The 136,753-nt window shown below is 45.0% G+C and overlaps 1 protein-coding gene across 1 annotated transcript; it reads right to left on the bottom strand.

Annotated features, from left to right (window-relative positions):
* Positions 1 to 30,187: 30,187 nt before the first annotated feature.
* On the bottom strand, positions 30,188 to 89,598 carry SLC14A2 (solute carrier family 14 member 2). The gene is made up of 19 exons (XM_034943605.2): positions 89,421 to 89,598; positions 88,373 to 88,553; positions 87,086 to 87,275; positions 81,679 to 81,807; positions 76,971 to 77,163; positions 74,260 to 74,407; positions 72,805 to 72,939; positions 70,979 to 71,028; positions 69,992 to 70,166; positions 50,247 to 50,366; positions 47,945 to 48,027; positions 47,069 to 47,228; positions 46,141 to 46,330; positions 45,686 to 45,814; positions 44,665 to 44,857; positions 41,124 to 41,271; positions 40,354 to 40,488; positions 35,137 to 35,186; positions 30,188 to 32,161 (listed from the first exon to the last, which is right to left on the bottom strand). The coding sequence occupies exons 1-19, from the start codon at positions 89,568 to 89,570 to the stop codon at positions 31,961 to 31,963; spliced, it is 2,760 nt and encodes a 919-aa protein (XP_034799496.1). The 5' UTR covers positions 89,571 to 89,598; the 3' UTR covers positions 30,188 to 31,960.
* Between the last annotated feature and the right edge of the window lie 47,155 nt (positions 89,599 to 136,753).

Here is a 136,753-nt window from a genome sequence, read left to right as displayed (position 1 = left end):
TGGCAGGTGAATCAGCCTTATGCACCAAGCTCCCAGGATGCCAGCCTTGGAGATCTACCCCAAGGGGAGAGGCTTTAGCTTGCTTCTAGGACTGCCCTGAACCTGGGGAGTGTCAAGCCTCAGCTCTAGGTGCATAGATTGGCCAGTTCTGGGAACACCCGAGCCATTCTGAAGATGGCAAGCAGTAAGGAAGCCTGTATCTTCAGGCCCTCTTTGGCAGAGATCATTGTGGATGACACAGAACAATACCAATCCCAGCTGCCAAACCCAGAGGCCTGAGGCCCCTAAGGATCAGGTGTGGAATGGGACCGGTCCTTCCTTTACATCGTGGTCACAAGCTGTAAACTCATGATCTCTTGGCCAGTTCACCGCCTTCCTACTTTCCAAACTCAGCAACTTCTCTCAGGCTGCAGGCCATGCCCTTCCAATTAACTGTCATTTTTCACCCCCAATTTCCCATCCTACTGAGTATCTGGGTAAGTCCTCAGGACTGAGGTGTGAGATAGTTCTTGCACCTGGGGAGGCAATAAGACACAGGGAGCATCAGTGAAAGTCAAGGCTGCATAAGATCAATGGTGACATTGGGGCAAAATAATGCTTCTTCCTTAGCACACAAGGGGTTTGTAATATCATTAGCTAAAAGGGAACCCATTATGTGGTCTTCCAGGGAGGGACGGGATGCCCATCAAGTTCAATCAAGAACTGCCAGATTTTAAGTCTCCCTTAAATGATACTATGTGATATGCAATTAAGTGCTACATTGTGGGCAGACACGATTTAGGATTAAGAGAGTTTGGGTAATATCAGTAGAGTCTAGAGTAAGCAGAAGGAACTTTACTAAAGATGTTGGCCTAATAAGGCCCTTAATATTTGAGTAGCATTTAGCGAAGGCAGGAAAAGAGAGAGTGGCCTTCAGGGGAGAGACTTAAGGATAAGCCAAGAGAAGCATGGCTTGTTTTAGGGGCTGCAAACAGCCTGTGATCAGACTAGAAGGTGTGTGCTGTGGGTCATGGCCTGTGAATCTAGCCCCCAGTTATGTCCACAAGGAAAGCACTGTTTCTTTATGTTTGCATAAGGCGTCAGAACTGATAGCATCTTCTGACATTCCCTTCCTCATGTTGTATGATACAATGACCAGACATGGAGCCCCTACTGCCCCTACCAAAGGACTCACCATCAAATAAAGTACAAGTAAGAAAAATACTACATTATCAAAGACAAGATGCAACTATGAATCCTATGCCATTTAAAATAGCAAAATTATGCTCTACGTTCCATAATATGGGCAATATGAACTAGAATGCATTGGGATTTCCTATATAAAGTAGGATTCAAGTAATAACTATAATAACAGTCTATATAACTATATAACATGTTATATATATAACTACATAACACTCTAATAACTATATAACATTCAAGTAATAACTATATAAACTGTAAGCAAATATTAAACACAGAGCAGTCTGATTTTTCTTCTTAACATGGGAGAAATAAGCATCATTTGCCTGCTCTCTATTTTCCATGCATTTCTATGATTCTCTGTAATGATGGAAGGTTTCAAACACTTTCTACTGGTCTAAAACCTCCTTTGGCCAGGCACGGTGGCTAACATCTGTAATGTCAGCACTTTGGGAGGCCGAGACGGGTGGATCACTTGAGGTCCGGAGTTCGAGACCAGCCTGGCCAACATGGTGAAAACCCCATCTCTACTAAAAATACAAAAATTAGCCAGGCGTGGTGGTGGGCACCTGTAATCCCAGCTACTTGGGGGGCTGAGGCAGGAGAATTGCTCGAAGCGGAGGTTGCAGTGAGCCGAGGTTGTGCCATTGCACTCCACCCTGGGTGACAGAGCGAGACTCCATCTCAAAATAAATAAATAAAAATAAAACCTCCCTAAATGCAGCAGATGCTTGATGCCTGTAGCTCCAAAGTTCTGCCTGTTTTCGTATTAAATAAAGAATAGTAACAAATAAGAAGTGGTGGTTGCCACTTTAAGAAAGTTATGAAAACCTGCCAAGTCATTAGGATTTTTTTAAAAAGTTCTTTACAACTTTGGGGCTTCTCTGAAAACAAGGGTGTTGGAACAAATTCTCTGAGGCTTTGCTGCCACTACCCTCTCCAGCTAGTAGGGAGGGAGGGTTCCTTACAGAACTGCTAACAAAGAAGACAGTTTTCCTGCCAAACAAGCTGATGCTGGAGACTTACTGGAAGAGAGATTATGACATTGGAAAATGATATGTAGGAATTATGAAGCCCAAAGGAAAGATGAGGTCTTCTGGATTATTGACCAGGTTTGCAGAGTGTCAAAAACCGGATGAACAGATATAACTCTAAAGTAATTGGAGATCAGGAGTAATTGAAGTTCTGTGGACAGAACAGTGTGAGGATGAAAGCAGCATTTAGGGAGCTTATCTGGGAGCAGTCCACGGGGTGGCCTGAGGGCCAGTGCCAGGGAGCCTCACTGTGAGCTCTCCTGAAGCAGGACAGTACTGAGAGGAAAGGGCTGAAAATATGAGATCATTCTGGAGGAAAAAAGAAATACCTTAGGCATGGAAGGGTGAATCAAAAATGGCATCAAGTGTTGGCAGGGAAGTGGAGTTGCCAAAACTTACCCACACTGCTGGTAGAAATGTACATTGATACGATCACTTTAGAAACTGCTGGCACCGGCTAGGTGCAGCAGCTCACTCCTATAATCCCAGCACTTTGGGAGGCTGAGGCAGGTGGATCACCTGAGGTCAGGTGTTTCAGACCAGCCTGGCCAACGTGGTAGAACTCTGTCTCTACTAAAAATAAAAGAAAAAGTAGCTGGGTATGGCGGTGGGCGCCTGTAATCCCAGCTACCTGGGAGACTTGAACCAGGGAGGTGGAGGTTGCAGTGAGCCAATATCGCGCCACTGCACTGCAGCCTGGGTGACAGAGTGAGACTCCATCTAAAAAAAAAAAAACAAAAAAACAAAAAAATAAAAAAAAACTGCTGGCAGCATCTCTGAGAGCAGAAATGCATAATCCATGGCCCAGCAATTCCTTCTTGGGACTATACACAAAAGAAATGTGTACATATAGTCACAAGAAAAGACATGCACCATCAAGTTCAGTATAGCAGGACTCATCATAGCCCCCAAAGGGAAACAATCTGATTGCCATCAGCAATATATTGGGTAAGTAATACTGTACTTGCACAGCAAGAGAATGGGTGGTCTACACTTCCATGCAATGGTGTGAATGAATCTCACAATGTTGACCAAAAGAAGCCAGACATGGAAGAGAACAGACTGTATAATTTCATTTATACAAAGTTCAAAAACAGGCTAAGCAGACAGAAGTCAGGCCATTGGTCATCCCTGGAAGAGGGCCCTGGGGGACTTCTGGGATGCTGATAATCTGCTGCTTGATCTGGTGCTTGTTACCTGGGTGTGTCCATTCATGAAGGTTCATCAAGCTGTCTACTTGTGATGTGCGCACTTCAATGTAAATCTATCATGCTTTAATAACAATGTTAAAATGAAAATAGGAAGTGGAGCAAAGGGAACTAGGAGTCCATTCTGTGACAGAGTCTGAGATGTCTGGGCAGGCAGGTGGACATGGCCAGGATGCAGTTGGAGATGTGGGATTTCGGACTGGGTAAGAATCCAGGGCTGGAGACACCGAATTTGGGGATTGTCTGCACAGAAGTGACAGGGAAAATGAGAGCATGGGCATAAGGGAGCAGTTAGCACCAGCTAGAAGCAGTTGGAGCCAGCTAGAAGCAACTAGAACCAGTTAGCATTTAAAGGCAGGAGGATGAGGAGCACGCAGAGCCATTCATCAGAGTCCTATTCAGCACCTTCCCCCAGTAGGTACCTGCGCTTGGCTCTGCCAGCAGTGATTTCTGTCCTTTAGGACTTATGTTTTAATGGGTTGGGGCAGATGCTTCCTCATCATTTCATGTGGCATTATCTTCCTTTTACAAGCTGAGGAAACAGAGGGTTGGCGAGGTGAGCTGTCCAGGGCTGGTGAGGGGTAGAGTGTTGGCACCTGTTCAGCCTCCTGCACACTTCAGGGTATGCGGTGCCTCTAACCCTGCAGCTCTCAACAACAGAGGGCAGCAAGGTCCCTGGGCAGGTCAGCTGGCCTCACAGAAGGGCCCTGAAAGTCAGTGGAGGGGGTGGTAAGCAACATGCTGCTCTGCACTCTTCCCTGGAATACAGGACCTCTCAGGATAAAGGAGGAATGTGTTGGAACCCACGTGCACACACAGCAGTGACACAGGCTTGTTTTCCCACTGCCTCATGTGAGCTGCTGGGATTGTGCTTTTCCTGCAAGCACATCAGGCCAGGAGGTCAGGGTGCCATTCCAAACCCCTGTGTACTCCTGGGGGCCGGGATGATGTGTCAATAACAGAGCCAGCACATTTTCTGTCATAGAAAATCCCAGGGCAGTAGGGACTACCAAACACACCCACATGAAACATCAAGACATCTGCAGAAGAAAAATTACACTCAAGATTTCACACACAAGCGCAGTCTTCTCAACCATCACACATGGAGGGGCAGGAAGGGTGAAGTAGCAGGTTGGGGCCAATGAGAGATGCCCTCCATCAGAGCTCCTCTACATGTTTTCAGGACCCTCCCTCTGTAATGGGGCATGACTCCACACCTCCATCCTTAACTCTCATTACTCCTCAATGGGATGTTGCGTGAAGGTGTCAGTTCCTTCACAGGGGAAGTGCCCTGGGACAAATTGTCCTTATTCCCACCCCAGGCCGTTGCCTGTGCTGTTTCTTCTAGGAAGATGCACTGGGAGCCAAATAGGTTGAGATCGTGGTTTGGGGGCTTCTGAGCATCATAATATGTAGATTTGGGACAAGTCCTGTTACCTTTCTCTTTTCTTTAAAAGGGGGACAGCCATCTCAGTGGTATCAGTGAGAAGGTATATGTGAAGTCCTTAGTAGAGACACCAGTATAGAGTTAGCGGGCAAGCAGTCACAGCTGTTCTCCACCTCACTTCCCTTTTCCCTTGCTTGGAATGTCCTCAGAGTTGAAGTCATCTTGTTCTCCAGAGAGCTCTGGTTGTTTTGAAACTGACCCAGTTGTCACATAGATGTTATTTTTTTATTTTTATTTTTTGGATAAACATACAAATGGACCCTTGTCTTAAACATTGAAACTTACATTTGTTTTATCTGAGTTCCTTTTTAAGGAAATGACCTTCAGGCCTCTCAAAAAAGTATAAAAAACCTGAAACTCTGGAACAAATTGCTGCATCCAGACAATGAGATGCCAAATCCCTTATTTATCATCGTTGCTTCCTTGCCCCTCCCTAGTTTCTGTTTTCTTACACCTTGTTACATTTCTTTTCTGCTATGTAAATCCCTACTTTTAGTCAGCGGGGGAGATGGATTTGAGACGGAGCTCCCATTGCCTTGGCTGCAGCACCCGATTAAAGCCTTCTTCCTTGGCAACATCACCTCAGTCATTGGCTTTCTGTGGGGTGAGCAGTAGGATCTAGACTGAACCCCTGGTGTTTCAGTAACAGCTTCACTCAGTTAGATAATGTACCTGTCTCTCCTGCACCTGGCTCAGCTCCAAGGCTCAGGTATACTCACGGTGGGGCCCAGGTGACTTGAGGGCTTGAGTTTTTCTTTGGAATGGAACACAGTGTCTCCAGACCCTTAGAGTGACTTCCTCAGTGGCATTTTGGCTTTTGTCACTTCTAAAATGTCTTCAAAAAGCTAGTAACTGCTTGCATATTGAAAATTGATAACTTTTAATAATAAGTTTAAATAGTTAAAATGCATTTTTATGTCCAATTGTTGAGAATCTTCTGGATGCTGGTAATATTCTGTTTCTTGACCTGCATACTGGTTACATTGGTGTGTTCATTTATGGGAAATTCATTGATTAAGTGGTACATTTATGATTTGCTCACTTTTCTGGATAGATGTTATATTTTATGAAAAATATGAAAAACCAAAAAACTTGTTATAGGCTTTCTGAGCCCAGAGCACATCCTGCCCTGATGCTCGACCTCATAGTTTGTGTGTGATCCTGTAATGGAGTGACTGCTGGCTTACCCTGAGGGCAGCAGCCCAGAGTTCTCATATCAGTCTAGAGGGGCCAGTGGAGAGGTCAATCAAAAGGCCACCTCTGGTGAGAAGGGAGACCCCACCAGCCTCTTAAAAGTCAGATCAGAAATATTAGAGATGAAGTGTACAAAAGTGTTGAGGAAGAAAACTTAACTTTGCCTTGAAGGTCAGAGAAGTCCTCACAAAAGATGCTAGTGACATTTGAACTGGGTATTAAGGACTGAATAGGTGTGTTTCTGGTGGAAAATGGAAGAAAGGGATGACAAGAATAGCATGAACAAAGACAATAAAATTAAGATGCATTGGGTGTGAGGCTCAGAAAGTAATTTAATGTGGAAGAGCTTAGTGAGTAAGTGTAAGTGAGAGTGAGTGTGTGTATATGGGGAGAAGTGAGTCTAAAGAGATAAGCAACAGCTGGGGCATGAAGTGCCTTGTCTGTCAAGCTCAGGAGTTTGGGCTTTATCCTTCAGACAGGTAGAACCTCTGAGGGATGCTAAGTAGGAAAATCTATCACCTCCACCACTACTACCACCACCACCACCACCACCACTACCAATGCCACCACCAGCTTCACCACCACCAATGCCACCACCAGCTCCACCATCACCATCAATTCCACCACCAGCTCCACCTCCACCATCACCACCAGAGTACCTATTACAATAATTGTCTTCACAGAATAAATTTTCATAGTGCTAATTATAGCACAATTAATTAGGGAACAAAATTATTTATTTATTTATTTATTGAGACAGAGTCTTACTCTCTTGCCCAGGCTGGAGTACAGTGGTGCGATCTCAGCTCACTGCAACCCCTTCCTTCCAGGTTCAAGCCATTCTTGTGCCTCAGCCCCCCGAGTAGCTGAGATTACAGGCACCCGCCACCACACCCAGCTCATTTTTTTTTTTTTGAGACAGAGTCTCACTCTGTCACCCAGGCTGGAGTGCAGTGGCGCAATCTTGGCTTGCTGCAAGCTCCGCCACCCTGGTTCACACCATTCTCCTGCCTCAGCCTCCTGAGTAGCTGGGACTACAGGCACCCACTACCATGCCCAGCTAATTTTTTGTATTTTTAGTAGAGACAGGGTTTCACCATGTTAGCCAGGATGGTCTCGATCTCATGACCTCGTGATCTGCCCACCTCAGCCTTCCATAGTGCTGGGATTACAGGCATGAGCCACCACGCCTGGCCCCCACCCACCTGCTTTTTTGCGTTTTTAGTAGAGACGGGGTTTACCCTGTTGGCCAGGCTGGTCTTGAACTCCTGACCTCAGGTGATCGCCTGCCTCGGACTCCCAAAGTGATGGGATTACAGGCATGAGCCTCTGTGCCTGCCCAGGGAACAAAATTTTAACTACATATTTTTAAAAATTGATGAGCATAATGTAGAGAAAGAAAGCTGAGTGAGTGGAGTGTAAAGCATGAGAATCGAGCTGATCTGTTGGAGGGAGACTCTCTTTTGTAACCTGTGCTCTTCTGCTCACCATTGGTGCTGCCAGCAAAATTACAAGGTTAAGGCCAAAAATTATGGAGGAAATGGAAGGATTCTGAGTATACGGATGAAAGACAGCCATGACTGAACTTAGATTTGTTAATAATTTGTTAATGATAAAATTTAAAATTTATTTTAAATTACAAAATTACAACATTATTTTTGTAATTCAAGGTTTCTGGTTTTCTAGAAATGCAAATCATTGCCTTATGGTAAAGTAACAGGAGCTGATCAAAGAGCTTCACCTCTGTTATCTCATTTAAAAAAAAATTCTAACTTATTTTAGGTTCAGGATACATGTACAGGTTTGTTGCATAGGTAAATTGTGTGCCACAGGGGTTTGGTGTACAGATTATTTTGTCACCCAGGTAATAAGCATAGTACTTGGTAGGTAGTTTTTTGATCTTCTCCCTTTTCCCACTCTCCACCTTCAGGAAGACCCCATTGTCTGTTCCCTTCTTTATGTCTATGTGTACTCAATGGTTAGCTCCCAATTATAAGTGGGAACATGCAGCATTTGGTTTTCTGTTCCTGTGTTAGTTTGCTTAACATAATGGCCTCTAGTGGCCGGGTGTGGTGGCTCACGCCTGTAATCCCAGCACTTTGGGAGGCTGAGGCAAGCGGATCAACTGAGGTCAGGAGTTCGAGACCAGCCTGACCAACATGGAGAAACCCTGTCTCTACTAAAAATACAAAAATTAGCGAGGCATGGTGGTGCATGCCTGTAATCCCAGCTACTCAGGAGGCTGAGGCAGTAGAATCTCTTGAACTCGGGAGGTGGAGGTTGCTGTGAGCTGAGATTGCACCATAGCACTCCAGCCTGGGCAACAAGAGCGAAACTCCATCTCAAAAAAAAAAAAAAAAAGATAATGGCCTCTAGCTTCATACATCTTGCTGCAAAGGAGATGATCTTATTTCTTTTTATGGCTGCATAGTATTCCATTGTATATATGTATCACATTATCTTTATCCAGTCAACTATTGATGGGCATTTAGATTGATTCCATGTCTTTGCTATTGTGTATAGTACTGTGATGAACATATCTGTGCATGTGTCTTTATGGTAGAATAATTTATATTCCTTTCAGTATATATCTAATAGTGGAATTTCTGGGTCCAGTGATAATTCCTTTTTTAAGTTTTTTGAGAAATTGTCACGCTGCTTTCCACAGTGGCTGAACTAATTTACATTCCCATTGGCAGTGTATAGGTGTTCCCTTTTTCCTGCAACCTTTCCAGCATCTGTTATTTTTTGACTTAATAATAGCTATTGTGGGGTGGGAGATAGCATTTTCTTGTGGTTTTGATGTGCATTTCTCCAATGATTAGTGATGTTGAGCATTTTTTCATAGGCTTGTTGGTCATGTGTAGGTCTTTTGAAAATTGTCTCTTCATGTCCTTTGCCCACTTTTTAATGGAGATTTTTGCCTATTAATTGTTTAAGTTTCTTATGTATTCTGGATATTAGACCTTTGTCTGATGTATAGTTTGCAAATGTTTTCTTCCATTCCATAGGTTGTCTGTTTATTATTTCGGTAATTTCTTTTGCTGTGAAGAAGATCTTTAGTTTAATTAGGTCCTGCTAGTCAATTTTTGTTTTTGTTGCAACTGCTTTTGACACCTTTTTCATAATATCTTTGCCAGGGCCTATGTCCAGAAGGATATTTCCTAGGTTATCTTCCAGGGTTTTTATAGTTTTAGGTTTTACATTTAAGCCTTTAATCCATCTTGAATCGATTTTTGTACATGATAAAGGAAGGGGTCAAGTTTCAATCTTCTGCACGTAGCTAGTTATCCTAGTACATTTATTGAATAGGGAGTCCTTTCTCCATTTCTTGTTTCTGTTGACTTTTGGCTTTTGTCAAAGACCAGATGGTGTATGTGTGAAGCATTATTTCTGGGCTCTCTATTCTGTTCCATCAATCTATGTGTCTGTTTTTGTACCAGTACCATGCTGTTTTGGTTACTGTAGCCTTGTAACCAAAGTCTAGTTTGCCAGAGTATTTGAAGTAGGGTAATGTGATGTCTCCAGCTTTGTTCTTTTTGCTTAGGCTTGTCTTGGCTATTCAGGCTCTTTCTTTGTTCCCTGTGAATTTTAAAATAGTTTTTTTTCTAATTCTATGAACAATGTCATTGGTAGTTTGATAGGAATAATATTCATATGGTTTGGATCTGTGTCCCCATCCAAACATTTTACATGTTAAAATGCAATCCCCAATGTTGGAGATGGGGCCTAGTGGGAGATGATTGCATCATGGGAGCAGTTTCTTATGGTTTAACACCATCCACTCCTGGTGCTGTCATCATGATAGTGACTTCTCATGAGATCTGGTTGTTTAAAAGTATGTTAAAAAGTATGTGGCACCTCCCCCTCTCTCTCTCACTCCTGCTACTGCCGTGTAAAACACCTACTCCTGCTTTGCCTTCTGCCATGAGTAAAAGCTCTCTGAGGCCTCCTCAGAAGCAGATGCCACCATGCTTCCTATACAGCCTGTAGAATCATGAGCCAATTAAACTTCTTTTCTTATAAATTAACCAGTCTCAGATATTTCTTTATTGCAATGTGAAAATAAACTAATCCAGAAAATTGGTACCAAGGACTGGGGCATTGCTATAAAGATATCTCAAAATGTGGAAACAACTTTGGAACTGGGTAATGGGCAGAGGTTGGAAGAGTGTGGAGGGCTCAGAAGAAGACAGAAAGGTGAGGAAAAATTTGAAATTTTCTAGAGACGTGTTAAATTGTTGTGACTGAAATGCTAAGAGTGATATGGACAATGAAGTCCAGGCTGAGGAGGTCTCAGATGAAAATGAGGAACTTATTGGGAACTGGAGTAAAGGTCACTTTTGTTGTGCTTTAGCAAAGAGCCTGGGTGTATTGTGATCCTTCTCTAGGGATCTATGGAACTTTGAACTTGAGAGTGATGATTCAGGTTATCTGGGGGAAGACATTTCCAAGTAGTAAAGCATTCAAGAAGTAGCCTGGCTGTTTCTAATAACCTATGCTCAATGTGTGAGCAAAGAAACGACCTGAAACTGGAACTTATATTTAAAAGGGAAGCAGAGTGTAAAAGTTCAGAAAATTTGCAGCCTAGCAATGTGGTAGGAAAGAAAAGCCCATTTTCATGGGGAGGAATTCAAGCAGGCTACAGAAATTTGCATAAGTAAAATGGAGCCAAATCATAACAGCCGAGACAATGGGGAAAAAGGCCTCAGGCATTTCAGAGACCTTTGCAGCAGCCCCTCCCATCACAGGCCCAGAGGCTTAGGAGGAAAGAATGGTTTCATGAGCCAGGCCTAGGAGGAAAGAATGGTTTCATGAGCCAGGCCCAGGGCACTGCAGCCCTGCACAGTCTTGAGACACTGGACCGTGTATCCCAGTTACTCCAGCTTCAGCTGTGGCTAAAAAGGACCCAGGTACACCTTGGGCCACTGCTTCAGAGGGTGCAAGCTAGAAGCCTTGGTGGCTTCCATGTGGTGTTAAGCCTGCAGGTGCACAGAGAGCAAGAGTTAAGGCTTGAGAGCCTCCACCTAGATTTCATAGGATGTATGGAAAAGCCTGCTGCAGAGGAAGAGCCCTCATGGAAAACCTCTGCTAAGGCAGTGTGGAATGGAAATGTGGGGTTGGAACCCCCCCCAACATAGACCCCCTGGGGCACTGCCTAGTCAAGCTGTGAGAAAAGGGTCACCATCCTCCACACCCCAGAATGGTAGACCCACCAAAGGCTTGCACTATGTACCTGGAAAAGCTGCAAACACTCAACACCAGCCCTTAAGAGCAGCCATGCAGGCTGAACACTGCAAAGCCACAGGGATAAACCCGCCCTGTGAGCCCACAGGGATGGATCTTCCCATGACTCCCCTGCTGGGTTTTAGAATTGCAGGAGGCCTATTCACCCTTTCTTTTGGCTGATCTCTCACTTTTGGAATGAGAGTATTTACCCAATGCCTATATATCCATTGTATCTTGGAAATAACTAATTTGTGTTTCATTTTACAGGCTAATAGGCAGAAGGGACTAGCCTTGTCTCAGATGAGACTTTGGACTTTGGACTTTTGAGTTAATGTTGGAATGAGTTAAGACTTTGCAGGAATGTTGGGAAGGCATGATGGGATTTTGCAATGTGAGAAGGATATGAGGTTTGAGAGGGGCCAGGGATGGAATGATATGATTTGGATCTGAGTCCCTGTCCAAATCTCATGATTCAACATGTAATCCCCAGTGTTGGAGGTAGGGCCTGGTGGAAGGTGATTGGATCATGAGGGTGGTTTCTCATGGTTTAACACCATCCTCCTTGGAGCTGTCATCACAATAGTGAGTTCTCATGAGATCTGGTTGTTTAAAAGTGCGTGGCACCTCCTCACTCTCTCTCGGTCCTTCTCCTGCCATGTAAGATGTCTGCTCCTTCTTTGCCTTCTGCCATGAGTAAAATCTCCCTGAGGCCTACACAAAAGCTGATGCTGCCATGCTGCCTGTACAGCCTGCAGAACTGTGAGCCAATTAAACCCATTTTTCTTTAGAAATTACCCAGTCTTAGGTATTTCTTTATAGCAATGTGAGAATAGACTAATACAAGCATTGAGTCTATACATTGCTTTGAGCAGTATGGTTATTCTAATATTGATTCTTCCTATCCATGAGCATGGAAAGTTTTTCCATTTGTTTGTGTCATCTCTGATTTCTTTGAGCAGTGTTTCGTGATTCTCATTGTAGGATCTTTCACCTCCCTTGTTAAGTGTATTCCTGGATATTTTATTCTTTTTGTTGTTATTGTGAATGGGATCGCATTCTTGATTTGACTCTCAGCTTAGACATTGTTGGTGTATAGAAATGCTACTTTTGTACATATTTTTTGTATGCTGAAACTTTGCTGAAGTTTTTAAAATCAGAAATAGGAGATTTTGGGCAGCAACCATGGGGTTTTCCAGGTATAAAATCATACCATCTTCAAACAGAGATAGTTTGAATTCTTCTCTTTTTCTATTAATGCCTTTTATTTCTTTTTCTTGCCTATTTGCTCTGGCTAGGACTTCCAGTACTATATTGAATAGGAGCAGTGAGAAGCATCCCTTTTTTGCTCTGTTTCTCAAAGGGAATCGTTCCAGCTTTTGCTTATTTAGTATGATGTTGGCTGTGGGTTTGTCATAGATGGCTCTTGTTATTTTGAGGTATGTTTCATTAATGCTTAGTTCGTCAAGGGGTTTAAACATGAAGATATAATGGATTTTATTGAAAGACTTCTGCATCTATTGAGATGATCATGTGGTTTTTGTTTTTAGTTCTGTTTATGTGAAGAATCACATTTATTGATTTGCATATGTTGAACCAACCTTGCATCTCAGGGATAAAGCCTACTTGATCATGGTGGATTAGCCTTTTGATGTGCTAGTGGATTCAGTTTGCTAGTATTGTGTTGAGTATTTTTGCATTTATGTTCATCAAAGATATTGGCTTGAAGTTTCCTCTTTTTGTTGTGTCTCTGCCAGGTTTTGCTATCAGGATAATGCTGGGCTCATTGAATGAGTTGTGGAGGAGTTCCTCCTCCTTATTTGTTGGAATAGTTTAAGTAGGAATGGTACCCCCTCTTTCTTTATATACATCTGGTAGAATTCACTAGTGAATCCATCTGGTTCTGGGCTTTTTCTGGTTGGCAGGCTTCTTATTACTGATTCAATTTCGGAACTTGCTATTGGTCTCTTCAGAGATTCAGTTTCTTCCTGGTTGAATCTTGGGAGATTGTATGTTTCCAGGGATTTATCCATTGTTTCATGTTTTGTAGGTTGTGTGCCTAGAAATGTTCATAGCAGTGTTGGAGGGTTTAATTTTTGCATTTCTGTGGGGTTGACGGTAATCTCCCTTTGTTATTTCTGATTGTGTTTATTTAGATCTTCTCTTTTTTAATTCATCTAGCTAACAGTCTATTAATCTTATTTATTCTTTCAAATAACTAACTCCTGGATTTGTTGACCTTTTGTATGGTTTTTCACATCTCAGTTTACTTCAGTTCAGCTCTAATTTTAGTTATTTCTTGTCTTCTGTAACTTTGGGGTTGGTTTGCTCTTGTTTCTCTAGTTCTTCTTGATATGAATTAAGTTGTTAATTTGAGATCTTTCTAACTTTTTGACATAAGATAATGCTATAAAATTTCCTCTTAACACTGTTTTAGGTGTGTCCCAGAAATTCTGGTATGTTGTATCTTTGCTCTCATTAGTTTGAAATAATTTCTTGATTTCTGCCTCAATTTCATTGTGTACTCCAAAGTCATTTAGGAGCAGGTTGTTTAATTTTCATGTAATTGTATGGTTTTGAGCAATTTTCTTAGTAGTTTTTTTATTATACTTTAAGTTTTAGGGTACATGTGCACAACATGCAGGTTAGTTACATATGTATACATGTGTCATGTTGGTGTGCTGCACCCAGTAACTCGTCATTTAACATTAGGTATATCTCCAAATGCTATCCCTCCCCCCTCCCCCCACCCCACAACAGGCCCCAGTGTATGATGTTCCCCTTCCTGTGTCCATGTGTTCTCATTGTTCAATTCCCACCTATGAGTGAGAACATGTGGTGTTTGGTTTTTTTTGTCCTTGCGATAGTTTGCTGAGAATGATGGTTTCCAGCTTCATCCATGTCCCTACAAAGGACGTGAACTCATCATGTTTTATGGCTGCATAGTATTCCGTGGTGTATATGTGTCACATTTTCTTAATCCAGTCTATCATTGTTGGACATTTGGTTGGTTCCAAGTCTTTGCTATTGTGAATAGTGCTGCAATAAACATATGTGTGCATGTGTCTTTATAGCAGCATGATTTATAATCCTTTGGGTATATACTCAGTAATGGAATGGCTGGGTCAAATGGTATTTCTAGTTCTAGATCCCTGAGGAATTGCCACACTGACTTCCACAATGGTTGAACTAGTTTACAGTCCCACCAACAGTGTAAAAGTGTTCCTATTTCTCCACATCCTCTCCAGCACCTGACTTTTTAATGATCACCATTCTAACTGGTGTGAGATGGTATCTCATTGTGGTTTTGATTTGCATTTCTCTGATGGACAATGATGTTGAGCATTTTTTTCATGTGTTTTTTGACTGCATAAATGTCTTCTTTTGAGAAGTGTCTGTTCATATCCTTTGCCCACTTTTTGAGGGGGTTGTTTGTTTTTTTCTTGTAAATGTGTTGGAGTTCATTGTAGATTCTGGATATTAGCCTTTTGTCAGATGAGTAGATTGCAAACATTTTCTCCCATTCTGTAGGTTACCCGTTCACTCTGATGGTAGTTTCTTTTGCTGTGCAGAAGTTCTTTAGTTTAATTAGATCCCATTTGTCAATTTTGGCTTTTGTTGCCATTGCTTTTGGTGTTTTAGACAGGAAGTCCTTGCCCATGCCTATGTCCTGAATGGTATTGCTTAGGTTTTCTTCTAGGGTTTTTATGGCTTTAGGTCTAACATGTAAGTCTTTAATCCACTTTGAATTAATTTTTGTATAAGGTGTAAGGAAGGGATCCAGTTTCAGCTTTCTACATATGGCTAGCCAGTTTTCCCAGCACCATATATTAAATAGGGAATCCTTTCCCCATTTCTTTTTTGTCAGTTTTGTCAAAGATCAGATGGTTGTAGATATGTGGCATTATTTCTGAGGGCTGTGCTCTGTTCCATTGGTCTATATCTCTGTTTTGGTACCAGTACCATGCTGTTTTGGTTACTGTAGCCTTGTAGTATAGTTTGAAGTCAGGTAGTGTGATGCCTCCAGCTTTGTTCTTTTGGCTTAAGATTGTCTTGGCAATGCGGGCTCTTTGTTGGTTCCATATTAACTTTAAGGTAGTTTTTCCAATTCTGTGAAGAAAGTCATTGGTAGCTCGACGGGGATGGCAGTGAATCTGTAAATTACCTTGGGCAGTATGGCCATTTTCACAATATTGATTCTTCCTATCCATGAGCATGGAATGTTCTTCCATTTGTTACTATCCTCTTTGATTTCATTGAGCAGTGGTTTGCTGTTCTCCTTGAAGAGGTCCTTCACATCCCTTGTAAGTTGCATTCCTAGGTGTTTTATTCTCTTTGAAGCAATTGTGAATGGGAGTTCACTCATGATTTGCTCTCTGTTTGTCTGTTATTGGTGTATAAGAATGCTTGTGATTTTTGCACATTGATTTTGTATCCTGAGACTTTGCTGAAGTTGCCTATCAGCTTGAGATTTTGGGCTGAGATGATGGGGTTTTCTAGATATACAATCATGTCATCTGCAAACAGGGACAATTTGACTTTCTCTTTTCCTAATTGAATAGCGTTTATTTCCTTCTCCTGCCTGATTGCCCTGGCCAGAACTTCCAACACTATGTTGAATAGGAGTGGTGAGAGAGGGCATGCCTGTCTTGTGCCAGTTTTCAAAGGCAATGCTTCCAGTTTTTGTCTATTCAGTATGATATTGGCTGTGGGTTTGTCATAGATAGCTCTTATTATTTTGAGATACATCCCATCAATACTTAATTGAGAGTTTTTAGCATGAAGAGTTGTTGAATTTTGTCAAAGGCCTTTTCTGCATCTATTGAGATAATCATATGGTTTTTGTTGTCGGTTCTGTTTATATGCTGGATTATGTTTATTGATTTGTGTATGTTGAACCAAACTTGCATCCCGGGGATGAAGTCCACTTGATCATGGTGGATAAGCTTTTTGATGTGCTGCTGGATTCGGTTTGCCAGTATTTTTTGAGGATTTTTGCATCGATGTTCATCGAGGATATTGGTCTAAAATTCTCTTTTTTTGTTGTGTCTCTGCCAGGCTTTGGTATCAGGATGATGCTGGCCTCACAAAGTGAGTTAGGGAGGATTCCCTCTTTTTCTATTGATTGGAATAGTTTCTGAAGGAATGGTACCACCTCCTCCTTGTACCTCTGGTAGAATTCGGCTGTGAGTCCATCTGGTCCTGGACTTTTTTTGGTTGCTAAGCTATTAATTATTGCCTCAATTTCAGAGCCTGTTATTGGTCTATTCAGAGATTCAACTTCTTCCTGGTTTAGTCTTGGGAGGGTGTATGTGTCGAGGAATTTATCCATTTCTTCTAGATTTTCTAGTTTATTTGCGTAGAGGTGTTTATAGTATTCTCTGATGGTAGTTTGTATTTCTGTGGGATCGGTGGTGATATCTCCTTTGTCATTTTTTATTGCGTCTATTTGATTCTTCTCTCTTTTCTTCTTTATTAGTCTTGCCAGTGGTCTATCAATTTTGTTGATCTTTTCAAAAAACCAGCTCCTGGATTCATTGATTTTTTGAAGCGTTTTTTGTGTCTCTATTTTCTTCAGTTCTGCTCTGATCTTAGTTATTTCTTGCCTTCTGCTAGCTTTTGAATGTGTTTGCTCTTGCTTCTCTAGCTCTTTTAATTGTGATGTTAGGGTGTCAATTTTAGATCTTTCCTGCTTTCTCTTGTGGGCATTTAGTGCTATAAATTTCCGTCTACACACTGCTTTGAATGTGTCCCAGAGATTCTGTTATGTTGTGTGTTTGTTCTCGCTGGTTTCAAAGAACATCTTTATTTCTGCCTTCATTTCGTTATGTATGCAGTAGTCATTCAGGAGCAGGTTGTTCGGTTTCCATGTAGTTGAGTGGTTTTGAGTGAGTTTCTTAATCCTGAGTTCTAGTTTGATTGCACTGTGGTCTGAGAGACAGTTTGTCATAATTTCTGTTCTTTTACATTAGCTGAGGAGTGCTTTACTTCCAACTATGTGGTCAATTTTGGAATAGGTGTGGTGTGGTGCTGAGAAGAATGTATATTCTGTTGTTTTGGGGTGGAGAGTTCTGTAGATGTCTATTAGGTCCACTTGGTGCAGAGCTGAGTTCAATTCCTGGATATCCTTGTTAACTTTCTGTCTCATTGATCCATCTAATGTTGACAGTGGGATGTTAAAGTCTCCCATTATTATTGTGTGGGAGTCTAAGTCTCTTCGTAGGTCACTCAGGACTTGCTTTATGAATCTGGGTGCTCCTGTATTGGGTGCATATATATTTAGGATAGTTAGCTCTTCTTGTTGAATTGATCCCTTTACCATTATGTAATGGCCTTCTTTGTCTCTTTTGATTTTAGTTGATTTAAAGTCTGTTTTATCAGAGACTAGGGTTGAAACCCCTGCCTTTTTTTGTTTTCCATTTGCTTGGTAGATCTTCATCCATCCCTTTATTTTGAGCCTATGTGTGTCTCTTCATGTGAGATGGGTTTCCTGAATACAGCACACTGATGGGTCTTGACTCTTTATCCAATTTGCCAGTCTGTGTCTTTTATTTGGAGCATTTAGCCCATTTACATTTAAGGTTAATATTGTTATGTGTGAATTCGATACTGTCATTATGATGTTAGCTGGTTATTTTGCTCGTTAGTTGATGCAGTTTCTTTCTAGCCTCGATGGTCTTTACAATTTCGCATGTTTTTGCAGTGGCTGGTACTGTTTGTTCCTTTCCATGTTTAGTGCTTCCTTCAGGAGCTCTTTTAGAGCAGGCCTGGTGGTGACAAAATCTCTCAGCATTTGCTTGTCTGTAAAGTATTTTATTTCTCCTTCACTTATGAAGCTTAGTTTGGCTGGATATGAAATTCTGGGTTGAAAATTCTTCTCTTTAAGAATGTTGAATATTGGCCCCCACTCTCTTCTGGCTTGTAGAGTTTCTGCTGAGAAATCAGTTGTTAGTCTGATGGGCTTCCCTTTGTGGGTAACCCGACCTTTCTCTCTGGCTGCCCTTAACATTTTTTCCTTCATTTCAACTTTGGTGAATCTGACAATTATGTGTCTTGGAATTGCTCTTCTCGAGGAGTATCTTTGTGGCATTCTCTGTATTTCCTGAATTTGAATGTTGGGCTGCCTTGCTAGATTGGGGAAGTTCTCCTGGATAATATCCTGCAGAGTGTTTTCCAACTTTGTTCCATTCTCCCCGTCACTTTCAGGTACACCAACCAGATGTAGATTTGGTCTTTTCACATAGTCCCATATTTCTTGGAGGCTTTGTTCATTTCTTTTTATTCTTTTTTCTCTAAACTTCTCTTCTAACTTCATTTCATTCATTTGATCTTCCATCACTGATACCCTTTCTTCCAGTTGATCACATCAGCTACTGAGGCTTGTGCATTCGTCACATAGTTCTCATGCCTTGGTTTTCAGCTCCATCAGGTCCTTTAAGGACTTCTCTGCATTGGTTGTTCTAGTTATCCATTCGTCTAATTTTTTTTCAAGGTTTTTAACTTCTTTGCCATGGGTTCGAACTTCCTCCTTTAGCTTGGAGTAGTTTGATCGTCTGAAGCCTTCTTCTCTCAACTTGTCAAAGTCATTCTCCATCCAGCTTTATTCCATTGCTGATGAGGAGTTGCATTCCTTTGGAGGAGGAGAGGCACTCTTTTTAGAGTTTCCAGTTTTTCTGTTCTGTTTTTTCCCCATCTTTGTGGTTTTATCTACCTTTGGCCTTTGATGATGGTGACATACAGATGGGGTTTTGCTGGGGATGTTCTTTCTGTTTGTTAGTTTTCCTTCTAACAGTCAGGACCCTCAGCTGCAGGTCTGTTGGAGTTTGCTAGAGGTCCACACCAGACCCTGTTTGCCTGAGTATCAGCAGTGGAGGCTGCAGAACAGTGGATATTGGTGAACAGCAAATGTTGCTGCCTGATCGTTCCTCTGGAAGTTTTGTCTCAGAGGAGTACCCAGCCGTGTGAAGTGTCAGTCTGCTCCTACTGGGGGGTGCTTCCCAGTTAGGCTACTCGGGGGTTAGGGACCCACTTGAGGAGGCAGTCTGTCCATTCTCAGATCTCCAGCTGCTTGCTTGGAGAACCACTACTCTCTTCAAAGCTGTTAGACAGGAACATTTAAGTCTGCAGAGGATTCTGCTGCCTTTTGTTTGGCAATGCCCTGCCCCCAGAGGTGGAGTCTACAGAGGCAGGCAGGCCTCCTTGAGCTGCAGTGGGTTCCACCCAGTTCCAGCTTCCCGGCTGCTTTGTTTACCTACTCAAGCCTCAGCAATGGCGGGCGCCCCTACCCCAGCCTTGTTGCCGCCTTGCAGTTTGATCTCAGACTGCTGTGCTAGCAATGAGTGAGGCTCCATGGGTGTAGGACCCTCGGAGCCATGCACGGGATATAATCTCCTGGTGTGCCGTTTGCTAAGACCGTTGGAAAAGCACAGTATTAGGGTGGGAGTGACCCGATTTTCCAGGTTCTGTCTGTCACCCCTTTCTTTGACTAGGAAAGGGAATTCCCTGACCCCTTGCACTTCCCAGGTGAGGCAATGCCTTGCCCCGCTTCGGCTCATGCTCGGTGCACTGCACTCACTGTCCTGCATCCACTTTCCGACATTCCCCAGTGAGATGAACCTGGTACCTCAGTTGGAAATGCAGAAATCACCCGTCTTCTGCGTCGCTCACACTGGGAGCTGTAGACTGAAGTTGTTCTTATTCGGCCATCTTGGCTCTTCATGTCAGTAGTTTTTTTTTTGTTTTTTTTTTTTTGAGACAGAGTCTTGCTCTGTCACCCAGGCTGGAGTGCAGTGGTGCAATCTCAGCTCACTGCAATCTCTGCCTCGTGGGTTCAGGTAATTCTTCTGCCTCAGCCTCCTGAGTAGCTGGGACTACAGGCATGTGCCACCACATGCAGCTAATTTTTGTATTTGTAGTAGAGACAGGGTTTCACCATGTTGGCCAGGATGGTATTGAACTCCTGACCTCAGGTGATCCACCTGCTTTAGCCTCCCAAAGTGCTGGGATTACAGGTGTGAGCTACTGCACCTGGCCCCTATTGATTTTTATTTTATTGCTCTGTGATCTGATAATGTGTTTGGTATGATTTCGGATTTTTTGAATTTGATGAGGGTTGTTTCATGGTTGGTTGTGTGATTGATTTTAGAATATGCGCCATGTGCAGCTGAGAAGAATGTATATTCTGTTGTTTTTGGGTGGAGAGTTCTGTAGATGTCTGTTAGGCCCATTTGGTCAGGTGTCGAGATTGAGTCCTGAATGTCTTTGTTCGTTTTCTGCCTTGATGATATGTCTAACACTTTCAGTGGGATGTTGAAGTCTCCCACTATTATTGTGCAGTTATCTAAATGTCTTCATAGGTCTCTAAAAACTTGCTTTATGAATCTAGGTGCCCTTGTGTTGGGGGCATGTCTATTTAGGATAGTTAGGTCTTCTTGGTTAATTGAACCCCTTTACTATCATGTAATGTTCTTTGTCTTTTTAAAATTATTTTTGGTTTTAAGACTATTTTATCTGAAATTAGAATAGCAACCTCTGCTTTTTTCTATTTTCTGTTTGCTTGGTAGATTTTTCTCCATCCCTTTACTTTGAGCCTATGAATGCCATTGCATGTGAGATGGTTCTCTTGAAGACAGCATATACTTTGGTCTTACTTCTTTATCCAGCTTGCTACTCTATGCCTTTTAATTGGGGCATTTAGCCTATTTACATTCAAGATTAATATTTATATGTGTGGATTTGATCCTGGCATTCTGTTGTTAGCTGGTTATTATGCAGACTTGATTGTGTGGTTGCTTTATGGTGTCAATGGTCTCAGTACCTAAATGTGTTTTTGCAGTTGCCAGTGATGGCCTTTCCACATTCAGCATTCCCTTAAGGATCTCTTGTAAGGCAGGTCTGGTGGTAATGAATTCCAAGAGCATTTGCCTGTCTAAAAAGGGTCTTATTTTTCCTTTGCTTATGAAGTTTAGTTAGACTGCCTGTAAAATTCTTGATTGGAATTTATTTTCTTTAAGAATGCTGAATACAGGCTCCCCAATTGCTTCTGGCTTGTAGAGCTTCTGCTGAAAGATCCACTATTAGCCTAGTGGGATTCCGTTTGTAGGTGACCTGCTCCTTCTTTCTAGCTGCCTTTGACATTTTGTTTTTCATTTTGGCCTTGAAGAATCTGATGACTATGTATCTTGGGGGTGGTCATCTTGTATAGTATCTTGCAAGGGTTCTCTGCATTTCCTGAATTTGAACATTGGCCTGTCTAGTGAGGTTGGGGAAATTTTCATGGATGATATCCTTAAATGTTTTCCAAGTTGCTTGTGATCTGTGCTTGCTCGCTCTCATGTGCGTGCTCTCTTTCTTTCTCTCTTTCAGGGATGCCAGGGAGTTGTAGATTTGGTCTCTTTACATAATCCCATATTTCTCGGAGGTTTTGTTTATTCTTCTTTATTGTTTTTTCTTTATTTTTGTCTATTTTGTAGAACTGGGCTTCAAACTCTCAGATTCTTTCCTCAGCTTGGTTGATTCTGCTGTTAATATTCATGATTGTATTATGAAATTCTTGAAGTGAGTTTTTCAGGTCTATCAGATCAGTTTGGTTCTTCCTCAAAATGCCATTTCATATGTTATCTCCTGTATTGTTTTATTATATTCCTTAGATTCCTTGGATTGGGTTTCAACTTTCTCCTGGATGTCAATGATAATGTTCTCTGTTCCTATCGGTAATCTGAATTCTTTTTCTATCATTTCAGCCCCAGGTAGGGACCATTGCTGGGGAACTTGTGTGGTCATTTGGAGGTAAGAAAACATTCTGGCATTTTGAGTTGCCAGAGTTCTTGTGCTGATTCCTTCTTATCTGTGTGGGATGATGTTCCCTCAACCTCTGAAGTTGCTGTCCTTTCGATGCATGTTTTTTTCTTTGCTTTTCTCTTCTTTGCTGCCCTTGGGGGTTTCATTGCGGTATAAGGTAGGTTCAGTTGACTGGGTTCATTTCTGGAAGTTTTTAGGGGCCACGGCTCAGCTCAGTACTCCTGGTGGACTCTAAGTCTGGGGAGTTGGTACCAGGACCCCAGCTTTGTTATCTGGCCCCGTGAGATTGGGAACCTGCTGCATCGGAGGGTCCAAGGTGTTCCTGGTCCATTAGCCACAACCCTCTGATGGGTGGTGCCAGACAAAGTGCTTCTTTGGGGCGGTGGCAGCAGGATCTGTGCTCACTCACGTGTTCTGGCACCTGTGGCAGCACCGCAGGGTGCTTATGCCTTGGCGGGGTTGGGGTACCAGCAGAAGTCGAGCTGCTGCATTCCTGTGTGCACTTGTACCTGTGGCAGGGTGCAGGTGGGAGCAGGGTTGCCAGTGTCCATGCTTACACTTGCATCAGTGGTGGCAGTGGCAGGGTGCTGGCAGTCACTGGGCTGCTGACCTTCATGGGCACATTCACCTGTTACCTTATTTAACCATTAAAAGAACTACAATAACAGGCTAATAAATTAGTTCCTTGTTAGGATGTGAAATTTGGGCTCAGGGGCATTAAATAAATTTCCAGGCCCCACAATAAGTGCGTTTCTTAGAAGCTGTGCACTCTCCTGAGATCCAATGTCCCTTTGAGAATCAGTGAGGCGGGGGACAGGCCTAAGCCTGGAAAACTAGATGCCTAGAATAGAATGCAAAAGCCTGGAATGCAAAAGGAGGGCAACGAGCAAATGGAGCATTCCGTGGCTTTTGGAGGGTCTCTGGCGCCCTCTGCTGACAGTGTGAAAGTTTCATAAGCCAAGGAGTGTGCAGCGTGCCCAAGTCCGTTGATCATGCAGAAGGATGTGTGAGCATGCAAAAGGGCATAGAAGGTGGGCAGTGCAGATGAAGAAGGGAAGGTACAAAGGTACAGAAAGAGCCATCTTCGTCCTAGGTACATGTCAGTTTCTGTCCCCTATCTCTTTGCAGACAACTGGGTTCACTGTCTCTTAATTTCAAGGAAAAGCATGCTTTTCAAACTTCGATATGCACAGGAATCACCAGGGATCCTGGGCGGGGCGGGGGGAGGGGTGCAGTCTGGGCTCCAGCCCCAGTGTTTCTGACTATTAGGTCTGAAGGGGCCTTAGGGATCTGCGCTTTTTAACTACATCCAAGTGAGTCTGATTCAGGTGGTTCTTGGACCACACTTTCAAAAAGCAAAACAAAGCAACAACACACTCCTTAATATTTAAGTTTAAAAAAATGGACAGTTCAGAAACAAACTAACATTGTGGCTTCTACATTCAGTTGCTAAAAACACCCCAGAGAAATTCATAGGTTATTGTGTTATTTCTGCTCTGACCTGGTTAAAGATAAAAGCTACAAGTCTACAAAACACACACACCCCAACCATCCTGTTAGCCAAACTCTCCAAGATGAAATTAAAACAATCCAATAGCATTCAAGCCAGTAAGTCTATTCTTGCAAAAGAATGATTCCAAAACTCGAGGTGTTTGGAAGTGTACTCCTAGAGATGTTAATATGTGGACACACACACACACACACACACACACACACCCTTCTCTGATAAAAGAAGGATAAGTGATTCATTAAAACCACACTGGCATTAAACTCTTTGAGAAGCCAATGCTAATGAAAGATGTTAAACTTTATTTGGCTTAATGTACCTGGATCTCATTGGATCATATGACTTTTTCTTATTTAAAATTTTTTCTTTTGGATATGTATTTAAGATCCATGACTGATGAGTTACGGAAATACTACCTTAAAGCAAGAGGAATGTGAACTAAAGAGTTTTCTGGATTCTGAAAAACAATCCCATATGCAAAAAAGAATAGTCTTTTCAATAAATAGTGCTGGGGCAACTGAATATCCACTTGCAGAAGATTGGGGACTCTACTACCATATACAAAAAATAACTCAAAGTGGATCAAAGACCTAAATATAAGAGCTAAAGCTATGAAACTTTCAGAAGAAGAGTTTTGTCTCCTCCCTAGCCTGAGCCCTTAACACTCAGACAGTTTCCATCTCTCCATGGAAGCCCATCCAGCACCCTTTTATTCTCCTCGGATAACAGTCTCAGAACCAGGAGTTCAAATAGTAAGTGAATCAAGTAGCAAGGATATCCTGTGCTCAGTAATATGTTTGGTCTCCAAAGTATGTTGTGTTCAAGTAATTATAAGATGAGGTCTTTGACTTTAGAGTTTTCCACCTTGCTGAGCAAATAAGACCCTCCACCCAGGTGGCAGGTGATACCAGATAACATAAAATTGAATGTTGAATTATATGGTCAATATTAAATTTATGTAAAAACTAGAGTTTTCTTAAAGAATGCAGAAGCTACTAAGACATTCATGAGGGAGGTAAATTGAAGTTTTTGGGGTGTGAAAGGCACAAACCATTTATACGTCCCTCAAGTTATGCCAAATCATATTTCCATTCTTTTCCCCCAGTGTCAACAGTAAGTGTGGTTCCCATGAGCTCCTCTCTGAGCCATTTGGGCGACTGCTGTGATGGTAAGGAGGGAGGGTGGGCATGGGCCACAGAAGCCATGGAGCCAGCTGCAGGTCTGCTGCTGCTCTTGACAGATGGTAGCCACCTGCCTCAATCCCCACCCCCCCAACCCCAGTCCCCGTCAGGGCCTTTCTAGGATAAGGCCTTACAATGACTGGATTTGCAAGCTGCACACTGACCCATGGCCACTCATGCAATCATGTCCTGGGCTTCTACGTGAATTCTACTCAAATTCCTGTGCTGAGGCCCCCTCTGTCTTCCCACCTCCTTCAGTTCTTTAGATAGCCAGGAGAATTGGCCTTCTTAAGTCATTTGCGATGCAGGTAAAAATGCAGATACCCCATCACTTACTGAATCCCAATATCTTAGGGTTCAGGGGAGGTGCTAGAATCTGCATTTTGGTTAAACATTATCTTGCTTAGTACCCACCTCCTGGAATTAATTCCAGGCTTACAGGGATGCTGAAGTAGGGGTCCATCTATCAGTAAATATGTATCAAGCATTTACCATGTGCCAGGCCTGGAATGGGGGCCATGAAGATACATAATCTGGCCCCTCAGAGGTTATAATGTGTTGGGGAAGATGAGTTACTCACAGGTTGCGGTGTGATGTGTTGGGCAGGAAGCCAAGTCACGGGGGTGCTCCCCACTCACACGCTCGTGATTGGGTGAAATCCGGCTAAACATTGATTCAAAGAGCACCCAGGGGAGTATGCAGGGATGGGGAAAAAGCCGGCTACTCTTTCTGTCTTTCTCCAGTAGGGCGTTTCATGAGCTGATTATGAGTAGGGATCTGTCTGGGTCTTTCCTTTGCTCCAGCTGGAAAATCCACAAATATTTTGGTTGCGGGGTTGCCTTCCTGGTTTGTTCCAGTCTCTGCACCATGGAGCCTGGGTGTGCTGGGTCTTCAGGATAGAAGATGCCACCTCTCTCTGCACTTCCTTTGCTCCCTGGGGTGCTTGTCAAGTGAGTACCCCACAAGTGAGGCTCTGTGTATATTGGGGTGTTGTGTTGCTGTCTCATGCTGTCATGGGTGAGGAAGGAGTTTGAAAGCAGAGAACTAGCCCAGGGGGATCTTTGATGCTGCAACCATGGGAGAGCAAGCTCCAGTTGCCACCAAGAGCTCAGCACAGGACCAGCTACGTAATTCATGGGGCCCAGTACAAAATGTAAATATGATTCACTTGTTCAAAAGCTATTAAGACTTGCAAGACACTGATGGGAGGACAGATGACAACAGAGAAGGCAATGCCTCTCTTTTGCTGGACATAACTTATAACTTTAGTATAACTGTGTCTGTCACTTACTCACTCATTCACTGCGGGAGAGAGGCCCCAGTTAGGGGAATGTACAAAACTCAACCCTGTTCACAAGGAATTCACAGTCTGTTCATGTTGAGAAGCTGGGGCTAAGGCCAAGGAGCCACAGCGGGGCCTGGGAGAACAGGAAGCCAGTCCCTGAAGGCGGCTTGTGGCCCAGGAATGGTGGTGGGTGCTCCAGCCACAGCCCAGACTCCCTGTCCTGCCCTCCAGGCTGTCACTTTAATCTTGTGTCCTGAGCTTTCCATCTTGCTGTATGCTAGGGTTAGAAACTAGCTAGGAATCAGTGTCTCTCTGGAAGCTTAAAAACAAGAACTACACACAGATGAGCAGAATAGGATTCACAGGTCTTTAGAGGGGCCAGGAACACAGCTTACATTTGTCCAAATCCAGAGGTTAAGAACTGCATGGTTACAGGCCTCCTCTGACCTCAGGGACAGAGACAATCTCCATTTGACAAAATCATGCTGCCTGGGGCTCCTCCCACTTGAGAGCTCTCTAGAGAATCTTCTCCCTGCAGCCCTGCACAGCGCAGCACAGCACAGCACCGAGCAGCCCCCACACCTTCTACTGATGAGGCCCCCTGGGGAGCTTTGGAAACCACCCAGGCCTGGGCCGCCCCTAAGATTCTGATAGAGCTAGTCTGGGCTGTTGCCTGGGCACCAGGGTTTGTAATGCTCTGCTGCCCGACTTGCCCACCTCCCCGCCCCATGACACCCCTTGAAACTACTGCTCAGGCCATGCCGTAAGTGACAGGTGGACCCTAGTGACCCAGACTGACCCACCAAGAAGCAAGCACTGGGGAAAGGAGTGAAAGCCACCCCATCCCTGTCCCAGCCCCAGCCCTGGCCCCACCAGACAGTTCAAAGAGGGGTGGAGCCTCACCCCATGGCAAAAACTGCTATTTTTTTTTTCCCTCTTCCTGTTACAGTACCAGCTGGCCGCCAGCACCTGCTCTCTACATGGCTCCATGTTCTGCTTTTCTCCACCTCCTTAACCCCTGACCGCAGCTGTCTGCCTGCACAGGGCTCCCTGCATGGCTGTCTCAGTGGAGCTGCTTTTCTACGCCTGCTGCCTGCCCACTGGCTTGCTCCCTTGCAATAACTGCTGTCATCACCATTTCCCAACTTCCACCTTCTGCCCCCATTCCAGGCCAGCCCTTAACCCCATCCTACCTGCTCACAGGGCACAGCTGCTGCTTCTCACTGGGGCCATGCCTCTGACCTCTAGCCAGCTCTGCCTGTGTCTGTGGTGCCTGACTGAGAGCAGCGTGGTCGGAGGGGCTCTGGACAACCCCCTGCTCCTCTTTTCTAGGGCCAAGGCGCTCACTCAGCAGGCTTCTAGGTCTAGGGCCAAAGCAAAACCTTGCTTTTGTGCTCAGCCTACTGAGCCGGATGTTACTGGTTAGTGGTTTTCTTTATCTAGTCTTCTTTGTGGTGCAGGGTGAGCCCCCAACAACAGTGAGAAAGAGATAAACTTCACTTTATAGGATTCTCTGTGCTGTCTGTGCTCCTCCTGCCTCAGCGCCCAGTGCTTCTCACTGCATCTCCTGGCAGGTCTACTACCCCTTATGCAAACCCACCTGGGAACTGAGGATGGGGACTGGGGGTTAACGGAGTGCTGAAGAGTGGCTCAAATTAGAAACAGTTGGGGTCCAAGAAATAGGCAGCACGGTTGTTTTCCTGCCCCAGCTGCATGTTAGAATCACCCCAGGAGCTTTAAAAAATTACCTGTGCCCAGGCCCATTGCTGGCTTAATTGGCCTGAGGTAGGGCCTGGCATCAGAATCAGAGGATCCTGATCTAATCAAGAGTAAGAACCTGTGCAACGATCTCTGGACCTGGATCCAGCCGCATCTGTATCATCTGAGAGTTTGTTAGAAGCTCAGATTTTTGGTTCCACCCGGCTCTAGTGAATCCAAATCTTTGAGGTTGAGGCCCAGGGATTTGTGTTTTAATAAGCCTTGCGGATGATTCTTAGATGCACAACCAGTGCATTACAGTATACAATGAAAGGGAAATAAATCAGTGGAGGCAGCATCCTATTTCTGAGTCTATCTCACGGGTCTCAAAGTATGGGACCCCTATACCCACAGCATCAACATCTGTGGGGAACTTGTTAGAAAAGGAAATTCTCAGGCCCTGCCTCAGGTCTACTGATTGACAGTCTTGGAATAGGGCCCACTAACCTGCGTTAAATAAGGTCTCTAGGTGATTCTGATACATGCTTGAGTTTGAGAACTACCAATCTCCCATCTATCTACCTGCCCCTCACCTGAGACCATTACATAGTTTAAATGTCTGAATAACAAAGGCTCTGTAAGGAAAGGATGGTTGCAGAAGACCATTTGCAAAAGAGGCTTGAAGCTATTGCTCATAAAGTGATGGAATGCTGAGGGCTAGATGCCGTGCACTACTCTGAAAATTTCTTTCCCTGAACCCTACACATGTGTTTTGGAAGGAGGCTACAGGCAATAAGTTCTGGAGGCAAGTCAGTTGGCCTAGTTGAGAGCGTGTGTAGCTGTTATAAGGACGTTGTGTGCGTGAAACAGTTTTCAAATTCCAGCCAACAGAGTCTATTCTCTCTACGGAACTTATTCTGTAGAGAGAATAGAAAAGCAGCTCCATTGAGACAGAGGGGTAGGAGGGTGTTTCAGTCAATTACTCAGTTACTATTTCTCAGGGCTATTATATGCCATCAATGGGCTAGTTTGATGAAGGAAAAAAAAAACGAAAACAACTGTGCATGTGTGTGTGCATGTTTGTGTACATATATGTAGCACACATTCTGCTCCACCCATTTAAAAAATTTTCCCAACAATTGAGTTAATCATGTGCCTTGGTGCCCAGCATATCTTCATGGGCCCATGGGAGGCCCCTGTCTGGAATATATAGGTGTGTATGTCCTTTTATTTATTTTTTTTTTTGAGACAGAGTTTCACTCTTGTTGCCCAGGCTGGAGTGCAATGGTGCCATCTCGGCTCACCACAACTCTCCCTCCTGAGTTCAAGCGATTCTCCTGCCTCAGCCTCCCGAGTAGCTGGGATTACAGGCATGCACCACCATGCCCAGCTAATCTTGTATTTTTACTAGAGATGGGGTTTCTCTATGTTGGTCAGGCTGGTCTCGAACTCCTGACCTCTGGTGATTCGCCCACCTCGGCCTCCTAAAGTGCTGGGATTACAGGTGTGAGTCACCGTGCCCGGTCCTGTCCTTTTATTTTTATATCTCACTCCCTTTTCCCTCTCACATTCCTGTATACTTTTTTTGTTTGTTTGTTTGTATGTGTGCTTGTAAAACATGTGTTGGTGTATTGTGTGCATGCCCAGATTTGTAGTTTGCTGATGTCTGTGATGTAAATACTCCCACCATGGCCGGTTTCAAGCTATCAATGTGATGTCACTGAATGGCATGGGGAGAAATGTTCTCAGTTGTGCAGTGGACTCTCAGGAACTGATGGAGCCGGCTGCAGCTCTCCACTGTTGGTGCTTAATTGAAGTGCTGGACTAGACTAGCTACTTTGGTATTCTGTAGACCTTGTATGTTTTCATAGGTCAAATTCTTCTACCCCATCTATTTCTACTTTGCTTAGTATCATGGGCCAACTCAACTTGCTTTATAGGTGAGGATATTGAAATACTTAGAACAGCTGAAGGGTTTTATTCGTGGTCAATAACAAGAACAGCATGCATGTCAAGGGTTTTCTGCTCTTAATAAAACCAGATTATAACACTTTGGTGGAAAATGCATGAAAACTGGTGCTTTAATAGTTGTATGTCATCATTTGGAGGTTCTGGGGCAACTGAGTGAGCTGTGAGCATAAACAGCCTTCTGGTGAAATTCCTGGATGCTTAATCCTCAGAGAGCACTAATTCCACGGTCATTAAAATACAGCCTGAGACCTTCTTGGCCTCAAGGTGTGATTGCAAACTCAGAGGTAGCCTCTGGAGTGTGACTCGTTTGCTTTTTCTAGGTGGAGGATTTGTTTCCACCCTTAAGTGCTACATTTTCCTGGAGAAGTCATATGGGCTAGATATGATGTGGAAGAGAAATATGCCACCCAGTGCTCTTGGGCTGCTAAAAGATGGCCAGAATCTTGGGGGCAGACCAAGAAAAGGCAAACATAGAAATTAACTTTTTCCAAATGATGGATTTGGTTAAATGTAATTCTTAAAGCTGTGGTTATAGAGGGTCTGTCCCCGCCTCTCCTTCCCCACATTCCCTCTTATGTCCTCATCCCCATGACACTAAACTGGGAGTGCATGTGTGCTTGGAGGGTGGTGGGAGGCACCACTATGGTGCTATGAGAGGTTCATTCCCCTCTGGAGAAGGGGTGGGAAGGTCAGGCCACATGGAGTTCCACAAAGAAGGTTTGTGGCTTAGGAGCTTGAAACTATAACCAGAGTGACTGAACAAGGGTTACTGGCCACTCAAGACTGGCTTGATTTGTAATTTGGGGGCACAAAGCTAAAAGACTCTACCCTAAATAGTGAGATGGGTTATTAACAATCTGTGCTTCAACTCAAACAGAAAACCAAGTCCAAGGTCATTTCTGTGTAATTTGCTCCATAAGCAAATCAACCCCTGTTCTGATGATTTTGAGCCCATCCTTGTCTCTTTTCAGGCACATGCTTGACCATGGAAAACCCCTCAAGTGAGCAATGTATGAACCTCTAGGTGAGCCCCGTTTTAAGAAAACCCTGATGCCGACTTGCAAACTTAAACAGTTGAATGACAGTATGATTATGAATATTACAAAGGGAAACACATTTGTTTATAATATGATTTGAGTGTTGATAAAGATCAGTTTTCATCTGACACTTCCAGAAATATTTCTGTAATGTAAAGGAAAGCACATTGGCATTTTCAGTGAATTTAGGTTCCTAACCCCAAGTCTGGAGAGCATTTTCCTATGACTCAAGAATAAAACTTTATAGAATGTTAACATTTTCCTGCCTCTTCTTGGGTAACCCTTCTGTCCTTTACTTAAATTACTTGTTGTCATGCTGATTTCATCAGATTATAGGAGAGAGAGAATAATCAACACTTCTGAGGTGGAAAGGACTTTCAAATCCTTCCCTGTCATGAAACTGATTAAGAAATGGAGGTGGAGAGTGGGGAAAGACTTGCTCAACCTGGTAGGGGCTCATTAGCAGCAGAGCTGGGGCAGAACCAACCCTCTTGCCTTCTGGGCTAATGCACAGTTCTTGGTATTGTGTTTTGCCATATTAAATGACCGAGTTGTGTGATGACCATGTCACTGACCTCTATCCCTTTCTTGGTGACTTCCCTTTTTTTTTTTTTTTGAGACAGAGTCTCACTCCGTTGCCCAGGCTGGAGTGCAGTGGCGTGATCTTGGCTCACTGCAAGCTCCACCTCCCGGGTTCACGCCATTCTCCTGCCTCAGCCTCCCAAGTAGCTGGGACTACAGGTGCCCGCCACCATGCCTGGCTAATTTTTTGTATTTTTAGTAGAGATGGGGTCTCACCATGTTCGCCAGGATGGTCTCGATCTCCTGACCTCGTGATCCACCCGCCTCAGCCTCCCAAAGTCCTGGGATTACAGGCGTGAGCCACCGTGCCCGGCCGGTGACTTCTCTTTAAGGATGAGGCTTATTTCGCAGTAGAGGGCAAGTTCCCCACAAAGGGAGCTCTTATGGGAAAACTAAGGGTATAAAGTCTAAACTAAACATATCTTTGATAAGTGTTGTGCATCTTAGAAAAGAGAGGTTCTGGAATGGTGACTACATACACGCTTCTTTGTGTTTGGGGAGAGAGTCACAGAACAGACCAAAGGGAAGGCTAAGTGGTCTCTTATCCTGGGGATCTGGACTGCCTGCTGAAGCCTGAATTTACACTGATGTGTTTTAGACAGGGAAACTTAGGAGACATCGTAGGCCTGATACTTTGTTATGATCGATACCCTTCTGTTTCTCTCCTGGGACAGGTAGTAGATGCGGTTGGCCTCTGGGTAGGTGACTTTGCTGAGCGGGAGCTTGTAGATGGCGGGGTTATTGGTCGTCAGGAGCAGGAAGGTGAGAGCTGAGAGACAGAAGGGCCAAGTGCAGGGCGGCAATCCAAACTGGAGAGAAAGAACACAGATAAGCCTTGGTCACATCAGGTGCTTGTGCGTTTTAATCAGCCCTTATCAATCACCTACAGCCCTGGGGACATGAGGGACTGCTTTGAGGGCATTGATAAAGATACTTCATTGATGACCAATATAAATAAAATCATGCCAGTGCTATTCATCTGCATTGCAACAGGTGAATGCACAGTTTTCAAAATGCAGCCACTGGGAACCCTAATAGTTGGGCTAATATGCCCTTACGTAGAAGTCATCAGAACGTAATATGCCTTTTGTAGAGGCTGTGTTTTGTCAGAAGCTATGTTTCTGGCCAGGTTAGACTTCTAACTCTAGGAACTATGGTCATCCTGTGTCTTCTCCCATCAGCCCCTGTTGGAGAAGTGTCTTTGGCAGCCATTTGGTAGCTCAAGATGTTTTCTGTTTGGTCATAGCTGATTGGACTAGAGATAGGCACCCAACTCAAACACTGCTTCCTATAGGCAGGTGAAAGTGCCCTGTGCCAACAGAATCCCTCTCTTGAGAAGTTGAACTAAGAGGCACAGAGACTGTGTCTACAGGGTTCTGGAACTGAAAAAACTGGGGAACAAACCACGGATGGGTGGCCATTGGGGGATGTGTGCAGTAGAAGTAACCCATCAGAGAGACACAGGGAAAGTGAGCAGAGAGATGGAGAGAGGCAAAGATGTGTCATCATTGTCCTATGGAGCTGGAGACAGAGCACAGCTGCCTTTCTTCTCAAGGGCTCTCCAATCTCCAGCTCTTTTTCTCTTGATGTTGACCTGTTTTTATTTCTTGAGATGCTCTAAGGCTTTTTAGTACTCTTCTCCACTCTTCATTTGAGATAGCTTGAATGGATAGTTTGCTAACAATGAGCCTGCAACTTCAGTTACGAGGCACATCAAATATGCCCCCTCTTGCCAAAACATCATCTTATTATAAGCAGTAAAAACCTCAGATACTACCATGGGAGTAACAATGCCAGTCATGTGTGTGTCCAGAGATGGCACTGTTGGGTGGGTCTTGGGGAACAACAAAGACAGCCTGCTACCAGAGCTGGGTCTGTAAGGGGCACCCATGAGTGATGAGTTCCATTCAGCGAGTCTTCCAAAGCCCCACTAAGACTGCACAAGGTGTTTGGGAAGCACCCTTGGAGTCCTACATTGGAAAGGATGTTGGTTTGGATTTCCACAGTCCAAGAACCGAATCTCAGTTCTGATCACCTTGCTATGGCCATTTAATCTTTCTGAGACCTCAATAGTGAAATAGGAATAATAAAGCCTACTTAGAGAGTTGGTGCCTCTAGTGTATACCAAGTACTCAATACAAATGATCCTAAATATGTGGTTATTATCATCAAACGGATGGCAGCATTGTTGAAGACATGAGGTTGTATATACATGTGCCACTTAGAAAACAAAAGAGTACAGCTCCTATGTGCTCTTCTGAGGAGGGCTTGGATGGTCCCATAAATGTCATTCAACATTTTTATTTCCTATTCCTCGATGACATTGTGGGAAATTCCTTTAAGGTGAGTTAATAGCCTGTACTTTTTTATATTCCGGAGAGTGGCCAACACAATGTCTTAAACACAGTAGGCAAACTAGGTAAACTTGATTTTGTTTTGAAAGATGTCTAAACTGAATAGTCTAATCTGTAACTTCTCTGAAAACAGAGAGAAAGGCCAGTCATCACTGTAAACATCCATGATCAGGAATCGCAGCTTCCTGTTTTGCATCTCTTTCAGTGACTTGTTCAAGGAAGGCACATGGCACGGATTTAGTGGATGAAGGACTGGGTGAATGGATGGGTATAGTTGGAGGCTGATAAAGCCTGAAGGGAGCCTCAGAGCCAATACTTCATGCACTTATTCCCCCTCAGAGTTTCTGATGCTTCGCTATTCAACCCCAGTTCTAAAACACCCTGTCATAGAAGCTCACTATCTTAGGGATTCATTCATCCAGTATTGCTTGAGCACCTACTATGTGTTGAAGACTATAACAGATACTGGAGATAAAGATAATATGATGAGGTCCCTGTTCCAAGGGAGAGGACTGGCTGAGGGTAGAAGAAGACCAATGAGTACTAGACTCATCACAAAACTGTACGACATCAAGTATTTAGCCGAGGTGTGCACAAATACAATGAGGCCCAGAAAAGAGATTCAGTTCACTGGGGAAGACGGGATAGTATCAGGGAAGGCAAATTCTACTGCTTAGAAAAATTCCTTCTTATGCTAAGTCCAAGCCACCCATTTTCACTAAAGGTGAGGGAGAGATCTAGGCAGGTGTTACTAGCATGCCCACTCCCTCCTTATCTGCAGGATCACCTGGACTTCTGGTTGTCCATGCAAAGTGTGCCCTTTTACCCTTATCTGACAAGGGGAGGCACCAGCTGCAAGTGGGGCCCTGAGCCCTCTGCACTGGGGTTGGGGGCCAGCATGGGCTCCTCCTGACCTCACATATCACCCTACACTGGAGCCCAGATGAGGAAGGGGTTCCCAGACTGTGGCCCGTGACTTCAAGCCTCAGCTCTGGCTTCTGTCTCGCCTGGTTGGGGTTTGACTCCCCTTATTCTATGGAGGGGAGCTAGTTAGTTGCCGTGGGGCAAAGATATATGCTGGCTCACAAGCTAGCTAGGCAGGCACACACAAATTAAATAATAAAGATTTAAAAATAGTTATAGAGGAAGATAGAAAGGAATTTGATTTACAAGATAATGCTCCTCAAATTTCCTCTAAGGAGTTCCTGGCCTACTGATGATAGGAATGGATTGGCCCACAGTTGAAATGTAAACTTTTGGGGCCTGGCTCCCTCTGCCTAGCAGGTGCTGAAGTGAGTAGTGTGACTTGAAATAAGGGAGATGAACTGGGGAAGAGTTCTTAGAGGAGAGAGGTTTTCAGCAGGTTTGAGGAAGCCAAGAGGACACCAGGAAGGATGTTGTAGGCACGTTCTGAGCCTGTGTTGACTCACCACAGATAACATGTTAGCCAGGGCAGCACCCAGGTAGGCAGCAAACAGTGCTAGAAAAAAAAAAAAAAAAAAAAGAAATAGACCAGTAACTATTTAATAGCACCTCAAGATTGCTCTACATATTCTCTTCCCATCAATTTTATGCCACAAATGCTATCTCTAAGATTTTTTAAAAATTTGAGTTATGTTTCCATTGCTTGGCAGCTTTAAAATTGTTAAATTCCATGCAAATGCCGGTGCAGCAAAGACAGCAGATGAACTTGTTAAAAAGGGCCAGAATTGAGCTGTTATGGTTCTCTTGGGTCCCACCACCTTGCATTCCAGTAAAGGAACATTTAACGGCATAAACCATAAATGAAAATTTTACTATACGGCAAAGGCAAGTGAATCCCAGAACTCCCTACTGGAATATTTCATCACAAGTTATTAACATAATATGGGTTTCTAGGGAAGAGCAGCATTCTGAAAGCTTGAGGAAGACTAGACATGCCCAGTGCCTTGTCGTGTAGGCTCTGCGGAAGGCATGACGAGGCTGGCCACTGGGAATGAGCCCAGTGCTGGCAACAGGGGAGAAGCTATTAAAATGTACTAGTGTAATTGGCCTTTGCTTCCAAACCCTTCATTTCTCGCTGAGAGCATCCCAATTGTCCTTAGGATTATATTAACAAGAGCTAACCTTTATTAGTGTGTTATTGTGTGCCCAGCTAGTAGCAATACTACCATAGCTTTCAGCATTCCTACAGTGTAAGCACTATTATCGTCTTCATTTCACACATGAGAAAACTGAGGCTCAGAGAGGTGAAATAATATGACTGTTCAGCCTATATTTCAGTTGGAGAAGCCCCTTTTGTTTTGGAGGGGAGATTCAAGGTGGAAGAGTAGATGAGATTAAAGAATGAGTTACACGGCCGGGAGTGGTGGCTCACGTCTGTAATCCCAGCACTTTGGGAGGCTGAGATGGGAGGATCACTTGAGCCCAGGAGTTTGAGACCAGTCTGGGCAACAAAGCAAGATACCATCTCTACAGAAACCAAAAATATTAGCTGGGTGTGGTGGCATGTGCCTGTAATCTCAGCTACTTGGGAGGCTGAGGCAGGAGGATGGCTTGAGCCCAGAAGTTTGAGGCTGCAATGAACTATGATCATGCTACTTACTGTGCTCTAGCCTGGGTGACAGAGCAAGACCTCATCTCAAAAAACAAACAACAAACAAACAAACAAAAGAGAATGAGTTAAATGAGTTACATGAAGTAGAATGTGGGGCTGTCAATGGGTTTCATGGGTCACACCAGGCAGCTTATTCTCTGAGAGCGAATAGGAGCCCATGCCGTCCTTTGTGTTTGCTGAATCCTCATTAATTAACATACATCATTTAACTAGAGATAATAGAGGTCAGCACTTACTGGACATTCCCTATGTGTCAGCATTATTCTCATCATTTTCACAAATGATCTAATTTGATCCTGACAACAGCTGTAGGAGTTGGGCACTGTTAGTATCAGGCATGGAGAGTTCAAGCAACTTGCCCAGGATTACATGGCTAACAAGTGGCGGAGCTCCAGCCATCTGGCTCTGGGAGTGGGCTCTTAATCAGCCTCTCAGATCTGAGGTTGGAAAGAGAGAGGCAAACCAAGCACTACCAAGGCCCCCGAATAGAGGGGAGCCAGATGGCCTGAGTGGGACTCTGGGCTTGGTCTGTGAAGAATGGAAGACTCCAACTCCATCCATCTTCCCTGGGACCCAGAGCCAAAGGATTCATTCTGTCTCCCTCTTCCCCCACTGATATTTGCTATTTTATCAAATTTGGTGTTGTTACTAGCAGGAAAACCCTCCGAAAACCCCGTGTGGGCTCCTGTGTGGCTGTAGGGCTTTCAGAGTCGGGAGAAAGGAGGAAGGATAGAAGAAAGAAGACGAAATAAGACATGCAGCCTGCCTGGGCTGGAGGGAAAACTGTCTGTCTCAGGTGATGTGCCGAGCAGGCAGTGGTGGAAGGAACCTTTGCAACAGGATGCCTGGCCACCTGGCCTGTCTTATCCATCACTGACTGTATGATGTTGGAAAAGGGCCTAACTGTTCTGGGCTTGGATTTTTTTACTGGTAGAAAAAGCACTGGCTTCAGGAAACAGTGTGGTGTCCTGCAAAGAGCACAGCCTTTTACAGTCAGGCAGACCTGACTTCAAGCAATGTATTTAGCTTCCTTTAGCCTCATGTCTCCATCTGTGAAATGGGGATATTAATATCATCCATACACTTTATGGGGCTGGAGGGAATATTAAATGAGATGACCTGTACCAAGGTTTCACAGCTCCAGCTCCATGGACACTTTGGATGGGGCAATTCCTTATTCTGGGGGCGCTGTCCTATGTATTGTAGGGTGTTTAACAGCGTCTCTGGATTTTACCCATTAGATGCCAGTAGCACTTCCCCCAGCCTCAGGTATGACGCACAAAAATGTCATCAGACATTGCCAAATGTTCCTGGGGAAGGGGAAAATTACCCCTGGTTGAAAACCACCAGTGTAACATCTGACATAAATTGGGCATTTAAGATTTGTTTGTTAAACATGAATATCCCTTAGTGAATAAGTAGAACTTGGAGTTGGTAGCCAGGGATATCCTGTAATGTCCTTTCCCAGCTGGTATCCTAGATGTCCTTGTCCTCTGAGACTCTGGACAGAACTTATAGCTCCACGGTCTGGACGCAGCCACCTCCCCACCGGGCCACCTGCTCCGATCCTATGTGGAGCTCATGGGCCACTAAGAGAGCCTAGAGTGGCACAGTCTTGACTCTGAATCTTTAAAAACTTCAGGACTCCTTGACTTTTCATTTCTAGCATTCAGACTTTTAATTTTTAATGGGATGAGGCCCAAACCAATTTAATAATATAAATGACGACTGATTTTAAAGATCTCTGAGCATTTAGAATTTTTGCCATTGGGACATTTTTATGGAAGGAAGGAACTTAGGCATAGGTCTAGTTTCGGGTCATGTAAAAATGCTGGCCTATTAAGAAGTTAAAGTTAATTTAAATTAAAATATTCACAGTGACATTTAATTCCAGTGGGGCTGTTCTGTCTGCCGAAGGAGCTATCATTCCCTTCTGCTCTCACTGCCTCCTGGTTGCCTATCAATGGGCCCTACACACAAGTAAGCTTGACTACGTGTTCCAGGTTTTCTAGATGGCCTCAACTTCTTCTTTTCATTGAACCTGTACAAACATTTGTTTGTGAGGCTGAGTGGGCAGATCACTTGAGCCCAGGACCAGCCTGGGAAACATAGTGCAGCCCTGTCTCTACAAAAAAAAAAAAAAAAAAAATATATATATATATATATATATATATATATAGAAATTAGCTGGGCATGGTGGTGCATGCCTACAGCCCCACCTACTCAGGAGGCTGAGGTGGGAGGATCACTTGAGCCTGGGAAGTTGAGGCTGCAGTGAGCCGTGATCATGCCACTGCACTCCAGCCTGGGCAACAGAGTAAGACCCTGTCTCAAAACAACAACAACAACAGTAAAATGCCCCCCAAACTCCACTTGTATGTGTTATAGACTGCTTTCCCATTTTTGGTCTATAAGTACATCACTGGATGCTTCCAGGTCTTTCTTTAACTTGTAGAAGGAGGGTTGACTCTACCTCTGCCCACAGGCAAGTCCTTTTACCTCCCTTAGCCTCAGGCACCATGGCTACAAAATAAAGCTGGAGTTTTCAGCTTCTAAAAATGATAAAATGGAGTAATATTTGGAAAAGTATTTTGGTGAAAACCAATAAATGTTAGATATTATTACTGTGTAGTCTGTCTAAAAGTTCAAGGATCCACCTACAGGGGCTTAAAATTCACTTTAGTGTATTCTCATGTTTCCTGAGGTCGTCAGGCTCATTGGCACTTTTGGGAGATGATGTGACTCAGTTTCCTTGAAACCAATGAGTGCACCTTGATTTATCAGAGGCTTCTGGAATAGAGAGAGGTGCCATGCTGGGAAAGGGGGTGGGGAATTTAATGAGTTCGGACGGAGGAAGACCTAGCTTCATGTCTCAGCCTTGTCTTTTACACGTAGTTGAGCCACTTCACCTCTTTGTCAAGGCTGGGACTTGGGGAGGTGAGTGAGGCACCTGGGGTGCAAAATTTCAAGTGGCCTTCACTCTCAGGGTCACGGGGATATGTCAGGGTCATCACCTGCTTGGCCCTGAGAGTAAGCACCTCCTTAAATTTTGCATCCCACGTGTCTCCCTTGTCTTACCTTAGTCTTGCTCTTTGACACAACTTTTCCTCATTTGCAAAATACGAATAGTAATACCAACCTTGAGAATTAGTGTTAAGGTAGAGATGACGTATTTAAAGTGCCTACTTTGTGGTGGGTGTTAGGTGAATGGCTACCTTTTATTTGGGCAATATGACAGCTACTTTTTTTTTTTTTTTTTAAGTAACTACAGTGTGCTGGCCTTAGGTTGGTGTAGCAAAAAGTAATTTTAAGAAAAGCAAATGAAAAAGACAGCAGCTTTACCCTTCGTATCTTGTTTAGAGTTCGTAGTCATTGTCATAAAATGCAAAAGAAAATATATCTACAAATTATCTTAAGGAAACAAATATGTGGCCATAGCTGATCCAGAACATCTTCCCTAGCAAGAATATTTGGAAAATTTTTATTATAAATTTATTTTTAAAAATAAGTTTATATAGATAATGTTCACAGAGTCTACAGATGTATTGAAATAGAACTTCTGTTTTAGATGTTCTGCTCAAAAGGAGTTTTGTTTGGTTTCCAGTCATATAACATCAAGAAATAAAGGATGTTCAAGGATGAGGACATACAAATCTACCAACTTGTTACAGTCGATCTAATTTCCTGGGACTCTGAACAAATATATAACAAAGAGGAGTCATTTGAAGGGTCTGTGGTTAATGTTTGAATGCTTAAGGTGAATCGCTGTAGATGACGTAAATCACCCAATTCCATATGTAAGGAGTAACCTGCATAAGAGTTGCTCAGCCAGTTTGCTCCAACCCCCACCAGGAGAGTAGCAATCACAGGAGACAGCCCAGGAACAACAATCAAACCTCCACCACCGTCTTCATGTGACTGAACGTTGAGTATTCAGTGAAAATAGTGTTTAATCTATTAATTACTAAATAACCATTAAAAAACATAAAAAAACAGTTTTATGTAAAAAGCCTTTTATAAAGGAAACAAATCCTCTGTGGGGAGTACCTACCGCAGGCGATGGCGAGGAGGTGCGTCTGCCAGGTGATGACGTAGAACATGCCTCCTATCGCTATGCATGCGAGGGTGCTGTTGAAGCCACACAGGCCGAAGTAGATGGAGTCAAAGGGCGTCGCAATAGTGAGTGCTGTGACAGAAGGCAGGCATCAGGGTTGGGTCTAGGGTCTTATGGGGCCCATCTGCTGGCCCTGAAACCTACCACAGTCCTCAAAGCCCGGAGCCAGTTATCTTCTTAGGTAGTTATACAAAAAGGACTTCTGGCTTTATTCTGTGAAAAAACATCTAAAGGAAACAAACGGCCATAGAGTTCCATGAATACTAGCAGTTAAGCTGGCATGGGTTGAAGAGATTCTTTGAGTAAGGACAGAAGTCTGATTTAAACAGTCCAGAGAATATCCTTCCCCTGCCAAGAAAGAGAACCTCTCCTCCTTCATCGATACCTTAATTCTCTAATGGAGAACAAATCTTTCTTGTTGTCATTGCAGATCACTTAACATGTAAATATACCTGGAAGAAACTTCCCCCAAACTTTAAATTTATACTAAGGTGTGAATGACTAACACCAAAGCCTTTCTTGAGGGCAGCTGTGGCTCAGGGGAGGATAAAGGGGCTAGATCAAAAACGGAGAAACAGGGTACAACAGAAGGAGGGAAAGTTCACAGGAATCAGCAGGTGGAGTGTTGAAGATGAGAGTCACCATTTTATTTGGAGCTGGCCCCAGGCTCTAACCCCCTCACAGCCCAGGGAAATGAGGACACAGACCTGCTAGCATCCCCATGGTGGATCCAATTGCTGCATGCAAGCAAATGAGAGGTGAGGATATGAACAGAGCTATGAGGAAGATGCCTCCAGTCCAGGGATTATCACAGCCGTACACTTGGCCAATTCCAACAGGGATGGCTCTCAAAAGCTGTAGGCACAACAGGATTACATGCTCATTATGGAGGCAAAAGAGACAACTTGACCTTGGCTGCAAGAGACTTGGCACCGAACCCTTCCCACTAACATTTTGCAATGGATGTCCAGGATTTTTATTTCTATTCAAATAGGTTAACTTTAACAGGAACAAAAGCTTTATTATCTTAATCTTGAGTTCTTAGAACACTGATGGATTAGGATGTTGAGTTTCCTTTATTTAGAAATATGAGCATGAGGCATTTATCCCTCAGGGAAGAGAAACTGAAAACCTTTCAAGGTAGGGTACTATTGATTAGAAAAGTAATATATGTCTGATCAAAGTTGGGGTTTAAAAACCCTTTGTGATTTTTTTTTTTTTGAGATGGAGTTTCGCTCTTGTTGCCCAGGCTGGAGTGCAATGGCGTGATCTTGGCTCACTGCAACCTCCGCCTCCCGGGTTCAAGAGATTCTCTTGCCTCAGCCTCCCGAGTAGCTGGGATTACAGGCATGTGCCGCCATGCCCGGCTAATGTTGTATTTTTAGTAGAGATGAGGTTTTTCCATGTTGATCAGGCTGGTCTTGAACTCCTGACCTCAGGTGATCCGCCTGCCTTGGTCTCCCAGAGTGCTGGGATTACAGGCGTGAGCCACCACACCTGGCCATGATTTTTTTTTAAAGCTAAAAAGATGATGAGAAGGTGAAATATTAGACAAAAAAATGGCCCTGTGTGTTTTCAAGTACAACATGTTTGGGGTGTGATTATGTTAGTAAGGTCTGGAGGAGGAACTCGACTAGTATCTACAGGAGCGGCCAGGAGAAGGTAGTATCGCCCAGCATCTGCTGTTTTGATTAATAAACCCCCAGGGCACCCTGCTTGATTCCGTCCTCCATCTATCTCTGGGGCTGGTGGGGCCTGTCTGTGAATGGAAAAGCACTTGAAAAAGTCTGGTGCCTTGTGGGCACCTGCACAAAGGTCCTAGAGTTTGGGAAGAGGATTCTGGAAATGCGGGCTTCCCCAGCCACAGGGACTGTGTTTTGGAGGGTCTAGCCAAGGCCCATGGGCAGGAAGCTGAGGAGAGGCAGTGTCCTGGGGCAAGTCCGTGTATATAGATTAAGGCAAGGACGCTCTTCTCTAGAGAACTCTTCCCTCTGCGCGTGGCCGGGGAGGGAGATCCTGCAGCTCGGGGGCCCTCACGCCACAGTGAGTGTGTACAGGAGACAGGCTGAGTGGGTTAGGCTTTGGGCTTAGTCTCCTGTTACTCAGGGCAGAGAACAGAATGAGGGCTCTGGCCTCACCATGCAGGGCAAAGGGGACAGGCGAGAGAGAGTTGCACATACAGAAGCAGCAGTATGGGCAGTTTTGTCCTCAGCCAGTTGCACCCTTCAGAGGGCTCTCAGTGGTCACAAGAGCAGAGGAACCCGTGGGGACTCAACATTGCTGGGAAGTTTAGACACTCCCTCTGAAATTTACCACTTATTTATCAGAAACTCAAAGCTCTAATTTTAAAGGTCAAAAAGACAAAACATATGAATGATTGTCATAATCCATTCAGTTGGCCAGAAAGTTACTTCTTAAAGAATAATGCCACAAAATTGAATTTTTCTTTCCTGGAACGTTGGTGGAGTGGTGGTGGTGGTGGTGGGTCTCGTGTTTGTACAGGATTATTCATTTTTTTCCATTTCTATAAAATTTCAAAATTTCTTCTCAACTGAAACTGTGACATACAGAATGCAATATCTAAAATCTGCATCTTCTAACATCATTTCCCCATAGCGTGCCACTTAGAGCAAGTTTGTCTCCAAAAGATATTAATTGGGTAGACTAAGAACGGGCAGCTTAAGAAGCTGAACTGCCAGCACAGCACCTTTTCTTGTTTCTGGTCCAAGAAGGTCCTCACACACACAAAATGATCAAGGATCCGACTAACACAAATAGTTCTGAGCCAGGTGCAATGGTCCACGCCTGTAATCCCAGCACTTTGGGAGGCTGAGGTGGCATGATCGCTTGAGGCCAGAGGTTTGAGACCAGCCTGGGCAACAATGACAAGAGCGATCTCTACAAAAAAATATAAAGAATGAGCTGGGCCTGGTGGCACGTGCCTGTAGTCCCAGCTACTCAGAAGGCTGAGGTGGGAGGATCCCTTGAACCCAGGAGTTTGAGGCTGCAGTGAGCTGTGATTGTGTCACTGCACTCCAGCCGGGGTTACAGAATGAGACTCTGTCTCTGAAACAAAAACAGAAACCCCAAAATCGAATAGTTTTCTTGCTAAATACTGGTGCTTCTCAGTGTAAATTCAGGGCTCTTTCTACTACACCACGCTGTGGCTTACTGTGGAAATCTAAGAGAAAGGAGGCATCATTATTTTAGAGAAAGTTCCTTTAACAAGCCCAAGTGACTTTGTGGTCAGATGATGAGCTGCCAATAACGAAGTCTCAGAGTGAGCGCCAGACTGTGGAGCCGTTTCGTGTAACGGAAAGTAGGAGGGCCTCGGAGAAAACGTGCCTTGTTAGATAAGGTGGCTGGCTAATAGGCACATTTCTCTAGGCTGACTTAATACTGTGAGTGCAGCTTCTTATTAATCACCTTGGCTGACTTCCAGAGGTCAGGATTATATACAGAATACTTATTAAAAAAAAACTTTAAAAGCTCTGTTATATGTTTCTTAATGAAAGAACACCTGTGCTTTAAAACCAACAGCATGGTGTAGTAGAAAAAGCCCTGAGTTTACACTGAGAAGCACCAGTATTTAGCAAGAAAACGATTTGATTTTGGGGTTTTTGTTTTTGTTTCGGAGGTAGAGTCTCATGGAGGGCAGTGACACAATCACAGCGCACTGCAGCCTCAAACTCCTCGGCTCAAGCGATCCTCCCACCTCAGCCTTCTGAGTAGCTGGGACTATAGGCATGTGCCACCAGGCCCAGCTTTGGCGAGTGAAGGGAATAAACTCTGGAGGTTGGAACAATGACTTCTTAAGCCAATAGATGGTAGCATGATGTGTACGACTTGAATGATTCCGTGTGATTGAATGAAAGAAAATGCACAACGCAAGCTGTAAGCCTCAAAAAGACTTTTTAAACATCCACAAAGAGCCCAGGCTGGAAGTCAGGAGGCTGAAGTTCTAGGCTTGACTTTGCTCCTCCCTAATTGGCTGTAAGACCTAAGGCAGGTCTCTTAACTTGGCCGCAGTTTCCTTCTCTGTGCTATCATAGGGTGAGACCAAAACTAGCCCTTTTTGCTCTCAGAAGTAGAAAAGGGTGGCAGCTCATGAGATATGTATGTAGAATGCTTGGTACTGTGTAATTGTTAAAAATTATTACTTGTGGATGTTTCTGATGTGCAAAATATGCAAATGCCACTAACATCCAGTGTGGACAGACCTGCCCTTCCTCCTTCCATGATACGTACCAAGGGCACTTGGACCTCTGACCAGGTGATGTTGGGCACGGCGGATGCAGGCTGCAGCAGCGTCGTGGGGAAGAAAAGGTTGTAGTGGCCCGTGGCTGCCAGGTACAAAGTCACAGTGATATTGAAGGGCAGTGTGAAGACTGGGAGGTCCCACTTGCTGAAGATGGTACCCAGGGCGCTGGAGAGGATGGGGCTGATGGCAGAAGCATGAGAGATGCTGGTCAGGAAGCCGCCTGGTCATAACACCAGACTGTGCTGCAGTGGGGGCTCCCTGTGCCTTCCTAGAGAAAAACAGCCTGCTGGGTATTCTCTGGAGCCTGACTGGCCCTGAGCAGGTCTTTCCCTGGGCCTCTTCCTCCCTGCACAGTGACAGGGTGGGGCACCCAGACTCAACTTCAGAAAGAGATATAAGGCAGGCAGTCTCAGAACTTCCTTCAGGAATCCTATAGCTCCATCCCCAGGCATCAGGTTGGGGAGGCAGAGGGGAGGGAATCACATTCATTCAACAAATGTTTTTTGAGTGGCTGTGTGCATGGGCTTTGTGGCCAGGGTGCCCTGTGTTTTCTCAACATGGGGTAGAGCAGGCACTGAGGGCTTCCCCATGGCTGGGCCTTCAGCCTACCCTGGGAGGTGGTCTTGGTCTGCCCAGGGGTCCCAAGGATTTAGAAAAGCCGGGGTTGGGGAGGGTTGAAAAGATTTCCAGAAACTGACAGGACCCTATAGTGCAGCTCTTAACCAATGTGGGCCTCAGTTTCTTTCTCTGCACTCTGGCAGGGTGAGACCAAAAAACCCTTTAGATCTTAAAAGAATAATAAAGGGTGGTCGCTAATGGGATACTGTGTATAGACCTAGCCTGGGGCTACCATGGTATAAACTTAGTTATTATTCCAGTGGACATTTCTGATGTGCAAGCTAAATACATGCCACTTTAATATCACATTTAGACAGACGGTCATGGGGTTGGGATGAAAAGGTTGGTGGCCTTTGATATGAACCCACAACCCTTCAAAAGCAAACTTACCAAGACATGGACATGATGATGACGGGTAGCAACAGCCACCAGTAGTAGTCACCTTTGTCTGAGAACACGGCCATCAGCAGCCCCACCAGCACCCCATTGTAGCCGTGAAGTCCTGCCGCGATGGCCGACCTGGCAGGAGAGGGAGGGTCAGGTGGAGCAGGGGCTTCCCCAGGGCCCTTTACATTTTCCTATTGAGTCAGATTCTTTTTACCTGGGGCCTGACTACACACACCTTCAAATAGACCACCCTTCTGGGAGTGGGGAAGGAAGACAACCCTATGAATCCTTCATACTTCTCTAGAAATATGTTGCTATGACAAAATAACCAGGGAACAGTCATTTTTAGTTGTCAGTGTCCTTATTTTGAGGATTTCTGAGCTGGGAAGAGGAAGAATGGTCCCCATGGGGAGTGACTTCTTGGCTACATGCTTGGACCCTGAGCCTCTGGGACTTACTTGTCCTGACTCAGCATGAGGGCTGTCAAGGTGGACATGATGGTACCCAGGCAGCCTGAGATCGCCCACCAGGGGTTCTGGATGAAGAGGCCGAGGATGATGAGGATGCCGCTGAGGGGGTTGTTCACAAACATCACTTGAGATGTGCCTCGGAGGACCCAGTCAAAGAACTGGAACACTGGGGACTTGTCTGAAATGGAACCGGGGCAGGAAGTAGGCAAGTGCTCAGTGTGGGCAGCCCTGGGTGGGCAGATGGAGGGTGTGAGGGAATCTGGATATCCGAAGTGGGTTTGCAGGAAGCCAGCCACCTGCTGTCACCTGCCACCAAAGATGGTAAACAAGGAACCCAAGAGAGCCTCTGACTGCCAAGAAAACTCTTGAGACCCATCGCCAGCCAGATGTGACCTCCAGGTTGTTTTTCTGGCAGGGGGGACTAGGTACCCTGAGCTGTCTCTGCCCCCTGTGGTGGTACCATGAATTTTCAAGAACATGTTCTTGCTGCATAGAGGGCATTAAACCCATGGGCTGAGCTCTGGAAAGATTGCTAAAGAGAACCTATTGGCATGGTAGACACAGTTCTCCCATGAACCATCCAGATGGCGTTTTTCTAGAATGCTGGCTCTAGAATCCCAATGAGAAAAACACCTGTCTGCAATATTCAGATGGGATATTTGAGATAGCAGAAGTGTTCTGTTCAGAAATGAGAGCTCATGAGCTCACACTCTTACATGTATTGCTATTTATAGTTCAAGAGGCTGTATGTCTGTTTTAACAGCAAAACTCCCAGCTTCCAGGAAAGACCACAGTAACAGAGTGCAGTCTAGTCTAAGTCTAGTCTATAGGGAACCCCCATGGCAATGGGTTTCCTGGGGATGGGTGGAGGTGAGTTTTTAGGGTCAGGGTCAGTGTTGTTCTCATAGAATTTTACCTTTAAGTCCCTCTCCACACTCCTTCATCTCTCCTGTGATGTAGCTGAGGGCTTTGCTGACCCTTTTCCCACCGGCAGCCATGGAACTCCGAATCCAGGATGTCTTGGAAATGTTTGTTTCCACTTTTATCTCAGAGCTCTCCTCCATGGTGTCCAGATCCTGTCCAGGACAGAGATAGGCAAGAGTCTCCCACATTCGGTGGTTCTTACACTGAGAATTCATGTTTGTGGTCACTCAGGGACCAAGTAAGATTGTCATTTGGTATTTCATCAAATTGCTATTTAACCTCCCTGTTTCTGTAGATTAGACTGTCTTTTGTTTGACACATGACCTCATCTAATAGGTTAACTACCGCGAGGCACAGTAAGATAACATCTTTCCTTTCGTTCTGTGGAGGAGGACTCTGGCAAGTGGAGGTTCCCATTTTCAAAGGTCAAGGTCAAACAGTAGAACTGAGATTAACCACAGATTTTTAGTCTTTTTTTTTTTTTTAACATTAATACTCTTTCCAGAAGAAATGGCTTTCTCCCTGGCATGTCTAGTCTTTAAGATATAACTGTTCATAAACATAAGGGTATGAAATTGAACATGTGAAGATTCTGTTTTTGAAAACAGGCACCAGCTTATTTCCTAAATGCTTGAATACTGGGTTTAAAGGAAGCCTGATAATAATTCAAATACAAGGAATATGAAAAGTTACAAAGTAAACTGTGAAAGAGACATTTTTGTCCCAGGTAATTACATTTCAGAAAATACGAATGCAAGAAAAGTTTGCCTAAATTGGAGAACCTTGTTTACAGCTCTCAGCTCCCTCATCTGCTGTGGGCTCTGTGACTGTAGGGCGCTGTCCCTGATTCAGGACACTCAGTACTCACAAGCAGCTCGACTGTGGGCTTCCGGTATCGATAGGGAAATGGGTCTTTGTTTTGTCTTTCCTGGTGTTCGCCTTTTCCAAACACTGGAGTTAGAAGGAAAGAGCACCATCAGTTTAGGACACCTCTACTCTGGCACCTCAGAAGCTAATGTCCTGCAAGGCTCAAGAGGTGTTAAGATTATGAAGTATTTCCTGTTCCTACTGAGGAAGCACAGAATCATGGGGCCTTGCAGCTCGAAGGCTCTTTTGTTCTTTTACTGGTCATGGATCCATCTGGGCCCTCGCTTTGGGGAAAAAAGTATACATCTTCATATAAACAGGGCATTTTACAAGGAATTCAGGGAGCTCAGAGATTCCACTAACTTTTAATTCAGAAGCCCTCATTTAGCTCAACCTTGATATTTTTTTAGATGAGGAAACAGCAGCCTGGAGAGACAGTGACTTTTGCTTGATCTCTGAATCCAGGGTTCTTTCTCCTGTTCCGCATGGAGAACTTGAAGGTGAACAAAAAAAAAAAAAAGAAACTTGGATGTTGTTGAAGCCCTTCACTTCCTGTTCATAAAGTATTAAGCTGCCTGAGCCATGAGCCATGCATAATCTGTGTTTGAATTTGGCCATGACTCTCCTCACCTGGATGACCTCAGGCTGTTCTGTTTGTTTTTGTTTTTGTTTTTTTAAGGTATTGTAGTAGCAATGGCTGGTGGGATTAGGACAAGAGACATCCATGTAATCTCTTGAAGCAGATTTTGGCAAGCCTTTGTAATTCTAGAAAACTCTTGCAATGTGGATCTAAACATTTTTATTATTACAGGTAATTTACTTTTAGAGACCACCAATTTCAGTAGGGTTTTATGCATCATGAAAGATGTTCAGGCCCCTGGAAGTTTCCTTCTTGATGCTTTGGTTCCCTCCTGTGGTCAAGTGTGAGAATAGCAGGCTGGACTCTGACTACCCTGTGTTTTCAGACTGAATTGCCTGTTTCCCCGTTCTGCACTCATGAGTCGTCAGGGTGTCAAAACACTAGAAGGGATGCATCGAAGGCACTGTGTTCCCATTTCTGAAGGGACAGGGACTGCAGATACCAGTGTGGTTGGGAAGTGACACCATTCAGGAGAAACAAATTCATTTTGAAAGCTTTGAAAGGAAGAGTAGGAAGCAGAGGGGATCCCTTGAAACTGGAGGCCTGTGTGTGTGATATCCCCACTGACCCGCTGCTTCTGTCTGAAGCTCCTCTCTGCCTGCCAGTGCTGCAGGGCTCTCTACTATGCTCTCCCCAACCACAGCCCCTATCCTGAGACGATGTTAGGAGGAATTTATTAAGCCTTTGAGGCAAACCATGGTCTCTTCCACACACTGCTGGGAAACCTCTATCAAAGACAAACTCCTGAGCTACAGGGGCCCTTGAGATGTGCAATGTCCTCGGCAATCCCCTCTCCACCTCGTGTATTTTCCCATATTCACTCCAAGTCCATTTCTCTGGGCTAACTGACGTGTGGTATGAAATGATGAGACTTGGGGGAGCTGGAGGAAGAAGGTCATTCAGGCATCTTCTGGGGAGCATGTGATGTTGCACTAACTCGGGAGTCACTTTTATTCCCAACAGTGGCCCTAGTCAGCTGTGTGACTCTGGGCAATGCTGCCCCCTCTCTGGGGATTGGAGGCAGGATTAGATGGTCCCTGTGTCCTGGATCTTCATGAGGCTGCTCCAACCTTGCAGCTGGTTGAGGAAACCTCCCCAGACTCCTCCCTGTTTGCTGCCACATGTTCTCAGCTTCCACGTCCAAATTTCTGGCCTCCACTTGTTCAGCTTTAGCGGCCCTTGGATACCCTCTTCCTGGCCTTTGGCAGCACTTTCCCCACCATGGGTCTCTACCTGTGCCCTTGGCCTCCCCACCATTGCCATAGATGGGAACTGTTCATCTCTAGCCTCCTAGACCAGTGGTTTTTGATTTGCTGGCAAATTAGAATCTCCTGGAGAGCTTTAGAAGCTCCTGATGCCCACCCAGGCTGCTCTGCAGATGAATTAAACTAGTCACTGGGATGGGATGCAGGTGATTCCAATGTGCAGCCAGGTTGAGACCCCAGAATCTCACTGCCTGTCCCAGCTTCAGCCTCTCCGAGACCCAGGGGGCATCCAGACACATCCGGGGAACTGTGGCCTTGGTCAGAGGTCAGGTGTGAGAGGTCAAGTCTGACTCCAGCGGGTCTCCCCACCACCCTGTGAAGTAGGTATTGCCATTGTCCCTGTTTTATTAGAGACTAGGAAGGCAGGGATCCAAGCGTGAGGGGGAGGACATGCACACCTTTGCTCCTCCGAATGGATGACCACTCGATGTGAAATACACTCCTGTGCTTGGAGAGCACAGCCTCCGAGCATTCCTCCACCTTTGGGCCTGCTGTGGGTGGATGCTCACCACTGCCTCCTAGCCAGGGGCAAAACAAGACAGGTCAGTGTCCCACCTGGTCCGCACCCGAGAGAGCCAAGCAGAGAGCCGGGAAAAATCACACAGATGCTGGAAAGGAGAGAGCAGTGAAGCCTGAAGCTGGAGTAGTCATTGCATCAGTCTCTGCATAAAACACTTAGCTTCTCTATTTCTCCCATTAAAACTTCTACTTCCTCTCCCCACAGTAACCCAAGTTATAGTCTGTCAAGAAATGGATGAGCAGTTTGCCTTATTTCTTAGTGTGCAAGGAAGCACTCTAAGACCCATTTAGCTGCAACTTGCACTGGCATGAGCAGGTGGCAGCCAGCGTCTTGGACTTCATCTGTAGCAGGGAGTTCCAAAACTGCCTGCATGTTAGAATCACTCAGGTGCTTTAAAAAAAAGCCTGAGCTCCACCTCAGACCAGTTTAAAAAAATTAAAGTTTTGAATGCCCATGGTATTTAAAAGATGGCTCCAATATGCAGCTTGGGCTGAGAACTGACATCGGCTCTTGCTACTCAATGTGTGGTCCCTGTGGTCCCTGGACCAGTAGCATCAGCATCATCTGCCTGGGAGCTAGTTAGAAATGCAGAATCTCAGGCCTTAACCAAGACTGATGGAATCAGGATCTGTATTTTAACAAGATCCACTGGGTGAATTCTGTGCTTATTAAAGCCTGACCAATACCAATTTATGGGGAGCTAGGAGTCCTGAGTCTGTAATCAGCTACAAGAAGCACTCTGCCGTACCTTATTATGTTCAATTTTCACACTATCGGGAGAGCAGAGCACTCTTATCACTTGGGATAGGGTCTCTCAATGTGTGGATCAAGAACTGACAGCATTGAATTATCCTGGTGTCTTGTTAAAGTGCATGCTCCTAGCCCTACCGCCTCACCCACACCCAGGTCTCGTAATTGGAAAATCTGGTGATCCTAGAGGGTATGCAGTTTTACCTTGCTCTGCTTGGAGCTCCAGTACACACTAGAGTTAGATGGTCCAGCAGCTGCTTGGAACAGTAGAAAACATTCACACTATTACATCTGCATACTTTCTGGGTTGACTCACTTGGCCTTTTCAGTAGTGCCTTGAATAGAATGGGCACTATATATTATCACTAAAAGGTGGAAAATTGAGGCTCAGAGTGATTTCTTTAGCATCCTACAAATGGTGAGTCACATGACTCAGCTCCTAATCCTTTTCTCTGCGTTTTTGCTACTCAGTCTGGTTTGTGGACCAGGGAGCTTGCTTGGAATTCAGAATCTCAGGCCCTACCCCAGAACTACTGAATTTGAATTGGCTTTTAACAAGATCTCCAGCTGATTCATGTGCATACGAAAGCTGGAAAGCACTGGGGTAGATCACACTGCTTATGTAGAAACAACTATGGCAAAGCTCAGAACATAGCAGGGCCAACAACAAGAGGGTCTGTGGGGCATGCATGATTAAGGAAAGCAGGTCTTGTCTACACTTTTTTTTTCTAAGACGGAGTCTTGCTCTGTCACCCAGGCTGGAGTGCAGTGGCACAATCTCAGCTCATTGCAACCTCCACCTCCCGGATTCAAGCAATTCCCTGCCTCAGCCTCCCGAGTAGCTGGGATTACAGGTGCCCACCATCACACCCGGCTAATTTTTGTATTTTTGGTAGAGACAGGGTTTCACCATCTTGGCCAGGCTGGTCTTGAATTCCTGACCTCGTGATCCACCCATCTGGGGTTCCCAAAGTGCTGGGAGTACAGGCGTGAGCTACAGCGCCCAGCCTTGTCTATATTTTTATGCTGAAAGTTTACACACCTGATCGTGTCCCTTCCCTCTGGCTCAGGATGGAGAAGCAGCTACTGTTTCAGCATCCTGTCCAGGGGTCAGTGTTGAGCTATAACTCCCGAGACCGAGAAGTGCCCCTCAACTCTGCACTTCAGAGACACCTGGAGTGTCAACTTGTCCTGGGACGCCTGTGCAAGCAGGGTTCATGCAGGATGATGAGGGGTATCATTGCATCACTTGACCAAGTGGGGCATTCTCCCATAGTGCCATTCCCCAGAGCATGTCTGCCAGACTGGGAAGGCACCTCTGCCAGTCCACTGCTTCTTGTTCCTCATATGCCAAGTGTCTGCTACCCTAGTCATCCCTTTGGTAATCCTAGTTTGACCTTAGAATCATAAACTCAGAACTGAATGGGAGTTTCAAGATCACAGTTCACCTTCCCCATTCAGAGAAATTAACTCACCCAAATCATACAGTTCATTAATCATGGCAAAGCTAGGAATTGCATTTGGGTCTCTCAGTTCCCAATTCACTGCTCTTTCCACCCTGATGCTGCATTATATCGAAAGGCACAGACCTGTTTGGTGCAAGAAAGGAGTTCTCCTTTTAGTCTAGGGCCTGTACCTGGATATCGGAGGGCATGACAAACACCATTTACTAACCAATGTTATTCTTCATATATCCAAAGAGGCACTCCAGTTTAACAAAACAAGGCAACGTCTACCTGGAAAGTTACCGGTTGTTAAGATACTCCAGATTTGTTCACTGAGGAGTCAGCCATAGTAACACAGGTGGAGAGTGCTGGGCTTGCTGATGGAAGGTCTTTGGATGGGTGGGTAGGTGATTGCCCTGGCAGAGCTGACATGGCTACAGAAGGCCAGTGGCTCAGGCTCCACTCCCTAATTCTTCACAGTTAGCAGCCCAGATTCTGTGCTATGTGTTCCTAGAGTTGATGGCCCAGCTGCAAAAATCAAAAACAGAAAGTACCTTTCTCACGTGGCCAAGACTGGAGTGCTGGGCTATAGACCACCCAGGGAGGGCAGCAGCTCCTCACGATGTGGCAGCCAAGAGTTGAGAATGGAAGAGGGGAACAGACGCCACGAAGAAGATTAGAGATAAAATAGCAAACTTCTCAAGTCTGTGCAGACACTTACAGTGAAGGTGATAAAGCAATTTACCACTGGCCTCTGGGACAAATTCTTAGGACTTTCATCATGGATAAAGACACTTTCAAGAAGATTATGAACATGTCTATCAAATGTTTAGAAATGAGGTGTGCCATTGGTGAGGTGAGGAGAAAAGAAAACAGTAACACTGGTGGGAACCAGAAGTCACTAATTTCTGCATGGTGTTTTGCAAGTCACATAATCCCACTGACAGTTTCCTCAATGGCAGGCATGAAATTCTCCCAGAAAGAAATATACAGACTCTGTAGGGTTGACCTTGCAAACTCAAACTGTAAATGATGACAGATATCTCAGAGGGGTACCTGCCATTTCTTTCTCATATTGTTATGGAGATGAGACAATGCTTACAAAATGCGCTGGAAAATAACTTTGCAGTGTTCAAATGTGTGAACATTTGGTATCTCCTGAGGAAGGACACATTCCTCTGATGGAACTAGGCCCCTCTGCTCCAGGCAAGATAGCTCCTTATCCTTAGGGCACACCTGGCATTTTACACCTACCTGCGTTGACTCTTACCTTGCTAAGAGTTAATCATATGTTCTTGACTGTCAGCTTTATAGGATGGTGAGATCTTTGACAGCCAGGATTATGCCATTTTACCTTGCTTGGCTCCCCACTAACTATCATGAATGTGGTATACTGTAGGTACTCAGAAGTGTTTGTTGAACATATTACTGAGGGATAATTATCCTATGCATTTTAATATGTTTTTGAGACACGATCTTGCTTCATTGTCCAGGCTGGAGTGCAATGGTACAATCATAGCTCACTGCAGCCTAAAACTCCTGAACTCAAGTGATCCTTCTGCCTTAGCATTCTGAATTGTTGGGACTACAAGCATGCCTCACCATGCATGGCTTTTCTTTTTTTCTTTTTTCTTTTTTTTGTAGAGCCAGTGTCTCATTATCTTGACCAGGCTGGTCTCAAACTCCTGGGCTCAAGTGGTCCTCCTGCCTCGGCCTCCCAAAATGCCAGGATTACAAGCATGAGCCACCACATCCAGCCTGTATTTTAATTTCTGACTAGTATAATGGACAAAGTCATTAGATATTTCAGGGTACAAACAGTTTTTGTAAAATAATGTATCTTAGTATAAATGTTAAATGTTTGATAGACACTGAAATATAGGTGAGAGTCCTTCATAGACTGATAAAAGTTATATCTGAATTGTGTGAGGTTTTGGAAATTACAGGGCAAGGATTGATTATTTCTAGTGTTACTTGGATAAAAGAGTGGAAGTTTATAGACGGTGATATAAAGGATGGTCATTTATGGTCAACTAACAAGAAACACAGGAGCTCTGAAAGAGTAGCTGGAAGAACTCAATGAAAGAGAAGAAAATAGGCCATGGAAGATGGAGAGCTGGCTCCCTGTGGTTTATTTTGGTTCCTAAGATATTACATAAGTCCATTCTGTCTGGTGGTGAAACCCTAAGCTCTTTTGAGGTGAGGCTGGGCATTCTATAGCTCAAGAGTAAATTTTGTTTACAATAAGCACTCAATAATTGCCTTAATCACTTTTTGTCACCCCCCCACCTCCAATATCATGGCACACATTAAAAATAGTATTTGTACAGCATGGTGCAGTAAACAGATGATGTTTATGGCCAGAGGGCCCGGGCCCAGGGACTCTGCTACAGCACCTGGCTGCTTGGAGGTCAGGGGTGGCTCTCTTGGCTCTTGGGCAGTTACACGCATGTCCTGGAAAACCTGTGGATGAGCCTCAGCAGCTGAGTAACTCCTCGGCATACCTGCTTGGTGTAGGAACTGCTGCTCTCCCCTCCTCTAACAAGCCTTATTAAGTGTCCCAGTGCATGTAGCTTCACCCTGGGGGCCTTTCAGGACCATTTCAGGGGCACGGTCCCTGCCGTCGAGGATTGCCATCATCCTGTGTTTTAATAGGCAGGAGGCCAATGGTGCTTTCTTCTGACTGACTCAGAGAAGGAAAGAACAGTTATGAGCCATGATGATTTGTTCAGGAACACTTTCCTTGGGAGTAGTGATCCTGAAGTACTCATGCCTCTAACTCATGCCAACTGTTCAAATATCAGAGGTTAAAAAAAAAGATTTCATAGAAGTGCCCACTGGTGAAATAAAGTTATAACACTTATTACAATTTCTTTGAGAGGAGCAAAATAAACCTAAATCATATGTGACTTCTTTCAGAGGGGAAATAATAATCTACCCTCTTTCTGAAAATCAACCTTTACCCAAACAGGTCCATGCCGCTACACTTTCTGTGAGTTATCTTTCTCAGGTTTTTTTTTTTTTTTTGAGTTGGAGTTTCGCTGTGTCACCTAGGCTGGAGTGCAGTGGCACGATCTCGGCTCACTGCAACCTCCGCCTTCCAGGTTCAAGCAATTCTCCTGTCTCAGCCTCCCGAGTAGCTGGGACTACAGGTGTGAGACACTACACCCGGCTAATTTTTGTATTTTTAGTAGAGACAAGTTTTCACCATATTGGTTAGGCTGGTCTCGAACTCCTGACCTCAGGTGATCTGCCCACTCTGCCTCCCAAAGTGCTAGGATTACAGGCGTGAGCTACCACACCTGGCCCTTTCTCAGGTTTTGAACAAGATTTACTCTCTCCTGGGGGCGGATTGATGTTGTCCATCTTTCAGTTGCAATGTCCAACATAAGGAGCATGAGAGGCTACCATCAAGACCTATTTGCCATCCCTCCCCAGCTTCCTGGGCCTCTTACTCCTCTGATCTGTTGTTTGTGGACACACCCACACACCACAAGGCAATTTCCTTGCTGCAACACCAGAACCACTTTCTTTGAAGTGACACATCACATATAATTTGATCTTTTTTTTTTCTACAACCAGTTCTATGCTTTGACTGACTATGCTTTGGCCACAGTTTGGACAATGTTTCTCCACATGGAAGTTGAGCTTTGCACTAAGACTTGTAATTTCCCAGGCTATTCTCTGTGTGTGCGATATGGATACTTGTGGGTGGTAAGTGGGATGGTACCTTTTTCTGTGAAGTTATATTTAGTTGAAATTTTCAAAGATCATTCTCTAAACTCTCTAAGGCATTGGATGTTAGAATTGGAAAAGGCTTTGCGATGATCTTGTCCGGCTCTCCCATTTTACAGATTTGGAAACTGAGGCCACAAGAAATTGAATGTCTTGCCCTAGGTCACACAGCTATTGGCAGAGCTGAGTGTAGATAAGACATAGGTGTCTCTTCTCTCTTATCTTGTAGTCTAAGATTTATTTCCCTAAACCTTACTCCCCATTGGAAGTTCAGTTTCTTTCTTTTCTTTTTTCTTTTCTTTCTTTCCTTTCTTTCTCTCTCTTTTTTCTTTCCTTCCTTCCTTCCTTCCTTTTCTTTCCTTTTTTTTTTTCCTTGACACAGTCTCACTCTGTCACCCAGACTGGAGTGCAGTGGTGTGATCTCAGCTCACTGCAACCTCCGCCTCCAGAGTTCAAGCAATTCTCCTGTCTCAGCCTCCTGAGTAGCTGGGACTACAGGTGCATGCCACCACTCCTAGCTTTTTTTTTTTTTTTGTATTTTTAGTAGAGATGGGGTTTCACGGTGTTAGCTAGGATAGTCTCAATCTCCTGACCTCAGGTGATCCACCCGCTTCTGCCTCCCAAAGTGTTGGGATTACAGGCGTGAGCCACTGTGCCCGGCCTAGTCAAAATCTTTCAATTCAACTCTGCTTTGGAATATAATGGCCTAAGGTAGGTATTCTCGAATCTATTTCTCTTTAAACCATGGCTCCCTTTCCTCAAGAAAAACCCCAGTCTTCCTGAGACTTCCTATCTGGACTGGGAGGTGGATGAGAGATGCATGGAATGAAGAGGAAGACCAGGTCCATGGGAACACTTGGAGATAAAATTACTTGGAAGGCTCAACTTGTTAATCCACTAGCCAATTTTTTATTTTTAAGAAGGTGGGGGTATGAGTCACTGTTGCCTTGAAAGAAGCGAGACTCATCCTCATAGCAAATGCTTTAAACTTTCTCTTCTCCTTCCCACGCAGCTCACTTGTTGGCCAAAGGACTAGTCTAAATCTCATTTCTTTCGGTGTCTTTGGCTCATTCCGTGGGGAAGATGTAAATTAGCATAAATGAGTTGATGCCTTATTGAACCTCATGATACCTGATGATAAAGCCTCATAAATGAGGTTAAAGAGAGTACAAAGGTCAGAGCCCCCCATCTCTAACTGCGGGACACCTGACTGATTTTTCTCCAGAATGACTTTGCACTCTCTTCTCACTGTTCCTACCCTGTCCCACACCCTCAGAATTGCATGTCTGTATCATCAGTCTTCCTAATTTTGATCTTCCCTCTTTCAATCCATTCTTAGCTTCAGCGGCTAGACCATGTTATTATGTCACTCTCTTACTCAATAACCTACATGCTCCCTATTGCCAAGAATATTGTGCTCAAATTCATCTGCCTGGCTTTCCTGATGTGTTTACAACAACTTCATCAAGCCTCACCCTTTTCTTTCCCAACGCACACCCTGCCAAGGTGTTCTGGCCTTATCACTGGCCCTCTGTTCTCCCTCCATCCCTTTTCTTGCCTAAGTTCTATCCATCTTTCAAGGTCTGGTTTGTGTTCTACTTCCTCCATGAAGACATCCTTGGCTTATTTGGCCATATGGATGATTCCAGCCCTTGAATTCCCATTGTATTTGCAGAGGGTACTCTAGACTACACCTTTTGAAGTTGAGGCCGCAGTGGAGTTTCCTTTTGTTAGTTACAATGCACATAAAAAGTATTCAATACATACATTCCAATCTAATGAAACTATTTGGAATTAGCAATTCCGTGTAACCAAGTGATCCTTTGAGTTTGAGCATTGGCAGAAGGAAACTGAGGCCCAGAGATAAGTGGCTTACCTGAGGCCACACAGCTGATCAGTTAGGAAGCAAGTTTTTGACCTCCTGGTTTTGGATTCTTTACTCCTGCAATGGTAGGTGTTTTACAGACAGTTGGAGCCTTCTCAAATGATATCAATGGATTTGCAACTTTTTAAATTAAAAAAATGAAGAATTATTTTGTATCTCAAAAGGAGTTACAAAAATTACCAAAAAATAATGAACACCTGTGTGTCATCCCAATCGCAATACCCCCTGAAAGGCCATAGAAAGTTCTGAGCAATTGTATACTGGCTTCTCTTTCATACTCTCTTTCTCCACATGCTCTTCTATGCCTTCTTCTGCGCTACCTATGGCAGACATAGCTATGCAGAAGCTATGGCAACCTATGGCAGACGTAGCTAATTGATCCCAGCACTCTTTCCCTGTAAGTCTAGATACAGCCTCAGAATCCTTGTCAACACAATGATCCTGAAAGCCAATACCAATCAGGCACTTTAGAGTAAATGTAGCCACACAGAAGGGTGTGGACATTGTATACATTTGAGAGAAGGGGTCCAACGAGGCCAGGGTGGTGATAGTAGGTAGAGGCCTGGCACTACCTATCACATCTGGGCACATTCATGCCTCACAGGATGGCTTTCCCTCACCAAGTCCACCAAGGCTTATATCATTTGGTGCTGGTTTTGGAGGATATCACATACTTTACAAGGCTGTCCATTCTCTGATCAGAGAACTTCAATATCCTGGGATGTTGTTCCTTATGGCATGGCTATTTGTCTTCCAGACACATCCACTGTCAGTGGCTGCACAGACTAGGTCTACAGTAATCTGAGTATGTAAAAGGGGGACCCTGAGGAGACAGGTTGTTAGGAGCTGGGATGTTAAGACATTTGTGGACACTGGAGAACCCAGTTCTATTGGTGTTTCTGAGGAAGGGGTACAGGAACTGAGGAGAGAGGCCAAGGAGCCTGGAGCAGAAGCATCTTCCCTGGAAGCCGCGGTAATGAATCGTGGGCAGAAGGTATTCAGCTCTATCTCATTAGCCAGAGGTGACATCCCAGAGGCCCAACTCAGCACAGTGCTGCCCTGGAAACCAAACTGATGTCACAGCTGTGGGTCATAGAATCATGGAAAGGATGACAAATAACGAGAAGGCTCATCCAGTGGGTGTGTGTGGTGGTGAGGGATTTGAGGGCTGATGGATGAGCCTGTTTCATCAGCAGGTGAGCAGGAAGTACTCAGGGTTATGAGTTAGGACACTTGGACTTTTGTCCAGCCTCATTTACCACCTGGACAAGTCTCTATACAAGCCGTGGTTTCCTCATCTATAAAAGCCTACCCAGCTTGAAGCTTCCAAAATCTATGTTGTCTCTGGAATTCTTAGTAAGGTTCCCACCCCAGGACTGTCTTCCCCAGATGCAGTTCAACAGAAGGAAGAAACAGAGCAAGACTAGCCTTTCTTTCTTCTCTTCCTTTGAAGAATTAAGTGGTCTTGTTGGCTAGGACGTGTACCTGGTTCAGCTCTCTCCCCCAGGACTTCTTACCTGGGCTCCTTTTGATTTCCTGCACGCAGTAGGAGGAATCTAGATCATCGGGACTAGAAAGAAGCAGCTTCCTTCTGATTGGGCGGCGTCTCTGATCCTCAACTTCAGGTGCTGTGACTTCTCCTAAACACCAACCCCTTCACCTCCCTGAGCCCTCCAGCTCATCCTCTGTCTGACTTGCTATAAATTCACTAGCTTGCATTCCCTGAACCTGTGCCTGGCACACATCTGCCAGTTGAGGAAGGGTACCATGGAGGATCAGGGAGAAGAAAGACAAATGCCCCTTCTGCAGCTCACCCACACCCCCCTAGCCTTCCTGCCAAAAGACTATTTCCTAAACTCCCTGGGGAGGACTAGCTTCAGCTACCGTGGTTCCCCCGACCTGGTTGGATCAGGTAGGTTTCCTTTAAAGAGGCAGAGCTGGGGACTGTCTGGTAGCTTCCCTGTTGTCCCACAGGTTACCTCCCAGTTGCACCTCTCATTAGAATTCTCGCTCCAGCATTTGCCTTTAAAGCAATTATTTAAGTATTATTCCCTCAGGGGGCCAATTTGCCTTCCCACCTCAATAAACTCCCTTAATTCCCCATAGGGGCAGGGCACAGGCTGGGGAACAGTATTATTGCCATCAGCATCTGAATGGAAATTTCTGCACAGCCCAATACTAGATGCTGCCTTTCTAGTTCTATGGAAATTTTCAGACCTTTCTTCCTTCTGATTCCTGCTGACTGGGGTCCTGGAGACCTGGAGGCTCACTGCAGGACCCTCTCAGAGCAAGAAGGGTGTGACGAACCCCCACCAGCAGGAAGAATTCTGAGATCTATATATTAGGGAGCTGGCCATTGCAAGTCCCATGAGGCCATAGGGTCTGGGGGCCTGGAGTTTGGGGAGGGGGCCCAATCCAAACATGTTTTGTTTGGCTTTGTGAGTATGATGGGTCATGCATCAACCCCCAAGCTTTTGCCCTGCCCCTTTCACATACACACACTCAGTGGTGGGGTGTGAGGCAGCCTACCCAGGTTCAGAAGCAAAACCTCACTCTGAGGAAATTAGCTACACCTGAGTAGACAAACTCCCCCACTGACGTCAAAGGCCCCCTTCCCACTGTGCCAGGTGTTTTGGAACTGTTGAAGAGGGGTCCTAATCACGAGGGCCTTCTGAGGAAGGAAAGCAAACAAAGGGGGTGGGAGGAGCCCAGCAGGCCCCCACATTCCAAGGAGTGGTGGGGAATGGTGTGGAGGGGAGGTCGGTCGCCTGCATGGAGGCCTGTCCTTGTGTTGCTAGTTCAGGGCCCATGGCTATCTGCTGGTTAACACGGAGCCTTCACGTTTTTCTTGTCCCTGCTGGCTGGCCTGTTGGCTCAGTCCTTGCTGCTGTCCCTCGTTCTCTTGCCCTGGCTTCTCCCAAGGGCTCCTGAACTTCTTGAGATGCGCTCACTCCAGCTACCTAAGCATCCACCTATTCCAGACATAACAGGGAGCCACCTGTGAGCAATATGTCATTAATTTGAAAAGACAGGAAATGACTGCTTAAGAAGGCTTTCAGGAAGTTCATACACATTCCATTAGCCAAATGGAACCGTGGTTTTTCAAGATGTAGTGAGTATCTGTCACAAACACTAGACTCAGGGTGGGGCAATAAAGTGCTGTCTTGGAAAGCAGAAGGCCAAGGTATAATCTTGTCCCCTTGACTAGAGCTAGATAAAGGCTAGAGCTCAGATACCAAGGGCTCTTCAAGAGATCAATTTGTGCCTACAGACTGTTTATTTGAAGGCTCAATTGAAATTCACTTCAGAACAAGGTTTTCTTCACAATGCTCGTGGCTTCCTTCAACTCTACGTTTTCAACTTTACAGAGGGAGGAGGCCTGCATTGACCACCAGGAGCTAAACTTGAGGAGGTCAGATCCTCCAAGGGAAAGGGCCCAAGTCCATGTGGAATAAATGCAAGCTGGAGCTGGAAGTTCTCCAAAGGGCTGCTTACTTTGCTTCATTCTGCTCTAGCAGCCTGTGCAGCGGTAGAAGGGGGTTGGGAGGTCCTTGTTACCAATTTGCAGAGGGTTAAAAAGGACTTGTCATTTTCCCCCTTGCCCCCTTCTTGGGGTCTTGGAATTTCTAGTTCCACTTGGGGTAGAAGGGCTCCCTGTGGATTCTTTCATCTTCTCTGAATGGCTAGAGACAGGAAAAACCAGGCAAGTAAAAAAAGTCTCACATAAAATGTGAATGCCTTTAAAGATACCAGATGGGACCATGGTTTATTGAGTAGAAATCATGCCCATACTGAAACTGCCAGCCCCCACCTGGTTTTAGATTAGAGCTGTCCTCAGGCCATCACAACCTTTATGACCCAAGAAAACAAAGTTTAGGCTCATACAGGAAAGCATAAACAAATGTTCCACGATGTTTGCACACTGGTCTGATATAACCACAAACTCAGGCTGCGAAGACAGTTTCCTGACAGGCAGATCTTAGAGGGTTGACCAGAAAGAGAGTCCCTTCAGAGAGGAGAGTGATGGGAAGGAGAAAGTCAATGCCAAGGAGAGTTGAATAATGTTGGTCCCCAGCTTTTGTCCATGTAAGCAACCATGTTGAGCATTTTGGTAAAGTGGCCAAATGGCTAACTGGTTAAGCTCTAGAAAAGTAGCAAAGGCACTTGTGGTATATTTTTGGTACACATGGTCTTCATGTTCTTACCTTTTTACCACCTCGGTGATAACTCCTCTTTATTCCTCCATGGGAACTCAGGGCCATAGAATCACAGAATGTTGGGAATTGGGAAAGAGAGGCTGCAGTGGTAATCTGGTCTGGTTACCCACCCAAAACAAGCATCTCCAACCGGCCTCCACACCCTGCTCCTGCACTATCAGGGCAGAAATCTTAGGACCTTATAGGACATTATCTCTCAAGCAACTTCCATTGTTAAAAAGTGCCCTTCTCCACTGATTCAAAGTCCGTTTGCTTATCACTCGTACCTAGTGCACTCCCTCTGTGCTCTGGAGAAACACTGAACAAGTTGACTTCTCCCACATGCATTACCTAATACTGCAGACACACACGGCTCCAGCTCTTTCATCTCTTCTCCAAGCCAAACACAACCAGCTTCATCATCCCCTGTGAGATGATGGTGCTCCAGACCCTCATCCATCCAGCTTGGCCTCATCTTGGCATGCCCTCCTTTGCCAAAGACCCTCTCGAAATGTGCCACCCATTTTTCTTTGTACTCTTTCTTCTCTTTTCATCAGAACTGTTCTCAGAAATGGCTCCTTTGGCCTAAGATACAAATGATTGATCATGTTTACTGTGGTACCTTCTCAGGACTGTTTACAGTTGAACAGATTCAAAGCCTTAAGTTGAAGGAATGGCTGGGAATGCTTGGGCTGCAGGTTATGGAAAGATAGGGGATACAAGGGGACAAGGCACTGAAATCTTCCTGGAACCCTTAAAATCATGCCTAAAACACTTTTTAAACAGAAGATCAGCCTGACAAGGTCAGGAGCTCAAGACCAGCCCGGCCAACATGGTGAAACCCCGTCTTTGCTAAAAAATAAAAAAAAAGCTGGGCATGGTGGTGGGTGCCTGTAATGCCAGCTACTCAAGAGGCTGAGGCAGGAGAATCGCTTGAACCTGGGAGGTGGAGGTTTCAGTGAGCCGAGATCGCGCCATTGCACTCCAGCCTGGGCAACAAGAACAAAATTCCGTCTCAAAAACAAAACAAAACAAAACAAAACAAAAAAAACCCAAAACACCTGTGGTGCTGTGACTTTCAGTGGGCTCAGGCAGTCCACATCCTCATCTTCACCTCAGGTGAGACTATTCACCTGGCCAGGTAAATTCCCATAAAATGAATTCCTTGAAGGCAGGAGCTGGTCTGATTCTTTCCTGGTTTGTTGTCAATCCTGGGGCCTGAGTAACACATTAATAGTTCCTCATGTGATGTCTTCTGGATGAATGAGTGAATGAGGTTAGACCATGAGGCAGACAGAGTTTCTCAGCTTATGAAAGTTGGCAAATGGCCCTGGGCAGGCTACACAGGGGCACATCTGTGATGGATTAAGGGGAATGGGCAGAAGCTTGGGGCCAGGAGTTGTGAGAAGCTGCATCTGATTTCTGGAGCAAGAGGAGATAGAAAATTTAAAAAAAAATCAAACACACATGGAGCTTCTATTTTAGCTCTCAAAGATTTTCTGAAACTAAAAACATGATTTTTAAACTAAAAAAATTCAACTTATCCATTGAATTGAAGAAAAGAAAGGTTATTGTTGGGACCTAAATCACTGGCCTGGAAGGTCAAATGGAAGGAATATCTCAAAGCAGAGCCAAAATACAAATGATAAAAATTGTGAAGAAGAACATAAGCAACTCGAAATAGAGATCAAAGAGGCCCATCACACGGATATAGGAGTTCCAGAAACAGAAAAAGGAAGAGATGGAGGGAAACCAATAATCAAATCTTAGAAGAAAAGTTGCTAAGCTGGAGAAAGACTTGAGTTTGCAGATTAAGAGGCAGGATTGATGAGAAAAGACATGCCCCTGGGCTTAGCTTCATAAAATTCCCGAACTCTGAAGACAGAAAGGACAACTGTCATCTAGAAAGAAAGAACAGGTTATTCACAAAGGAAAAAGAATGAGATTGGCACCAGATTTCTCATGTGTAACACTCAAAAGCCAGAAAATGAAGGAACAATATCTAGAGACCACTGAGGGGAGAGACTGCAGGGCAGGAGTCCCTCGCCTCCAAAATGTCGCCGTCTGCCAGGGCAAGAAACTCTGTGGACATGCAAAGGTCAAAGAATATGTCACCATATTCTCTCATATATTACTTGAAGAAAATACAAAGAGTTGTAAACAAGTAATAAATAAATTGGAACAGAGATAGCAAGACAGGGGAAGAAGAACAGAGGAAAGAGTAATAAAATGTAACATGTTCAATACAAATGGTAAACTCCAAATGGATGATAGAATGGCTGGGAATGTATGATGTAGGGGCTCAGTAAGAATTCTTGTGAAAAGAAGAGGCATATTGCTAGGGGAAAGAATTAAAAATGATAAATGGTCTTAGCACAATTTAGGAGTGGGAGATAGCTGGAGAAGTAAAAGCATTTTAGGTACTGGGGCGCTGGGGAGGGGAATAGTGAAATTATTTCGAAGGCCTTAGTTCCTCAGGGTAGGGAAAGATCATTGGAGAAATGGGGTATCTTGTCTGGGAAAAGTATTTTTCATCTTGTTTTTATATAATAAGAGACAAATATGCCTTGTTTTTGTTTTTGAGACAGAGTCTCACTCGCTCTCATAGGCTGGAGTGCAGTGGCGCGATCTCGGCTCACTCACTGCAAGCTCCACCTCCTGGGTTCACACCATTCTCCTGCCTCAGCCTCCCGAGTAGCTGGGACTACAGGCGCCCGCCACCATGCCCAGCAAATTGTTTGTATTTTTAGTAGAGATGGGGTTTCACCATGTTAGCCAGGATGGTCTCTATCTCCTGACCTCGTGAGAGACAAATATGCTTTTGATTATGAGTGTTGGGAAAGGAGCAGTAACTGCTAGCAGAATGTAAAACAACAGTGGACCTTCCAAATTAACAAAGGGAAGAAAGAAAGAGGGAGTATCATGATCAAACTTGTAAAACGAGAAAAATGAAAAAACAAAAAAGCAAAGAAAAATGAATAGTAAAAAAGTGAAAGAAAAAAACTAGTATATTAGTTATTACATAAGATGTGAAAAGGTTAACTTATTAAATTACAGAAACACTGAGATTAGGTAAAAATATGAAACATTGCTATGTTATTTTTAAAAAATATAGTTAAAAGTAATAAAGTTAAAAATTAAAAGAAATGATAAAGATTAAAACAAAGGGATAAGAAAATATCAGAAAGAAAGAAGGTACAACAACATTAATACTGGTTAAGTTGGAGTGATGGTTAAAAGCATTAACTAGGCCGGGCGCGGTGGCTCATTCCTGTAATCCCAGCACCTTGGGAGGCCGAGGTGGGCGAATCACGAGGTCAGGAGATCGAGACCATCCTGGCTAACACGGTGAAACCCCATCTCTACTAAAAATACAAAAAATTAGCTGGACGTGGTGGCGGGTGCCTGTAGTTCCAGCTAATCTGGAGGCTGAGGCAGGAGAATGGCGTGAACCCGGGAGGCGGAGCTTGCAGTGAGCCCAGATGGTGCCACTGCACTCCAGCCTGGGCGATAGAGTGAGACTCCGTCTCAAAAAAAAAAAAAAAAAAAAAAAAAAAGCATTAACTAGAATAAAGAGGGTAACTTATAATAATAGGCAAAATTTTTGAAGAAAAAGATTGTCATAAATTAATAGGCATCAAACAATGTGGTAACTAATTATATGAAGTAAATGTTTTAGAAATGCAAAGGTAAACTAATGAAACTGTACAATTATAGTTGATTTTTAACAAACCCTTTTCAGAATTAAGACCCCATATACAAAAAAATAAGAACATAGAGAAATTGAATAATACAATTAACAAATCAATTTAATATGTATTTCTTTCAAAGTAAAATTTAATTTTATATGTCCAAAATCAATCAGGTACTTGACAATGAAGAAAAATTCACACAATTTTAAAATAAAGATTTTTACAGGCCATGTTTTCTGCTCATAATCCAATAAAACTAGATATACAAAGTTAAAAAAAATCAAAAGATTCCTCAATGCTAGAAATTAAGAAACCCATTATTAAATAATCCTCAAACAACCAAAGAGGAATAAAAATTAAAATTACAAACTATTTAAAAAATGATAAATGTAGACTCCTTTATTCTAAAACCTATAGTATCCAGCTAAAGCTGTACTCAGGAGAAAATTAATAGCTGTAAATGGCTTTGTTGTTAGAAAGACCTAAAATGAAGGAATTCTACATCAATTTTAAAACATTAGAAAATAACATTTAAACCTTAAGAAAACAGGAAAAATAAATCAATAGAAAACAAACCAAAACAAGTAGAAAGGACAAATAAATCCAAAATCGCTTCTTTGAAAAAGTCAATAAAATTAATGAACCCCTTGCAAACCTGATTAAAGAAAAGAGATAACAAAATTATGTAAGAGTAGAAATGAGAAGGGGATAAAACCATGCATACAGGAGAGACTGAAATTATTCTATGAGAACATTATAAGTAACTCTATGGCCACAAACATTTAAAGCTAAAGAAAATTGATTATATCTTAGCAAATGCTCAAGCTTGACTCAAGATGAAGCAGAAAACTTGACTATGTCAATTATGGAAGAAACTGGAAAGATGATTTAAGATCTGCCATTTTAAAGTGCAGCAGGACAAGACTGTCATGGCTGATAGAATTCATCAGTGTTGTATGAGAGGAGATAAAGATGGGAGAAAGTGTTGGGGAGGGCAGAGACTGGGAGAGGGAAAGTGGAAGATGGGTGAGATAGGGAAAGAATTTGAGACACGGCCTCCTCTAAAGTCCCTTTCTTTCCAAACTGACACATCTTTAATGATTGCATATTTATGTTCAACATAGACACTCTCATTTGTACAGCCAAGAGCTGTTGCTTGTAGTTTGGGGTGATGGTAGAAAAACTGCCAGAATATGGGTCCCCAAACCCTTCTTCTTCTCTCATCATGGCCTGCCCCCATGCAACCTCATGTTGGTGCTGTGAATCTGTAAGTTTAGAGATCTTTTACCTACCCATTCAGCAGGTAGATGAGGTGGGGAAGCCCTGGGGAAGGTGGGACAAGATCACTCCAGGAGCTCTCCAGTCTCGTGAGATGAGGTGAAGAGTTGGCAGGGGTGGGGGAGATGGGGGGAGTTGGTGGGAAAAGAAAGCGATAATCTTGTCCAAATCAGCTGAAATAATTTTTTTATATCCAAATAGTTTTCCTCTCCTGGGGATCCAGTAAGCATGGCTAAAAGACAGTTCCCAATCAGACCCAATGCTTTGGGTGGACAGCCTCAAAGGGCTTAATGAAGACAGGAGGGGATTTTCTAGGGCAATGAATGGGGTCTCTGGTTCTGGTTATCTGTTGTTAAAATACTTTGGGAGTCTTGCCTCCATTTTGGGTAATTGAATCCGTTCTGGAAACCCGGCAGAGAACTGAAGCCCTTATCCTAATATTATAGAGGTTTTCATGCATCATGGGATGGGACCACCTGATCTTCACACTCCCTTCAAACGTTGGGATTCTCTGAACCTCCCTGTCCTTCCTGCCTGGAAAACTCCAGCACTGAAGGGTCATCAGTTTTTCTTTGTCCAAGAGTGGTGTGCTTTCTGGCAGATGAGAGAACAACAGAGTGAGAGGTTGGAGAAGAGTGAACCTTAGAAATAGTTCCCAGACAATGTAGAAGGCAGGTCTTGGTTTAAAACTGCACCCCTTAGTGCACATCACTGGGTATCCTAGTTCTCCAGCAGCCCCAGAGCAGGTCCTCCTGATTCGTCATGCTACTGTCACTTTTCTGGGTATCCTCCATTTCCTGAGGGTCTTCATGCCGTCACCAGCACGTAAAACCCCTTTGCTATGTCGCAAGGGACTTGGTGGTGTCTGTTTGGGCCTGTGCACTGCCCACCAGTTTGTAAGCATTAGTATGTAGACTGTCTCTATCAGGGATCTGCAAAATACAGCTTGTGGACCAAATCTAGCTCACTGCCTGTTTAATAAAGTTTTATTGACACATAGCCATACTCATTCATTTACACGTTGTCTATGGCTACTTTTATGCTATAATGACAGGGTTAAGACTTTGCCAAAGAGAATATATGGCCTCCCAGCAGAAAATATTTACTATCTGGCTCTTTACAGAAAAAGTTTGCTGACCCCGATCTATATATATCTTTGTATATGTATATATATATATATATATATATTTAAAGACCAAATGAAAGCTATTGACTATAGTTGAGAAACAAAATTATGAAATTCATAGGTAATTGTTTGTCTTTCTATAGTCAGGGCTACCTATTTGTTTTAAGTATCATACACTTCATAAAGCCTCCCATGCTCACAAGCAAATAGAAGAATGAAGTAAATTTCCCAAGCTTTTTACACATGGAACTCAGGTACTTTCCTTAACTGAAATCTCTGCTTAGAGATGCTGGTTTGATTTGTCCTAGCAATCCCATTACTAGGTATATACTGAAAGGATTATAAATCATTCTATTGTAAAGACACAAGCACACATATGTTTATCACAGCACTGTATACAATAGCAAAGTCTTGATAGACTGGATGAAGAAAATGTGGCACATATACACCATGGAATACTATGCAGCCATAAAAAGAATGAGTTCATATCCTTTGCAGGGACATGGATGAAGCTAGAAGCCATCATTCTCAGCAAACTAACACAGGAACAGAAAATCAAACACCACATGTTCTCACTTATAAGTGGGAGTTGAACAGTGAGAACACGTGGACGCAGGGAGGGGAACATCACACACTGGGCCCTGTTGGGGGATGGGAGGCAAGAGGAGGGAGAGCACTAGGATAACTACCTAATGCATGTGGGGCTTAAACCCTAGATGACGGGTTGATAGGTGCAGCAAACCACCATGGCACATATACACCTATATAACAAACCTGCATGTTCTGCACATGTATCCCAGAACTTAAAATTAAAAAAATTAAATTTTAAAGAGATGCTGGTTTGACCTAAACTAAGAAATGCTTATCCTCCATAATAAAGTCATATACAGGATTCTAATTTAGTAATTCCTCCCTGCTATGGAATATTGCCTTGCCCCTTACAAAGACCACTGAATGGTTAAGACTCCTTATTTAGATAATTCCCTGCCCCAGTCATCCCTGTTTTGACTTTAAAATCCCATCAGTGTGAAATTCCTCTCTTTGTGGTCATTAGTCTCTAGCTCAGCCACTAGAGAGCCTTCCCTTCCTAGCCTGTGTCCCCTGACTTACCCCCCTACTCTGTGTCTGCCTAGGAACCACTCAACAAGTTTAATTTTATAGCATCTATTATTTAGTTTAACATGCCAAGAAGATCACCTGTTAATTACCTTTCCAAAAGACTACTGTTTTTGTTTTAAGTCAACAACATTTAAGTCACACACCTTATTGCTAACTCCGGAAATTTTACTGTAATACCAACATCCCTTAATGTCGCACAATAGATAGTTATGGAGATTCTGGCAGAGAATGAAAATCAGCTTCAGGGAAAGAAAGTTACAGGTGTGCTTGGTTCTACACAGGTGCAAGGAGAGGCAAAGAAGGTGAGTGCTGCAACTGATTGAACCAGAGCGGAGAACACAGGGAGAGGACATCAGGTCAGGCAAAGAACATTTCTTCCCCGAACATGGCTATTCACCGCTGGGGGCCTTCTCTTCTTCACCGCTTTTCACTGTCAGGTAGTAGATGCGGTTGGCCTCGGGGTAGGTGACTTTGCTGAGTGGGAGTCTGAAGATGGCTGGGTTGTTTGTCGTCAGGAGCAGGAAGATGATGGTGGCAAGGCAGAAGGCCCAGGTGCCTGGTGGCACGCCCACCTGGAAACAAAAGCATTGGGGACTGAAGAAGTTTCCTAGTTTCCTGTGTTGGGCCGGGGACTCTGGGAGAGAAGGATGTGACAGGCGTTGAGGATGGAGATCCTCCCTCCAGTGAAGGCATTGATATTCCTGGATTCGCAATGTCACAGTAGTTGGTCAAAGAATTTGGGGCTGGATGCAGTGGCTCACGCCTGTAATCCCAGCACTTTGGGAGGCTAAGTTGGGAGGATCACTTGAGCCCAGACCAGCCTTGGCAACAAAGTGAGACCCCGTCTCTACAAAAAAATACAAAAGACAGCTGGGCATGGTGGTGCATGCCTGTAGTCCCAGCTACTTGGGAGGCTGAACTGGGAGGATGGCTTGAGTCCTGGGAGGTTGGAGCTGCAGTGAGCCAAGATTGCACTACTGCATTCCAGCCTAGGCAACAGTGCCAGACCCTGTCTTGCAAAGAAAACAAAAACAAAACAGATAATTTGAGCCACAATCAGAATCTTTCAATGATGGAGCTGAAAATTGGCCTGAGGATGTTCCCCCATGTCCAGTCACACAGCTCCATCTGTCCGTCCGTGTTTTCCACTGCTAGTTACATTGCAATCTTTCAACACACACACACACCTCCCTCTCCTAGAGGTACATGTATGCAATTGTCAATCCTCCTCCGGACAACCTTAGATAAACCTTAACAGAGATGTCGTGTGAGCACCAGCTACCATTACCCGCTCAATGTTCCTTTCCCAGACCCCACAACCCCATATGTCCAGAAGCTCTGGGAAGAGCACTTTGGGGTAGTGTTCAGGAGAATCCACACTTACCACTGACATGATGTTGGAGATGGCTGCTTCCATGTATGCACAGAACAGGGCTGTGGAGGAACAAGGATCACCAGAGTGAGCTTCCCAGGGCCTTCCCCCTAAGCCACTGCCATTGCAGACCAAGAACAGGAGCCCCACCCTCTCTCCTGCAGCCTCAGATTCTGCACCATGCCCTGACACCTGGCATGCTTGCCTGGCATTTGTTATCTCTGTAGACAGGTGAGGCCAGTCTACCACCAGACTGTTCATTCTTCGGGCAGAGATTAAAACATATATTTCCTTTTGTCCCCTCCCTGCTTCCATAGTGGCCTTGCATGGAGTCAGGGGTCAATACACATCATATGCTAGTCTACGCTGATGGTAGCGAAGAGCTAGTACAGGCTGGATGATTGTCTGTTGTAGGGGAAGAGTGGTCAGACTATACGAGCTCCTGCCAAGGTCCCTCCTATTCAAGACTGTGAGCAGCTGTGATGCCGCTTGATGTTCACCAGGTCTCACCAGGGCTGAACCTTACTAGACCCCTGAACCAGTCCCCAGGAGCCAGGCAGCTGGGTTCCCCCATGGGAGCTGGGTCCCGAGGACAGTCAGGAAAGCTTGTCCATGTAGCTGGTGCCTCTGGACAAACTCCTGCCTGCAGCTTTGCTCTTTCTCCTTCTCTGTTCAGAACACCTCTTCCCTCTCTCTTTGTCAACTCAGATCCTACTAGAAGTGTTGAGATAAACCCTAGCCTCCCCCTGTAGGCTTCCCAGATGATTCCAGCCACTGGAATCTGCCACTTCTCTGAAGGCCAAAGGCAGTTATAGTCTGAACCTCAAAATAACAGGCACTTTTAACTTGACAAATATTTACTAGGTCCACTGTCTCCATACCCAGCCTCATGTTGGCTGCTAAGGGGATACAAGGGATATGGAAGTCATTCTCAGCCTCCATGCATAAGTGGGAAAAAACAAAAGAGAAGCTGTTCCAGATGCTAGTCTTCTGTTTCCTTGACTCTAGTTTTATTTATTAATGTCCTGTCCTGCTTCCAGAGAACAATACCAGGAGAGGAGAGCTGGTGGCAAGCTGGGGCTGGGATTGAATCTCCCTTTTGCCATTAATAACTATCTTCTAGGGCAAGTTAATTAGCCCCTCTGAGCCTCATTTCCTCATCTGTAAAATGGGCCAGGCAGGCTATAGCCTGGTGGTATTCTTGGGGGGATTAAGTGAGTTTGTATATTTATATAACAGGGTATTGTGCTGGGATACAGGTGTATGAGAAGGACTATGGCTGATTTCCCTTCTGGCAGCATATTCTCTGTTTATGGAAATCGAGCTTCCATAACGTGGTTATGATTTTTAGTGCTCCTGGTACATCACCTCACTGGATCATTCCAACAACTTTTGTGGACGCTGCAGCCTTAGTAATTATTTGTGCAATTACTTCTCTCCTGCTAGGCTGTGGCTTCATGAGGATGTAGTCACCATGGTATCTTCTATACCTAGACTAGGTCCTGGCACTTGATGGTGTTGTATAAACAGTTGTTGAATGAAGAGTTACAGAGAGCAGGAATGCTGTCATTAGCACACAAGGAAATGCATATGTGATTTCCTTATAAACTTTACAACACTGTGTAAGTATAATACCATTCGGTGGTTGTGATCCCATTTGACAGAAAAGGGACCTGAAATCCCCAGCTGTTAAGGGCAGCACTGGCATTAGGACGCAAGCCACTGGCCTTTCTGTCACTGCTGAACAGTATTGATTAGTGGTCCCCATGGGTTTCACATAAACAAGGGGGGAAGGGATAGCCAGAGTAACCTGGTTGTCAGCTTTTCTGAACACCTACCACAGATGAGGGCCAGCAGGTGAGTCTGCCAGGTGAGGGCATAGAACATGCCTCCGATGGCGATGCAGGAGAGGACGCAGTTGTAGCTCCAGAGGCCTGTGTAGATGGTCTCGAAGGGTGTGGCCACTGACAGCGCTATGGGACAAGGTGTGGTATTTCTGTCTGATTCTGGGCCACAGAACAAAGACCACCCTGGGACTGGTGCCACGTCTCAGAGTGGCCTCCATGCTGTTGTTCACCCCACATCTCCAAACCTGCCCATCAAAAGAGCCTCTACAAATGGCATCCGGTCTTAGGAGACCTTCAATGAAAAGAGAACAGTGGTTTCCAAACCAGTTGTCAAAGCCACAGGCTTCACTTGGAGGTCTGACTACTTCCTCCTGGGTGAGAAGAGGCAAGGAGGTGGGATTCTAGGCCCCTTCTTACTCCTTTGACTACAGCAACTGCAGTCTTAGCAAGAAAGTTTCCAAAAAGGTTTGAAGATTTAAACAAATATTTTTAAAAAGTTGTTTCAAGTGCTCTGGAAAAATATCCCTATACACTTATGGATATATGTAGATAGAGGAATGATACAGCAGAAGGAGTAAGATGTGAACAGTGGGTGCATCTGGGGAAAGAATTTACAGATGCCTCATATTTTTATTTTTACCATTTTTTGATGAGTTTAAAACTATTTCCAAATAAAAAATACTTTTTAAAGTTTTGCTTCCAAAAAAATCTTTGAAAAATATTGGAAGAAGTCTAAAACAGTCTCCCAATGCTCCTACCCCAATCTCTGACTCTGTTGTCAGAAAGAGCAAATACCTATCTGAATGTGTATACATACGGGTACACAGGTAGCAATATTAAAGCACATTTGTTAAGTGGCAATCCAATGTTTGAGAACAATTTTCTTTGTATCTTAACAAAAATTTCAGAGTGCTGGGCCATTTATTCTATCACAGTTGGTCTTGGTTACTGCTCCCGCCCCTACCCCTGTGTCCCTCCAGCATCCTCAGCTCCAGGGGCTCAGTTTGCAGGCCAACTTGGTTCTTACCTCCTTGCATCTCTCCACATGTATTTTTTTTTTTTTTAAGATGGAGTCTCACTCTATTTCCCAGGCTGGAGTGAAGTGGTACGATCTTGGCTCATTGCAACCTCTGCCTCCTGGGTTCAAGCGATTCTCCTGCCTCAGCTCCCCAAGTAGCTGGGATTATGGGTGCCCACCACCACACCCAGCTAATTTTTGTACTTTTTTTTCTTTAGTAGAGATGGGTTTTCACCCTGAGTTCAGGTCATCTATGTGCCTCGGCCTCCCAAAGTGCTGGGATTACAGGCATAAGCCACCGTGCCTGGCTCCCTGAAAGTATTTAAAACTGCAGGGAAGAGAATGTCTGGAAGATTTGCTGTATGTAGGGGAAAAGTGACCTTGAGTGAATTATCCTGAGGACCTGAAGAGAGGGAGCTCTGTCCTACCTGCCAGCAGCCCCACGATTGAGCCAATGGCTGCATGCAAGCAGATGAGTGGCGAGGAGATGAACAGAGCCACCAGGAACACGCCGCCTGTCCAAGGATTGTCACAGCCATACACCTGGCCGACCCCAACAGGGATGGCTTGTAACAGCTGCAAAGTTAACAGAATACAGGTCACTGGAGCATGGGACAATAATGCAAAAACCAGACTCAGGGCCAGATTTGAGCCATTTCTCGGGGGAGTAATGGAGTGGAACGGGAGGATGACTGCACCCTCCAGCATGTGAGAGAACATGGGAGGCATGAGCTAGAACAAATAGCTCCTCAGTCTACCACCCAGCAGGCATCTGAGCAACCCTCATGCAAAGCCAGGGCCCCCAACATGGGCTGGGCATGGATGCTTCTGAGGAACATACGACTTCTGCTTTGAGGGGACCAGAATGCACCTCCTCCCTAGAATGCCACTGGGAGTTTCAGGGCTCTCGGGGATTTCCTCTAGACCTTCTGAAATCCATACAAATATTCTAGGAATATTGAAAATACAGTAGACCATTTTGATGTATGATTGACTGAAAGTCACCCAGCCTGTTGTTGGTCAAGTGCAGGCTAGAGGCTCTGAGCTTGACCCCTAGCTCAGGTCTGAGGTCTTTGTCACCCTTGCTGTCTCTTTGTCAAGCCACTGCTGACACGTCCTCTTTGGTGGCCCCTGCCCATTCACTGCTACCCTGGGGGTTGTGAGCCTTTGGAAAGGAGCAGTAGGCATGCCCCCTGCTCTCGAAGACCGCATAGCATTGTAGAAAGGTAGTATGTGGCACATCTGGAGAATGGTCTGAAGCCCAGACATCCCTGTGCCTGAGAGTAACTTGGTGGTGCTGGAATTGGGGAGGATTTGTTTGGCAGTGCTGACAGATGGCTTTTCTGTGGCCAGGCTGAATTGTCGATATTTTTGGAGTCCTTTGAGGGCAGAAAAAGAAAGGAGGGAGAATGGCAGGGCAGGCAGAGCACTGGCCTGGGAGTAGAGGGCTCCAGCTTCCATCAGGGCTCTGCACAGTTCATTGTGTGACTGTGAGCATGTCACATCCTCATCTGTAACAAGAGGCTGGCTTGGCAGATGATCTTCCAGCTTTAAGACTCTGTAGTTCTTTTCACCATTGCCAGGTCACATGACCTCTGTGAGGACAGGGCCCTTTATGCCCAGGTACACCATAGGTGCTTAACAAATAGGAATTGATTAGGTCAGTGGTTCCCAAACTTTGCTGTACAGTGGAATCCCCTGGGAATCTTTAAACAAATACTGATGCCCAGCTCTTCCCTAGACATTCTGATTTAATTGATATGGGGCATGGCAGGGCCTCAGGTGAGTCTAGTGTGCGATGGGAGATTAGTTATAGATGATCTACTGTAGACGTTGCTGTAGATGTTGGGAATAATTTAGTTTTTCCCTTTGGACCAAATTTTGTACTTTTTGAGAATTTGATTTAATTCTGGAATAAATATGATTTCTTCAGGGAGTAGTATTTGAAGAGCCTATAGGGCTCTTAAGCTTTGCTCACTCTTGTCTCTGAATGAATGGCCTTTTAATAACCAAATGCTGTTTGGACCAGAGTTTATAATCTTGCGAAAGGAATGGCAAGGGAGGGGTACTCAATCATATTTATTTATAGAAACCCAGAAAACACTTTGTACCAGACCAGGGAACTCAGCTTAAATGTTGGGAACAGGCTGGAAGTCTATTTAATAAATATCCCATGATTGCCAACATCTGAGGAATGCGGGATGCTGAGGGGAGTTCACGTCCACCTTTCCATCCGGGAACGCAGATTTTAAGCCCAAGCGGTCAAGAATGAGAGGAATGAGGGAATGAGTGGCCTTGGAATGGAGCCTGGGTTTAGAATGAAGCTTCCTCCGCTGGCATCTATATTTCAGCCTGGTGAGCTGTGCCCCAGGGCGGCCTTCCCTCCCAGCACGCTGCTCCCAGGCCGCAGCTGACACCCTGGTGTGAAGGGCAGTCAGGTGTGCCATGGAAATTTACTAAGCACCAGGCCTTCTTCACACTCCTCATAATTCTTATATAGCAACAACAAGCTGATTAAACAAAAAGGAAAAGGAAGGCCTTTCTCTGTTGTTTCAAAGAGAAAGAGGGAAGTGGCCTGGGAGCAGCGTGCTGGGCACCTCTCTAGTCTTGACAATAAAAATGTCTCCAGACATTGCCTAATGTCTCCAAGGGGCAAAATTATCCCCGCCTGAGAACCACTAAGAGAGAGTATATAAAATTAACCCTCTGTCTTCTAGGCTAATGCCTTTAAAATCCCAATTTTAAATGTTTATTTTAGTATCTTGCCCCTTTATCTGACTATACATTTTATCTAATATCTTTCACTCAACCACCACAGTTCTGTACTGTCAACGCTTATCTGTTCACTTGCCTGTTATTTGTTTCCCTGTATAGAATGTAGGCTTCATAAGAGCAGGATGTCATTGTCTTGTATTATCAGTATCTGAAAAAGTGTCCAGGCCATGTTACATGCTCAATAAGTACTTGTTGAAAGGATCTATGGATGTGGCAGCAACCCTTTCTGATACCCTGCTGAGGCCCATCATCTGGTATAGATGTTTCTAGAGAAGTTGAGAGCATGGATAGTCCACAAATTGGTTGGCGAGAAGGTCTGCAGTGGAATATGGGGGTCTCAACTCATCACCGCTGGGTAACTTACCAGGGGCATTTCCATCTCTGTCCAGGTGATATTGGGCACTGAAGACACAGGCTCTACCAGTGTTGTGGGGAAGAAGAGGTTGTAGTGGCCTGTGGCTGCAAGGTACAAGGTGACTGCAATGTTGAAGGGCAGAGTGAAGACCGGGAGGTCCCACTTGCTGAAGATGGAATTCAAGGCACTAGAAAGAACTGGGCTGAAGATGGAAGAGACAGAGGGTTAATCCCTGTGACATCCTGAGGTCTACATTGTCTCAGCAGCTCTGGCCACTGTATCATCCACTGCCTCCTCTCCTAGGCACAGCATTCCTGGCCCCCTTGAGACTCCAGTGTTCCAATGATCTGGGATAGGGAATAGAATAAGGTATTCAATTTCAGCTCTTACCTTTTTCTTTTCTTTTTTTTGCCAATTTATTGTCATCTGCTTCATAAGCTTACACCTCTGAGAAACAAATTTTAAAAATATCATAACTTATTTTGAGTAAAACACTTTATAAAATAGTGGAAATATTTCCTTGTTTTTTAAACCGAGAAAACTAAACAAAATGTAATGTATTGCCTTTGAATCACCAAGGTGTACAATGACTATTGTTCAAGGCTGTGAGAACATTTTAGAAGACTGACCTTCTAGGAGGAGGCTGCAATGGCATATGGGTAATTTGCAGGTCTAGTTTCAGCAAAAATACTTAGAGCTACTCTGGAAACTGCCAGGGGAAAATAGAACCTTCAGTTGTTTGTACCCTCTGTCTTCTTCACCTTTTCCTTGGAAGGAGAATGGATGTTGGAGACAGATGAAGCTTAGTGCAAATCCTGACTCACTCCTATGCATACAGGCTGAAGGAACAATGTTAGGTAATTAATCTCCCTTAGCTTCAGTTTCCTCTGGAAGGCACCAGCCACCCTAGATACCAAATACCCCACATCATCCACACTCAGTGACCTGCTGGGCAAAACCTGAAGTTGCATGATGTGTTTAAATTGTCTGCTTTTAATGAATGACCATGAATTTCAAAAAGGCATTTAAGACTTCCTGAAAACCCTCCTACACATCCCTCACCAATTAACTCTCCGACTTGCTGAGACAAGTATTTCACATTTTCACCTTTCTCCTCAAATCTTTACTGTCTGCTTCCCTTTAGCCTCCGCCAACCACCTGGCTTTACTTCATTAAGAAAATAGAAGTGACAAGATGAGAAAGGCTTGTTTTCCCAGCCATAAAATCCACACCCTGTCTGCTTTCTTCCCACATAATCTGCCTCTCTGTCTTTTTCACATAATGGAAGCATCCCTGCTCCTTCATCAGGCCAGTTATTTTCCCTGTTCTTTGGATCTAATCTGCCTCAGGGACTTCATTCCTGTAATTTTCTCCTTTCTCTCCTGCAGCTTCAATCTCTTCTTTTTCTTTGGATCATTCTCATCAGGATATAACATGCTCTAGTATCTTCTACCTTTAAACATCTTCCCCCTTTAACCTGATGGCCACTCCAGCTGTGGCTCCATTTCTCTGCTCCCCTTCAGGGCAGTATCCCTCGAAATGGTTGGCTTTCTGTGCTATCCCCAATCTTTCTCTTCCTAGTCTTTCCCAAGCCCACTTCAATCAGGTGTGTGCCCTCATTACACCATGGAAATGGCTCTTGTCCATTTCACCAATGGCATCTATCTTGCTAAGTCCATGGTCATTCCCTATTGCTTTGATTTGACAGTTGGACCTGCCCACCATGTTGAAATACTTTGTCTGGGCTACCATGACACTGGATTTTCTTAGTTTTCTTTTTGTCTGTTCCTTCTTAGTCTCTTTTGATGGTTTTTCCCCTCTCTTGCCAGACTTCTAAATGTTGGAAGAGCCTATGGGACTCTGTCTTGAATATTTTTTCTCTCTTTTAAAAAATCTTCTCTGTTGGGTGATAGCCTTTAGTACCATAGATGAAAGCTTCTGTGTGCTTCCACCTCCCAAATCTTGATCATATCACTGTTCCAGATTTGTACATCCAATTGCCTTTACAACATCTCTACTTGGAAGTCTATAGTATAATGTGTCCAAACAGAATTCTTGATTTGTATCCTGTCTCCTGCCACCAACCAGTTCTTCTCTTGGTCTTTTGTATCAACCTAGGTACTTAGGCAAATTAAAGGAGTGTATTCAATTTTCTTTTTTTTTCCTCTCCTTGGTTTTCCACAACCTCCCAACAAGTTATGTTGCCTCTATCTTCTTTAAAATATACCCCAGACCCACTCACTTCTTACCATGTTCATGGATATCACTCTAATCTAAACACTGTCATCTCTGTGGGGTTTTGTAGCAGACAATTGTGGATTATTGTAGCAGATGCTTCCAGCATCCACTCTTACTCCAGTTAAAATCCGTCTCCATCCTGCAAACAGAGTGATTTGTTTAGATTTAAACCATATCCCATCACATCTCTGCCTAAAACTCTCTAACTGCTTTCTATCACAGCTGATATAGAAATCCAAAGGCTTACTGGGTCTACAGGGTGTACCTGGTCTGACTCTCATCGAGTCCCTGCCCTCCCCTCCTGCCACTCCTCCATCCTTCACTGGGCTTCTGCCACACCAGTCTTGTCTCTCTTCTTAGAATACATCACACTTCCCCAGTTGGGGGCTGCTTCTGCCTGCAACATCCTTCACCCACATCTTCAGATGACAGATGCCTTCTTATCATTTAGGCGACAGCTCAAATGTCCCCTCTGCAGAGTTGTCTTCCCTGATCACACATGTCTGGAATCATTTGCTGTCCCATTTAGCCTCTCTTGCTTTCCTCAAAGCACTTATCACATCTTGAAATGATCCCTTTTATTAACTAGTTTATGAGTTTATTTCTGTCTTAGCCAAGAAGAATGTTAGCTCCAAGGGAATAGAGACTTTTCCTTGTTTACAAATATTCCCAGCATCTAGGGTCAACCTTTCACTCAACAAATAGTTCAGGCACTCAACAGATATTTGTTTATTGAATGAATCTGGAAAATGGCACTATGGATACCTACCCTATGACTTGAATTTCAGGGTCCCCATAAATGGATTGATGAATGCACTGGAGTAGTAGCACAGAGCCCAGGGTGGGGTGCTCAGTGTTTTTTGTCCTTTAAATTGGGAAGTGGGATGGGGGGCACTGAAGTCTAATTGCCAACCAGTGCAATGTGGTTGAGGAGCTGTGTTGAGGGGCTTAATCTATGTAGTTTTAAACCAAATGTATTGCAAATGAGGGCAAGTTCTCCTTTTCACAGGCGGGAATGTGGGGGGCATTAAGAAAATCCCCATAGAAATAACTGTCTTGGCTTTTTGTCCCAATGGATTAAGAACGAAACCCTAAGAAGAAAACTAAATTGCCCAGAATCCTTAATGTAGTAATTTATTTGCAAGCACTACTAAAAAGTAATAAAAGAGTAGTTAAGCTAAATTAAACTAACTGGTTTTAGTAACTGCAGACTTTGAAACCAAGGAAAGACATTTACTTCTTAGAGATGTTAAAAGTAAATCATCCTGTCTGATTTATTGCTGACAATAAGAATAAATCACACTGTTTGAGGGAAGTTGAGAACAGGGTGGTATACACATGTGAAGTCAGGGTCTGGGGGACAAAGGTTCACCATGACAGTGAGCACACTGCAGAGACCCCAAGATGCTTGACAGACCTGCTGTAAATTTACATGAACTAAGGATCATGTGTGTGAATGGCCCAGCACACCCTTCGCTAGGTGAATATTTGTTCCTAACTCCCTTTCATGGTGACCTTCTTATTTCATCTAGAATATGAGGTGATTGCCCAGCAAGATCTCAACCGATACTTCCAGTTCAAAGATTCTATGCTTTACATATAAATATTCTGTTCCAAGAAAGCTCTCTGCTTCTATCACAAGCAGGTTTTCAGCTTTTAGGTCATGGTTATGCCACATAATAGACAATTCCCATGCAACCTGGGGTTTAATAGTGCAGATTGGATTTGGAATGCCAGCATCAAAAACTTCCACAAAGTACAACTTGGGGCAAGTGACTTAATCTCTGCATGCCTTGGTCTTCCCTTCCGTAAACTGATGGCAAATGCAGCCGTACTTAGCACTGCATAAGCCCTGCTTAGCACTGTGTCAAGCATGTAGGAATAACTTAGGAAATGCTGACTTTTATTACTAAGAATGTCATTCAGGAAGATTACCATTGCAATTAAAAAAATGTTGTCTTTTGTTGGTTTAAAGAATCCTCCTGGCCGGGCATGGTGGCTCACGCCTGTAATCCCAGCACTTTGGGAGGCCGAGGCAGGTGGATCACGAGGTCAGGAGATCGAGACCATCTTGGCTAACACAGTGAAACCCTGTCTCTACTAAAAATAAAAAAAATTAGCTGGGTGTGGTGGCGGGTGCCTGTAGTCCCAGCTACTTGTGTGGCTGAGGCAGGAGAATGGTGTGAACCCGGGAGGTGGAGCTTGCAGTGAGCCGAGATTGCACCACTGCACTCCAGCCTGGACGACAGAGCGAGACTCTGTGTCAAACAAACAAACAAAAGAATCCTCCTTATTCCATGTCTCCAAATGACCCCCTTGTGTTACAAGAGAACTCATGGGCTTTCATGGTGTCAGACAAGCTAACTTGGCTATGAAGGGGCTGGGTCCCACATGTGTATGTCCTGTCTCTGGCCAGTATAAGACACAAGCGTCTTGGGGGCCCCATGGAGCTATGAGCAGAAAAAATGAGGTGCCTCACCAGGACATGGCTGTGAAGGTCACAGGAAACAGAAGCCACCAGTAGTAGTCTAACTTCTCCGAGAACACGGCCATCAGCAGTCCCACCAGCATCCCGTTGTACCCATGGAGTCCTGAGGCAATGGCAGACCTGGCGGTGAAACAGACTGATTTTGCATTTGAAGTTGGTGGTGTTACTGGGCCCTTCCCTCCTGGTGTTCTGAGGATATGCTTAATTTAGATGATTCCTTTAATAATAATGCTTAGAAAAAAGTCAGTTCGCTCAATGAATATTGGTCAGTCACATAGCTGCCAGCACCTTTCCTGATAACACACACACACCCCCTTGTCTTGCTGATCAACAATTAAAATTATGCACTTTGTCTGTGGTTAAGCTCTTCTTTATCAGGGGAGACTTAGACTGCTAAATATAGAGGGAAATATAATAGAAACCTGAGGTGTGACACAAGGAAGTTGTGTGTGGGAGTGAGGGAGAGAGAAGAGAGGGAAGGAGAAAGAGTATTATGATTACATTGTGTAAAATTCTCTGTAGTTGGCCAGGCTCAGTGGCTCATGCCTGTAATCCCTGCACTTTGGGAGTCCAAGGTGGGAAGATGACTTGCACCCAGGAGTTCAACCAGCCTGGGCAACATGGTGAAACCCCATCTCTGCTAAAATACAAAAATTAGCCAGGCGTGATAGTGCATGCCTGTAGTCCCAGCTACTTGGAAGGCTAAGGTGGGAGGATCACTTGAGCCCAGGAAGTTGAGGCTGCAGTGAGCCAAGATCTCACCATTGCACTCTAGTCCAGCCTGGGTGACAAAGCAAGACCCTGTCTCAAAAAAAAAAAAATTATCTGTAGCTGGAATCTGTGTACCTTCTCTCTCTGCATGTCTGCACCAGAGTGAATAAGCTGGTTTAGCTTTGGGTTCCCCGGTGCCCCTTGGTGTGGAGCAGCCCAGAAGTGTGGTAGTATCCAAGCATGAGTCTAGCCCCTCCTTTTTTCAGAGGAGAAGCTGGTGTGTGCACCTACAATTCTCCTCCTGATCATAATAAACACTGTCCTTGACCTTTCTAATTGCTCTGCCGGGTGAGGGGCATAGGCTGTGGGTGAGAGAGGGGTGTAGGCAGCTTGCGATGCAAGGCCCCTGCCAAGGAGTGAACTGTGTGTGCTTGTGGTCAGTCCCTCTGCACCTGCCTTAGTTCTATGAGGGCTGAAGTGTGTCTGTGTGTCCGTTGCTGTGGCCCAGTAACCCAGCAATGTCAAGAGTATCTGTGCATGGAGGGTGCTCAGCTAGTATTTGTTGAATGAATAATGTGGGCATGCTAAACCTTACCATGTGTTGGCTGTTCTTGCATGGCAGAAGCTTCTGGAAGCTTAGGGCTCCCTGAGATGCAGGAAGGGAATTCTGGCTAGAGGAGGGCTCCAACCCAGCAGGTGCTGTGGCTTAGGTCTGGAAGGGGGAGGACCTTTCACCTCTGCAGTGACCAGGAGGTCTAGTGACCTAGATAAGAGGAGAGCAGGAGGATGGGAAAGGGGCAGGAGAGAGCATATCTAGACAGCTTCCTGCAAGAAAGCTGTAGCACAAGGCACATGTCTGGACACTTGTACTGGACACAGGACAAGCTGTGTGGTCAGCTGCTCTTGAGGCCAGGAAGATATGGGGGCAGCTGGAGACAGGCAGTGGGTGGGATGGAGGGAGGTGGCAGAGAAGACCACTGGGGAGCACTTCAGGAGCAGAAATCCATGTTTTGGGAAAATCATTATTTTTAGTGTGTTTGCATTTTCTCTACATTTTCCCATTTGTGTTTGGTGATATAAATTAGTGCTTTTTTTGTTTTAATACCAATAGCTGTCCCACCCTGTGGAGAGTGTCCCTCCAGAACTCTTGTTTTTACTAAAACTTTGGTGGTTTCTGGATTTCCCTCCCTGACTATAAAATATACAAAATTGGGTTCAACTCCAGTGCCAAAAAGGTCTCCATTAAGACCACATTCCATCAGGACACTGCAGCGTTGGTGTTGTTCACCTTCAGTTACCATCTGTAAAGTATAGTCTTAGGCTAGTAGGGAATTGGGGGTGGGGACAGCGGAGGTGATTAAAGGGTAGTGGGGGTGATGGAGGTCATGCTTAGAATATGCAACTGTGTCAGTGGTTCATTGTGTACAGCAGTGAGCTCGTGGCTCCTTAGAAGATATGTGTATGGATGTTGTGTCCAGTGGCTAGAGTTTTGAGTCTATGATGTAGAACAAGACACTGACCTGTCAGCAACAAAGCCTAGATCTTTTCTAGGCACTGTGGGTGTATATGGCACAGAATGGAAACCAACTTCTCCTGAACATGCTTAGAATATATCCAGAGAAAGAAGAATCAAAAAAATTAATTACAGAACAATTCAGTCTAGTACTGGGATGTGTTCTGTGGTTGTTCAGAGAGAAAGAAAAGTTCAGAGAGCATAGAGGGAATCAGGAGTGGCTCCCTGGGGGAGGAAGGATTCCAGGGAACTGTAGAATTAGATAGACAGAGGTACAGCTGGTGTCAGGGATCACAGAAGCAAAAGTACTTAACTAGGGACAAGTGTGATGTTGATTGAGCACTAGGTACTGTAGGACCCATCAAATGACACTTGGGGAGCCAAGCTGAGGGACTGGGTTTTTATCTGATGCATATTTATCTTAAATTCTTAATCAGGGTGTTTGTGAGGATTAGGCATGCCTGGTGTGCATCCCCCCTTGTAAAACTGCAGTCTGTGAAGTGACTCTCTGAATGGCTTGGCATGTTTACCAGTAGATTAATGGTGGGGAGGATAATCAAAGAATCAGAGTGTCAGCGCAGGGAGGGTCTTGGGCTCATCTCAGCTGGACAGTAGATTATACAGATGAGGATAATGGGGCTGGAGGGGGAAGTACTTGCCTGAGTCACACAGCTAAGAAGGCAGTGGGCTGGACAGAGTTCACCCCAGGTAAATTTCAGCACACAGTGATGAAGCAGTGAGGCATGGGCTGATCTGCCAGGGGCTCAGTTCTGTGCCAGCTGCCCATGGTTGATAGGTACATGGGAACAAGGAATAGGGGGCCCACTAACTGAAGGAGACACAAGAACCTGGCTGGAGCCCATTTTTAATCTCACCCACCAGATCTGCACTCAGAAGAATTCAGCCTCTCATCCGTCTGACTTTGAATGGCCTCCTAGCATGCTAGAATCCGAGTGGTCCTCCAAGGCCACCCTAGAGGTGCATGAGCAACTTCTCACCAGGGCCAGGCTGACTCATGGATTTCCCTCGGTGGAATGAGGAATGTCAGCTGGGCCTGACGTTCGTTACAACACTTCCAGCTCTGATTACTTTGGGTTCACCAATGGGCCTCTGACCACGTTGTCCTCACAGGTGCCATGATGGGGACAGCATGACCTTGAGCCCAGAAGATGCAGGTCACGCCTCCAAGCCTAAGTCCTGCCACCCACTGGCTGTGGCACCTTTGGTAGGTAGCTCTCCCCTTCCAGTCTCCTTTCCCTCACTTGCAAGATGTGGACTCTGTTCCCTTCACTGTGCCTTGTGCAGTGGTGGTAAGAGTCACAGTTAATAGGCTATGACAGTGCTTCTCAGTTTTCTTTTTTTGAGAGAAACCCACTGTAAGAAATGCATTTTATATTATGACTTAGATTTCACTTTCTTTCTTTCTCTCTCTCCCACGCACACATCCCCAACATAAATTCCACCAAATAATATTTACCATTACCATATATAAATAACTCTCATCAGTTTTATTTTATTCTATTAACTTTAAAAAATGCTGCTGACAATTAATTCATGATCTGGAAATGGCTTGGTGATCCCCAAATTGAAAAACACTAAGATAGGGGATAATCCAGTGTTTCCCAAACTTCTCTGACCATCAGAAGCATCTAGGAGGACCTTGTTAAAAGTACTCACTCTCAGATCCACTGAATTTTCATAGCTATGAGAGGAAGGGGGAGGAGTGGGCCAAAACGATTTCTTTCTTTCTTTCTTTCTTTCTTTCTTTCTTTCTTTCTTTCTTTCTTTCTTTCTTTCTTTCTTTCTTTCTTTCTCTTTCCTTCCTTCCTTCTTTCCTTCCTTCCTTCTTTCTTTCTTTCTTTTTTTTTTTTTTTTTTTTTTTTGGCAGAGTCTCGCTCTGTCACCAGGCTGGAGTGTAGTGGTGTGATCTCGGCTAACTGCAACCTCCGCCTCCCGGGTTCAAGCAATTCTCCTGCCTCAGCCTCCCAAGTAGCTGGGACAACAGGCAAGCGCCACCATGCCCAGCTAATTTTTGTACTTTTAGTAGAGATGGGGTTTCACCATATTGGCCAGAATGGTCTCAATCTCTTGACTTTGTGATCCACTCGCCTTGGCCTCCTGAAGTACTGAGATTACAGGTGTGAACCACCATGCCCGGCCTGAAACTATTTCTTAACAACCACCTTAAGTGATTCTGACCATCAGGAAAGTTTGGGAGCCACTGGAAAAATATACGGCAAAGTCTGAGGAAGTGGTCAAGTTCTACAAAATGCAAGTTTTTATTCTTTTCTTTTCTTTTCTTTTTTCTTTTTTTTTTTTTTGAGAAAGTCTTGCTCTGTCACCCTGGCTGGAGTGCAGTGGCATGATCTTGGCTCACTGCAACCTCCACCTCCCAGGTTTAAGAGATCCTCAGCCTTCCGAGTAGCTGGGATTACAGGCATGCACGACCATGCACAGCTAATTTTTGTATTTGTAGTAGAGACGGGGTTTCACCATGTTGGCCAGACTGGCTTCAAACTCCTGGCCTCAAGTGATCTGCCTGTCTTAAGCCTCCCAAAGTGCTGAGATTGTAGGCGTGAGCCACCGTGCCTGGCCCTTGTTATTGTTACTTGACTTTGCACCAGCCAGTGCGAGGCCAACTTCTCCTTCCACATCTGTATCTATGCCTCCTGCCAGCCCTGTTTGCTCCCCTTCCTCAGTGCCCCTTCCCACACTGTCCTCCTCTCTCTTCTCGCCTTCTCTCAGATCCCCCATATGCAACCTTTATAACTCAGAGGTAGCCTCTCTAATCTTCCCAACACTTGGTAATGTCTGTCTTCTCTGAACTCAATTATATACTGTCCTGTATTATTCTGAGACATTCATTGCCTATTAATCTTGTCTCCTTCAACTAGATGGTAGGCTCTGTGAGGGAAGAACAGCTTAGCTGTTCCTCTGCACCTCCCTCTGAGGCAGTGTTTGCAGAAGTCTCCACAGTCAAATGAATGTTGACACTGTCACATGCTGTGAGCAGGAGCAGTGTAATTCTGCAAGGACTGTCAGTGACCTGCTTAAAGTTGATACTCAGGAGACTTTGGCTGGCTGGGAGGGTAAGGTTGACTGATTACTCAAGTAAACACCTCTCTACTTTCTGTTCCACACATCTTGCTAAAATCCCTATAGAGAGGGACCCACCTGTCTTGGCCCAAGGCGAGAGCTGTTAAGGTCGAGACCACTGTCCCCAGGCCCCCAGTGATTGTCCACCAGGGATTCTGGATCAGCAGCCCTATGAAGATGATGAGGCCGCTGAGAGGATTGTTGACGAACATCACCTGAGCGGTCCCTCTCAGGACCCAGTCTATGAACTGGAGGGCAAGGTGCTTGTCTGAAAGAGACAGAGAGCGAGCCATCAGCAGGTCCAGCTTGGGCTGCTCTGCTGAACTGCTGGTTGGCATGGCAACCAAGGCAAACAGGAATGTGCAAGCCAGGACCCTTCCCATTCAGCGAGGCCAGGGGTCGGGGTGGAGGGGTGGGGGTAGAGGGGAGGCTGGTGCCCAGCCCAAATCTCTCAGTAGCCCAGCAATCATTCTGCAGTGGGTGGTAGTTTTTACCATATAGACAGAGGCACCGTGGTGAGGACAATTTAACGCTGTTCCAGCCATTGGCTTGGTTGGAAAAGAAGCCCCGGGAGCATTCCAAGGGAAATTTATTGGTCCAAAAGAAAGGGTGGGGAAGGTTGGGGGGTGGGGGCAGGAAATTCTTTTTTCTGTAGTGCTGGATGACTCAGTTAAGGGCTAGTATCTGAGCAGCAAAGAAAGTAGCCTGAAGAAAAGACACTAGGGAAGAAATTGTTGTAGCCCAGCTGTGAAAATCAGTACTGAGTAAGGGCCTGGAGGAGGCCAGGTATAGGAGAGGGGCGTACATTCTGCCTCATTTGCTGGTTTGGTTTCCACGACAACTGGTGCAGGTGTCGGGGCTAGTGGGAGTGAAGGGTGTGGCGTTCCTTTCGGTGTTTAGTTCGAGAAGAAGTTAAAAGGAAAGAATCCTGAAGCTTTGGGAAGGATGATACCAATATTTTCTTGGCACATAGCAGGCACATAATAAATGGCTGTGCAACAAGTAAATCGAGTGAAGGAATGATCATTCAGCTAGCTTGGGAAATGGCTTATATGTTGCTAATATGGTTGTCCTATATCTATTTCACATAGGAACGAGCAATTTGCAAAGAACTAAGATCAATGCATTTAATTCTGAAACCGTGAGAATTCCAGGCCAGTAGGGTATATCATATCCCCTTGGAGTCAGCTTAGGGCTGAAGTTCCCCCAGCTGTGGACTCCAGCCCTGGGTGAGGTCCAGTCCTGGGCAGATCCACCCAGGGTGAGGGTGAATGAGTGAGGGAGCAGCTTTGGACCAAACTGGAGAGAGGGTTGTCTCTCTGGCCTGGCCTGGTCTGGCTGCCTCTCCCCAGGGTATTTTCCTACCTTTCAGCCAGATCCTGTACTCCTTCATGTCGCCCGTGACGTAGCCCACTGCTTTGGAGAGGCTGATGCACCTTTGGCCTGCTGAGTCCCGATGGGCCACCCCGTTGTCTTTCCTTTTACTCCTTTCATTGAGCTTTTCAATCTTCACAATGTGACTGTCTTCATTGGAAGACCGGAGATCCTTTTAGGAGAAACCAACCAGACATCAAATGATACAGCTTTCTGAAAGCAGGGACATTTGGGGATAGAGGAGGGTGGCAGGTTTTTGATAAAAATAAAGGATCATGAGACAAAGGGTGGAACACATGCCCATTGTCTGCGGCTGCATAGAGTGCCCCGTACAAGCCTGCTCTTCCCAGGACCATGCACCTTCTTCACAGCAGGATTTCTTCACCTTTGTGCCATGGATCTCTTTTGGCAGTTTAATGAAGCCCATGAGCTTCTTTTCAGAATAATGTTTGTAAATGCAAAGATCAGATAAATAGGACAGCAAACCAAGCCAATTATACTGAAATGCAGTTATAATCATACTAAAAATTAAGATATACATGTATGCACAGCAGATCCAATACCTTCTGTAATTTCAAAGTAGTGATGAGTAAAGATATGGGACTTCCTCATTGCAAGTCAGGACAGCTCTGGAAGGCCATCCCAGCAGTCTTGAGTCCCTCTCTACTGCAGCAGTGGCCAGCCAGTCTACCTCTGTGCTACCACCGAGGATGCTAATGGCCTGCGTTTCAACAAAGGCCTTCCCTTTGGAGACAGTAGGGTAGTTCAAGGGAGCAGGTTTAAGGGGAAAGATTTTGGAGACTGATTGAAAGACTGGTGAGCGAGTGCCTGTATTCTGTACTTGTCCTTAAAATCATGTCTCACGAAGAGCCACATTATCTAAGGCCAGGTAGGACCCACCATGGGTGTCACCATGTACTGACAGTGGCACTTCCTCAGTGTGCTAAGTTCACTGGGAAGGTGGGAAAGCGGCATCTTTTGCCCCCACTTTTCCCATCCCCTCCCTCCCAGGAAACATCCTAGGAGGGACACTTCTCACCTTTTCTTCAGGCATTTCCAGGAGGGGCAGAGCTGGGTGAGTATCCGGGGATGTCGAGGGCCAGCTCGGGCTGGTAAACTCTGCCTCGTAGAGTTTGTATCTGCTGGAAAGTGGCTCTGGCAGGAGAGGACTGCTGTGGGGGTCAGACATTCCTTCGGGTCACAGCCACTCTTCTATCGATGAACTAGACGGAAGGAAAGGGAAAGAGCTAGTGAGTCAGGACGGGGCCCAGAGGGACTTGGCTGAGGCTGGACTCAGACCTCAGGTCTGTCCTGGGGGTTGGACAGTGACACACGTAGGATCTACAGCACAAGCTGTAGAGTTGAGGACATTTCTCTACCTCATTACCTTTCAAAATCCTCCCATTCTTCCGCATCCAGAAGAATGTCCATTTGGTCGATGAAGATATCCCTGACCACTGAGTCAGAATGGAAGTCTCTCTTTTTCTCTTGATCACTGAGTGTTTTTTCTCTGCCTTTCATATTGCCTGCTGTGCCATCCTATTGTGGTAGGTAGTGGTACATGTATTTTCCCCTTGATACGTACACACAGATCCAGTACTGATTGGAGGTGGGGGGTGTCTAAGAGAAACTCTTCCTGAATTTCTATGGAGGCTACATTGCTTACAATTGATCTCCAGTCTTCCTTCTCTTCCCTCTACCATTTCCAGCCCCTTCCCTCTTTCCCTTCCCTAGGAACAGTAGGAAGCACTGGTCTATTCTTCTGTGAGCTGTGTGCATCCCAGCTGAAGGAGCTTCCCTTCCACATGGGGCTCCTGTCCCCGTACCACCAGGGTCAGGGCTTATGCCATGACTTGCTTTTGGAACATCCTTTGCCTGAGGTCCTCAGTTTCCTGGTTTTGTCTGGCTTCCCCTTGGTAGTGCTGTACTCTCTCCTTCCCATCCAGTCATTTGTGCCTTTCTTCTCTAGCCTCCTCCAGCTCAGTTATATCTTTTTATTTATTTATTTGAGAGGTGGTTTTGGACCTGCATGCAGTCTCCTCTCAGTATGACCTAGAGCTTTCCCCATTGCTCCGTGCTCCATGCTGCATCCCTTCAGTGTAGGACCGTCTCTCTTAGGACAGGGATCACAGATCCCTAACATGGGTACTACCATTCCGTACACTCATCATTCCAGACACCGCTCAAGGATTGCAGGATTCCCTTCAAAAGGGGATAAAGTCCCCTTTCTAATTTTGCATTAGTTCCATTTCGCTAGGCTATTACCTCTCCTCCTCCTAATGAGAGGAAATCTTACTCTCCACAATTTCTTCTGAGCACCACTCACCTTGCTTGGGCAGAAACCCTTCTTCTTTGAGGCTTATCCCAAATGGCCATACCATCCTCTCCAACTGCCCACTGCTGCGTTACTGACTCTCTGGTCATTCTGTCATTCAGTGAAGACTTGAAGTGCTCCTACTAATCATCTTCATCCCCCTCCAGTAACTTTAAGCAGCTTCGATGTCCAGGCAGATAACTCATCATCCTGTTCTCTGGCTTCTCAGATCCTTGTCCTTCTCATCTCCAGTGGACCTTTTCATCTCCCTTTTTCAGCAACTGATTTCCACAGTCCCAGCATGGGCTTAATATCACACACACTGGAAATCTCGAAAGTCAGATCTCTCCTCTGGCCATTTCCTCTTGTACATTTGGCTCACCTGCTCAGGTGACCCCTCTGACAGCCCTTCAGCTCCCACAACCACCTGTCTTCCCTTCCCTCCTTGACCAACTTAACTTCATGGCCCCTTATGTTACTTCCTCTAACTCTCTTGCACCTGTCTCCCTCCCTCATGCTTGTATGGTGAAATTCCAGCCGAGATAAACCCAAATGCCTAACTTTTCCATGCTTTCACCAAACAACTGAACATGGCTAGAGAACAAGGGTAATAACCGAGTAGATTGCTTTCACTGTAAGTTGGATTGCTGTCCTCAGGTGAACACTGGGTGCTTCCCTTTTCTCTCTTTAGTCCAGCTCAGTCTGCTTTCTGCTATGGTTGCCTTTGCTGTGGTCTCTAAGGCCTCCATGGCAAGTCCACTTTCAGTCCCCATCCCACCAGGCTGCTCAGTGGTGTTCTGAGAGTTGATCACCCTCTTTGACACACTCTTTGGCCTTTATATCTGATCCCCTCTCTGGTTGCTCCTTCACACTCTCTTTTGGCGGCTCTTCTTTGTGGAACAGGAGCATTTTGCAGACCCCTGTTCCGGGCCCTCTTCTCAGCCCTGGTGCTCCTACCCAGGTGACGTCAGCCCTCAGCATGGCTTCGTAGTCCATCTCCCTGCCGATGACCCTCAAAACTCACATTTCCAGCCCAGTTTTGAGCACTGGATTAATAGATTTAGTTGTCTACTTTACACTCACATATAGACTTTCCAAGTACCTTAATTTGCCAAAACAACTCATCATGTTGCCTTCCCAAATCCTATCCTCCCTCACAGGTGACCACCTAGGAAAAGTCATCTTCCCCTTCCAAGCCATTCCTTCAGAAAACTCAGGAGTCACACTTAATGCTCCCTTCTCCTTACTCTCTAAATTTAACAATTCTGTCTCTAAAAAATATGCCTTCACGTTCATGGTCACCAGTTAGCCACCATCACCTCTTACCACATCTTCAATGACTTTCATTTGGATATCCCTACTTTTTCCCAGGTTTCTCCTCAAAGCCATGCCCCGCAGGGAAGAGTTGCCATATTAATCTCATGTTGGATCCCTGCTTAAAGCCCATCAATGGTTTCAGATGGAAAACCACCTCTTTGACAGGGTGTGCAAGGCTCTGAGCTGCCACTGTGCTTTAGTGAGTCCCTTGCTTTCTGGCTCCATGACTCCGGGCCCCATGCTGGCCTCCTTTTAGTACTTGTAAGGTGTTGAACACTTTCCACCTCAGGGCCTCTGCAAGTGCTGGTTCATTGGCATGAAGACCTTTCCCTCACTCTTCCTGGTCAACCCCTACACTTCTGCCAGGCTTTGTCTCAATGATCACTTGCTAAATAAACCCTCGCAGATCCACCCACCATGTTCTCCTGTCACATACTCTCATGGGACCAGGTATTTTTCCTTATAGCAGATTTGTATATTTATTTGTATGGTTTCTATCTTCCCACCACAACTTAGGTTTCATGAGGACGGTGGCCTCCTCTGTTCTCTCTATTGCTTCGACCCCAGCTCCTAGCACAGTGCGTGGCATGTAGTAAGGGTTCAATAAATAAATATGGAAGGAAGAGGGGGAGAGGGGAGGAAGCGATTGTGAGCAAGGCTACAGGTGACTGATAGATAGGGAACACTTCTCTGCATAACTTTACAAATCCCTGTGGATCTCAGGGATCTCCAGTGGTTTCAGAACAGCGTGGGGCCACCCACCAGCCATGCATTTTCTGCAGGCAGAACCCCCTGTCATGTCTAGCACCGTTCTCATTCCCAGGAGGAGCTCATTAGACCACTGTGAATTTTTGTGTAGGTCTGCAAATGTCATTCAGATCTAACTAACCCTGATGCTGCCATAAGTCCGGAATGGAGGCCTTTCCTTGTATTCTGACCCTGTAGGTAGGGTTTCAGTAAGGGGTGGGCACACTGCCATAGAGGGGGCATGCTGGAAAGGTTTAGGAGACAGTGAAATCCGACAAGCCCCAGAACCTGTTCCTCTCCAGTGCGCTCTCTCCCTCTGGTGGCCAAGAGGTGATACAGCATCCCTGGCCCTTGGTAAAAATTTCCCTCCAAGCCAACCATATGAAAAGTAAGCAGGGGCAATCAGATATCTAGACACAGAATCTGCATGACACTATACAACTGGATGAACTAGATATGTTCCGGAAAGGCCTGTGTTAAATTCAGTGGCTATGAAATCTATTAAAAGTCTAGCTGAAAAGTGGTAATGATAAAGGTTTTTCCTAAACATATTTCATGGAATCTAAGATGTTATCAGCTGTAAGATTGATCACTATTTTATGTATCATAAAGAAGAAAATGCTTCCACTCATAATTGCAAGATGCATCCTGATTTTAGAAATGTTAAAATATGAAAATAATATACATCATATAATCAAGGAAATATAGTGTTCTTTTAAGTGGTGGGACTGAAGTATACAGGTAGGAGTTGAGAATGGGTATACTCAGAAATTATTTCCTAACCATAAGAATTTAAAGATTTTTATATTTCTTTTGATGAAAAAAAATGTGTCTACTTTATAATCCCTGTAAGAACAGGGGCCATTACCTTGTTAATTTCTGCATTTATACCACCCAGAAGACAGCCTTACACCTAAAAATCCCTTTATTATTATTATTGCACAAGGGAAATTCTTTCTAGGGTACTCTCCGAAAAGGTACTCCACCTTTGAGTCCCTTCTGTATGCAGACAATATTTCCATTTACAGATAAATCATGTCCTTGAAAAGCAAAATAGGAATTGTTTCTCATGTGTATGTTGCTCTCCGCATTTTCCAGAGCAAGCTCGCCTCATTGTGACATTTGCAGGACCCAGAAAATGAGCAGTTTGCTGCAGAGTCAAGGTTAGACCCAGTTCCCCACTGCGCTCTCCATTACTCTGACTGCCTGGCTGGGCCATGCACAGCCGAGTGGCTGGCCCTTGAGCGCCTGGGTCCAGGGCCTCAGCCCGGTGTTGTGTTTCTCAAGCCTACGTATCCTCTGCAGGAACAGGGCCTTGCACCTCCTCTAGGGAATACAGCGTTCCTTTGCCACGGGAATGTTTATTCTGTTACAACGGGGAATTTTGGCTTTGGGGTAGGGGCGAGACATGCAGCACCAATGGCCCTGTGGAGAGCAAGTCTCCGCATCCAGAAGGAGCACAGGCTGTAAGGTGGGGCTGCTCCTGCCTCCCTGCTCTGCCACTCGGGGCTGCGTGGGCCTCCATGTCTCTGAAGGGCAACGTAGGCTTCTCAGGACAGTGAAATTGCTGACTTGGTTCCTGGCACATAGTAGGCGCTTAGTGGTCTTACTTTTCCCTCTTCTCGTGCTCCCAAATTGAAGGGAGAGAGGGTGGGAGCAGCCAGATGAAGTACAAGCTGGCTGGTCTGAAACGGAACAGCTTTCAAAAGTTTCCATAAGGCGTCGCCACTTGTTAGAACTGGATGTGAAATCCCTGCCCGAGCCACGTCCGGGCTGAGGGCCTCAGCCCGTTCCCAGCTCAGCTCAGCGCCAGTCCATTAAACCTGCTTCCAAGAACACATAATGATCTGCTTGGCGCACTCAGACTCTCCTTGGCTGCCCACACCTCCTGTTCTCCTTCAGAAATATGGACAGAGAGGGCTGTTTGGATCAGTCCCACGTCTCTCCAAAAACCAGGCCTCAAATGTCTGGCAAGGGGCTCCCAAAACAGACCAGCTCCTCCATCCTCTTTGTAAGAACCCTCCTTGTTGAATATCTACCGTTCGCCTGTGGTCTACCCTGGAGGGATCATTGCTGGAAGGCCCAGTCCTTGCCTGCAAAGGGCTCACATTCGAGTGCCCAGGAGAAGCAGTGAGCAGGCACTGTGTCCTGAGCAGGAGGCACAAGGGCAGAGGGCAAGAGGGCGGTGCAGAGAGCACAGAGCGGCTGCCCTGCCCTCCCAGCCCTGGGGAGACTGGGCTCAGCTTCCATGTCAGGACTTGGCTAAGCAGGTGAGAAAGAGGAGCACACTCCAGAGAAATGCCTGAGAAAATACATGGTTTGGGCAAGCAAGTCCCAGCATGGACTCTGCTACAGCATGGGAGAGATGTCAGCAGACAATCAAAGACAAAACTAGGGTGTGAGAACCAGACTGTGAGGAGTCCTTAGTGTCTAGGTTTGGACCCAAATTCTTCCAATGGTTAGAAAAACTGTGGCTCCTGCTCTATTGTACTAATTTTGAAATTCTTCTCCTGATTATTTTCTCCTAAAGATCATCCATCTCCAGTAGAATTGCAGAAACACGCCTATGCCCAGCGAAGAGGGGCTGTGCCTATTTCGTATGCTCCTGCTGCCCCGGGATGTAAGGGGCCCATGCTCAAAGGGATTTCTTGAGTTGCTGGTGTGAATTAGTGCAGAGTCAAAGCTCTCTCCCTATCCCTGGTCTCTTGGGCTTAAGTATACCAGTCCCCTGGTCATCTGGGGATGAATCTCAAATGGCCCCATTTACTACTTCTTCTTTTTTTTTTTTTTTTTTTTTTTTGAGACAGAGTTTCGCTCTTGTCACCCAGCCTGGAGTGCAATGGTGCAATCTCGGCTCACTACAACCTCCTCCTCCCAGGTTCAAGCAATTCTCCTGTCTCAGCCTCCAGAGTAGCTGGGATTACAGGCGCCTGCCACCACGCCTGGCTAATTTTTGTATTTTTTGTAGATACGGGGTTTCACCATGTTGGCCAGGCTGGTCCTGAACTCCTGACCTCAGGTAATCCACTGGCCTGGACCTCCCAAAGTGCTGGGATTACAGACGTGAGCCATTGTGCCTGGCCTTACTTCATCTTCTAACCAACTCAGTTATTGAGGCCACAGCAGCTCTGGAGAAGTAAAAGTGATTAGCACGTTCTCCAGAATATTATTTGGATTGATATATTTTGCCTAAGACCTTGCAATTGATGCAAGGAGAGTTTCCATAAATTTCTACAACCTTAGAACCAAGAGGGATGTCCTCTCTCAAATGATGAAGGAATCCATTCTTTAACACCTCTGGATACCTAGCTTCTCCTGGCTGGGGTCCCTTTCCCATGAGGCAGGTTGGTCTTGTTGAGAACAGCCCAGCTTACTAGAAACCCTTGTATCTGTGGAGCTGACATCAAGTCCCTGGGAGTTTTTCTCTTTACTGTTTCCAGTTCTGTCCATTATACCTGCACAGGATACAGGGACTCCTTTTCCCACCTAAGAGCACTTCAGAGGTTGATCCTAAGCCTTCATTTTTCTAGGGCAGTCTGCTTGATTGTCCTTCACTCTGGCTCACCAAACACAACCCCCAGACTCTCTGCCATCTTGCCACCAGGATCTCAGTGACAGCATCATTCTGAAAGGACCTTGCTGAGTGAGTCAGGCTGGGTCCCTGGGAGCACTGGCTTCACTCATCCCTGAGTTGGTAGACTCTGAAGGTGAAAAATCAGGTGTGTGGGGCTAGGTGGATGTTTGGTCAGGCTGCCAGAATGGGGACAGATGAGGCCCCTGGACTGGTGGATCACACATCAGGGAGATAGGGAGGGGAGGAATCCAGGAGACACCTGGGCACTAAGAAGACAAGGCAGGTAAACAGTCCAGTAGCTGGGCTGAGAGGTGCCTTACTCAGGGCTGGGTTGTATAAGAGCCTGGCTGAGTGCCGGCTTTTATTAGGGGTGGCTCAGAGTTTTCTTGGCAGCTCCAACTTAGTAAGTCTGATCTGGGCTGAGAGGAGACTGACTCACTGGGGCCAGCAGGTCAGGCTGGGTGGGGCAGGAGTCAGAGGCAGCACCACCTCCTCTGGGTCCTCTGAGGACGGGCTGGGGTTAGAGATGGCTGGTGGCCAGTGGGCCAAGGGCTTTATCTTTCTTGTTTCTGCTGCAGGGCCAGGGCTGGGGTTCTGCAGCTGAGAATCTAACCAGACCCTGGCAGGGGAATTCTGGCCTCCAGCAGAAAAGCTCTGAGGAGCCTGCAATGGCTGTGAGATGAGGTGGGGGAGAGAGCAGACCACTTGACCTCTTTTGATGCTCCTCCTTAGCTTGTGTTTGGAAGAATCTTATAGGAGATCGTCACACCCTTCTTATGTGACACTTTTTTCTTTTTTTCAGATGGAGTCTCCACTGTTGCCCAGCCTAGAGTGCAGTGGCGCAATCTCGGCTCCCTGCAACCTCCACCTCCCGGGTTCAAGCAATTCTCCTGCTTCAACCTCCTGAGTAGCTGGGACTACAGGCGCACACCACCATGCCCAGCCAATTTTTTGTATTTTAGTAGAGACGGGGTTTCACCGTGTTGCCCAGACTGGTCTCAAACTCCTGAGCTCAGGCAATCTGCCCACCTTGGTCTTTCAAAGTGCTAGGATTACGGGTGTGAGCCACTGCACCCGGTCCTTATGTGACACTTCTAAAGTGGGGTGACCCTTCAATGTTCCACATATTGAGCCCTCTCATCCCATGAATAAATGGCAATTTATTTATTGCCTCTTGCATTCCATCAATTGCAATTATTCAGCCATCGAGTTCTCCTTCAGAGCCCTCAGTCTGGATCAGCCCATTATCTCCCTTTGAGCCAGGCCCTCCCCAACGCAGGTCACCTTCTAGCTGATTTCCCTCACTTCAGTCTCCCCAGTTTTTCTCCACCTTGCCACTGGTGATGGGTAAATGATCTTAAAACATGACTTTGTCATGCCACTGCTCAAAAACCTTCTGAGGTGCTCCATGTCTGAGTCCTTCGCTCCTGAAACTGGGCATGAAACTCTGAGCCAGAGTAGTCAATGCCCAGGGCACTGAGAAGCACAGTTTTCTGGAATGCTGATTGGGCTTGATATGAACTAATATAGAATAATAGTTGTATATTTAAGCAAACATGGTTTATAAAAGAGTCAAATGCAACTCTTTATATTATTAAAATAAAATGTAAAGGGAAGAAATGTAGAGTCTGCAGGTGGCTGCTTCAGGCTGTGCCCCCCTATTACATAGGGGTAATGTGTCAATTCTCCCATCAGTTGAGGCTACTTAGGGGGAGAAGTTAAAAAGCTCTGAAGATAGCAACTGTTCTCAATCTCCCTCGGTTCTACCCAGGGGTGCTCCACTTGTGCCCAAGACAATTTTCAGCTTCTCTGCAGTGTGTGCCACTGTTCTGGGCAGGCGGCCTCCTCAGGTCCCACAGCTACCTCCAATTCAGTTCCACATGCACGAATATCGATCTCCTTTACTCACACACATCCTGCTCACACACCCACCCCTAACATGGCCATGGTGCCTTCCTGGCCTCTTAGGAGCATGGTGACCTCTGCTCTGGCTTGTGTGGTGGACTATTTCACAATGCAGTAGTCTCTCTCTCTCCCTCTGTCTCTCTCTCTCTCTCTCACACACACACACACACATACACCCCTACACATGCACACATGCACACATACTTATATACACGAGCTGCCCCGAGGTGGCTCTAGGTAGTTAATTTTAGTGTTATTAGACAGTGGTGGCACAGTGGAGACAGAATACCTGGATTCAAATCCTGGCTCCCCCACTGCAATAGTCCATTCTCATACTGCTATAAAGAACTACCTGAGAGTGGGTGATTTATTAGAAAAAAAAAAAAAAAGAAATTTAATTGACTCACACTTCCACATTGCTGGGGAGGCCTCAGGAAACTTACAGTCATGGCGGAAGGCGAAGGGGAAGCAAACTTGGACCTTCTCAAATGGCGGCAGAAGAGAGAGATGGTGTGGAGCAGGAACTTGCCAAACACTTATAAAACCATCAGATCTTGTGAGAACTCACTCACTATCACGAGAACAGCATGGGGGAAACCGCTCCCATGATCCAGTCACCTTGCCCTGGGTCCTGCCCTCAACATATGGGGATTACTGGGATTACAATTTGAGATGATATTCAGGTGCGGACACAGAGCCAAACCATATCATTCTGCCCCTGGCCCCTCCCAGATATTATGTTCTTTATACATTTCAAAACAAAATTGTGCCTTAGCAACAGTCCCCCAAAGTCTTAACTTATTCCAGTATTAACTTGAAAGTCAAAGTCCAAAGTTTCATCTGAGGCAAGGCAAGTCCCTTCCACCTAAGAGCCAGTAAAATCAAAAGCAAATGGCCGGGTGCGGCGGCCCACGCCTGTAATCCCAGCACTTTGAGAGGCCGAGTCGGGTGGATCACTTGACGTCAGAAGTTCGAGACCAGCCTGGCCAATGTGGTGAAACCCTGTCTCTACTAAAAATACAAAAATTAGCAGGGTGTGGTGGCACACACTTGTAGTCCTAGCTACTGGGAGGCTGAGACAGAAGAATGTCTTGAACCTGGGAGGTGGAGGTTGCAGTGAGCCAAGATAGTGCCAATGTACTCCAGCCTGGGTGACAGAGCAAACTGTGTCTCAAAAAAAAAAAAAAAAAAAAAAAAGCAAGTTAGTTACTTCCAAGATACAATGGGGGTGCAGGAGGCATTGGATAAATGCTCCCATTTCAAATGGGAGAAATTGGCCAAAACAAAGGGCTACAGGCCCCACGCAAGTCCAAAATCCAGTGGTGCAGTCATTAAATCTTAAATCTCAAAAATAATCTCCTTTGACTCCATGTCTCATATCCAGGTCATGCTGATGCAAGAGGTGAGCTCCCACAGACTCAGGCAGCTCTGCTTCTGTGGCTTTGCAGGGTAAAGCTCTCCTCCTGCTGCTTTCGCAGGCTGGTGTTGAGTGTCTGTGGCTCTTCCAGGTGCAGGGTGCAAGCTGACAGTGGATTTACCATTCTGGGGTCTGGAGTACGGTGGTCCTCTTCTCACAGCTCCACTAGGCAGTCCTCCAGTGGGGACTCTGTGTGGGGGCTCCAACTTCACATTTCCCTTCTGCACTGCCCTAGCAGAGGTTCTCTATGAGGTCTCTACCCCTGCAGCAAACTTTTGCCTGGACATCCTGGCGTTTCATACATCCTCTGAAATCTAAGTGGAGGTTCCCAAACCTCAATTCTTGACTTCTGTGCACCTGTAGGCTCAACACCACATGGAAGCCGCCATGGGTTGGGGCTTGCACCCTCTGAAGCAATGGCCTGAACTGTACACTGGCCCCTTTTAGCCATGGCTGGGATGCAGGGTACCAAGTCCCAAGGCTGCATAGGGCAATAGTGGGGCCCTGGGCCAGCCCATTGTTTTTCCTCCTAGGCCTCTGGGCCCAGGATGGTAGGGGTTGCTGCAAAGTTCTCTGACATGCCCTGGAGTAATCTTCCCCATTGTCTTGGCGATTAACATTTGGCTTCTGGTTAGACAAATTTCTGCAGCCAGCTTGAATTTCTCCCCAGAAAATGAGTTTTTCTTTCCATCACATCATCAGGCTGCAAATTTTCCCAACTTTTATGCTCTACTTCTCTTTTAAACGTAAGTTCCAATTTCAAACAATCTCTCTGTGAATGCATAAAATTGAATCCTTTTAAGAGCACTGAGGTCACCTCTTGAATGCTTTGCTGCTTAGAAATTTCTTCTGCCAGATATCCTAAATCATCTCTCTCAAGTTCAAAGTTCCACAGATCTCTAGGGAGGTGGCAAAATGCCACCAGTCTCTTTGCTAAAGCATAGCAAGAGTGACCTTTACTCCAGTTCCCAACAAGTTCCTCATCTCCATTTGAGACCACCTCTGCCTGGACTTCATTGTCCATATCACTATCAGCATTTTGGTCAAAATCATTCAACAAGTCTTTAGGAAGTTCCAAACTTTCCCACATCTTTCTATCTTCCTCCGAGCTCTCCAAACTGTTCCAACCTCTGCCTGTTACCCAGTTCCCTACTTGCTTCCACATTTTCAAGTATCTTTATAGCATTGTCCCACTATCTTGGTACCAATTTACTGTATTAGTCTGTTTTCATACTGTTATAAAAACTGCTGGCCAGGCGCAGTGGCTCACACCTGTAATCCCAGCACTTTGGGAGGCCGAGGCGGGCGGATCACGAGGTCAGGAGATCAAGACCACGGTGAAACCCCATCTCTACTAAAAATACAAAAAATTAGCTGGGCGTGGTGGCGGGCGCCTGTAGTCCCAGCTACTCGGGAGGCTGAGGCAGGAGAACTGTGTGGACCTGGGAGGCGGAGCTTGCAGTGAGCCGAGATTGCGCTACTGCACTCCAGCCTGGGCGACAGAGTGAGACTGTCTCAAAAAAAAAAAAAAAACAACAACAAAAACTGCCAAAGACTGGGTAATTTATAAAGGAAAGAGGTTTAATTGACTCACATTTCCACAATGCTGGGGAGACCTGAGGAAACTTACAGTCATGGCAGAAGAAGGGGAAGCAAACTTGGACCTTGTCACATAGCAGCAGGAGAGAGAGAGTGTGTGAGAAGGAGGAACTTGCCACACACTTATAAAACTATCAGACCTTGTGAAAACTCACTATCATGAGAACAGCATAGGGAAGCTGCCCCCATGATCCTGTCACCTCCTACTGGGTCCGACTTTGACACATGGGGAATATGAGGATTAAAATTCCAAACGATATTTGGGTGGGGACACAGAGCCAAACCATACCACCCACCTAGTTAGCTGTGCATCCTTGGGGAAGCCCCACAACCTCTCTGTGTCTTGGTTTTCTCATCCCATCTGTGAGGTGAGGACAATAATAGTGCCTACCTCATAAGATTGTTTCAGAAGAAATAATGCATGCAAGTTGCTTAGTGCAGTGCCTAGCACATATTAAGTAGCTAATAAACATTAGCGATTTTAATTGTTCATGCTTGTGCTGTGAGTGATGTATTCATGTGGGTGTGTCTGAGCATCTTCAGGGCCATTGTCCAAGAACCCCAATCAAAAGTGAATTCAGGCAGTAGAGAGATGGGTAAGGAGTTTAAATGCTATTCTGCGTGGCCTAAGAAGTTAACCTTGCCATGTTGGAATGTCATGGGCACATAATATTCTGACCAGCTGATTTGCTTATCTTGCCAGCCCGCAGAGTCTGAGCCATCCTTGCTCTTTCCCACTGAGCTCTGGGCAGTTCTCTCTGTTGACCTTGGGCTGGAAGATCTCTGAGTAAACACCTTAAATGGAGGCTGGGAGCAGCAGCAACTGCTTGAGAGCTCTTCATCTTTCCTTTTCCAGGCCTCAGCTATCTGTCATTGCTGTTTATGTATATGTCTCATCTCTAGGAGACAGCCGGGAGCCCCTTATGGGCAATTTCCTTGTTTTCTTGAAGTATAGCATCTTGTACACAATAGGTGCTCAATAAATATTTGATGAATGAGTGAAGTATTCACTGAAGATTGCAGACTATGAACTTTACAAATTCTGTACTGTTTGAAGTCACCATGCACATGATATTTTATATGTTACAAAGCACTTTCCTTCCTCAAACTGAATTTATTTCCTCAATCAATCTCATGATGGGGTGTAAGCTATAGATGGTGCTCTTCTTCTTGTTTTGCAGGGTCAGTGATGTGAGGGTACCTGCTTCATGGGCCACACAGTGAGTTGACACAGGAGCTAAGACTGTCTCAGCCTTCTTTGCTCAACAGCATTCCCAACCTCCTTGTGTTGGGCCCTGGACTCTTCCCTAAGGTTCTCTCCCTCATCCAATGACTGTGGGCATGTGAGTCCTTAATTCTTCTCCCTAGAGCTGGGCCTTATGTAGCTTAAGCTTTTTGTCTTTGGATTCAATGTGTATAAACACACGTCTCCTTTCAGGTGCTATGCCATGGTGTGAAGCTGGGTCTTCCTTTGTGCAAGCTGGGCTGGTATGTAGACCTTCTCCTTCCTTTTGGTGAGGATGCACTTCTCCTGCACTTGACCTCTGTAAGGGCTCAGTGTGGCATGTCCTTTAGGCCCTTGAGCTACCTTCGTCCTTTTCAACAGAACCTTGATCCCCTTTTCCTGCACAGATGTTTATTTTCTAAGAACAACATGGCTTTGGAGTCAAGAGGAAGGGCTATCCCTGGGAGGGGGTAGAAATCGGGACAGATACCATCAGGTGCTGTCCTAAGAGCTTCTTATTCAGGTAAAGCTCGGAGTCAGATGACTATTAAAGGTATTCCTGGTGGGGAAAAGGATAACTTGCAGTCAGAATGGGGGTGTTTGGAATGGGAGGAGGCTGGTGTTTGGTGAGGGTAGGGAAAATGCTTAATGGGCTGGTGTTGAATCTCAGGTCTTCTTAAGCACCAGCTGATGGGCCCTAGTTCTCCTAGTGGAGCACCTGGGTGTGCCGATCCTCTGTGCCTTACGTGGTGTTTCTCATCCTGGCAAAATGTGTTTTAGGGTCATCGCAGGCAGTAAACCTACACTCCTTTAAAACTGGCTTTCAGCACACATTTTCTGTACAAGAAGACCCTAAGTCATGCTTTTATCCTGACTTGGTGGAAGACTGACAGGTAGTAGCTGGTGATGCTGCCACCTCATTGGTGATCTGTGGGTGTTGGGGAAGACCAGGGTTAGAGCAAAACAAACCTCTAGGTGAAAGAAGACCATCAATGGATGTGTGTGGCCACACTAGGCCAGTCTGGAATTCCATGGGGTGTTGGAATTACAGAGTTTTGCAAAGCCTACCATTCCCAACATATGCCTCCTGCTGGTCTATTGACAAGAGCTGAAACCTACCAGGAGACAGGGGTTCCTTTTAGTTCAGTTACAGCCTTGTTTCTAGAATGCCTTCCCCTTCCCTTTCAGCTTCAGTGTTCAGTGGATGTGAACACTCCTTCCTTGAAGCCCTGAGAACTGAGATCCTCAATCTTGACAGCACACAGTCATCTTTATCTAGGGACTTTAAAAAATGCTGATGACCGGGTCCCTTCCCCAGAGATTCTGACTTAATTGGTGTAACCCGGGCACTGGAATTTTTAAAAGCTCCCTAGGTAATGGTAATGTTCAGCCAGGATTGAGAACCCCTGACCTAGATCTTTGTGTCTATGCTCTTTCTGCACTCATTTTATGCCCTTGCTACTCCAGGTGAGTGAGGGTTCAGCATCAGCTTCACCTGGGAGCTTGTTAGAAATGCAGGCTCTCAGCTCCACCCCCATAACAGAATCTGTATTTTGAATAACACCTTAGGTGATTCCTGGGCTCACTCACGTCTGCACACAGGCTTCTCAGGGGTGTAATGGGGCAGTGCTGGGGTGCAGACAGCTATAAGAAGGGAGAGGGGATGGTGGGAGAGGGGCTGGAAACTATCTTCATTTATTTTACAATTTTTGCTTAGTGGTCAAAGCATTCAGTAAGCAAGCAAAATCAGATTAGATTTAGCAACAGCAAAACCAACTAAACAAAAACTAGATTTATGACTTTAATTAAATGCCATTTGCATCCTGCATCTCCAGATGAAAGGAAATGGCAAGCACCTCAGTCTTTTTCAGCTTGTGTCTTGGCCAGTGGAATTTAAATCACTGCTTCCTAAGCAACCTGCTCAGGGTTGAAGCAATGGCATGCTCCTGAGGAATCTAGTTATAGGTGGTACACAATTTCAGAAATAAAAGTGTATCACCTTTGGAAATGGAGTCTTGCTCAGTTACTGAAATAGCTAAATGAAATGCTCACCTTTTCTTTGTAAACTCACACAAGAGAACAGAGAGGAGAGACAGATCGGTTATTGATTTGCCCAACCCTGATGGGAACAGAAGCATGGGCCCTCTGGACTTAGGTTGAGGTGAACCAAAGTTAGGAGGCTTTAATTGTGGCACCCTCATGGAGTCTTGGTATAAACTCCAATGAGGAATGCTGGCAGTGGGTGGTGGATGCCTTAATGGAGAGCTCTAGTAAAAACCATAAGTAGTTGAATAATAACTGTGCATTACCAAAGAAGAAAAGACATAAAAAGCCTCACCTGGAGTGGAAAGGGACATTTTGTGGAGGTAGTGAGAAGGGAAATGTAGTTATGATTGGCACAAAGGAATGAAAGAGTGAAAGGATTGGGAAGTTTTAGATAGATACAAGAAAGAAAGGAAGGAGAATAAGGAGAAAATGGGGTAAAGGAGGAGAGGAGAGGAGAGAAAATGAAGCCACAGTGCAGGAGCAGTAGGCGTGATGGCAGGAAGGGATGTGCCAAGAAGGAAGCCAAACAAGCCTAAAGAGGAGATGGGAGCAGGGAGACAGGGAGACAGATGGATGCTCCTGAGCCATTTGTCCCTACTCTGAAGGGGGCGACAGCCTGTGAGCCTCCAAAGACTCCCTGGTGGGGCTTCTTCCCCTCCTCCCAGAATCCTGTGTAGGATGAAGCAACAATCTTCCCTGAGAAGCAACACTAGGGCTCTTCTTTTCCATTGCCCTGTGGCTCCTGGCAAACCAGCTAGACTTTGAAATAGACATCCTCTGGACCAGCTACCCAAGGAGAAAATGCAGAGGGGACCTGGCATGAAGGAAGAACTTTGCAAATTCCAGTTTTATTCCATGCCCCCCTCACGCCTAACCAGATTTACAAAATGAGCTTTCATTACATTCCCAAAGAAGCTACTTCCCAAAGAAGCTACTTAGAGTTGCATTAGTTGAGCATTAAGGGATGTGTGCATGCTGGAAGTGGCTGGAAGGCATTTGCCAAGATGCTTGTTGTCTAAATCCTCTGAAGCTTGACTGAGGTAATGGGACAGATAAGTTGGTTATATTTAAACAGCCAAAACTCTGAAAAGATGGAATTTGTCTGGACATCACTGGAAAGTAAATTGAGCTTGTTGTGAAATCTCTGAAGATATGTTTTCTAAAAGGAGGGTGAGTGTTGATGAGCAAAACGCACTGGGACGGTCATAGCAGTTGGAACAAAAAGAGCATGGACCCAAGAGCCAAATTGCAGCTCTTCTACTTACTCCGGAGCCATGTTGGGCACAGAATCCTCCTAATCCATGAGGCAGGGATGGTGAGAACTGCCTTGTAAGGCAACACACAGAGGGCCCAGTGTACTGTATATAGTAGGTATCAACAAGTGTCAGTTTTCACCTCTCTCCTCCCATCTTTTCTGGGGTTGATCACAAGTGCTAAAGACTCCAACCATCAGGGATTTAATGAGAGTGGATCTGCTGAAGTAAATATTTGGAAGGTTAATCTTTCTAAGGCACCGATTTCTCTATAGCACATCCTGTACCAGATAGTGTTCATTCAAAAGCATTTGGTGAGCACCTATTATGTACCAGTCACAGGGGATTCAACAGTGAACAAGAAAAAATTCATCGTACTCTAACGGAAACCAGATAGTAACTGTTAATGCCCAGGAATGGGGTCATAGCAGTTCCCACTGTAGGGTAGCAGTAGAGAATGGAGGCATTGGAGAGAATCTTTTGGTTGTTTGAAGGACTGAGAGGCACTCTTGTGTCACTTGCTCTGGGGGAAACTACTGCCATGTTATGACAACACACAAGCAACCTTATGGAGTTCCTTGAGCTCTTGTCATCAACTTGCCAGTCATGTAAGTGAGCAACTTTGAGAGTGGATCTTCCAGCCCCAGTCAAGCCTTCAGGTGACAGCAGCCCTGACTGACATCTTGACTGCAGTCTCATTAGAGAGCCTCAGCCAGAAAAACCCAGTTATGCTCCTCCTGGATTCCTGTCCAGAGACATTAAGAAGATAATAAGTGTTTATCATTTTATGTTGCTAAGTTTGGGCAATTTGTCACACCTTGATAGATAACTAATACATTAGCCATTAATAGCTCTTTAAGGATCAGATAAGGTGGTCTCCTAGAAGGAACCCAGAAAAGGTATACTTTTTATGGAGGAAAAGGTTCTTGGTGAAAGGAAGTAACTAATATTTGCTGAGTACCGACTATGTGGTAGGTACTGGTACCTATGTTATCTTATTTAATCCTTCCTAGCAACCATGTAGAATCATGTAGAGAGCACTTGCCTATAAATTTGGAGGTAGTCTGCTGACAAAATGGGATGACAGACCATGTAAGAAAGATCTGTTGGTTTCACAATTTTGCAGGAAGTTAGTTTCCTGTTGGTTGAGTCTTATGGGGCATAAATATCTCTAGGGGAAAAAACCCTGACTGGGGATTGGTTTTGAAGACACAACCCACTAATTGAAGAATTACATACCAAACCCTCTGGCTACCCCTTGGGGACATACCCAAGAAGTACTTAACCAACATTGCCTTCAGCGAGATTGAATGCAGAGACAACATTTAAATGCATGAAAAAAAAATCAGAAAGCAAAGTAAGAAAATATTAAAACAGTCGAAGTGTTCCATCATTTGTCTATCCTTAGCAAGAACCTCTCATTTGCAATGTCTGTAGCCTTGAGGATGGGAAATACATGATTCCTGCCCTCCAGGAACTGAGGTATGATCAGACACATAAAAACAACATAGGATGTATTATGTGGAAAATTCCTGTGGTGGAACCTGAGCCTGGCTTGCTCAGTCCTCCTCCTAGTGTACCTTACTATACCCAAGAGGCTAGATAACTAAAAATTAGATTTCTTAGCATTCCTTGCAGCCAGTGTTTTTTTTTTTTTTTAATTAGACTTTGTCAGTTATAGGCATTTAGGTAAAATTTAGAAGGTGAGAGTGAAACAAAAGATTTTTTCCTGCTCTTTTTGGCTATTTTCTGATGAAAGTAAGGTCATGGGCATATGATGTTTTCTTGCCATTCAGTGCTCAGCCACCAGCTTTACGGGGTTTGAGAAGCAATAACTACAGTGGCGTCGTGATTGTGGCTGACTGATTCCTAGAATACGGTGGTGGGTTCTTGAATGCAATAGTTTCAGTGGTGGCCTTGGAGGTAGTGGCTCTTATGGTAGATCAGTTTTGCGGAGTTCCAGGAGTAATTTCCGACCCACCTCTAGAGCTCCCTCCTGCAACCCTGCCCCAAATTTTGTAAGCCCTTGTATCTCTCTATTAAATCTTTTTCTGCTTAAAATACCTGTAGTGATTTCTGTTTCCTATGCTGAACTCTCACTGATGGATGCCATAAGAAAGGAACCAGATAGTGTTACATGAGATTGGGGCAGGGGAGAGGAGGGGAGGGATGGGATAATTAGAAAGGAATTTTTGGAGGAGGTAACTTTTTAGCATAAAGGAGTAAGGATTTCAAATAGCCCAGGAGAGATGAGGGTTCCCTGGTGGGAGTGATTAAAAGGGGCTGTTTCTCCTTCCCCCAACTTGATACTTCCTCATCACCTCCCCCCCTCCAGCTGGATGGGTTATGGTTTTTATTAAAGTCTGGACTTGAATAGTTACTTGGAGTTTCTGTTTGTTGTCAGTGGGAAATGTGTTATTTCAATATGGAACTCAATACCCCGAAAACAGATTTTCATGTAGTGGTCTCATGGATCCTGCAAAGATAAATGTATCTGGAAAAGGCAGTGCATTTCCTCTCCTGTAGCCTTCCTTCATCACCCTTCTGGAGACTGCAGGCTGCTGTTCCATCCTAGGCTCCTGATAACCTATCTTTCTGGGAGAGGATAAAATGGAGGGACCAGGTGTTCTCTGACATGGCAAATCAGAAGAAAAATCATTGCACTGGGAGTGAGGAGACCTGGGATCTAAATTTAGCTCTGCTGCCTACCAGCTGTTTAACCTTGGTCAAGTTTAATTAATAACCAAATCTTTAATATTTTGTGATTCTGCCCACTTCTCTCCAGTTTCAAGACTGCAACCTTAACTCAGACCATTATTATTTCTCCTGTTATCTGTGCATCCTCCACAGTCCATTTCTTCTTACCGCAATCAGAATAATGATCTAATCATTGAATCCCATCACCTCTCATTTAAGACTCTTTAATGCTTCTTCGTGCCCCCGGGAGGTCAAAAGTCCTGGCAGAACATAAAGTCTGATTTGTGTCAGTGGGCATCTTCACCCTCTTCTCCAGAGGGGGTTATATTTTAAGGTGAACTAAAACCAGTGGTCCCCAAAGTGGGGAGTTTGCCCTGAGGGGTACATGAGACAGTCCATCAGCGCATGGGTAGAAAATATTAGAACTTTTATGTATATTTTTATTCAGAGGTTAAGAAGGAAATCAAGCTTTACTAGCCTGGCTAGGATTGTCTTTCAAGTTGTTACCTGTCACATGTGGTCCTTGTCTACCGTGCGTGAAGATCAGCATTGCAAAGTTAAGATGTTGGTGGTTGCTCATGCAGGCCCTGGAGCCAGACTGCCTTGATTAGTGCTTCCTATTGGCTATCAATATTGTATTATGATGATGATCACTGCGGGGAAGAGTGGAAGCCTCATTGTGCAGAAGGATGTACACAAAATTGACACTCATATTAATCAGAGTCTTGCAAAGAAGACTAATAGAAGCCCAAATAATTTATACAAAAATGGTAGGGCTATTGGTTCCTTTGTTCTGATTGTGAGCTCATCACCACCTACACTGTAAAAGTAAAGGCAATGATAATCTAATCAGCCACGATGAGAATAGGCCCTCCAAAATGCCAAAACTGTGAAGTCTACTTTAAACAACGATTTACATTCATTGACATTAAAGATGACCCTCACCTAAGTGTGCATTGTGCCTTGACATATTAGCTGATGTATGTACACATATGTAATTTATATTTAAAGAAACATATTGGGGGTGACTGCCCAAAAATATTTTTCTAATGGAATTGCACAGTAAAGAAATTTGGAGACCACTGAAGTAGGCACATGCTTGGTTCTGACTGTGCAGAGTTTCACTAGGTCCCATACATATCCTCTGATATAACATAAGAATGTGGACCCGTTTGTTACTGATGTTCCTGATGCATTTATAAAGCAGGGTTGTTTCTCTGCGCTATATTTTCAATGGGTTTTAAAGGAGTAGACTGCATGATTTGGAGTATTTTAACTGCAAAATCATTTGATCTGGATATTGTCAGATATTTACTTAGAATTTTAAAATGGTAAATATTATGTACCATACAAAGTTATGCTGCTGATAGGAGGCTATGGTAACATGCCTCCACATGATGGTGAATGGCTTCCCGACATTAGGATTAATTGGATCTCACACCAATTTCATCATTTAGAACGCAGTGAGAAATGACCTTTTTGCATCATATTCATTCTTGAAGTAATTTGTTTACCCCAGCCATCAAAACTCAGTCAATAAACCACGGGGATTGACAAAATGGCACTACATAGGCAACAGAGAAAAATTGGAAAAGTGAATTATAGGTGTGAGTGACTACTAATAAATAATCAGCTTATTCCTGTTGCAGAAGTGTCTGTGACCAGGAGAAAATCTGACCAATGGAAAATTTGAATCCAACGAAAGTGAGCCACTTAATTATGTATGAAGACATTTGAAAGTAAATATGTTCTGGTTCTCTAAGTAAGACTGTTCTTCAAATACATGGTTTTGTTAAAAGCATGTCTTCTGACTCTTAGACCCTCTCCAGTTACCTGGCATCTGAAATTATACCATTAGTGACTCACTCCTTTGGGGTAAGCACAGACCACTTCAGGTATCTTCTTTTGAAAAACAAGCACCCCTGGTAAGAGTTAGCACATCAAGTCAATGACTCTTTAGGGTGACTTAGTCTATTAGATGATTCCTCCACTGGGAGAGCTCTGGCACAGTGTTAGGATTCTGGGCATCCTGGGAGGGGCTGTATGAGAGGGGATGAGAGCCGAGGGTTGAAAAAGAGTAAAGGCAGAGGGAGGAGAATAGAAAAGGCTAGTTATAATGGTTTCAGTTTTGACGAAGAAATACCCTGATTGTAACCCTAGAGACTACATCAACCACTGAATTTATCGTAACTCTCTGGTCTTGGGTAGGACTCACATCTTTCAGAATTAATTCAATGTAATACACTATTCAAGAGAACCCAATAAATACAGTGAACTCTCAGTTTTCAGTGACTCTGTCATCTGCTTGTTGATTGTCAATGGTTAATCTAGGACAAAGATCAGACCACTCTCTGGGAAACCACACCCATGTTCTTATCAATTATGGACCAACAAGAGACAGGAAGAGCAAATTTCTAGAAAGAATAGAAAAATGCTCTTCAAAGCACAAAATTGCTGTGATTGGGGATCACCTGTTGTACGCTTATCAGGATTCCATTTCTCACTGTTGTGAATGATTGAGCAGTGGCCATTCTGATGGAATCTTTGTGATGATTCATTTGTGATGTTCCCCTCCCTGCTTGTTCAGCAAGCTGACACATCTGCTCAATACCACTCTATCCCAAAAACTGATTGATTCAGTAGATTCAGTGAAAAAAAAGCAAAATTGTTTGACAAAATGTACTTTTTTGATAGAATCTATCAGTCAGTTGCTAACTAAATTGATGGGTTATTTTTATCTTGATTTTTTATTTTTGTTTTTGGAAATAACAAGTTAGCTAACTAAAAAGACCAGGTGTCTAATCGACTTGGCTGGTTGTGCTGACAGATATTTGAGATGACATCAATTGGCTAAACTGATGGGAATTTGAATGAGTTCAGTCAAAATGTTTGAATCCATCAGCGGGGAGTGTTTGCTTTGAAGAAAGCACACAAGTGTCTGCATTTTACCACAAGGAAGCAGAAGGCTTTTGGCCTTAAGATACAAAAAGAGGAGAATTCTTTGAAAGAGCCTGAGTGAAATTTTGTATCTTCTGATCTCTTGCAAGGGTCTGAGTTTTTCAAGGAAAGACCAACTTCTCTGCCCCATCACAGTCATGTTTCAAGTCTCTGCAGAGGGTAGAGCAGCTGAAGTGAGTATGGGGGTGAAAGTGTTTTTCACATCACACCAAAGACCCCTGTGCTAACTCCACCCTTGGGGTGAGGTCAGAGCTCATCCATGGAAAAGCTACACAGTAGGTGAAGTGGCTTTTCAGTTTTCTGTAATCTTTGCTCCTGCCTCCTTGCCCTGCTTCAAATTCCTTTTTAGATCTTCTTCCACCTTCATTAGGGTATCCAGTGCCCTCATTCTATCCCTCTCCAGGGCAGATATCCAATCTCCATAAGGAATGAGTGACAAATCACTCTGCTCACTAACCCTCTCCAAGAGAGATGACATTTTCATTAAGGACTGACATTAGTTGAATACCTATTTTGTATTAGACACTGTGCTGGGCACTTCACACAAACTATCTCCTTTAATGTTCATATCTATTTACCATTGTATGGCTCATCCATGGCCTTTTGATATTTTATGAAATAAGCTTCTTTGACTGAGGTTTAGAACTGAAGGTCTGGTGGAGTTTGCATATTTTTGGCTTAATCTGGGAAGTGAATGAGTACTCCTAGAGTGGGACTTGGATCCCAGAAAGAAGGAGACCCCTGGGCATCATGCACAACCGTACATGCCCTCACCCGACAGAATGGCCAATGCCAAAGGCTCTGACCATTCAGATCTTTCAGCCAGTCCTGCCTAAGCAGATGCTTCCTGGATAAGACCAAAGAAAATGCTTGCAATCTTGTCCAAGGAAGTGTAAGTCACCATAGTTCAGCTGAAAAGACTTAAAGATTGAGGATCACCATGGTGTTGCTTCATCATTCTACAGACTTGGAGTCCCTTCAAGTCAATGCTTATTAATGGGCCAGTCTGATCAATTGATTTCAGAAAAAAGCATTGTCAGAATTTTCCTCAATGATGTTCATTTAGAAAACATTGGTTAGGCTCAGTTGGGAGATTCCTTCTGGGTCATGAATGGAGAGCACTAGCCAGTTGGACTGAAAAGATAGAGGGGAAAGAAAAACCCCATTGGAATTAAGATGACAAAGTCAAAGTAGTTGTACACAGACCCAGAAAATATTATAGCTCTGAGTGGTGAATGGATCCAACCTTGTCCCTTTCTTACTATGTGGCCATAGAACAATTCGATGGTAGAGCATGCACACTGTCCTCTTGGACATTCAGTCAGTTGCCCAGAGGGGTGGGGAAAAGCCTAGGAAAGGAGGAGATGACAGAGAGATCTGGGATCTGCTTAGTAAGTTTCTCCCACTAGACACTAAAGGCTTTGTTAGAATTGTACCTTTATGACCCCATGGGTTTTTCTCTGCAGCACGTCCATGTGGTAAGTTAGGATAAAGCTCAGAAAAGTAAAGTGACTTGCCAAGGTCATGAAGCCAGTTGGTAGCCAGTTAGAATGAAGCTGTAGGTTGGGCCGTGCATTCTCTTTTGTTTTTCCACCATACCATGTGGTGCAGCACTGATCATCCTGAGGGGAGGCAGTCAGGTTTGGTGGAATAAGGGACAGCCTAGGGAAGTGGTAAAGATGAGGCTCCGGAGGCAGATGACTGAGTTTGAGTCTTGGTCCCCCCTCCCATCCTATCCTACTTCACTGCATTATGACCCTGGGCAGAATACAGAGCATGAGTTCCCTCAAATGAGGATGGTCATAAAATTGACTCAGGGTTGGCTTCATGGACCTGCAACAAGTGCAATTTGCATATGGCCCTGTATAAACAGGGCTCTACAGTCACCATCTTGAAATTCACAATAATTCAAATATTTTCAATTATTTAAAAGCTTGAATTTGCGTTTTGTAAGGGAAGTCCAGTGGGACAATGGAGCATGAGCCACTAGATCTTCTGCTCACACTCAGTCCTACCTCCTGCTGCCTCCCTTGGTTCAGGGTTCTTGAGTGCCTATTCCCCACCTCTTGGAGCCCAAGGACCTGCCCAGCCTCTTTATCCTTGCCCCCTACCCAGTGACTGCTGCTGCTCTCTGTGCAGAGGTGTGCACAGGTGAGGGTCAGAGTTGAGTGCATGTATCCTGCAGCATCTTAGCCCAATCCTGGTGCCAAGTGTATCCTGGCATCGAGATTACCATACCCTGAGGCTGCCTGTTCACTGTGTGTTGTTGTGGAGGTGGAGGGCCTGTGAGAAGAAGGGATGCCTGACTCAATTTCTCCACTCCTGGTTGGGTACAGCAGGTCAGTCTGATGGCTGGTGTGTGTGTTGGGGGGACCTGGTGGCCAGTGGGCCATTTGGGAGTACACTGAATTGCAGGATGGAACCCCTGGGTTCCCGTGATGGTCTTCACTCATCTAGCAAGTATTTTTGTGTCCCAAGCAGTATGACAATAAGTAGCAAATAAAAACACCATGAGAGGGAGGGAGAGAGAAAAAGAGCACTCGCAGAAGAAAGAAACAAGTTTTATATTTTAGTATCTTTAACTGCCTCTTATTTTCTCTGCTTTTTTAACAAGTGCCCTACATTTTCATTTTGCACCCATAAATCCTGTAGCTGGGTCTATATCTACCTCATGGGCTGTTGTGGGGATTAGATGAGCAAGTACCTGAGAAGGGCTCTGATATTGTTTGTCTGTGTCCCCACCCAAATCTCATCCTGAATTCCCATGTGTTGTGGGAGGGACCTGGTGACTCATGGGGGCAAGTCTTTCCCATGCTGTTCTTGTGATAGTGAATAAGTCTCACGAGATCTGATAGTTTATAAGGGGGAGTTTCCCTGCATGAGCTCTCTCTTTGCCTGCTGACATCCATGTAAGATGTGTCTTGCTCCTCCTTGTCTTCTGCCATGATTGTGAGACTTCCCCAGCCACATGGAACTGTAAGTCCATTAAACCTCTTTCTTTTGTAAATTGCCCAGTCTCAGGTATATCTTTATCAGTAGTGTGAGAACAGACTAATACAGGCTCGGAACAGTGCCTGTTGCTCAGACACTGCTCAGTGTCCTCTTTACCTGTGTCCCTGCCGGAGGTGCAGAGTGGCTGGGTCATGTTCCCTGCACTCTGGAGAGAGACAGACACAATCATGTTCCATGGTAGGGTGTCCCTCCATTCCACAAGCCCATCACAAAACAGAATTGTCTGCTCACTTCCTAAGTCCTGACTGACTTCTTTAAATTGGGCCAGGTAACAGAAAGGTAACTACTTTTGCAAGAGTCAGAGCAGGTCGTGGCCAGGACTGTGTCAGGCATCTCGCTAAACCTAACTGGAAGAAGAGCAAGGGGGATTGTCATATGGCCACATCCGCTGTGATTCAACTCATTGCCAGCAGGATAATGAATTCAAGAATGAGCTTCTGAAATGAACCCTTGATCAAGAGGGAGGCAGTAATTGTGCTGGTTATTAGCGATTACTCCTGGATGGGGGTTAGGGGTGTGAGCAATAGAATTAAATGAAATTCCTTTGAAAGTTCTGCTGTGCAAAGGAAGAGATATACACGCTACATTATGTGTTTAAAATTCCTCCAGGGTTTGGTTTATAGACTTGTTTATATTTATATATTTATTTGAATGTTTATGACTTTCTCTCTGTCATTTTCACATTGGTATCTTCATACTCATCATGGTTTTATGGCCTCTTTTTGGAAACCAGTGGCTGCATATACCAGCACATGATTTGATGAGAGAAGAAGATCCAGAAAGAGAAAACGAGTTTAATATTATACTTGGGAGGAAGAGCCTTCCCTTGGGGTAAGAAAGTTAAAAATGAAGCAAGCGGTCTGCGTGCTTTAGTTAGAATATTGAGGAATTATTGCCTGAAGGCAGCTGAGAGATGCTCCTTAGAAAGATAAGGAAAGAGGAGCCTTGAGTGGTGGAGGGACTGATTGGAGGTCTCAGAGCGAATTGTTAGAAAGTCAGGACAAGAGTCCAGGTCCCTGATGCCCTCCGCCAATGCAGACCCACCTCTTTTCCTTCCTAGACAGAAGGCCAACTTATCCACTGGGTACAGGAGGCACAATGCCTATAGCCCAAGATATTTTTAGGGGCCCATAAAAATGCCTTTTTAAAATCAGGAGAAAAAAATGCATACTATCTTGCTTCCATTATATTTATCTCAATACCAACACAGTCATAAAATATAATTTTTGTTTTTATTTTTATGGAGGAAGGGACTTAAAAAGGAAAGCGTCTAGGACCCTCGCCAGTCATAATGCAGCACCGTCCATGTAGCCCACCTAAGAAATTTGTAGCAGAAATGCTGGGGCCACTCTCCTGAGCAGACCCAAGCTACAGCGCCGTGTCATTTCTCCCTCCCCTTCTCCACTGTTTTGAAGCCCTCGGGTCTTGAACGTCTTTTTGTTTCTACAGAGAGATCATTTCAAACAGGGAACTGGAGCTTCTCCGTAATCTATTCTGATGGGTAAAATGAGACAGAGATAACCTACATGGGCACAGACACGCTAACAGTCGGGGCTGGCTGGCTCCATTTTGACTAGAAGGCCCTTGAGGAGGTATTGGGCCTCGGGTCTCTACAGTACAGTACGTGTGAGCTGTAACTGTTGTGTGAATGTGTGGGTTGCCCATTTGTAGAAAGTCCCATTTAGTAAAACGCAAAATGTATTGGGAACCTCTGATTGGGTGTGTATGACTGGCCTGCACCTCCCCACAACCCATCCTCCCATGAGGCTCCCCAGTCTCAGTACAAGGGACTGTCACTTACCTGGTGGCTCAGGCCTCTCTTTCACACACCACACCTCAATGCACCAGCAATTCCTATTAATGCCACCTCTAAATTATATCTGGAATGTACTTTTTTCATCATCTTTACTGCTAAGTGACTGAGTCTAAGGCACCACCATCCCTCTCCTGGATTAGGTGAATAGGCTGCAGACCAGTCTCTCTGCATCCTCCTGTGCCTGCCCTCAGTCCATTTTCCACACAGCAGCCTAAGCGTTCCTTTGAATATGTAGCAGAGTCCCTCTCCTGCTCAAAACCTCTGCAGGGACCTCCCAGCTCACTCAGACACAAGCCAAAGTCCTTCCATGTCGTACTGGTCTCCATGACCTGGCCTCTGGCCACTTCTTTGACATCATCTTTTACCTCCTGCCTTCATCCCCCAACTTTCCAACCCTTTTAGTTACCGTTTTCCCCAAAACACTCACCACTACCTGACATTCTTGGGGAACTACCAGGGAGTCGCTGGGATGAGGCCTTCCCTAGAGCAGGGTCTGTAACAAATGCCATAATCAAATAATATTTACTGAATGGGTGGATAAAAGACTGTCACTGTAAACTCCATTTCTTTTCTTTCTTTCTTTCTTTTTTTTTGAGATGGAGTTTCACTCTTGTTGCCCAGGCTGGAGTGCAGTAGCAGAATATTGGCTCACTGCAACTTTTTCCTCCTGGGTTCAAGCAATTCTCCTTCCTCAGCTTCCCAAGTAGCTGGGACTACAGGCACACACCACCACGCCTGGCTAATTTTTGTATTTTTGGTAGAGATGGTGTTTACCGTGTTTTACCATGTTGGCCAGGCTGGTCTCGAACTCCTGACCTCAAGTAATCCACCCGCCTCGGCCTCCCAATGTGCTGGCATGAGCCACCGTGCCCGGCTGCAACCAACCTTCTTTGGAGACTTGTCTGAGGTTTTGATGGGATTGGTTAATAGATGGCCCAAAGGCCATTTCTAGGGGATGGGACATCATAGAAGCACAGAGGCAGTAAAAGGGTCCAATGGTAGAGGAGGTAGGTGGGGGCTGAGTGGTGAGGAGTGCAGAGCAGCTGTGAAGGCAGTTTTTGTGTCATCTTGGTGAGGCCACAGTCCCCAGTTGATCAATTAAACACTGATCCAGGTGTTGGTATGGGAAGGTACTTTGTAGCTGTATTAAGTTTCATAATCTGTTGACTTTAAGAGCGATTACCTTCGATGATCTGGATGGGCCTGATATAATCAGTTGAAAAGCCTGAAAAGTAGCACCGAAGCTTTCTTGAGAAAATAGAAATTCTGCATGTGAACAATAGCTTCAGCTTTTGCCCAAGAGTTCCAGCTGCCCTTCCTGATGGGAACACGCACACATGCCATGGTAGGAAGACTCTTGTCTCCCAGAGACACCCAAACCAACATAGCCCTACAGACCTCACTTTGTAAGTTATCCCCTTCTCTTGTTCAACTCCTGGGTGATTCCCATTGGGTTTCATATATCACAGGAAATGCCCATTCTGGCCATCTTCCTTCCCTTTTAATTGTAATATCTCCCTGTTCCCCAATAAGAGTTTGAAATATACCCTCAGTGTTTTGAATGAAGATTGTGTTCTAGCTGCGCATGCCTCCATTAACCAAATTCAAGCTCAGGAGTCCTGGGGGTGAGATTAATTTTGTTCTAGGTAGCCGTGCCAATTTCCACTGCTTCCAATAGTATTTCAAACTTACTGAGAGCACTTGGCAAGCCAGGCCTTTCCACATGGTTTACCCACATTAATTAATTTAGCCTTATGCCACTGTGGCAAGATAGGAGAGGGCAACTGGGGTGCACAGGCAGAATTTCCAGGGAGACTAGAGAGGAGAGGTGCCTTGTGAACAGAGGGAGGGGAGGGTCTTTATGGAACAGATGCTTTCCCCCAGTCCGTACTGGGTGGTTTTCTTTTTCTTGGATGAAGTCCGTACCACTCAGCAGGAAGGCTCCAGGAAGCATGAGCAACGTGGGCCCTGTGACCTCATTTCTGCACTGCAGCTTCATGATTTGAGAGGGGGACCCTCCTCAATGAACACCCTGGGGGCAGCCAGCTGAGTCTGATGTTGGCTCCGAACATCAGAGTTTGAGTTGAACAAGGACGTTCAAGGCTTTGGATTGTGTGGAAGGGAGGAAGCTGGGGAGCAGGGAACAGGTCAAAGGCTGCTGCTGAGTACCTAGCACCTGCCAGGCCATGTCTGAGAGCATTTCTTGGTTCTAATCCTCACAGCAACCCTCCTAGGAAATAGAGGCTCTGCCTGGCATTACAGTCTTTGCTGTTTCAGGCACACATGGAAAGGAGAATCTAATTGCAAAGCTTGAAAGAGGCCACGAAACCTGGTGGAGAGTACACAATTTCTAGCCCCGACCATGTGACTTCAAGTAATTCACTTAATGCCTGCGTACCCCAGTTTACTTAATGGTTAAGTGGAAAGACAGTCTAAATACAGTGGCAAAAGTGTGGGGTTTGAAGTAAGATTGCCTATATTTTAAGCATCTTCCATGCTTCAGCTTAAAAAAAAAAACCCAGCAAAATGGGGAATACAAATCATGCCTACTTTACAGGGTTATTGATGAAATGAGATACTGCATATAAACTGCTTAGCACAGGAGTGCAAAATAGATGTTAACTATCATTAATTCCTCACAGAGATGTTGTGAAGATCATTTTTCTAGCCCATTTTTACTGAGACCCTGCTTTTTGCTTAACATTAAGCTTAGTACTCTAACATGTATGCAAACATACAGAAAGGGTGTAAAGCATACTATTATTTTTATAATACAAGAAAACGGTTTTAAAAGGCAGTTGTGCAAGGAGGTGAAAATGCTGAGATGGTTGAGTAAATGAGATGGTTGGATTTCCGGGTGGTTAATATGGAAAGGTTTCATGGCAGAGTGAATGTCTGGGTAGGGTTTGGAAAGCGGAAAGGATTACATTCCAGAGAAGGAAGCAGTTATTTCTGAAGGGGGTGAAGTCTCACAGGGGTTGGGGGTCGGTGGGGAAGTTGTGCAGGTGTGGCATGCGTAGTTGCCTGGTGGGATTCTGTTCTGACCAGGGTGTGACGGCTGCTGGGGGTGGTGGAGCCAGGATAGTGATGAACCATGAAATCTGTGTGGGAGAATCTCACTTTGGTAACAAGACTTAGGCTCTAGAGCTCTGACTTGTTTCCAAGAGTTCCAGAGTTTAGAGCTAGAAGACATCTGGTTCAGCCTCCCATCTATCAGGCTAGAAAATAGTATCCCAATTTTTACAAGGAAGAGACAAGTAAGGTGCCATGAGCTGTGATGGGTCTAGTTTCTGGATGGTTGGAAGGCTGTGCCCACTCTGCCTGGGTCTGCCCTGCTGTTCAGATGCCTTTTGTTCACAGAGGTAATGACCGGTCCAGGAGAGAAAGGAGAGGAGGGGATCAGAGAGAGAGGGACAAGCTGAACCTTTCAATCCTAACAGTCAAATGAAGATCAAAGAAAGCTTGGCAGGTGATCATTGAAGTTCACGGAGAAAACCTGCGGTGCCATTTTCTGACCAGGGGAGTCTATGGGTTGTTCAAATTCTGCTTTCCCCAGACTCCATGCCCTGATTCCCTTGAACCTCATATCTAATGTCCAAGCATTCTTTGATGTGTCTTACACTTAAACATCCCATTGCTATAGTGCATTTCCTAATACTCTGCATCCTGGTACTGCGTGCTTGTGGTCCTTCTCAAATCCTCTGCTGTAGCAGTGACTAGTGTGTGCCATACAAATTAACCCTTCCCTCTTGTCCCCCAGCGCCCTATGTCCCAAACCTTGCACTCTTGCAGTCTGTATCCTCCCAGCACCCTGTGCTCTAGTATTCAAGGTCCTCTCCTCATTCAAATCAAATTTTTAAAAAGTAAGCAGCACTAAACACCTCACTGGTTGAGAAACTCTGGCAGGTGCTATTTTGGGTTACCCGCTGGCCTCTCCACTGGTCAGTTATAGTTACAGAAATTTTTACTGAAGGAGCTTAGGGGTGACGGTCTGGCCAGAAGTGGGGGAAAATGCTAATGTCTTAAGAGTTGTATTGTATATTTTTTATTTAGCTCGAATACTAGAGATCAATAAAAATAGCATAGTTTTCTAAAAATCCTTTTATTCACCCTTTAGGTAAGATTAAGGAAATGCGGCAGGGTGCGGTGGCTCACACTGGTGGTTCCAGCACTTTGGGAGGCCGAGGTGGACGGATCAAGAGGTCAGGAGATCGAGACCATTCTGGCTAACACGGTGAAACCCCGTTTCTACTAAAAATACAAAAAATTAGCTGGGCGTGGTGGCAGGCACCTGTAGTCCCAGCAAGTCGGGAGGCTGAGGCAGGAGAACGGCGTGAACCCGGGAGGCAGAGCTGGCAGTGAGCCGAGATCGTGCCACTGCACTCCAGCCTGGGCGACAGAGCAAGACTCCGTCTCAAAAAAAAAAAAAAAAAAAAGATTAAGGAAATGCTTAGTTATCATATCTCAGAATGTCATTCTTGGGATTTCACTATTATTAATATTATTATTGTTTGGGGGTTTGTAGGAGATGATGGGAGAGCTCTAGCCTACGTCCCTTCCCACCAGCTCACACTGCCTCACATTGATGGCTCACTTTTTTTTTTGTGAGACGGAGTCTCACTCTGTCGCCCAGGCTGGAGTGCCGTGGCGCGATCTCGGCTCACTGCAAGCTCCGCCTCCCGGGTTCACGCCATTCTCCTGCCTCAGCCTCCCGAGTAGCTGGGACTACAGGCGCCGCCACCACGCCCGGCTAATTTTTTTGTATTTTTAGTAGAGATGGGGTTTCACCATGTTAGCCAGGATGGTCTCGATCTCCTGACCTCGTGATCCGCCTGCCTCGGCCTCCCAAAGTGCTGGGATTACAGGCGTGAGCCACGGCGCCCGGCCACACATGATCTTTAGTTGTTTGACAACGCAGGTTCCAAGGGATCCCCTTGGATTCCATCAGGTTGGAGAGCAAATCCAGAGAGTGTCTGATTTATTGCCAACAGTCATTCAGAGGAATAGCTTTACATTATTGCTCACCTACTCTTTGCCTTAAGAGTTAACAGAAGTTACAAGTACATAACCCAGACATGGGAGAGCAAGGATTTGGGCTCAGCTCTGCTGGACTTGAACTGTCTACTGGGTCTCCCAGGCCCTCATTAGGCCATGGTGCTTGGCTTCCCATTGCCAGAGACAGCCAGACAGAACAGGCCAGGGATCAAGTGCTGCCCCTTGCTGCTCTCAAATGCCTGTATCTTTTGGCTGTGCAAGGCATTCAGAGCTGGTAGGAATATAATACAGTGTGTTTTGGCTGTGAAGCAGAGCTGTGGGGACTAGACCACTGCCTTCTAGTCTTGAGTCTCAGGCAGCATGCTTGGCCACTATGGGAAACGAACTTTCCTGCATCTGCTTCCCAAGATGGGACTGGGAATGGGGCGCTTAGGGTTGTGTGGAAGCTATGTTTTTATGGCACTCAACCTCCAGGTGGAAATGCAACCGGTTCCATCTGATATCCTGATGCACAGTATTGGCAACAATGACATCAGAATACTGAGACATCCAGAGAGTTGGTGGATTTTTATTTATTATATAGGCTTCTATAGACTCATAGATTGGGGATGAGGAGGGAAGAGAGGTTGAAAAATCTAGTGTAATTTTATCATTTTACATTAAAAAAAAATGAAACAGAAAGGTTAAATAAAGGTTAAATATTTGCCCTAATTCTCCCAGCAAGAAGGTGGAAACTGCTATCACTGGGCCAATTCCTCTTGGTAAGCAACCTTTCCCCCGGGATGGAAGGGAGGGATTTGATACTGACTGTTCTTGACCCCAGTGATTACTGTATATTTATTACTGCCCTGCCATGGGTATAGAGGTATTGGACTCTCTGTTCCTGTGTCATCTGGCTGTTGCATGCTGCTGAAGAGGTTAAAATCAAAGGGCTTCTCAGGGCTCCAAAGACTCTGCATGCTTCCCCATGTCTACCAGTGCCTGGCACTTGAAGCTTGGAAATCTAGTGGCTCTACTGATGGGTGGCAAATGGGCTAGCCTGGACCACAGCTGTGAAACTGATGAAATGTCTGTGGCCCTCCCAGGTCTCTTTTTCTGCATGCGTCTTCATTCCGTGTACCCACAACTCTTAGTGTATAGTGGGGTCTCCTTTGGTGGAGAGAAGCAATCAGGTAAATAGCCTAGAGCCTTGCTACTCAAAAGTGTGCTTTATGACCCAGCAGCAGCACTGGGGGCTTGTTAGAAATATTGTTATCTTGGCCGGGCGTGGTGGCTCATGCCTGTAATCCCAGCATTTTGGGAGGCCGAGGCGGGTGGATCACGAGGTTAGGAGTTCAAGACCAGCCTGGCCAAGATGGTGAAACCCTGTCTGTACTAAAAATACAAAAACATTAGCTGGGTGTGGTGGTGGGCACCTGTAATCCCAGCTATTTGGGAGGCTGAGGCAGAGAACTGCTTGAACCCGGGAGGTGGAAGTTGCAGTGAGCTGAGATCGCACCACAGCACTCCAGCCTGGGCAACAAAGCGAGACTCCATCTCAAAAAAACAAAACAAAACAAGAAATATTGTTCTCTCAGACTCCTCCACAGACCTACTGAATGAGAATCTGCATTTGAACAGGACTGCTGGGGGTATGTGTATGCCCATTACAGTTGGAGAAGCATTGGCTTAGATTATTAGTGACAAGCTATTAACACCCTCAGGGATATTTGCATATCAGAAGAGTAAGGAGAGGGTAGGAAAACTTTAAATAAAAAAATACACCTCCAATGGGGGTGAGAAGAGGGAGAGTTAAGACCTCAGTGACTGACATGTGGTATTTAGGTCTGTGTGTTGGGGTGGGATTGGGAGTGGGGAGGGTGGTGGCAATTTGAGAGCTCAGACTCTGCAGCACCCATGCTGAGGTTCACATACTGGCTCAGTCACTCATGTTGGTTATGTGATCTTAGTCTGCTGTGAGACCTTGGGCGACTTGCCTCAATTTTGTCATCTGCAAGATGGGGATAATATCATTACGTTGCAGGGTTGTTAGGATGAAGTGATTTAATCCATGTCTAGAGCAGTGCCTTAGAACTGTGCCTTAGCACACTGTAAGCACTCAATCAATGTCAGCTTTTACTTTGATAATTTTCTAGGCATGAAGCTGTCCCTGGCAGCTGGGTCAGAGATGGTGCCAACTGCAGGGTGTGACATTCCTACTTCAGGGCCTTTGCATGAATGGCAGGTGGGTCCTGATGTTCCTGTCTGCCCTTACATTCCAGGGGTCTGGACTTTAGACCCCTAGGGTGCCAAGACCTGGGAAAGGAGAGCCCCGCTTGGCTTTCTGCAAGACAAACTCTGTACACACACGTGAGCTCCTGCAATTGCCCATGTCCTGTGGCGGTTTCCAGAAAACAAAACCAATTCACCTCCAGAGACTCCTCACCCTGTTCTGTTTGAAAATAAACATGCAATAGTTTTACGATGTGAATTATAGTCCAGTGGGAAATGAACTAAGACTGTCCAACTTCTTTAGGATGGACCATTTCATAGCTGGGGGGAGTATGGGCCTGTGAGTTTATGCAAAAAACAATGTTGTCAGCAGCTCTGATCTGAGGCAAGGAGAGCCAGCACCGGCAGTGAAGCTCTCCATCTCATTTATCCAGGGAAGGGACATGCTTTGATGCAAAGAGCCAAATTGGGATTCAGGAACTCTGGGTTTTGGTTTTCAAACTGTTGGACCCCGGGCAAGTTACTCCCTCTTTCTCTCTCTGCCTTTGGCCTCTCAGCTAGAAGACAAGGGGGGGCAGAACCTAAATGTCTGCCAAAGAATTGCTGGAGTCTCATGCGCTCTGAAACAAATCATCCCAGCAGCTAAAGTGGTCAAAATGAGATATTCACCCACTTGGGAGAGGAATGATGGCGACCACCTCATTTTCTGAGAAGAGCCAAACCTCAAGAAAGCCCAGTTCTGCTGGGGTCCTAAGGAGCTCTCACACTCAGACACAGAAATTTGCAAGCTCCTCAGAATTCCTTACCTTTCTTTGCATTCTTTCTTCAATAGCGCCTCCCTCCCTCCCCTCCCTGCCCCAGCCTTGCCACTTCCCTCTTCTTCAGCAAGTTAACCAAATTCTCTCTTCATGGACAGTTCAATGGAAAGTTAGTCTGAAACGACAGTATATCATATTTCATGAATTTAATAGGGTTTTCATGATTTTACAAAGTGCCTCCACCAGACACTCGCAGCTGGAGGCGGCTCAGCGGGAGGCTGAAGCCCTGCATCTGGGTTTTTCAACTCTTGCCAAAATCCATTGAATTTGATCCGGAATGACTATGAATCTTTGGAATGTACAGTCCCTTTTCTCTTGCCTTATCCAAATACAAAAAGGGGAGTGGGGAGGGTGGTGCGGGGAAATGTCCTATGAGAATTCCATATGGAAACACTAAACGTGCATTATAAAGGATTTCCTATAAACAAAATCACAGTCAGAGATGTTGGCCCCTCACCATGTTGAAAACAAAGGGCCCTTGTGTGTGTGTATGTGTATGCACTTTAAGACATACACATATATTCATTTGGGGTACCTTGCAGCCCCCCTTTCTCTCTCCAGCTTTTTTTCCTTTCCAGCTCCCCACCCCCAAAACTAGCCCCCAACTCTTAACAAGAACAAACTTTAATCGTTCTGCGCAGTAAATCCCCTACAAATAAATATCCAGGGCAACTTCAAACAGGCTTAATTGGAAGCACATGGGAAGAACTCCACAGTCCTGGCCGAGGCCGCGGAGTTGTAATTTAATGTTATGATCTGCCATAAATATGCGCCATAATGAGTGGAGTTTGGGTTTCCCTTCTGTGTATCAGAAAACTGCAGGTTTGAGTTTTTTCACATTTTTTCTCCTTTGCTCTCTTCGTTCAGTCATCAAACTTCACATTTAACACCCCCCACCCACCAACCCCAAACAAAAAAAGACAACCACAATCTAAACAGACCTTCCTCTCCCTTTCACCTCTCCCTGTAACTCCCTTGCTTCAAACTGTGCATGACTGTACTGTCTTTCCCTTTGCTGTAAAAGAATTATGGTTTAGGGTTTATAGGGTTTTAGAAAAAATGTCTTCAATCACCGGAATAGGAGAAGTGAGGCTAAACCACCTCTGGGCCCTCTAATGCTTTATTCGTAGAATTGTAGCTGGAACAGCCTGGAGGAAACTGGGAAAGGTCACAAAATCAATCCCCCTGCCTGCACACTGCTTTATCCAAAGCCCTGAGGACCGTGGGTATCCCCATTCTCCTCAGAGATCACCAGAGAGGAGTTTTAGTAACACCCTCTGGCAGCTGCACCCTACCTCTAAGCTCACAACATAGGAAGTCTTTCACAGGGCCAATGGATGTCACATGACTTAAGGCCATTTCTCCTCATCCCATCCTTAGGGGTTGGAAGACATTCAGCTGTAGTCCTTTGGGATGACTTCATTAGGGAGAATGCCTCCAGCCATGTGGGTGGGAGAAACTCTTTTTATGAGACAGAATCCACTGCCAAGTCCCCTGTAAACAGAATTGTTACATATCAGGCCTGAAGGAGACTTCAGAGGCCATTCAGTCCAATTGCCCCTGAAGCTGGAGTCCTCTCAGCAGTGCCCCTGACTCACTGACCTCCAGCCTCGGCCCAGGACATCTCAGAAATTGGGAGCCCACCATTTCCCCAGCCAGTTCCTTCTATTTTCAGAGAGCCCTAGTGATCAGACATCTCTCTTTCCTGTTGAGCCCAGGTCCTCATTCTTGCTCCTTGCTTCTGCTCGTCCTCATTCTGCCTCTGGAGCTACATAGAAGAATTTGAATTCTTCTCTGAATGACAGTCTTTCCATGATCATCCTCACCTCAGCATTCCCCTTTTCAAGGATTAAAAAAAGGGTCAATCCGGCATTTTCAATCATCTCCCTGTTGCCCTACCCCCCCTGCAACATATGGTCCAAACCACTAGGCAGAATCTTGGACTTTGTTTGTTCTAGTTATGAAATGGGGATAGCGGTGGCATCTGTTTCTGACTTCTAGGATGGCTATGAGGATTGCAATGAGATGAAGAGGTTTGTGCCCTCTGCGTTTTTTTCAACACCGACATAGCAGACCGTGAACTGGTGAGGGTGGGAGCTTCCACACATAGCTTCTTGGCGTCACTATCTTCACCTGCCTTTCCTAGCTGGGTGGTCTTAGGCCAGTCACTTCACCTTCCTGGGCATCAGTTTCTTTCTCTGGGAAATCAGAGAGCTGGATTAAGTGACTTCCAAGATCTCTTCTGGCTCAACAGCCTCATAAGGGCAGGTTTTGATGCCAACTCGTGCCTTGAAAGGTTCTGTATCTCAGATCCTGCTACCCTCTGCTCATCTATCCACTGGTGCTGACAGTGAACTAGACCAGAGGAGGAGAAGGTGTGGTTCTTGCCTCCTGGGAACCTACCTTTAGGTTCATGGGATAAAAAATAGACAAGAGGACAGAATCGAAGGGCCAAATAAGATATTTTTTAACCATATGCCCCAAAAAGTATCCTGGAATGGGGTTCTCAACCCTGGTGTTGATGTATTGGTGAAAGCAACTGATTGTGTGTTGGCACCTTGCAAGCCATTACTGTGTTATTAGTATAGTTAACATACTGAGTTTGTGAGTGCATAATTTAACAATTAAAGAATGTGGCTCATGTCTGTAATCCCAGCACTGTGGGAGGCTGAGGCAGGTGGATCACTTGAGGCCAGGAGTTCAAAACCAGCCCGGCCAATATGGTAAAACTGTGTCTCTACTAAAAATACAAAAATTAGCCGGGTGTGGTGGTATGTGCCTGTAATCCCAGCTAGTCAGTAGGCTGAGGCAGGAAAATCGCTTGAACCTGAGAGTGAGCTGAGATCACACAACTACACTCCAGCCTGGGTGACTGAGTGAGACTCTGTCTCAAAAAAAATAATTAAAAATAAAGAAGAATAAACTTTTTTTTTTCTAGTAAGGACAGTTATTCTTACTCCTGCATATTCTATGATAAGTTCTTAAATTGATAGGGAAAGGGGCAAAGTTATAGTTGGCATTTTATCTCCACTGCTCCTCATACCCCCAAGACTCCCCCTCTGATCCCTGACAGTGTCCCTTGGGAAGGGTGTGGTCTGTGGGATCCTCATTCAGCTTGAAGGTGGGGGTAACCTAAGGCTGCAAACCACTGACACACCTGATTGTAGATTGGGAGATGGAGGAAAGGTACCTGTGGACTCTGATGGAAGAGCAGGGACTCAAAAGGTGGACAAGCTTGCAGTACGCTGGGGCACGGCAAAGGGCAAGCAGTCACGGCCTGGGCAGGTCACCACTGTGTGTCATCTGGACTGGTACAATGGCCTGCCATTCTGCCTCCACTCTTGTTCCCCTACAGAATATTCTCCATTCAGCAGCCAGAAGTATCCTTTGCAAACCTAAGTCAAATCATGGCACTTCCCTGCTCTGGACCCTTTAATCCCTTTCTAGCACACTACGAACAAAATCCCAATCAGTGCCAAGGCCTTCAAAGTTTATGAGCGTCAGCTTCTAGCGATTTCTCCCACTTCCTCTCCTCTCCTCCCCCACTCCTCACTACACTGACATCTGAGGCTCCTTGGACAAGGCAGGCGCACTCCTGCCTCAGGGCCTTTGCACTGATTGTTCCCGGGTGTGGGACTTGCCCCCTCACTTCACTGAGGTCTCCTCAGGGCAGCCTTCTGTGACCACCTCACCTAGAGTGACACTCCCTGCCATTCTCTCGTCTAACCCACCTCACTTTAAAAATTCTGAAAGCAATGGCAAAACCTCAATTACTTTTGCGCAAACCTAATAGTATTTATCACTAACTGACGGTGTATTATATATGTATTAACATATTTATTACTTGTCGGTGCCACAGGAGGGCAGAGGGCACTTTGTCTTGTCTGCTTCCATATTCCCCAACACACCCAATTAATCCATGTTGACTGAATAAGTATGTGAATAAAGCCTTACTTTTCCCAGTGAGAGGTGGCATCACAGGAACCCTCGAACCTGCTCTAAGTGCGAGATAGGGTGTAACCAGTTCTGCTCAGGAACAGGCACTCAAGGACTCTCGCGGAGCCATTGCTCAGAACAGGCCATCAGAGCATCTCTGAGAGTGGCTCATGCAGAGGGAGAAGGGGGCAGGTGGGTACTGGGGTATCTGCAGTAGGGAGGGAGTGGAGTCGAGGACTGGAAGAGCAGGTAGCGTGAATGGGAGGCTGTGGGTCATCAGACAAAGGAAGCCACCCTGTTAGTTTCACTTCTCTGGGCTCAGGGCTTCAGGGGAACTAAGCTGGATCTGCCTTGCAGGGTGGGTAATTCAGGTATGCCTATGATAAATTTCTAGAATTTTGGCTGTCAACTTCTCTGGTAGAATGCTAATTTTTCTTAATAGGAAACATAATCTTGGAATGTGAGAGCCAGAATGGTTCCCATTTATTCATTCATTCATTCAACTAATATTTGTCGAGGACCTATTGTGTGCTGTTTTAGATACTGGAAATATACTAGGTTAAAAAACTGACAACAATTTCTGACTTTATGGAGATTATATTCTAGAGAGGGGAGGCAATAATCAAAATATATCACTAAATGATATGCTAGGGAGGTGATAATTGCTATGAAGGAAATATGATAGGGGAAGGAGTTACAATTTAAAATAGAGCAGTCAGGGAACATCTCACAGAAAGGTGTCCTGTGAATGAGATGTGAAGGTCAAATGAACAGCAAGAAGGCCAGAATGTCTGAAGCCCAGGCAGGAGGAGGAGGAGGATATGGTGTCAAAGAGGTGAGGTGTGGGAATCTGATGCTGAGGGAGATGGGAAGCCACTGGAAGGTGTTAGGAGAGGGTGTCATGATCTAATTTCCACTGGTCATCTGGACTGGCCCTTTCCTTCTAGTGATCAGGAAAAGGCCCAGAGAGATTAATGGATGCCCACAGACTATTTTTGATGGAGCCAAGAAAAGAACTCATGTTTTCCTATTCATATTCCGTGAATCTCCCACTAAGATCTGCTGCGTTTCATCTCAAGATTCCGATTCCAGTACTTAACATTTTTTTCACAGCATTTTCATAAACATCACTTCGTTCTATATTCAGAAACCTGCTACCAGAGTCTTAAAGTCAGATTATAGAAGCATAGGCCAAATGACAGAGATGAAGGAATTTTCTAGCTCACACAGAGCTAGAGCTGGGTTCCACGACTTCTGATGCCTGGGCCTCTGCTTCAAAGTTGCAAACTCTCTTTTCAAAAAAGAAGGCCCTACATTCGCCACCTTGAGGCTCCTAAGGGGCAGCTCAACTCCTTGGCTAATCAACAGGTGCATTTCTGAACACTGTGCATTCATATTTAGCTTCTGAAAAATCAAACCTCGTTCTGTGATGGAAGGAGCAGTCCTAGAAGGAGGGCCATTTCTGTTGCTGAATTGCCACATGGTGCAGAGAAAAAAACTGCTACAGGTTGTTCATTAGCTGCCTTCAACCCCACATACAAAGCCGGAAAGAATATGTGGTAATTAGTAAGTGTGGGCATGTGGCGTAGGATCCTGATGGAGCAGGCGTATGGCTGACATGAGGCATGAGTTTCTGTTAAAGTGTAACAGATCTGGGACCCTCCTAAATTAGTCTAGCCCACAAGACAAGTACCATTTCTGCCTGAAGTTGTAAAAATGCAACACCATCTGAAAAATCACCCTGTATACAAAATCTTAAAAAAACATGGTGGCCAGGTTATTCTGTCACTGTGTGGCTCTGATTCTGTGATTCTAGCCCTGCACTGTTTTAATACAGCGGCCACTAGCCAAATACAGCAAGTTCAAGTTGACATATACTGCAGTATAAATACATACAGAATTCAAAGACTTTACGTGAAACCAAGAATGTAAACTCAGTAATAATTTTAAAAATATTTTGGGTCTATTGGGCTAAATAAACACATTATTAAATTTTTCTTTTTACAATTTTTAATGTGATTACCAGAAAATTAAAATTACACATATGGCTTGCATGCAATGGTGTACTGGAGCCAGCTCATACCAGTTCATGAGAGCCACTTGTGTGTCTTTCCTCTCAATTTCTGTGTTTAGTGAGGTCAGGATGCTAGTGTGAAATCAACCACAGTGGGTGTTTTTATACCATGGAAATTGGGGCTTTTTGTTTTTTTTTCAAGAGCTGGCTTACCAGCACGTCACTCCTGACATTATATTTCTCAGTCATTGCTATTCTATATGTTTTATTTCCCAAGATTTCTTATCTGGATGTGCAGGTTGAGTGTGGGAGTTTTGGGTGCTTTCTTTTGTTTCTTTCCCCTAGTGCCTGTCTTATCTCATTCATTTATTCATTCATCCACAATCATTGAATAAATACCATGTATACGGAACTGTTTTAGACCATGTAGATTTAAGATGAATAAATCACAGTCCTGCTTTTAGGCATTCAGGAGCTAGTGAGAGTAATGATCCAGAACAGGTCAGAAATTAGGGCAGATTTCCAAGGCAAAGATAAAAATGAAACCCAGTGAATAGGACAGACTGTAGTGCTTGGATGAGGGTGAGATGCAGGGGCAGAAAAAGCTTCAGGGAGGAAGGGCTGTTTGAGCTGGATCTCTAAGGATGAATAGGAGTTGTCAAGAGAGAAGCTGGGGAAGATCATTTCAGGTGTAATGGGGTTGCCAAGTGGCTTGGAGTTGCCATGGCCTGGGAGGTAGGAATAGGGCATCCTGTTAAATGATAGTGAAAGAGGATTTAGAGCACAAGGAAGAAAGCTGTGTAGAACATGCTGAAAAGTCACACACATGTATTTGCTCTACTCCTTCCTGCTTCCCTTCTCCAATGTCTCTTTCCAGCAAAGGATAATTGGAATGTAGAACATCTAACCTTGAAGCCTCATGTCCCAAGGATCAGGATTCCATGCAAGAAACAAAGCTTTGATGCTAGACCCTGGTGGGTGGGTGGTGAGGAGATCAGACTGTACCTGGAGACCCCTCTATAAGGGCCAGGAGGAAGATGAGACTCCATGAGTGGTGATTGGGCAGGCAGTGGTTCCATTTTGTCATCTGGAGTGTTCCTAAGGGGGGGTGGGTAACTTTGAAATTCCCAGGGGTATGTCACATTGGAGATGCCATGTGAAGATGCCCATCAGTGACATCAGTGTGGGAATGACAGGGAAGAGCCAGCAGGAGTAAGTCACAGATAGTGACATTGCAGTAAAGGGTGGTGGGAGAGCACATGGTCAGAAAGCTCTCTGTGTGACCCAGGAACATCATCCCCTCACTGGACCTCAGTTTCCTCATCTCTAAAATCAGCAAGTTGGACTAAAGTTTATGTGTGTTTATTGTATTTATTGATTATTTTACATTCCCTTTTCCTAACTTTTAAGCGTGGGGGTATTTCTCATAAAATAAACTTGAAATGAATTTTTTTTATTGATATGGCTTTTGTCAGTATCACAAATGGTCAAGAGCACATAATAGAAAAAATCCTTTCTTATCTGTACATGTTATACCACCTGCTCTGGTATGTCTGAATACTAAGTCCTAAAGTGCAAAATTTCTAACCTAGAAGCAGAGGATTTTGCACATTTCCTAGCATCTCTAGCCCAATATCATTTTATTAATTTGTAACAGGCCATCTCAATCCCTTCTGAGGTCAGGAATTATACTACTTAAATGCTAGAGGTGGAGGCTTGTCTACCTAGACCATGTGCCCATGGTGAACCCTTCTTGTTCATCATCTCCTGGTGTCTGATTCTTGATGCTTTGGAAGTCAGTAGGTCAAGAGCAAAGGTATTCTGAGCTGAATGATGTCATGCATGTTCATTTAGACCTTTTCTCTTTTCATCTATATCTCATTGTTCAGGCCACTCACCAGATGCTGGCACCATGTTCTTGGACTTCCCAGCCTCTAGAGCTGTGAGCTGAATACACTTCCATTCATTATAAATTACCCAGTCTGTGGTATTCTGGTATAGCAACAGAAAATAAACTAAGACAGAGAGCTTATTCACCAGGCTGCGCACACAATGGGGAAATGAGGGCAGCTTCTCTGGAGGACTAGAAACAGATCAGGCTGTGATTCTCTTTGGGCATCTTAGAAGTAGTGCTGCTCAGAGACTAGATCAAGTGACTGTTCTCTAGGGTCATTCGGGACTCAGAGTCTGCTGGATAACAATACAGCAACATCAACAACAACACAGCTAACATTGACTGCTTATGTGTCAAGCACTTCTCCCAACAACTGTGTGAGTAGAATTATTATTATATCCATTCTGAGGATGAGAAAACTGAGGCTCAGAGGAGATACACCACTTACCTTGGGTGAGTGGCAGAGGCAGGATTAAAACTCAGTCTGTAAGACTCAGGGCCCTTGATGCTGGTGTTGTTTTTGGCCCCACACAATGCACTTGGTGTGGTGAGTTTCTCTTCTCCATCGACTTCTAGCTTTCCTTAACTCTTAGAAGGACCTTGAGCTTGCTACTTCTCAACTCTCTCTCCCACTGTTCTGGACTCTCCTGGCTCCACGGCCTCTCTCCTTAGCTTGGATACTGAGCCTGGACATCCCAGAGGGTTGCTCTCTAGGACCCTGGGTCCCTTGCTTCTCTGTCTGTCCCCCACCTGTCCTTTGTCCCTGCAGCCCTGTGCAAGGCACACGGGTGGCCCACGTCCATGAGATGCCCTCATCGCTGGGCCCACACCCCTCTGCCCTCTGTTCTCATCTCCCTTTCTCATTCCCAAAATACCCACTCTAGACAATCACTGCTCTTTTCGTCCCCATATACCCTCACTCCACCCTCCCTTCACAGTGAGAGAAGATGACAATTCATGGAGAAAGCAGGAAATGCCCTCCACATTCCCTCCCTTCCCCATGGCCCTGGTCTCCCTGCCTCTCTGACATGTCTCCTCTCAAGGCCTTTCTTCCTTCCAGCTGTCCTGCAGAACAACTGTGCCTCCTGCCTCCTGCTCAGCCTGGTTTTGCCTGAGTATTTCCCTCTTCTGCCTTCAATCTGTCTCTAGCAGCAGTTTCCTCTTCACCTGCAAATGTGCCTGATTCTCTCATCTTAAAGTTGAATCCCTTGCCCACTGTCTGCCTTAAATTACAATTTATCTCTCCTTCTGTCACCCCAGCCTCAGTCTGAATCTCAGCTTTGCCCCTTACCCGTTCTGTGACCTTGAGCAGGTTATATGACCTCCCTGTGCCTCCACTTTTTCATCTTTAAAATGGGGCTCAGAGCATTACCTGCAATATATGGCTGCTATGATTAAAAAAAGTTTAATACATGCAAAACAGCCAGAATGAGGGCTGGCATATGCTAATCCATAACTGAGAACTAGCTACAATTATTCTCCTCCCATGCTCCCTAGACTGTCTTCTTCTGTGATGGCTAGGCACTATTTTCCTTCAGGCTTCCCTCTCTCCTAAGACTGAGACTTCTAAGGCTCCTCTGAAGTAACCACCTCCTCCCCACACTCTCTCTAAAGGCTGGTGCTCCTCAGGACTGTCCTTTCCTAACCTTCCTTGCCTCAGCCTTGCTGTATGTTCTTCCCCAGTGATCCTGTCCACTCCCATGACTTTAGCTAAGACAGATCTGCTGACGATGACCACATTTCTTTTTTTCAAATTCTGACACTTTTATTCTACATGCAATCATGTTCATCATAAAAAAATGCAAAATGTAGATAAGTGCTACCTCCTTCCTGTCCCCACTGTCCCAGCTATGGTTCTGGTTTACTTTGTCTCATTTCCTACACAATCAAAACCTTGCCTGCTGTCCACAGACTTCTTCCTAAACACAAAGTCTGATCTCGTGGCTTTGCGTAAGGATTGAGGTATTGTGGCTCTTATAATCTGCTGCAATTTATTTCCCCAACATCAATATCCCATCTCTCCCTCCTATGTCCCATACTTGTTTCAAGGCAACCTCAAGGCTTCCCGAGTCCCCCATTCCCTTTCACAACTCCATGCTTTTGCACATAGTGTTCTCCCACGTGGTATTCTTTCTTCTTAACTCTTTGCATGGTTCACACTCCCTCTCTTTCTTTTGAACCCAGTTTACTTTAGCTGCAAAGACTTTCCCAACACCCCCAAGTAAAATTTGCTGCCCCTTTTTCTGTTTTCTACAAGTTTTGGTTCATACTTCCAATACTTTGCACTAATCTATGGGCATCTTGAGGGCAGGGATGAGGTTTTATTTGTCACTGTAGCTCTAGTGCCTGTTGTGGGCCTGGTGCAGCTGGTGTCTGGCCCATGCCTAGTGAACGAATGAGTGAACTCTTGATTTCATGCTGCTGACATGAAAGCTTAGAAAGGCATGACATTAACATATACCTAAAAAAGACAGAGGTTTGAACCATAAATGCAGATTTCTTTTTCTTTAGAAGAAAATATAATTTTGAAACATTTGAAAATAACTAGCTTATAAAGCCACTTAAACAGGGAAAAGCAAGTTCCCCATTTATGTGAATGTATCTGAGAGCATCACTACCATCCCCAACCCTATTGATGAGAAAATCTTCCATGGTAATATTTATCCCTTGCAGGAAGTTGTGTGTTTCTTCAAAGATCTCTATATTTGTAATCTCATTTGATCTTCATAGCCTCCCCATGACAGACTGCAAAAATGGTCTCAATTCTCCATGCCCCCTTGCATCCAAGCCCATACAAAGAGCCTTGTAGCATTTCTCATCAAGAGGTGTAATCTATTTTCCCATCCCTTGGATCTGGGCTGACCTTGTGATTTGCTGTGACCAGTAGAATATGGCAGAAGTGACATTTTCTTTTCTAGTCCTGAGTCTAGTCCCCCAAAGGCCTTGCAGCTTCTGCTTTCTCTGTTGGACACCTGTGACTACCATGTAAATAAGTTTGGGCCAGCCTCCTGAAGAATGAAAGACCACATGGAGCAGAGCTGAGGCAGCTGATTCATCACAGCCAAGACCTCTGATCCTTGAGCAAGCTGAGCAAAGCCAACTGGTAGCTGACCTTCTAGCTGCCCACAGACACATGAGCAAGGCCATCCTAGACCAGCCAGCCCCCAGAAACCTTCAGTTCCTAAGCTAAATGAATTGTAGTTTTAAGCCAACATGTTTGAGGTGATTTGTTACACAGCTCTAGCTAACTGATACACTCTGTGAGAGAAAAGGACAGGAGTAATAATTATCTCCATTGTTGGAATGAGGAATCAGAGGCTTGAGGAGGCAAAGCTTCAGTTCCTAATTCAATGCTATGTCTATAACGTTGGTGGTTTTCAATAATTGGTTGGACGCAGAGTTCTACCTTCAGGCAAAATTGTATGTATTCCAATATGGAAAGCCAGTCAAAAGAGTACCTATACTGTTGAAGGTGGCATAGGGCCCTAGAACCCTGTACCTTTCTTACTCCTTGGCTCTTTTCTGCAGGGTGGTCCCTGGGGGGCCCTGGATCAACACAGTTCGACAACACTACATTTATACCACCAGTCAACCACTCCCAAAATATACATGGAGTAGCTACTGTATGCTTAGGCTTGGCCTTGAGACAGTGGGTGGCATTAAGGGCAAGAAGAATGTGTGGTTTATGGTCTGCAATAACCAAAATCAAGATGGAGAAAAACAAGTCAACAATTATGAAGTCATAACGAACCACATGAAAATGGTGACATGTAAGTGAGTGATGAAATTTGTGGTAGAAGGTCTAGGCCCTAAAGGTGTGGTAGAGAGGGTGATGGTTGTTTGGGAGATGTCAGAAAGGGGCTCATGGAGAAAGTGAACTCCAAAGCAGGACAGGACTTGAATGGTTAAAGGAGAAAGAGGAGAGCCTTTCAGACAGGGAAATGGTAGGGTCTAGGGGAAGGGGGTACACATTTTGTTTGTGGGACAGACCAGGAAATATGGCCCACAGGGCTAAAGAAATTTTAGGGCCTTGGAATGGAGTGAGTTATCCATGGAAGTGGATTGTGAGCTGCCTCTATGTCCTTTAAGGTCCACCTTTTCCATGGAGCCTTCTCTCATTACTCCCCAAAGAATAATTTATTATTTTTCTGAATGCCATGTCCTTCATTAAGTAATTAATGACTTTTCCCCTCCACCAGAGTGCAAATTCCTGTAGGGCAGAGCTAGTTTTCTCCTTTCTTTATATTATTCATGGAGTTGACTTGGGAGATTTTGGCCTGTGAACTTTGACTAATGATAAATTTCACTATGGACATGTTGCTGTACTTCACAGCAATGGGATCACAACTTCTCAGTCTCAACCCCTGTCATTTTACAGTCAGAACAGTATCACCCTGTCTAGCATTTTGGCTTGGGAAATGGGGTGCTAACAGATGGGCAATTGGATTTAGCACCTTTTGAGTCAAAGGCTTCTGGGTTCTAAGGGATGGGGAAAGGGGCCCATTAATCACAAATGACATTTTGTGAATACTCTATTATGAAAGATTGCTGGTTTTAAAACAGATTCACAAATTATTTGATGCTTCTTCTATCAACAGGTGAAGTCCAATTCTCTTGATTATGG

The sequence above is a fragment of the Pan paniscus genome, chromosome 17, assembly GCF_029289425.2.
Source record: "Pan paniscus chromosome 17, NHGRI_mPanPan1-v2.0_pri, whole genome shotgun sequence".
Lineage (NCBI taxonomy): Eukaryota > Metazoa > Chordata > Mammalia > Primates > Hominidae > Pan > Pan paniscus.
This window is presented reverse-complemented; position numbering and strand designations above follow the sequence as displayed.

Bases quoted from the DNA above. Each gene is read 5' to 3' on its own strand.
- SLC14A2 (XM_034943605.2), bottom strand. From the start codon at position 89,570: ATGTCTGACCCCCACAGCAGTCCTCTCCTGCCAGAGCCACTTTCCAGC. The intron at 50,367-69,991 runs GTGAATAGCCAT...GCCCCTGGCTAG, and splicing joins AGAAGAGAAGGCCCCCAGCG to GAGGCAGTGGTGAGCATCCA. The intron at 35,187-40,353 runs GTAGGTACTCCC...TTTTTTTTCTAG, and splicing joins CCTCCTCGCCATCGCCTGCG to CACTGTTTGCTGCCTACCTG.